The sequence below is a fragment of the Rhea pennata genome, chromosome 20 (assembly GCF_028389875.1).
Source record: "Rhea pennata isolate bPtePen1 chromosome 20, bPtePen1.pri, whole genome shotgun sequence".
In the NCBI taxonomy this organism is placed as follows: domain Eukaryota; kingdom Metazoa; phylum Chordata; class Aves; order Rheiformes; family Rheidae; genus Rhea; species Rhea pennata.
In genome coordinates, this window is record NC_084682.1 from 9,392,246 (window position 1) to 9,513,884 (window position 121,639).

At 41.8% G+C, this 121,639-nt stretch overlaps 3 protein-coding genes across 9 annotated transcripts; all 3 read left to right on the plus strand.

The window, feature by feature from the left end:
- The first annotated feature begins 2,788 nt into the window (after positions 1-2,788).
- Positions 2,789-80,183, plus strand: GTF2I (general transcription factor IIi). 6 transcript variants are annotated; one of them, XM_062592856.1, is made up of 35 exons: positions 2,789-2,891; positions 12,331-12,436; positions 13,876-14,014; positions 27,502-27,636; positions 28,327-28,510; positions 28,701-28,729; positions 29,955-30,003; positions 30,756-30,799; positions 32,236-32,313; positions 38,132-38,191; positions 38,956-39,012; positions 42,282-42,344; positions 44,253-44,354; positions 49,319-49,384; positions 52,295-52,478; positions 54,249-54,307; positions 57,654-57,725; positions 58,489-58,672; positions 58,994-59,052; positions 61,204-61,275; positions 61,810-61,993; positions 62,497-62,555; positions 63,224-63,307; positions 65,031-65,126; positions 66,774-66,839; positions 67,650-67,833; positions 68,440-68,492; positions 69,685-69,795; positions 70,537-70,620; positions 71,421-71,604; positions 72,690-72,718; positions 74,131-74,232; positions 74,441-74,479; positions 77,035-77,113; positions 79,124-80,183. In XM_062592856.1, the coding sequence occupies exons 2-34, from the start codon at positions 12,338-12,340 to the stop codon at positions 77,094-77,096; spliced, it is 3,072 nt and encodes a 1,023-aa protein (XP_062448840.1). In that variant the 5' UTR covers positions 2,789-2,891; positions 12,331-12,337; the 3' UTR covers positions 77,097-77,113; positions 79,124-80,183. The 6 variants fall into 6 exon arrangements, with proteins under 6 accessions (XP_062448840.1, XP_062448842.1, XP_062448841.1 ...); XM_062592858.1 differs by having other exon boundaries at positions 77,038-77,113; XM_062592857.1 differs by having other exon boundaries at positions 38,135-38,191.
- A 4,494-nt stretch (positions 80,184-84,677) lies between these two features.
- Positions 84,678-94,310, plus strand: NCF1 (neutrophil cytosolic factor 1). The gene is made up of 11 exons (XM_062592572.1): positions 84,678-84,772; positions 85,302-85,382; positions 85,544-85,619; positions 86,144-86,309; positions 86,910-86,965; positions 87,386-87,508; positions 88,961-89,068; positions 89,945-90,062; positions 91,037-91,144; positions 92,848-92,990; positions 93,817-94,310. Exons 1-11 carry the CDS (start codon positions 84,701-84,703, stop codon positions 93,933-93,935), a joined length of 1,170 nt encoding a protein of 389 aa, XP_062448556.1. The 5' UTR covers positions 84,678-84,700; the 3' UTR covers positions 93,936-94,310.
- Positions 94,311-94,870: 560 nt separating this feature from the next.
- Positions 94,871-110,960, plus strand: RCC1L (RCC1 like). Of its 2 annotated transcripts, XM_062592702.1 has the most exons (11): positions 94,871-95,176; positions 96,071-96,200; positions 97,839-97,967; positions 98,850-98,916; positions 100,219-100,270; positions 101,572-101,656; positions 102,732-102,913; positions 105,134-105,218; positions 106,336-106,509; positions 107,794-107,879; positions 109,529-110,960. In XM_062592702.1, exons 1-11 carry the CDS (start codon positions 94,892-94,894, stop codon positions 109,604-109,606), a joined length of 1,353 nt encoding a protein of 450 aa, XP_062448686.1. In that variant the 5' UTR covers positions 94,871-94,891; the 3' UTR covers positions 109,607-110,960. The 2 variants fall into 2 exon arrangements, with proteins under 2 accessions (XP_062448686.1, XP_062448687.1); XM_062592703.1 differs by lacking the exons at positions 98,850-98,916; positions 100,219-100,270; positions 101,572-101,656.
- Positions 110,961-121,639: the final 10,679 nt, after the last annotated feature.

Sequence of the window (121,639 nt, forward strand, 5' to 3'; positions counted from 1 at the left end):
ATTGAAGCCCAGCTGGTTAACTAGCAGAGGGAAAAGGGATATGATACAAAATACTTTAACCCAAGGAATTTAGATGAAAGTATTTTTCTCATGAAACTGCTCCGTAACTTTTAAATCTAGAAAGAACATGAGGATTAGCTAATCTGATGTTAAATGTAACAGTCTATTCACGAATCTGCTGCTAAAAATTCACAGAGGCTCTGCAACAAGTCAACTGTTTCTTTTAGAAGGAAGCTGCTTGTATTTCCAAACTTTTAACTGATGGAGAAATTCTCCCAGTCCATGGTAATATGTTGCAGTTGTTAATTAAACATACAAGCTATTTCTAGTCTGAGCATTGATTTACAACATCCAGTGGCTGGAAGTGGATGTCTCTGATGGAGTTAGAAGCCTTAAGGAACTAATTTTTCAGTTAGTCATCTTATAACCACAATGGGTAAACATTATTCCAAATAAAGCATGACAAGTTAACTCTCATTATTTATCTTTTTTTCCTAAGCAGTAACCAGTTCCACAGCTCATGTGGCTGGGTCAGGTGGTGGAGAAGGATATGGAAGAGTGGAATCTACTCCCTCCCTTCTATTCCCAGAAGAGAAGGAATCTTCTCCTCCCCTCAAAATACCAGATTTCTATTCTTCAGAAGAGCCACATGGGAGCAAATGTGCCAGGGCAACTATGGGCTTGCCAGCAGGAAGCAGCTGCAACATGTCATTCTCTTTATAAAACATGACATGATGCTGTGTAACAAAAACGTATCTGCCCTGCAACTAGCAGCAGCTGGTACCTGCAGGATAAGGTTCAGAGCGCAGCGCCAAACTTAATCGTGGCAGTGATGTTGGGATTTGGGGCACTGACATATTTACTTAGAAAACAGTCATGGCAGCTTAGGAAGTCATGGTCCCCACTTATGATAGTCCCTCACCAGAGGTTATGCCTTGTCCTGCAGATCTGGAAGAAGGAACCACTTGCATGCTGCAGGGCAAAAGCTTCTGGGTTAGTTTAAGGTGGTAATAAAAATGGGTTTTATCTGAGGCCACTGCTGAATGCCTACGTTTTCTTTCCCACTACTTAAATCGAGCAGTTATGTCCAGCCAAAAACTGTTAAGAACCACTGAGAGTGCCACAATGTCTGAAACCACTCCAGCTTTGAGGTTTGCGGGTAGGCTTTGTTTTGCACAGTCTATTGCTGTAACAGTGGTGATATGGAAATTAACATTCAAAATTACCAAAGACAGCGAAAACCTGTAACTTCTGCAGAGATACTTTCACAGCAGATAGTTTCTGAGTTTTATTCCCTGGATTGATTTATCGCTAACAAGGAGGAAGCTAAATGCTCTCAATTGAACACTTTTCAACTCCCGTTAAAAATGAAGTTTACCTGAAATCTTAATGTATTGTGGTTACTCTTGATCAACTGTAAATGAATTGTTAACATTCCCAAAATAGTCGGTTGTTTTATATATGGTCCAAATAAAATGAATAAACACAATCAAAACTGAACTAAAACACAAATCTAAACAAAATTTTGACATTTATCAAAATGATAATATTGTGGGGTTTTTTGCTATTTTTAATAGCATTCAGCTTTTTGATTCAGAACAAACTTTGAAATGCAGCATTTCCCTTTGAATGGAAACTTAATTTTCCATCAAGTTACCACATCAAGCCTAAATTCCCAGGCAAGTGATGTCAGCTAAAACATTTGCCTGGTTATGAGCGACCAATAAAAATACAGTAGCAATTCTGCTTACCATCTTCGGGAAAAGTAATAGCGTAACTAGCAGCAAAATTATTTTTGTATTACGAGTTTACACTAACCAAAGCCGGACTTTGCGCATGAAGGGAAAGTGTTGCCACCTGTGTCGATTCCTTAGTGAGCTGTGCTTGGGAACAAATTTTTATGCTAAACGCGGTGGACTTTTGCAGTAGTAAATAAAGGGAACCAACACTACGGGTCAACGGAGCTGGGGCCGCACAAGGTTCCTCCCGCCTGGTGCGGCCAGGCCCAGCAGAGCAGCGGGAAGCAGCATTTCACGCGTAACCACGGGGACGTTTTCAGAGACGGCAGATGCTGCTCGGGAACGAATGCAGCCGCCCCGGCGCACAGCGCCGTCGGCCACGGGAGGCCGCGCTGCGCCCGGGGAGGCGGCTGCTGCGGGGCAGCCGCGAGCCAGCGCCGCGGTGCCGCCGGGCCGCAGCGGGCCGAGCAGACCCCGCCGCCGCCGCCTGCGGCCAGGCCGCAGGGAGGCAAGGAGGGAAATGGCCTCCGCCGCGGCGCCGGGCCCCTCCCTCCCTCCGCGCCCGGGGGACGCGGCGCCCGGGCCCCTCCGCAGGGAACTGCCGGGGGCGGCCCCGCCGCGCGGCCCATGACAGCGCCCGGGCCGCGCAGGCCCCGCCGCGCTCAGCCGTCTTCCGCCGCAGCTCCCGCGCCCGCCCGAGGGGCCAGCGCCGCTCTCGCCGCGCTCCCCTGCGCGGCGCACGGCTCGCGCCGCCCTGCCCGCGCACGGCACCACGGGAGCTGTAGTCCGCCGGCCCGCGGCACCGCCACGCGGCCGCCCCCACCGGACTACGGCTCCCGGCAGGCACCGCGTGTGCGGGGCGCGTGCGCAGTCGGGGCTCCACGAACAAAAAAAACCCTCCCCCCTTCCCTCCCCCGGAGCGGCGCTGGGTTCGGGTTGAGAGGGGCAGAGCGGGGCCGCGTGCGGGCCGGGCCCATCCCAGCGCCTCGCCTCGCCTCGCCAGCGCCCGATGAGCCGCTGAGAGGCCGCGCGGCGCCGGAGGAAAGCGCCTTCCGCGCGCGGCTCCGCTGCGCTCGGCCTCCCTGCCAGCCCGGCGGCGGCGCCGCCTCGGCCCCGGCCGGCAGGACGCGGGCTGTCCGCTCCGGGCAGCGAGTGAGTAGTGGAGCGCGGGCCGGGGCCGCGCGGGGGCTGTCGTCCCGCATCGCCTCTGGGCGCGGCTGACCCGCCCCGGCCGCTAGTCGCTGCCGGGCGAGGGGCGTGTGTGGGGCGGGCTGGAGGCTCGCAGCGACCGGGCGGGAGTTTCCGTCTCGCCGGCCCTTCCCCGCCACTTCGCGCGCGGAGCGGGTGTGGGGGGGGCGGCACCCCCTTCCCTCAGCGCCGCGCGCGGGGGCGGAGCGCCTCGGGCTCCCCCGGGGGCGCGCCCCGCCCCCCCCCGCGCACGCGCGACCCGCGAGCGACCGGGCGCTACCGGCGTGCTGCCGCCTCCCATTGGCTGGAGGAGTGTGTGTGTGGGGGGGGGCGCGCGCACGTGCGGAGTCCTGGCGCGTGGCGGCGGCGATTGGGTGCGGGCGGGAAGGGGCGGGGCGAAGTATGCAAAGGAGCCGCGGGGCGGGGTGGCAGGACTCCCCTTCCCCCCCCCCCCCCCCGGGGTGCCCGGCACAGGGCGGCGGTGCCCCGGAGCACCGGCCTGGGTGGGTGCGGGGGTGCCCGGCCTCACGGAGCAGAGCAGAGACCTCGCCTTGTTGTCTGGACCTGGCTGCTGTGCTCACGTTTCCTGAGGACTGCTCAGTTCCTGGCTTTCCTGGAAAAAAGAAAAAAAAAACAAAAAAACAAAAAAAAAAAAAAAAAACCAAAAAAAAAAAAACCAAACCTCCCCCCAAAACCCCCCACACCGCACTCAAAATGTAAGTCGTTCCTTTGGACAAGTGCTTAAAGCATAAAGTCATCGGACACTTAGTGTTAATGCCAGGTACAGCTGGGGTTGGATCATGGAGTGTGCTGACCTGTTTGTTTTACTAGTGGTTCAAATAACGTTGCTTAGGGGAGGGGAAAATGTTTTTTTTTTTTTTTTTAACATGTGAGCACACAGATGAAAACTGAGTGCCCTCACCTGCGAAAGTACGAATTATTTAGGATATGTTGATAGAAGAAGTACAATCATATAAGCTACGAGGTATATGCTATTACCAATAGTACCTAGAGAGTTTTGTTTCTTTCCCCCCCTTAAAATCTAGAGCTGTTTATCTTCTAACTTTCTCTATGCAAAGCAGCTTAACTGTGAATTCAGTCTAGCACTTAAGTTTCACCTTACAGGTGGAAGTAAATTGTCAAGGGGAGCAGACCCCAGGGGAAAAATATTAGGAGAGCTCTGCTAGGAGACCTGAGAGTTCACTTCTGGGAACTGGAGTGTTTGAGGCAGAAATCCTGCAAAGACTCTCTGTATGCAGTGAAGTAGCCAGCAAGGACTTCCATGGCCAGCAGTGAAGAGCTGGTAGTGAAGTCTCTCAACCTGGTATCTGAGAGAGGTCAGTGTACAAGTCATACACCTATCTGTGTGTGTTATCTACCTCTCTGGGATTTGTTACAGGGTTCTTAAGCATCACCATGTTTTGGGTATGACCTTTTCTGTTCCTGTTCTTTGTTTGCAGACTTCTGCCAAAGGTTTGGCGTGTAAGTTGCACGAAACACCTGCACAGTGGTTGCTTAATGAATGCACCTACCCCTTCATAAGCTAATCTTGCAACAGCTTTGTTGTCAGTATGTGTAAATCTTTGGGTTAATATCTCGTAATAAGGAGGAACTTCAGGCTATGATTTTTAAATGCACTTAATTTTTGTTTCTACTCGTCCGAACTTCACTATGCAATTAAAATAATAAAACTCCGTAAAATATACAGAAAGAGAACTGTGAATCTGTTAAGTAAATTTGACGGCATGAAAGTTTGTCCCCTTACATGTGATGGTTAAATCCATTACTAAAGATAGAATATTTGTTTTGGGAGTTTGAGATTTCTATAGAGCCATGCAATTTAACAGGGATGGGGAAAGATATTTCTAGTATTTGCTGTGTATTAAAATTCTACTTTGAGAATACTGTATACAAATCTTGGAAAAACTTACCTCTTTACAAAACTGCTTGAGCCTTTTGTTGAAGAATAGCAAAATGTTGCAGTTCAAAGGATTTTTGGAGGTTAGCAACAACATTTTATTTACCTATGCAGTTGCAATCACTCCCCTCCACCCCCCAAAAAAAGGCATATGAGAGAACAAACCTCTCCAAAATCAAGATCTTTTAAAGATACAAAATGTAGTGTAGCGCTTCAGACTAGCCAGCATGGCAGTCTTGGTGCTTTTACAGGTTGGAAGATCACAGACATTACATCCTGCATATGGCCTGGTGATAGACTATTGGCCACTATTTATCTTATCGTTTGGACATGAGAATCTTTCTGGAGAAATTTGGTTGCAAATTGTGCCCTTTTGGAAGGGTATGAATTTGTATTTTTCTGACCAAAAAAATATTGACAAATTCTCAAGCTGTTGCTTATGAAGTTGCCTTTGTGAGTGTGTGTCTCAGATGCTATTAGCAAGGTGGAAGAGAGATTCCTAATAGGACTAAGATAAATGCTGTGGTTCAAGGAAGAACATGTGTAATTGGTGCCATGGGAATCGGTGTTCTGGTTCATTTGGTTAAATGCACAATAATTCATTTGGTTAAATGCACAATAATAGGAAAAGGAGAGAGAGAAGCAGAAGGAATTAAATGACCAAATAGAGGGGACTGGTTACTGCTGAAGAGTGATAGGAATAGTGGCTTCACAGATTTTCCCTGAGTGCACTAATATGTGCAGTGGTAGCACAGTGTGGTGTGGGCACATGAGCTGAACTAAAGGGAAGTTTATGTGCCAAGAGGTGCTGTTTTTTATTGGGATGTTAAAACATGACTGGCTGTTTAGTGTTGATTGCTCTTTTTGTGAGAACTCCAGAGGAACTAAAGGGATTTTCAGCTTTCCCTTAAACTGATGGAGCTTTTGTTTCCTGTGAATGTTACGGTATGATGTAGAAATCTGAAGGATTGTGCTGGTGAGGACAATTTTTTCATGCTGCAAAAGATGCCAAGAACAACTTTGTTATAATTAGATAAATAACAGTAGAGTTTAGATGAATTCACTTCACAAATATTGTGTGTTAGCTTTGATGGACACAAAGCACTAAACTAATAATTATTTAACACAATCATCATGTTGACTAAGTAAATACAATTACACTGGTAAAGACCAAAATTATCAGGTGGTCGAGACTGCTGTGATTAATATTTTATTTTGTTTACATGGTTTAACTATAATTCATGAATATGTGGATGCTGCTGTAGGACACTCCACATACTTAAATAAGTGGATTTGTTCTCTGAGTCTGTCTGGCTTTAATACAGAAATGAAGTCCTATCTTAATGATTAAAGTCTTAGTTACTCCAAATTAGCTGATGCATCCATTTTTACATAATTGCCTAGTGAAGTATCAGTTAGATACTGAATTTTAATTTTATCTAAAATTTTGTGATTATGAAGTTTGTTTGTATCAGAACATCTAAAAATAATGAAAAATCAAGTTTAAGTATCTCTTTGCAAGCATGATTATGCAGGCTTATAAATGAGAAGAATTTTAAAGCAACCTGTTACTCTTTTAATGCTACTTAAGAGTAGCAAAGATAGGCATCATCTAAGCTGGCTAAGAAGTTATTGCATGTTACCGAGTATCCTAAGGGTACCTAGCAGAATGGAAACTAATTCTTATTTTTCTCTTCTTGAGTCTTAGAGCTGTGTAACGAACTGTGTCAGCCCCTTCCCCCGACTCTGCAACAAAATGCTGCTGTTCTAGTGTAATTTTGTGCTATTTTTGCGTTATCGAGTGTGTAGAGCACCAGGTGTCTCCCCGTGGATCTTGGGACCTAAGGGGCGCTTGTTCTTTCCTAATTGCCTTTGCTAACTCCTCTGCTTGACTGCCCAAGGAGAGGAAAATGAAAGTTGCAACCTGTGAAAGCTGCAGCAGGGATTTAGGGCAGTGTATTGGCTTACAGAAAGATCGTATTCTTGTGACTGGCACGGTCCTGTGAATTGCTTCATTAATTTCATCAGGACACGGTGCTGTAAGTAGCGCTGCTGGTTTGATTCGTTTGGGTAAGCCACCTTCACGTGGAACGCGCAGTACTGCATCTTGTTGATTCTGCTGCTGCGGGTTAAATCCCTGCAGTGGGAGTTGGGTTGAAATGGCGACAGCGAGTGTCCCAGCTGCTGTGTTTAATGGGTCACTGTTGCTGAGCTTGTAATGGTGTCATGTATGAGCAGTAAGAGCATGCTTATCAGGAAACCTGCTGCTCGGATGAAACTGGTGAATACTGGTGCCGTATGTCTGTGTTTCTGGTATTGCAGTATAGAAGGCAACACAGCCTAAGGTTAGAGAAATGCCAAATTTTTAGGAAAGAGCGAGAAGATTGACTTTAATTGTGATCTGTAGACTTTTCCTGAATCAGCCACGCTCTGCTGTTCCTGTTAGCTTTCTTTTTTCCAGCCTCTGTTAACATAGATGCTGCAGGGAGCAGGTGTGGAGAGGAGCAGTGCAGAGCCTCCCCAGCATGCTAGCCTTTCTTCAGGGCTACTCTGCTCTCCGTGGGAGTGGGGTTTTGCAGGAAGGGTTAGTAGCCTGGATGCAGTACTAGCTAGGAGCTGGCCCCGTGCATTTATGTGACAATGCTCTTCAGCTGATGTGCCCAGGTTCTTGAGGCATGTGCTGCAGAGACTTTCAGGTACTGCCAAACGAGCCAGCTTACATCTGGAATGGTTGACACTAAACCAGAGGAGAGAAATCCCTGGTGGATCTGAGCTGACTACATGCTGCCTGGTATCTCCCTATTGCTTCTGTTTACTGTACCTGATTCTCCCTCATTTTTGGTGTAGGTTGTAGGTAGACTAGACCTTGCCAGACATGTTTCTGCTTCTTTGCTTTGTCTATGAGCAGCCTCTGGAACTTCTGTAGCTGCTTTTGTTTGGTGTGGTCCAGTGGGTTTTATATTTCAGCACAAGCTGGCTCTACGGAGGCAACTTGGATGTAGCTCATCCAAGCTGATTCATAATCCGGATGAGCTGAATGCAGGTAGTGATGAGCTGGCAGTGTTTTTGTGAAGGAAATCCCAGATCTTTGCTTTATTTTTTTTGGGTTGTGGCTAGTGAGAGTATTCTTTCAAATATACACAACTTTTTTTTTTTTTTTTTTTTAATGTGGTGTCATCACTCAATCTAAGCACCATTGCTGTCAGATTTGCTGCATTTGTGCATGAGCTCACCAAAAATTGTGTATGAGATTTGTGTAATTTTAAAATGATACATGAAATGTCATGACAAGCAAACTGAAATAACTTCCTTTAGACTGCGGAGGTCAGCTACGAACAAACTGGGGAGGTGGGGGTGTGAAGGTGAGAACCTATTAACGTGTTTTCCCTGCAGCTGGAGCAAAAGTGTTAGGTTCACACCCCAACAAAGCTTCTGTGCTATATTAACTAAGAAATGTCAGATTAACTCTTACTGAAAGATAGTATCACTGATATAAATTGCAAAAAAAAAAAAAAAAAGTACAGATTGGAGCCAAGGTCTATTAACAAGATTCATTTGCACACAACAGTTAGCTTTTGAGCATGCATCTGTGCAGCTGTGGGAAAGAACCACCTTCAGTCCTTTATCAGAGAGGTGGTGTTTGGGCGGAGTAAATACACATAGTATATTTAGACCCAGAAAACAAAGATGATGATGGATGGAATCTGTGCTAGTCAAGAAACATTTTGGTTTCAAGACATTTTTAATGATATCTTGTTGCTTTGATTCTTGTTGCAGTTTTGTAATGGAGTGCATACTTTCCTCCCAGTAGCAAAATTGGTCCATGGTGGTCTAGCAGAGCCCGTATTTCTGTCTCCCAAGGAGCAGCAAATCTTATCAGTGGTGTGTAAGGATGAGCTCAGACTCACGTCCAGATGTACATTGGAGTTTTCAAGAATTGCATCCTTTCTATGAGTGTGGCAGGATTTGTTTCAGTGTTTGTAGTGTTAGGTGATGTGTTAGCAGAGGGAAATGGGCTTTGTGATACTCGGCTTGTTTTCTAGAGAGTAGCAGACAGCGGAGAGACTGTTTATTGTTTTGGGAGTACTCGTTTGCATTATATCTGGTGAAAGGTAAAAAGTTTTTCTATTGCATATTAAAACTTTTTTCTAAAAGGAGCATATTCCTTCTTTTCTTCCACCCATCCCTTTAATTTTTCCATCTGTATTTTCTGTATGCTTAAATAACTTCTTGAAGCTGATACTTCTCTTTTGTTTCCCTGTGTCTGCTGAGCAACTGTTAGAGGATATCTGTTACTGGTGGATTTATCAAGATTGGCATGTGTGTTCTTGTGTGAGCATAAGGAAGATGGAAAGTAACTGTGTCTTGTGGCTTAGTTTTTGCTTGCTTCAAATATTTTTATTTCTTGGCTCTTGAAAGCAGAAGCAAGCAAGCAGCATGCGGAATGAGATACATCTTGGTTTGATTCAATGTCCTGAAAGCTACTGTTTTTTGTCATTATTTTGCCCCTTGTAAAAGGAAAAAGTTTTATTAACTTCGTAGCATGATGACCACCTTATCGGGCAGGAATGGCTGAGTACTACATTATTGTAATCTACCAGTGTTTTTTGTAATAGTTTGTTACAAGCCTTTACTTAGACAAAAGCTGATCTTGGCATGCTGAAGGGTTTATGGATATTTATTATAAATAGTAACTGATCTGGAAGTTCTTTTTTGGCAATACATGATTAAGGCTAATAGCCACATCACAAGTGGCAGCCGGCTTATAATTGTTCAAAAAATGGATTTATATTGCTCTTTTTGTGTAGAACTTTGATAATGGGTAAGGTATTATGCTTTTCCGTAGCTTTGCACCAGGAGCTTGTATTAGGCAGTCGTGTTGTCACATACATTTTAAGGGCCTAGTTTTGGAAACACAGCTAGGTTCATTGGATCTGCTGAGCTGTATCCTATTCTTTCTGAAAAATAAACTGTATATCAATGGTATAGACAGGATAATAGAACTTTTTTGTTTGAAAGGGAGAAACTGGTGAAACTTAATCTTTCACGTATGACTTGCTGTTAGGTGAGTAGGAATAAATATTCTTGTGCTGCCACAGTACAACAGGATGTCTCCAGATTCAATATTCATCTGTTGCTGCACAATCTGATTGAACAGAAATGAGTATCCTGTTTGTACATTGCACTAGACTATATAATTTGGAAAGCACCTTCTCACTTATATTAGAAAACTAATACTGTACCCAACCTCTGATCCAAATGAAAGCCCCAGATGCTGAGGTGGTGGTCTCACAGTCAACAGCAAGACTGCTTAGGATGTGCATCCTCCATTGTGCTGGGACAGCTGTGTGTGCTTGGCTGCATGGTGAATGGGATTGGAGCCTGGTCCTGCAGAGCTCTTCTCTCCTCTTCCCTGGATAAGCTCCCTGGCTTGATTAACTGTGTATGCAGAGCAGAAAACACCTTTCAGGAATGGGAACAAGGTCTCTTTGAAACGGGGCGGTTGCATATTTTCCAGCCACAATTAGCTTAGAAGGTGTTAAAGTGATCAGAAGGACGCATCAGATGGCGATGATGGTAGAATGGGAAGGAATATGTAGTTAAACTCAATATTTCACTGTTCATATAAGATTATTAAGGTGCTATCTTAAAGTCAAAAAGGTGTAATGTCAAAAGCTGGTGTCAAAATCCTAACCCTCGAAGGAGCCTGGTAAAATGCTTTCCAAAGATAAGCTTGGAAATGCTAGTAGACAAGGAAAAAAAATATAGCCCACATCAGAGTCATGTCTTTTCATATGTCATGTCATGATCTGTTTCACCTCTGGTATTCTGCAGGCAATAAACTACCTCCCCTCTCACTGAGGAGGATAATCCCGCTATCCTCTGCCCCCCATCCCGATCGGACTTGGCCACAGCTGCCAGCTAAACTTGTCGCAGGGTCATTGAAATGATCAACTTTGTTCAACATCTGTTCTTCACTTAATACTAAGTCTTGGAGGTTAGATTCCTTTTTCAGACCTGAAGAAGGACTTGTGCATCTACTCTACTACTTAATGCAGTAGGCAATATTACTGAAACCTTTTATTGCCTACATCTTCATATGGCTGCTAGTTATGTCACTGCCAGTTTATCCACAAAGTACTTTTAAAGCTGTTTAAACCTTGATGACCTGTCCAGTGAGTTGGAAGGCTTCTGGATATCTGTTGTCAGCTTGCAGGGTCAGCAGTGAAGAAAAATGGAAAAATGCGGCAGGACTTAATCCATTTGAAATGAGGCTCCTTCACAAGTGCTAGTGTGTGTCTTTTTATTTTTTTCCTAATATAATCTGAAATGCTCTAAATCCCTTCAAACATTTTTCTCCAAAGTACACATGTATTATCACATGCAGTGATTACTTTTTCTGCCCTGACTTGTCTGCACGTTTCACAGGATACACCTTTAAAATCTTGAGCCATACTGTGTGCCCAAACATTACAGGAGCAGCAAGATGTTTGAGACCTGTTGTGAAATCTTATTTATCTGAGCTATCTTGAATTTTGAGGAGATTTTCTCAAGACTTGCACATGGAGTTGTAACAGCTAAATCTCTATCAATTCTTTCATCCTGCAGGCATGTTAGGATATTGCATTAAATACCTGTAAACGTGTTGCAACATTCCGAAAAAAACGTGCTCTTAGCAGCTGTTCACATTTCATTCTCATTATATTCATTCTTTTCTATAGATAATTCTTCCAGCAAAAGCATAAACAAGTCATGATTATTACTTATGTCTTAAATAAGTTGAAAGTCTCCTGAAAGACATTAAAAAAAAAAAAAAGATTTAAACCCCCCCCCTTTTTTTTTTTTGGTATCACTTCTGAAACTCAGTTTCTCAGTTTTTAATTTTAGCACTTTAATTGGGACTACTTAGCTTTGAAACTAATCCCACAACTGAATAATATGCAGATAAAAATGTCACGTTCTGGTTACTGATACTGTAGTCTCTGATGCCATATTTTTTTGCTGCTGTAAATTACAGGGAAGATTGTTCTAATACCTATGGCACAACTGCTTTTTTTTTTTTTTTTTTTTTTTTTTTTTTTCCTCTTGTAATGCTATACCATTAGTATCGTATATCCTGTCCCATCCTGCTTCCCGCAGTGTTTATTTGGACTGTTGGAGTTGAAAGCATGCTTAGGTAAATTTACATTGATTTTTCTTTCTAATTGATTACTATGCATCTTTCAACGCATGAAGGGTTTGTGGTCTCATCACAGTATAACCTTGTAACTTTTGAACATCTTTATGACTTTGGATGAAACGGCAGGAAGAATAAAAGAATAGAAAAGTGAAAACTTTTCTGTTACATTTTCTGTGTATGTTTGCTCATGTGGGAATATTCTGGATTTTTAAAAGGGCTTTTTTTCCTCCCTTGTTTATTTGAGAGGATTTAGTTTTCTTTTACTATTGTGTGTATCTGTTCAGATTTTGTATTTCATTCTACAGGGTGAAAATGGCCCAGGCTACTGTACCAGCAATGTCCATCCAGGATGAGGACTCCTCTGAAAGCAGAATGGTGGTTTCATTCCTCATGTCGGCACTTGAATCAATGGTTAGTAGAGATAGTTAAGCAACTGTCTCACGCCCCTGTCTTCTCCTGTGTGAGATTACACTCTTCCCCCTCCCCAGCTAGAAGCAAGACACTGGTGTAATGTTATACCTGTACCTTAGGGTGTGCTACTTAATTGCCTGTTACTGACTCTCTGCTTGTGGAAATCCGTGTTAAGGGTAATCTTAACAGCCTTGTTGTTTCTCGTTGTGCTGTGATTGCTCTAACAATTGTTTTGTCAAATAAACAAACTGGAAATACTTATTGATCAGAGGATAGTTAAAAGGCAAGAATGTATTCAGGTATGATCTTGTACTTGTCATCTGTAAAAACAGAATGGATAATCAGTCTTGAGGCTTGTGCCTTGTCCTCAGGTACTATAACGTTTCCACGAAGCTTGTTCAGAAGATGCTTGTATTTAAGTTGGCATTTCTCCTATTTTATGGAAATTTAGTCCCGCTGTGTGGTGGGACTTCAGGTTGGTCAGAACTTTGAGGGGGAAATGCCTGCACTGTTTTGCTTGAAGTTGAGCCACTGTCAAAGACTTCGTTCTCTGAAATTGTTGTATTAAGTGATAAATAAGAACAAGCTTTTTTTTTTTTTTTTTTTTTTTTCCTCTTAGCAGTGAAACTTTGAATGATATAGTTATAAGAAAACTGGCTTCAAACTTTTTTTTTCCCCAATGAGTATGTTCTGTTCCTACAGCCTTTGTGTGTCAGGCTTTTCTTTTGGTGCAACAACTGTTGGTGTCTTTGTAGGTTGCAGCAAACTCTTGATTATCGGAGTTCTTAAGAGAAGTGGACTTTATGTGGTCACTTCTTGATGATCTCGCTGTCTTTCACACGATCTTCCTGTCTGACTCTTGCAGTGCAGGCTTTCTGCCTTACTTGCCTGCTGACCGTTTCTCCCAGCAGAACACACCATGGTGTTCTAGGGAAGGTTCAGTATTTCCCTTCCTCTAGAGACTTCACTTGAGCCAGAGCGCAGCAGACAGGGTAAGGCAGACTGCAGGCAGTCTTCCTGCTTGCAACCGCACCTTCCATTTGGAGCACAACTTGTCTTAACACAGTGTGCTGAGAATGAACAAAACTTGTGTGTGCTCTTTGAAAGCTGAAATTAATATAAAGTATTCAATATGACTGTGCAAAGGAGAAGTGATGATTTTAATTAAATCATTTTAATTAAAACAGTGCAATTGCTGGATCTAGATAACGCCTTAATTTCACTAATGTTTCTGAAATGCTGTAAGATTTTTATTGAAAAGCAATCGAGCTGCAAATCATCCTTCACCTAATGGGTCATGTTGTGTTACTTGCAGGACCTTCTGAGGGGTGGAAGGTGGCTGTAGAAGCAATAAACAGTTTTACTTGGTTCTACATGCATTTCCATTAACTCTGCTCGTAACTATGGTAATAAAAGCTTTTTTGTTTTTCTCTTTATAGTGTAAAGAACTTGCCAAGTCCAAGGCAGAAGTTGCCTGTGTTGCTGTATATGAAACAGATGTGTTTGTAGTTGGAACTGAGAGAGGAAGAGCCTTTGTGAATTCTAGGAAAGATTTTCAGAAGGATTTTGTTAAATACTGTAAGTTTCAACATTGCATTTTTGTATTTCACAAGCTAACTCATGTATATTGCATAATACTAATATCTTTTGGGAGCACAGTTCAATGTATTGTGGCTACATGCTACGAGTATGTTAGCTGTGGCAAAACCACTTGTTCAAGAACATAAAAAAATTAACAGTGGTCTTGTTTAGAGCATTATTTCAACTTTGATTGACAATGTTTTTGTTCTTTTCTCTTAATTTTTTTAAAGAACATGACAAACTAGTATAACAGTAAGTATTAGACTGTCCACCCTAAGAATATTTTCTGTGTTTTCTAGTACATGTTAATTCACCTTTGCATCTTCCCCTGCAGTCTCCCCAACCTTTTTTCCTCTCACTAAGGTTAGGCAGGGCATTGAGTAGGTAGTGGATGACTTCTGTCAACTCAGATAGTCCTTGTTCTTCAGACCACTTCATTTTTCCTTAAAGCAGATGCATATTTTGGACCTATTATTAGCATTACTATTATGATTTACGATTTACATTGAGTTTTTTCTTTTTCTGTCATTGTAAATTAGTAGACATAAAAGCCATTATGGTATGGATATGTAAAGTTACATCTGTATTATGTTTGTACTGTTCTAACAATTTTTTTAATGAATTGCTACAGTAAAATGGTGAAGTTTTATGCATATGAAACATGGTGCACTGAGCACAAGACAATCTTTTAAGAGTTAGTTTTCACAGATACAGTGACTCTTTGGGGCAGAAAGTATTGCTGAGGGACAGTGCTTATTCATTAAAGAAATGTATGCTTACCTGCCTAAGGGAAGGGAGAAGATATAGGTCAACAGCATGAAGGAGGGACCGGTCTGTGAGGGGATTTAAAAAAATAGCTGTAAAATATGCCTAGACTAAACACTGCCTGAAAGGCAACTGTTTCATCTGTAACAGAAATCTACTCCTAAAAATGTTTTTGCTACTAGCTAAAATTCTCTTGAAGAATTTTCTGAGGGGCTCACATGTTCGTGGTGTGGCTCTGGATTTTGCCAGTGTCATACACATACTTGGATAGTGACTTTCTGAATTATGAGGATTTCATTTTTTTACCTGACCTTGTTTCCTAAAGGGCTCTCCTGAAAGCCTAGAGTTTTATTAACAGTTCAGTGGCACTTCCTGAGATACCAAAGGCTTTGTATACTTGCGTGGTGAAACTGGGGACATTCTCTATAGATGAGGAACCTGGAAGATCTGGTAACCCATTTTTGATCTCCCTGACTAGATCTATAATTAAAGGAGAGTGAGTGAGCAGTCTTTAGTTCTGTTTCTGTACGATGGGATGCCCTGGCATGCTATCCATGCTTGTATTTGACTGTATCAGCTGTGATTTCTGTAGATACATGCATATGTTTAAATCTTATGTTAGTTCTGATAAGCCAGGTTCTCTGTGTTATTCCAGTTAAAAGATACTCACATGTGGAAAGTATATATATATTTTTAATACTGTTGGACCAGATTAAACAATATCCACTCTGGAAACAGTATTTTCATTATACTTCCCCCAGAACACCTTTAACACGATAGATTTTTGTAAATAAAAGCTAACCAACCTCAGATTCAATGCATTCATGTTCCACTAAATGCATATCCCTCATAGTTCCTGGGAAATCGTGATGCTGGAGTTCTGGTTTTCCCTTGCTGCTAAGAAAGATGTTGCTCATTGTGATCCTAATATTCCAGAAAAGTTGATTTTTAGAACATCAATTTTAGAAATAATAGCATCATATTTGTGGGAATGTTGATTCCCTCAGCATTTTTGGCAATTCTGAGCTGGTAGTAAAGTTTATAGTTTAACAACTGAAGTTTAAAACTTTGGAGGCAACAGGTCCTTTCTTGTTGCATCTTGTTTCTTCCCTCAGATGTGAAAGGGAGCAATAGATGATGTCAGCTGCCTTTCTATTAGGTTTTTCAGAAAAACCTGGAGGGTCACAGCTCTGTTCGTTCTTATAAGTTGGAATTGTGCCTTTTTTGTTCTTTTATGATTAATAAAGGCCTCCAGGGGGTTATTACCATTGCTGTTAAACTTTTAAAAGTTCAGCTATGATGTCAGTCTTTGAAGCATGTGTGTTGTGTTGCTGACAAAATTGAGAATTATCTGTGCATAGAGCACTAGTGATCTCTTTTTCTTTATTAAGTGTGTAAACTGGAGTGTAGTTACTAAGCCTTCCTCTGGCAGTGTCTGACTTTCTCCCTTTTGTTAAAAGCCTTTTCAGTCTTTATTTCTGCTTTTCTCATCGCCCCTTATTTCTTGCAAATATGAAGTGTTTTCAGAATTTGGAGGGCTAAGGTTTCAGAAACCCTGTTTATTTTTAGTGATGACTATAATTCAGTAGGCTAAATTGCTGGAATATGTATTATGAAGTAGGTTTATGAAGGAAGTACCATGTGCATTTTCTAGCAGTATAGGTCTTTTTAAAAATAACAGTAGTTCAATGAGCAGTGGAGCTGAAGTCTGGTTTCCTGTGGCTTTCATTTGTTGTGACTTTCCCACGTGGATTCTTTAATGCCTAGCTACATGGGGAGGAGAGAGATTTGAACACATCTTGTGTATCTTTTTACCTTATATGTAACAAAAATAAATGACACATGCAGACATAATTTTTAGCATTAGTGTGTGCTGAATATTGAAGAATCAGACAATAGATGTTATGATTTAAAAATGAGGTCGGACAATATATTTTGAATTGTGCTCGATTAAGATATCTGTGAACACTGTGCTGCAGTGAAATGGTATGTTTCAGTTACACCTCATGGTATAAAACTGTATGTGTTTGTATGCATGATATCTAACTTGCAGTGTCAGTTAGACTAAGCCTTTATAAGCTTCTGTTGTACGTAAAAAGAATAAATTGAGTGCCTTGTTCTTGTACAGAATGTGAACAAGCATGGATCCTTGAGCACTGTAAGCTGTCAAGGTCGTGCACCTCTTGTCCTGCCAGTACCTCTTATAGTTGCTGTTCCATGCTGAAGTGTGGTGTTCAGTCCTCAGTTCCTCTTGGGCAGTCTGAAGCAAGATGAAATGCCTTGTGGCTATCTTTGGATTGCTGTGGAGTTGTGGGTTATGAGCTATCTTGAACAGGAGGCCTGTGCCTGGGATGCCTCAAGAGCACTGTTCCCTTCATGTCTTCATTTTTGTCATCCTGGCAGTTTCCCTTGAGGTTTGGTCAAGGTTGATACTGGCTCTGTGGAACTGGCTGTCATTCAAATGGAACTGGAGAGAGTAAAAAAGCAAAGGAGGCATCGGCTTATCCTCGGGTCATATTTGCCTGTCAGAAATGGACTTTCAGAAGGGCTTTCTGACATGGAAACACTTCTTTGGTCATCTGCTCTGGACTTTGGAAAAGATTGCCCAACACTGTGCGTTCCATCGCATCTACTAAGGACCTGATTATTCTCCAAGAGTCATGGTTGCTTCTGCTAGCACTTCCACTGGCACCAGCTGTTGCACCATTGGTATGTAGGCTGCACTGAAACATAGTCCTGCTAGTTCTGCAGCTTTATCTCATGTCTTTCAGTCATGCTGTTTCTTTCTTCTTTGGTGTCAGGGCTCTGGGCTCACTTGCCTGAGGTGCAGCCATCTTGTATCTGTAGTCTGTTTCTCCTGGATGATAAGTCCTTTATTTAAGAAGCCTTTTTTTTCTCTTTTTTTTTTTTTTTCTTCTGATGGCCACAAGGCTCCATGCTAATTTTTAGTGATGTATCTGCTATGGGCCAGAGTTCTGCTTCAAGTCCAGCTAGAGACTTTGGCCCAGGGTCTTCCATTTTTCTCATCTATACCTCCATGTCCATCCAGCCACAGGTTGTGAGAATTCCTTGTAGCTTCAAGAATGATCAGAATTCAAATGTTTTTAATGGGTACAACTGTTTCTCCTGCTCATGATGAATGAATGACAAGATGCTCCAAAGACCTTATGGAAAAGATTACTCAACTTTGGCTCCCCAGTATCTTTGGTCACTGGATTACTGTTCACTTTTGGATATCCTCTACTGTCTTCTGCAGGCAAGTAAAATGACTCTTCACATAAATCAGGCTATTGTGGACCTGCTTGAAGATCTGTGGCTAGACTTCTGTCTGTCCTTGACTCCCTCCTGGTGTCTGAGCAAATATAAAATATCAGGATCTTTGGGAATTGGAGAGGATTTTTTTGCCTTTTTTTGCCTCCTCCCTTATTCTGACATTGTGTTCCTTTTCTGATTTTGTAGCTCATGAAAAGCCTCAGCAATTTAGAGCACAAAACTCAAACAAAACAGAACCCTGAAAGACCGGATCTTATATAAAATGCAAACAAATAAACAAAACATGGGATGTCTTCATTTGAATTGCTGACTGTTGGACTTCAGAGAGCCTATTGTAATTTGTGAAGTTGGCATTCCTGATCTATATAGTAGCTTCCACTAGGTTTGCAAGAGAATTAAACATCTCTCTGGCAGAAGGTCACGTAATGTCCAGGGTCTTGCTCTGGTGGATGATGGCTTCCTGCTCCATTCCAGTAAGTATGACTATGCAGTGACAATCCAGGCTTCGGGTTTTTTGGTTTCCACAGGAGCTGCTGTTCACTGTGCAGGATTTCTTCTCAGGAGAAAATGAGCTTTTTAGCTTTAATTAGGTTTCTAATGCGTGAAAGGACTGTAGAGTAATCCTTTAATCTTAAAAGATGTGTGTACTAGCTTTTGAGTAGTCACTGTGTAGCTCTCACTACACTGGAGAGTGTGTCGACTTCCTCCCTAGTTCATCCCCATAGCTTGGAGGGTGCCTGTATAGGACTAGATGCAAATCTGTTACTAGCTTGATTTCCTTTTCTGCTCTTGTCTTCCAGGCAGCATCTTCCCAGCTATGCCAGAAGGGTATAACTCACCTCTTTTGTCTCTGATTTCTGTGTTCGCTTCAGTACTAGGGTTTTGCTAGACTGGGTGCCGGCTGTACGGGACACTGGAAACATGTATCATTCCTTTATCTCGGTTTTTACCCTTTTGCTTGCTTTCCCTGTTTCTAGGAGTTTTCATGAAATCTTGCTTTTGGTGTACTTTGAGTGACAGAACTGGCTCACTCTTACATTAAAAATTAATGTTTAAAATACGACTGCACAGGACTAAGCTGTTCAGATGTTCTAAGAGGTGGTCTTCTGTCTCTAGCAATGGTATCCACAGGCACAGGGAAACTGTTACCAGTGAGCAGAGTGCACTGGACCAGGGCTTGGGCCAGCTTGTTGGTGTCACATATCCAATGTCTAGATTTTGGACAGCTGCAAGGCATTCTTTTAACACTTCAAATGTGCTTTCATCAGCAGTGATGGCATTGCTTCCTTCAAGAGATCGCAGCAACAGTGAGTACAAGCTCCGGTTGCTGTCTACGCGGTGGCTTTCTTCTGGAGGAATTTGTGGCACTAGCTGGAGTCACCCCCAATGGAAAAGTATATGTGGGGAGTACACCCCAAAACTCCAGTTGTTTGTATGCAGCTTTTTTCTGTTGTTTGCTTGTCACAATCTCTCATATGCCATCTATTTGTGACAAAAGATACATGTACTCCAGATAGCCTGAATAATAAGTGTTGGTCTTGTTTTTTGTTACTGCTGTTTTTTCCTCGTTTAAACTGTTTGTATTATGCAAAATCCAATTGATATTTCTCTTGCAGTAGAGATTTAAAAGGGGTTAATATTCTCCGCTGCATGATCACAGCTGTAAATATTTCCAGTATTGGCAATAAAAGAAGGCAATGCTAGCCGACAGGGCCAGATTGACAAAGCTGTTTAGATGCCTAAAAATATAGAGGAATGCTTTCGAAAGTCTCCGTGACATTTATCTGTAGGCATCTAAATAGCTCATAAGTTTTGTATTTTGTCTTGAACAAAAACCTGTGTTCCCCTCCCAACCTGCCCTAGCAGCTAGTGGTGTGCAAAAAGCATGGTATAGGTGCAGATCACTTTTTTTTTTTAACTACAGCTCAGTAAACTTTATATCCTCATACCATATTGTTAATAAATATACAATTTTAAGATGCTGAAGCTGATTAGCATGGTTTCATCCACCAGAAAAGAAAAAGGCAGCAATTTATTTACATACGTGATCTGAGCTGTGTATTGTCTATGTACTTTGGCCATATGCGAAGCTGAACAGACTGATACTGCAGGCCTGAGAGTATCATGTGCATAACTTATGTTTTTGGAAGACGATAGGTGAGAGTCGAGCTACAGTAGTGTGAGTATTTTTATTAACTTGGTAGCACCAGGTTAATTTTAGACTTGCGCTTAAATGTCTTTGATCAAGTCTGCTAAAATAGCAAGCTGCAGTGTTAGGGACTATGTATTGCGTGTATTATACTGCTAGTCTGTACAGAGTCCTTCTGTGGTGCTTTATTTGCATACTGCAGCGATGGTAAATAAAGCATTAGAACAGCTGAATTGCTTCTTCCTAACAATTGTGAATAGCTCTGTTCTGTATTGCTTGCTTGTCTTGCCTGTGTTAATTCAGAAACAATAATAAATAAATAAATATTTTCAGCCTTTCAGCTATAAAGTGGGATGTGTCTGACTTGATTTCAAGTGCAGAATGGATCCACTGACCTGCAAGAAAACCTCTTTTCAATATTTTAATAGTAAAAGTTGTTAGTGAGTCTAATTGCTATTGATTTATATTTTTGTCCTTGTTATAATACCTAAAGGACAATCTTTGTCTGTCTTCTCTTGTCTTTGATTATATGCCAGAGCAAATAGTGAAAATACCATTCTGTAATTAGTCAACTTTTTTCCCTCTTTTTTTTTTTTTTTTTTTTTTTTAATATCACTTGGAGACTAATCCCTTGGTACTAATATAGCTAGTTAAAACTACTGGTTCTCTTTGTGTCAGTGGGGAAACGGGTTTCCCACAGTCACTAGGTTGGCCCCTGAATTGTTTTGTGGTCAGCTGAGGCTTCTGTGGCTTTGCTGCTCCTGAAGCTGCAGAATATTTTGGATGAGAAAGCATTCATCAGATCACTAGACATACATCATCTGTGAAAGAAAAACAGTAAGAGTCAGGCTGAAAATTAATCCTGACAAAACACTAATGGTGTTTGCATGCCTGCCATCACTAATGTTATCTATTTTAAATGAAGGTTGGGAGGTGAATCTACTATGCCTCTTGTTTCAGTCTTGGCTTTCCAGTGCAGTTTAAAGTGGGGACCCTTTAACAATACATTTCAAAAAGAAAAGATATTGGAATAGTGGCTTTTAAAAAGTGAAACTATCCAGATAATTTTGCCAAACCAGAGTGGTTTTGTACCTCTAACTCTCAGGCTCTTTTCATGCCAGCTTTTCTTTCTGCTATCTGGGAGTGGCCTCTTTAAAACAACCTCTGCTGAATGCTTATTTTGTTTTGAGTATCTGCAGGAACAAGCCCTTTGCAGTCAGTTTTAATGGGAAGTTATTCAGCTCTGGCTCTCAGTTATATTCCTTAGTTTCACTTCCCTTTTTGCAGCAGATGGCTTGGAATAATTTGCGCTTACGCAAATTGCAAGAAGAAAAGAAGTAGACAGCTGCTTCTGGCCAGCTGACTGCAGCTCATCACCCTTTCCCAGACTTACAGTGCTGATTAACGTAACGCATTTGCTCCTACCATGCTTGTCACTTAGGAGCTGAGACTTTGCATCCCCTTTCAGTGGAAGAGATCACGTAAGTGTTCCTCTGTCCATTTTATGTTGTCAGTTGGGTTGCATCGTGCCAGTTTAGTGATGCATTCTCCTAACCTGGTCGACTCTGCCTAGAGTTGATTACGGGGCACTTTCATAATCCTTTTTACTTTGGAAAGTTGTGGGCATGATAACTGCAGACTCTTGTGTGCATCTCCTTTCCTGCTCTTCTGCAGCTCCATGTAAGGTGTTTTTTAGCATTAGTACCTAGGGCTGTATATGATTTAAAATCCTAGAACTGTGATTTAGTTGTGGGAGTTCTTACATTCCTAGGACATTACCGTGTGTATAGTGTGTCCTCATTGCTCAAGTTTACAAGATATCTTCTTTTTTTTTTTATTTAATAAAAACTATGCAGTTTCCCGTGTTACTACTGGAAAGGCTAGACATTTTCTGCAAGCATCACGACCACCTCTTGCACTCTGGACTACAGCTGTCCCGGCCTCAAAGCATTTGCCTCATTTTGTTTAGCAGAAGCATTAGTTCACATCTGGTCCCAGCTTCCACGCCTTCCCCTAGTTTGCAGCAGGGTTATTAGTTTGTTTTTTTTCACTTGCAGTCCTAACTGCTGGATAAACTGAGCTGTATTTAGTCTTTAAATCCACAAGACTTCTATTATTTAAGACTTTTGTTTGAACCACTTTGTTTCCTGTTTGTGGAGTGTAGCTATTAGTACATCATCTACTCTTTAATAACTGGGTCAGTATTTTCAAAACAGATCACAACTTCTGTTTATTTAAAGATGTAGTCTAGATGAGAAATAAGATAACTGCTAGGAATGTTACAGTTAGTACAATAAAATCCAGAGAAAATATCCTTGTATTTGTTGTTGAGCTAGATCTGCTTCTCCCTCCCCCTTGTTTCCATCACTTAAGTGGTTCAGCTTGAAAAATAATGTATTTTTTGAGCTATTCTCCTCCCTTTCCCCTTCACTTTCTAGATCAGTAAAAGGGCTTTACCTTTACCTGAAGTTGGTGATCAGTCCTAGCTAGCCATCTCTTTTTCTGGCAGTCTCCTTTGCAGCCTTCTTTACATAGTGTTAGGGTTGAAGTAATCTGTTTCTCTTAAGTTTTGCTTCACTGGTAGTTTGCCTTGTCTTGCAAGTAAGTTTACCTCTCTTCCTGAGTGCTCAAAAGAGAGAGTTTTTTTAATATTTCTGTTGAATAAGGTAGACGAAAGTTATATTTAAAGAATTTCAGGAGATCATTTTCTGCCTGCCTTTCTCAAGAGTGCTTGCTTACTTGTAACAAGGGTGCTGGTTTCACTGCCTTTGAATGCCAGCCTGTCTTTTTGATGTGCGAGCCTAATTAAGTATTGACAATTTGGATGTTTTCTATATCTCTAGATATGTGGCTAAGTCAGGAAGAGTGATTCCTCTTGTTCATGTGCCAGATCAGTCTCCTTTTCTTTCCAGTGCCTTTGGCTTTAGCCATGCCTTGGCTTGCTCAAGGCTCTCCACTCTGTTTTTAGGTTTGTTTCACGTCTGGGTACCTGACTTCTTACAAGAGAAGGCTTTAAGACCTTATTGGAGATGGGTCGCTTGGGCTGATTAGCAGAAACCTTTCATGTTTCTGTCTCTGGGTAGCCAGTGAAGGATTATGAAACTAAGAGTTTAAGAAAGCTGCTAAGGGAGTTCACTAATATTTCAGTGGAGACCACCCGTCCTGTAATTCTCCAAGTTGCAAACAAGATTATTGAAGATAGCTGATCTCTAGCTCCTATATCTGCCTCAGGAGTTTTGAACGTTTGATCATCATAATGTGATTTTTCTTTAATTAGGGTTAATGTCCAGTTTCCGTAGTAGCAGAGTTGGATGACCTATAGTTTGCAGATGATCTGGGTTGATGTGTTATAAAACAAAGCAAAACACTATTACATTACACTTTCTCTCTTTGATTGTTGATAGTTATTTTCAGGGAGTAGTTTTCTGTAAGTGCAAAGGATAAAATATATATATGCATGAGTGCTGTTCTTCTAAAGATTTTTCTTCCTTGAATTTCTCTCCAAGGGCATCTCCATGTAGATGACATTCATATTCCTATAATTGCTTTCAGGTTTTCTGGACTTGCACCTGGGAGATGAAAAACCTTCTGATGCTATTAAAAGATGCCTTGCATACCATGGGACTAACTCTTTTGTTAGAGGAGTGTGGAGCTTTGTAAACTTCAGCTACTCAATCCTGCCAACTTTTCTCTGTAGTTTATGAGGCACTTCATCTTCGGGTCACATTCTTGAGGAGCTTTTCAGTTAATTAAACTCTTCATCTGCTAACACTTGGGATTTTTGTCTCAGATTCTTTGGTGAGATGTGGACAGTGTTCCTTTTACATTATCTGTCTATGGTACATCCTGTTGGGCATGCTTTGCTTCATAGGAGAAATGCAGCATTGCTCCTCCAAACAGCAGCTTCTCCCTTGTGTTTTGAAGACACGTGTACTTTAGGGTCTAACTTATCTGCTGTACTCAGAGAATGTCTCTTGCTTTAGTGGGCCTTCAAAATAGATTTCTTATATTTCTGAGCTGTAAATCTCTCCATTGAGTGATAAGCATAATAGGTGCTATTTAAGACAGGAAGTTAATCTGACTGTGTGAGGTCAATGTGTAGCTATCTAATTGCTGCCATAATACAGGAAAGAATGGTCACGTTGAAATTTTTATCACTTCAAGTATTCCCTTTTTTGTGCTATCAGAAATGATACTTAGAATTTTTGTAAGAGGACTTCCCCCCCCCCTTTTTTTAAAACAGCCTATTCAGGCTTTAAAGAAAACATTTCTTTTTCATGAGACTAGCAAAAGCTGCATGCTACTTGACTGATTCTTTTCCTAGCCCAATGGTAGACTGGACTATCAAAACCAGTCTATTGTTACTCAAGACAAGTAAGAGGGTAGGATGTTCTAAATAACCAAAACACCTTGATGATACAAGAAGATTAGAGACGCTGTCATCTAGGGCCTCAGACTGCAAACTGAGGATGGTTACTAGTTGGTCACTGTAATCCTGTTGGTTCTGGATTAGCTTTTGCAGAGCAGTTGGACTAGCACCACAGTATATTCCCAGCTGTTCTTTCACCATAAAACCTTCCCCACTTACTAAACCATATACCCTGTAAGTACAGCCCCCAATTAGCATAGCCCTCCCCTACTTCTCCTCTAGCTCTTGTTGCAGAAATATTTATGTCCTTTACTCTTTCCATCCGTCTCTTTGCTATAACTCTCTTGGGTTGCAGGGGAAGAGAAAGGGGGCAACTGCCCTGGGCTTGATGGTGTCTCAATCCTCTTTCCTGCCCTAATATCACCATCAAAGCGCTGTGGCTTAGCTCTTTAGGCAGCTGCTGTGAAGCACAGATGCTCTGACCTTAGTTAACTTACTGATGTGTTTGGTCAACCACATGCCCCAGGGGTACCCTCTATTGAGTCTAGCCTGAATCCTGCTTCAGGAATCTCCTCTTGGTGCCCTACTAATTGTGGCCAGAGCTTCTATAGAGCCTGTAAATTGTGCATCCTCCAGTAAGGGATAGGGGAAGTCATGGCAGAAGAGCAGTTGCTGATCCCTGTCAGTGCTGCCAACTTCCTGTACTCTTTGAATTGTAAGACCCCTGTGTGCATTTGCTTAAACTGATGTTCCTGAGGCTGTATAAAATAACCTTCTAGATCAGATTTGGGCTGTGAGGCTTCAGCAGGATGTCCCTGTCTACAACAAAAGCATCTGAACTTAGGCACCTTAAAATTTTACTGCCATTATTAAATCTGTGCATTCAATAATACATCAATAATCCTCTTTTACAACTCTGGAAGAGGTTGCCTACCAAATTGAACAATATTTCAAAGCAGCTAGATAAGAGTCAGCATGATCTTTGGAGCACCAAAGATCTCCTAAGGTTTTTGTATGATGGTCAGCTAGCCTGTGTGAACATGCTCGGTTGGCCAAGTGTTAGCTGCGTTGCTGTTGGCCGGCCGGCCAGCCACTGTCCCCTGGCCGGCAAGCGGGCCAAGTTAACTGAACTGAATTTTACTGCAGGAGAGAGGAGGAAGAAACAAAGGGCTCCTGGGTCTGAGTTGTTGTGCAGAGCTCTTGTACAAATTTATTATCTCTGGGACTTGATCTCATTTGTCAAATTTGACTACAATTGACTGACAAATTCAATAGAGATTAGGGGGGCAAACAGATGCGATGTGTGAGTTAAGAAATTAGATAAACATCATGTAGTAAAAATCAACAATAATGTCTTTCTCTGGATAAGAAGGGAAGTTCCCATGTCTCATCTTTGGTTTTTTTTTCATTCTTAGTAGCACATGAGCAGTGTCATCTTCTTGATTTTTTTTTTCTTAAGAAAATGTTGGTATATTTTTGAAAAGATAATAAAGAGTTTTTCAGTGAATCACTTTTACGTGGAAAAAATATAAAGCAATATTGAATGTAATAGGATGTGAAAATTTTGATACTGTATCCTTGAGTCTACAGGCACATCTTATGAACTGTCATTAAATTAGCTCCTGTGCCATGGGTAAATAATATTTTCCCTTTTGCATTATTTTTGGCATCATGGTAGGCCCTGCCATAGCCCATGTATTTTATCGCCAGAGAAGGCAATAGTTTCAGTCTCAAAGAGCTGAAGATTTAAAAGTGATTTGAGGGTGTGTTTCCAGGGTACAAAGCAGGCATGTGATCTGTAGAGGAAGGAATAGATGCTTTTATTGAAGATCAGAGTTTTAAAAATGATAAATGTGTTTTTAGTAAATGTATTGCTGCTTCAACTCCTTTCATGATGTATTTATCAGTTGTTCAAATTAATATTTGTTTCCTTGTATTAGCCTAAAATTGCTATGTTAGCAGTGTTTGTAATGCAGATTGCAGTGTTTCAAACTTATCACTATTGCTCACTACAAAATCATGACACAACTTAAACATTGAGCGTTTTGTTGCATATATGGACATGGATCTTCCTTTTTCTTTTATGTGCAGAATATATCCATGTTATTTTTGCCCGTATTTGCCCAGATTCTCAGTAACTCTTCACAAGAGCTGAGTGATGAAAAGGCTACTAACTGTAATGATCACGTCTGATCGCTATTTGAGATTGAAAGAGACTTTATTTGTTCACTCCTTCTGCAATGACTTTTACTGAAAGAAAATAAATATAGGGGCCTGAGATCTCCTCATTATCTGTGCTGTGTGCCAGCAGCGTGATTATAATTTCTCCAATTTGGCCGTAAGAGATACGTACTTAAAAATATTTTGAAAGATGAAAGAGGTGTTGTACCAAAAGTCAGATCCCTTGCATAAAAAGATCAGTTACGCCCAAAAGCATAAACAGAACAGGATATAACATAACTGCTGAATAAGACATCAGGAATAGTGCTAGAGAGCTACGAGACGCTCTATACAGGCATTTTGACTTTTCCCCTGTGGCTATCTCAGTCCTTGTTTCTTGTCAGCTTTGCATTTTTTGCTGCTGTATTATGCCCTTCTGGGATTAATACGGTCTTTTCTACCTCTTCATACAAAAACAATCTACTTGATCGTGTCCCTTAATTCATCATCATTTTTACACTTCAGAGGGTGATATTTATGAAGGTCATAAACAGCATATAATAATTATGGTGTAAATGTAAATTACCCTTTGCCTATATATTGCCTACATATTGCCAGCGTAGATCAGTACATTTGTCTGTAAGGCAAAGAAGTTCTTACAGATCTTCAGCAGGAAACCCTGTAAACTGTCTGCTCCAAGTTCGGGCAAGTTGGTACTGGGGTTTTTAATGTATTGTATTGTATTGTATTTCTGTAAATAACTTCTAGGTGTTACAGAAGAGGAGAGGGCTGCAGAGCTGCAGAAAACAAAGACTATATCACCTGTAAACAGACTGACAGTGGATATTGTGGAACTGGAAGCTCTCAGAAAGTCTGTAGAGGACTTCTTCTGCTTTTGCTATGGTGAGTGCTTTTAAGTCTTTGGAATAGCTGTTCTAGATTTCTAAATTTTTGCTTGAGTTGGAGGGAAAGTAGTATATGATCTTGGCCTCCCAACTCTACTGCTATCAGTGTGATAAGCTTAATGTTTAATGCCGATTCTAAAACATACCTATATCTTGGATAGTTTTTGTTTTTATGAGATTTGTAGGATCTGAACTTTGAGAATATTGCACAGAACAGTGTATTTAGCTTTTAAGAAAGCCTTTGTATTTCAGTTTGTTCCACTGCATATTAACACCTGCAATGCTTGATTTCTTGTATAGATTTGCACCTTTTATTTTTCTACCTTTAGCACAGGTGTCAGGGTTTTGGTTTGCTGAAGAGGAAGCTTATTGTCCCTCCAAAGTAAGGCTTTTTCTGAACGATTCATCTTCTAGCAAAGTAGTCATGGCATTACGGGTGTATGTTAGGTTGGATTTTCTTTTGTTTTGTTTTGCTTTTCCATGAATCCTACCTTTGGTCAATGGCTCTGAAGGCAAAGCTTCATGTCTTTCCCACTGAAGCAGAAAACAAGTTTTCCTAGAAAAGGAGCACTACTCTTGCAGTGCTCCTAATCTGTAGGGCTTGGAAATAACAATGGGGAGAGACGAAAAACAAACTGTGGGAAACTTGCATACTTCTTACCTCTCACAAATTTCCTTTTGTTTCTAGGTAAAGCTTTAGGAAAGTCAACAGTAGTCCCTGTGCCATATGAAAAGATTCAACGGGACCAGTCTGCTGTGGTAGTGCAGGGTCTCCCTGAAGGACTTGCATTTAAACATCCAGCAAATTACGATGTTTCAACCCTGAAATGGATTTTGGAAAACAAGTCAGGGATCTCATTTATTATCAAAAGGTTATTTACTCACACTTCTCCTGGCCTGTTCACTTACAGTTTTGGAAATAAATTCTACTTCTTTTTTTAAGTAAATGTAGTGCAGCCTGTTTCTCTTGAACAGGAGTGCCACCTCTTTAATTTTATGCTACCAAGTAAGTGATCATATCTTTGCTAAAGCTATAGATTTTTCTTTTTTGTTTCAATACAGGCCTTTCCTAGAGCCAAAAAAGCATCTAGGTAAGTTACCACTTATTTGGACCAAACAGAAACAGATCAGAATTTTGCTTTTAAATATACATTGCATCATGTCCAATACTTAGCAAGGTAGCAACAGTGACACAAAATGTGATCATTTGGATAGGGTGCCAAACGTTACAGAAATTCTTGGACTGTGATTTGCCTTACTTACAGAACTATAACCTTTTACTTTATGCATTCTGCTATGAGTAGCTAATTAGAAAGAAAGTTTATTCTATTGCATTCTTTGTTCCTTTACAGAATTTAAACTTAATATGAATTAAATAATATCCTCGTTTTAGGGGAATGAGAATTGAACTGATGAAAGACTGTGCACTGCATTTTTAGAAGATGCATAGACATTGCTGTGCACAGTGTTCCAATACATAACTGATTTTGGTATTTATGTCTCGTTTTAAAAGTTGATCTAATCTTCTCTTGATCTAATCTAAAGTGGTTGGGTGTTACAGTGCCTATGAAAGCCTATATATTTAAAAAAGTCTGCACTAGAGTGATTTTTATGAAACTGAAGATTCACTTCTAGCTTAGAAGAAATCCCTTTATATTCCTTTTATGACATTGCTTTGCTTGCAACATTCATAAATATGAGAATTTGTTTTATGAAGAGGATGAAGCATGCTGGCTACCAGAATCCCTGTAGGAAGACAGTCAGAAGAGAAAAATTTTACTTTCTGAGATGAAACAGGTAGCCAGCGGTTGTTGCTGAATTCATAAAATTAGAAATGTGTTGTCTGTGTCCGGTAAGAAGAATAGAGAATGGGAAATTACAGGGATTCCAATAATATAATATTTATATTGAAAATACAAGGCAGGGTTTCAGTGTACTAAGTGACTTTATGAAATAATGTATTTGTGTCTTGCTGTGACATAGAAATAAGGAATATTAAACTATCCACTGTCTTTTGTCAGAGTTTAGATGATGGAGTTTTTTAGATTTTTCCCAAAGATTTTCTCTCAGCCTCATGACAGTGGTGAAAAGCACAGTGAATTGTGCACATCTGAAGTAATTTTTAATTGGAGTTGTTTTATAGATTAATAAAGCAATTTAATGAGATGTATCCTCTAGTTAGGTAAATATAGAAAATATACATAGGTATTTGTAAGATGTGAACAAGTTTAGTTCTTTATGAAATCAGTGTTTTTTTAATTTGTATTTAAGTTAAATGGAGTATAAAAACTCACATGTTGTCTTTTAATTTTTTAGGAACTCATATGACAGATCCTTCACATTCAATTATACCTCCAGGGGGAAGGTGAATTTAAAATAATGTAGTTCTTTTACCTGTCTTCAAATATTTCATCTATTGAAAAACAGATGAGTTTGTGTAGTGTGCTGGTATCAGCTGTGTATTTTCATATAGCACCTTTCTTGTAATGTGCTTTTTTTTTGTCCAATTGACTTTGGATAACTTTTGCTTGCCTGGGATCATATAAAAGCATGGAGCTGAATTTCCCTTTTTTTTGACCATTGTTTGTGGGGAAATGATTATGAGTTAAACAGATGGCAAAGTTTCCCCTAAGTTTAATTAGCCCAGTGAACATTCTTAATTCGAATCTGTTAGTGATAAGTTTGTCATCTTTTATGATAGAGCAGTGGTGGGGAGCAGATGTAATGTTCCTTCCTTCCCCCCTCAGTTAAAAAAAAAAAAAAAAAAAAAAAGCAAATGAACAGATTGTATCTGAATAAATATCAGAAATTGACTATTGTGAAAACAGGGAGCAAACGGCAACTGTTTCTTGTGCTTCTGAGTGTGTTTCCCATGAAATGGTAAACACGTGCTGAATACTGTGCATGTCCCGAGAGCGTGGGCAAAGGAGATTCCTGGCAATTTCCTTCAGTTAATTTGGATAAACCAAAATGCAATATCTTCTGTTTTTCTGGTTTTAAAACAATACAGTGAGTTTGATGTTACTAGACAGCACATGTAGCTGAGGAACTTTCCCAAAATGTGACATTTACTCTTCATATTGTAAATGTGTTTGATGTGTTTGTCTATTTTTGTAGTTTACCTCCCATTCAAGTAAAAACGGAACCAAATGAGGATTCTGGTATGTTCAATATTTTGTCCTTTGCAAAACACTGAATAATCAGTTTCTATTCAGAAGGCTATATCTAATCAAGGATAGGAAGCACCACCAAAAAAAAAAAAAAAAAGCTATCCTTTGTGAGGATAGCTCACAAAGCTTTTATAAGCTTTTTATTGCTTATAAAAAATCTTAGTCAAAAGGATCCATGTTCTAGATGGAGAAGATTTCTAAAATTTAGTAGACAAAAGTAACTTGTCTTTCTTTGTAAATAATTCAATCTTAAGTGATAAGAGGAAAATCCTGATTTTTAGTTAGTTTATTTTAATTCAAGATGATTTTATCACTCATGTGGAGAGAAGTTTTATATTTATTTAAAATTACTAAAATACAGAAAATGCCAGAACTCTGAATACCATTTTGTAGCTAAAATGGAAATAAATAATAAAAGTGTGTTGTTTATCATAAGTTCCTGTACAGTTAGGACATGATCCTGCGGTACCAGAGCAGTATTAAAGTGTATGCTTTAAAATAAATGCATGAATAATCCCATTAAAGCCAATGAGACAGCAGGTGTGCTCAAAGAGAAGATTATGACTTTGTATTTTGTTGGGTTGGGCTACACTTCTCAGCACTTTGCCGAACTAAGCTCTTGATGTTTTGCCCTGTTTTGTGCCTTAGTTCTTAGCGCTTCAATACTTTAAACTTGTGGCTTGATAACCCTTAAAGATTATCTTTAGTGGGTTAAGCCTCCACACTTACCACACTTGCATGCTTTTGCTTAACTTATACAAAGAGTTAACTCCAGCTTTTTGTGAAGTCTATCAAAAAAGATTCTGAGGAATCAACTCTTTACTGTCTGTGTTGATGTGCTGCTTTGTAGGCACTTTAACTAATTCTTCTTTTTGACAAAATGTTTTAAAACATTCAGGGAATGCTGTGAAGGAGAGAATAGCTCAGCTTAGTGAATGTTTAAGCAGTTTAAAGATTGAGTAAAATTTAAAGTTTTTGAAAGTTTGAGCAGGTTAAGGCCTGTAGTGTCGCTGCCTTCAGCAGTGCAATTTGATCTATGGATTGTGTTTGAACTTGGATGTATTGAGAAGTGAGCAGGAGTAGTTCAAGTAGTGCTTTTCACAGGAAAGGTAGTAAAATCTTTCTTTCTTTTGGCTGTGAGGGTGGATGAAAAAAAAGAGGGTTTTAGTTCTTCAAGTCTGTGACAGTGTTTGCAAGGATGCCTAGTTTGCAGGCAAGTGTTTAAGTCTGGTCTGATATGGACCAGACCTGAAAACAAAAACACCAGAATGTCACTTTGCTTTTGTTGTTGTAGCCATTCATCTCAGGACTGGCAAATCATTTCTTCTTTTGGAGTAGAGACCAGCTGAAATCTTGGGGGTGGCTTGTTTATTCAAGAATCCAGTTCTCTTAAGTGTCCATATTAGATTCCTGTGTTGCTTCTACAGGAATTTCTTTGGAAATGGCAACAGTAACAGTGAAGGAGGAATCAGAAGATCCTGACTACTATCAATATAATATTCCAGGTAAAGATACTAGTTTGTGTGTGTGGTTATTTCATAAAATCCTTGATTGCCTAAGTGATATTCTCACAGTACCTCTCTTTGCTTTCTCCTGTTCTGTTCAAAATTTAACTGCTTAGCTCTATTTAGATACAAAATTTCCATGCTGGCTACCATTAAGGCTAATCTGTAGAACAGGAAGAGATCTAAGGCACAACTTCACCAGACACATATGCTTGTGTTTGGGTTGAAGGAGAAACTGCAGGTGAATTTACTCTAGGAGACCCATTTTCCCTGGTAAATGTGTGGCAAAAGTCTTTGACACCTATTAGTTTTTTTCTAAGGGTCCGATATGCAGACTGTAATTCCAAGGACCTGTTTAAACAGGAAAGAAGACTTTGGAATGAAGACTTTGGAATGATACTAATTAGAGCTGGTTGGATCTTTTCTTTATTTAGAGTTTCAGTTAATTTCATAGTGTGTCAATCACTTTCCTTGTATGGAATGACCAATATGTATCAAAGTTTTTGAAAGTTGTTTTGAAAGGTGTATATATGCAGACAAAACGTGTTAACTTTCGTGATGTCTGTGGTTCAGGCTCCATGTACTATTTAAAGTATTTTTTGGTTACTTATAACTTGGCCTCAGCTCCATATATCCAGCTAAAACACTGTACTTTAACCACAATTAAGACTGAAAAAACAAAACAAATCGTTATTTCTATAGGATGAAATGAACGGAAATTAAGGAGGACTGACTGCAAATGGTAATATAAAATAATTAAAACCCTAAATATATTATTTCAGCCTGTTTTGCATTTGTCACTGGGTAAATTATCTGAGCAGTACAAAAAGAACACAGGAAAGCTGCCACAAATCTCTGAGGAATAGCTGTATAGTCACCAGAGGAGTGCAAGCCACCACTTTATTTGTTTTTGTAATGATATATATTATTGAAATAACATTTTTTTGCATATTTAGACACAAATATTATCAAGGTAATTTTCCAATGTATGTATTTTAATAGCTGATTGCAGGATTGTAGAATGAATAGTCTGTTACTGACAAATTTTATGTAATATGTGAATATTGTGCAGTGAGATATTAACCATACAATATTGCAGAATGACACTATCCATGTTCATAATTTGAAAAGTAAATTCTCTGGGGTTAGGATTATCTTCATATTTGTACATTGCCTAGCCTCAGGGGCCATGGGTTTATACATATAATATAATGTAATAAAAATAGATAATATTTAAAAACATCCAAATCAGTGTTGCTTTCCAAAGCCAAGTCCCAAATCATGTCAAAAAACTGCCTTTCAGCCCTGCACAGCTTCCATTTCGTGGCTTGTAACAATCCAGAGTGGGGCCAATTACACCAAGTGTAATCTGATCCCATTTGAAAAGAATCCATTCTGAAATTAGTTACTTACAAAATAGTAATCCATTGTAATGGAGTATGTTTGTGAAAAAAAAAATCCATTTATAACATAAATGGAACATATAACATGTATCATAAATAAGTCTAACTTAGATTTTTACTGGGGTTTTTTTGTCTTTCTTTACAGACTTCTAAATTTAAATGTTCTGACTGGTAAAGAGTTAAATGTGTATTTTTTCAGATCAAGTCAATGCTCAATTAACAACTGTCACTTTCCCCACTCCCAGTTGTATGCTTCTACCAGCATGCTGGTAGAAGGGATGGGGTGCCGTGAGCCAGAAAGAAAAGTTGTCATGTTGGGTCACTTTCCCTGGAAGGTAAGGTAGCTTCATCTGCAGATCCTACCACTAAGATTCGGAGCAAAGGCTGTACAACGTGCCTTCAGTTATAAATTCAGGAGGCAGGTAGGGGGTTCACATGGGTATGGTGCTGTGCAGAGAAGTAAACTTCAGAAAAGTTAGACTAAGCTGTGGTTTTGCGGGGTGGCATAAATACATGCAAGCATTGCCTTTGTAGAGACGTGCTGCAAGTAATTTGCTGACTAAGTACCACACATTATCTGAAAGAAGCAGGTTATCCCATCAATTTTATGGATGCCAGTCTTCAAAGTTACCTGTGATGCCTTGAAATTAGAACAGAGAACTGGAAGCAAGAAGAGGAGGACTGTAAACAATGTGTCCTAGGAACTGGCTGGTTGGGCTTATAAACCCTTGTCTAATGAACTTACCAGTTCAGTTTATAAACCAGTTAGAAATGAATAAATGACTGCATAATGTCTTTTCTCTTTAAAACAGTGTGGTTGAATAGTACTATCAGTTTTGGAATCTCAAGAAACACTACAGTGAGCATGTCCCATAAAATATGGGACATTCATCCAAAACCAGATGAGATTGGATGAAAATATCTTCAGTTTGAAAAACAGTTCAAATTTGGAATATAAACTCTGCTTTTATTCTCACTCGGGAGTGCTGAAAGGTGTGAACATCTTTTAGTATGTCTCTGACAACAAAATATTTCCCCACCGGAGATTGTGCAAAATTCTAGAAGTCATGTCCATTTTAAAATAACGAAAACTGCAAATCCAAGTTGGCAACACCTAAGCCACAGTAGTGTAAGACTCAGCCTATAGATACTATCTTAAAAGAAAACAGAAAGCTGGAATATGTAGAGAAGAAACAACAAACCACAATGTTGTAAGAGTCTTACTGAGGAAATTAAATAACTCAAATATCCACACTTTCTGGCAAGATAAAAGTAAATGAATGTAGAGTATTTCTAGCAAGCAAGAACATTTTTTCTTTAAAAAAGCCTAAATTTTTATTCCAAGGTCAATAGCTGCAAAACAATAAGAGTATCACAGCTGTAATTTTCAGTATAGAAATGTGCATAATGTTCAAAAGTATGATCAACCCTAAAAGGAGCAACATCTGAACGAAAAAAATCTTGGGTACCTTCCATCTGAGAACCCCAAAAAATTGACATGAGTGTGCCAGTGAATGTTCTCTCTGCACTACTGCTTTACAGGCATGCTACACAAAAAGAATTTATAAAATCTCTCTTGTGGTTTTCTTTTTCTACCGGTCTTAAAAATAAAATTGACATAGAGAAAAATAAATTGCATGATGAAAAATTAAATATATTATTAAAACTTCTATTTAATATGTATGAGACTATGATTTAAAAATAAATGTAAAATGCTAAAATAGTGGCTGCATTTCAGAGGTTTGCCATTTATGGCAGTAGCTATTCATTAGGAAGATTTAGCTTCAAAATATAATCTCAGTCCAAGTATATGACTTGGGCATACTGATCTGTTGGGTATTTTATCTACTCGTGAAAGGTAACATTTTAATCTAACTGAATGTTACAGAGCTTCTAAGTGGGTCTGTGTTGCCCAGGAAAATCGGGTTTTATATGAAAACTGTTCCTGGTACTTTCTTTGGTATGAAGTATTACCGCTTTGCTCTGCCTTCAGATGTTCTGGCTTAGGCTCTAAAGCTTAGCCATAGTGGAAGATTTTTCTTCTGATGCGAATGTCTCAGTCTTTAGTAACTAGATTTCCCAGCTTTGTGACCATCCTTCCTCCGCTGTATTTACTGCAGCGGAATTAAGTTCTCATCTCTTGAGTTTTAGGTGTATTTTTTTTAAAAAAACTTAAATTTCATTTTTATTGTTTCGTACATAGTTGTATTCCTGAATGGAACTCTTTTTTAGAGCTTATTTGATTATAGCTTTTCTTATTAGTGTTAAAAAAAAGATGCATGTTTATCTGCCTGTCATGCAAATGAATGCTTTAAAGCTGAAATATATTTGATTTTTTTTAACATCTCCTGGTCACAAATTTCAGAGTTTTTTGTAAATATCATCTTTTAGTTTTTACTAAGTTAAGCTGGCAGAGTATCATTTTTCTAAAACAATTCTTTAGTACTGTTTCTCTGCTGAAGCTTCGTAGTATGGAAGAAGAGCTGCTGTTTCAGGTTCCATTAAACAGCCTACGTGAGTCACTTTTTAAAATCTGATGGGTTTACTACATATGCTTCTATTGACATTAAAGCTGAGAGGATTGAGTTTTCTGTGCTTTATCCTAAGGGCTGTAAGCCTGGTAAGTGTTTCTTTTGAATGAAATAAATCTCTTTTCAAGTCAGGAACAAGACGAAGATTCTTATTTTGCCATTTTTATTTGTGTTGAAACATGTATTTGCTAGGAAGATAATGCAAGCAGAGACTATTGAAGAATATGTAGGTAAAACAGACCTGTCAGGAATTCTGAATTAAGGAATATGACACAAATGCTTACAGAGGGACGTTTGCTTATAATGGGATGCATACTTCTGTGTCTCAGTGCATTATGAATTATAAGGACTGCATGTCATAGAAATCTTGTTGGGAGGTGACATGACTTTCTGGCTGATGCACTGAATATTTTTATTTAAATAAAAGCAAATTTAGGCTGTGGAAACATTTTTCAGGTTATCTAACGGGGTTGTGTTGTACTCCTGCTCACCCATAATAGTTGTAAATCACTGTCTAGTTTGATGAGAACTTTTTACCTTGCTGCTTACAACACTGCCACATTAGTCTGGCATCTGCCTTGTTCCTTTTCCCCCCTTTGCTTTTTTACTTCTATGGACTTTCATCTGAGTTGTGCCAGTACAACTCAACTTGTACAGATTCCTTGCTTGAAATCCCATTCATTTAAAATGCCTTTGAAAAGCTGACCAGTCGAAGTAAACAGAGCTATCTTTCTTTAAAAAATGTAATTCCTAAATACTTCATTTTCTTGAATAGCTTATAGTATTTAATGCACTATTTGTCATTCAATTAAACGAAATATTCATTAAACCTGTTCATCACAGCAGTTTTCTGCTCTATTATTTTGTATGGATGTGTATGGTATGTGTATGAAAAAGCGAGTCAAATATTTTGTCCGTCTTATGCGTTAATAGAAGTTTTTTTCATATTGCAAAACTATTACTGTCCATTGTTAAGTAGCTTTTAAACTTGCCTTTACATGACCATGGTTTCTGGGGAGTTGTATGATCCTGTATATTCACAAATGATCACAGAAATGATGCAGTTTACCCAGAGGAATTAATCCGAATCCTTCCGTTCCCGTTGGTTCTAGAATGATATTCCTAAGTGCCACACACAGCACTAGTTTGATACGCTTATGCTATTTCTGTTGTATAAAGTGCTCTTTTGCTCAGCTTGAAGCCATTTGTGCTGTAAGTGGTTCAGTCTTTCAGTTTTACTGCAGTAGCTCCATAGCATTAAGCAATAGAGTTTCAGTGGTGTTAATTTAATCTTTTAAGTGTCATTTGGATGGTTCTGTGCTGATTTCCGTAGAAGCCTTTTTAAAGCAGGTCATATATAGCCAATGAAGGAGCTGTTGTGATTAAAAGCAAATAAATTTGCAGTGTTGTAAATGATTTTAATCTCTCAGAATTTGTCTTTTTTAAAAGAGATACAAATTAGTTGAAAGGGACTCCCTAGGACTGCAGATTTTAACAAATTACAGGAGGAAGATGTAGCTGATTAAACGTTCATTAAAAAGGTATAACTATCAATGTTTCATGTTTGAAAAGAATTTTTAGTTTATTCATGCATAAAAAATAAAAACCTTGCTGTTTTGCATGAGTTTCTCTAACTGTTTAGTAGTCCAAGAAAGGTACATACCTTCTTACATTAGTCCCTCAACGTTTTTATTTTATTGAACTGAATAAAGATTTATAGATTTTTTTTTTTTCACAGAGTCTTCCCCCAGTCCACCTTTACGGAAACTGTGAAATGAGAACATGATATACGAAGTTAAGAGTTATTTGACAAATTCCTTTAAGGACTGGGAAAGTGTGTTTTTTGTGAGACACAATTTAAAAGACGTTCTCTTTGTTCCCAAGCAGGCCCTTCAGAAACATCAGAGATTGATGAAAAAATTGCTCTTGCGAAAACTTACACAGGTAGATCTTTTAGTTGTATTTTTCTCACATCTGTTTTGGAAGTTGAATGTGTGAGTTTTACTTTTCAGAGCGCTGCTTGTTTGAGTCAGGGTAGTGGAACTTAAAATAGAAAACTTAGTTTTCTTTGTTTTCAGATTTCCGATTAAAGAGACATACAAAAGAAAAATTGCTTTATTTTCTAAACTAGAAAAGGTCTGTGGGTCATCAGGTTGATTACTTTAAAGCGCTAGTGATTCTTGAAAGTGCAGTTATATATGTTCCCCATGAAATTCAGTCTGTTTTGTAATTGATTATAAACTTTAATAAACCTCTGCTTATGTGTTTTGACTACAAATCGATCATTTCTTTCATTTAGCTTGTGTGAGATGAACGGGCACATACAGAACACAAGTGTGTGGGAAGTTTGTGTTTAGTGGAAGAAGTTCTTTATGGGATGTGAACAACATCTGAAATTAATTTGCTCAAAAATTTTATGCTTTTTTTCAGCCTTTTCCAATTTATATTGAAAATACTGTTTTGCACATTTGCAAATGCTAGAAAAAACTAATTACGTTTCAAGCTGTGAATTACTTGATAAGGTCAGAGTGGTCCTACTGTCATGAATTGTTAAGATTCAGAGATTGAGCCTTCTTTATATTGTTCGTGAGAACGTTATAGTTCTAGATATTTGGCCTGTGAAAATTCTTGCTTTGAATAGTTGATGTTAAAAGTAGTTCCTTTTGTATTTTTATTACGGTTGTTTTTTACTTTATATTTGTCTAAAGGAAGCCACCAGGGTTCCGATTGCAGTGAAGGAACAGATGTGGAAATACCGGTAGAAGGTTAGAGATATGAAACGTTTTTCTTGAAAATAAATTAACATCATTGGATTTTTCTTAAAGAAATATTACTTGTTTAAAGAAATATTTTTAGAGAAAAGGTGGTGCCTAATTAAGGTTGTACATTTATGTCCTCTTCCAACCATTCTCTTTCTGCATTTTCACGTGGTTGGGTTTTTCTGGCTTTATTTTTGTTTTTTCTTTAATCTCCTAAATCATGACACCCTGTGGCTTGCTATAGGCAAGTTGTGATGGGAGTGATCATTCTTTTAAACCATAAAGTGCACTAGTAAGGTGCCTATCACCCAGCATTTAATGTTTTTACATGGCGTCAAACGTGCATCATATTCCAGCTAGTTTCATTCTAAGCACCTGATTCTCAAACCTGATTCATGAGTATTTTTGGGTGTTAAGGCAAGTTATGGTAGCAGCAATACTCATTCTTGCTGCTGTTTTCAGTTTGAAGGTAAATAATCACAATAGTTAAGGGTATGAAATTTAGAAGTATTTCTCTTGATAAAGGAGAATAAGATTCTCTGCTCTTCCTGACTGCATTATTAACACTCCTTAGTTGAAAAGAGAATCTTGCTTTCCTAAGCATAATGCCATAACCTGTTCATGCCCAATTATGAAGAGAGCCTGAAGAAAGTAAAGAATGAAATGAAAGGACCAAGACTCTGACTTTGCTTTATTTTTGGCTATTTAGAATTTTATGGGTACAGATCCTGAATATGGCCCTTTGTGTCAGAATATGATTTTTATGTATACTTTTCATAAATCTGTTCTTTTATGATTTTCTGTAAAAGAAATACTGAAAGCTACACCCTGTTTTTGCTAAATAGAAAACAGTCTGTTGTTTTTGAAGGTTAGTATTTGTGAAAAAGTCTAAAAGCAGTTCTAAAACTTGCAGACAACAGTCTTACCTTAAATTTCATTTATTGTTTAAATTGGCATACAGTGTGGACAATCTTGCCTGAATTCTATAAGATGAAATTATTTATTATTTATCTTCACAAAAATGTCTGAGGAAGAAAAAGTATTTGATGATGATTGGATTTTATGTAGTTTTTGACAAATATCCTTTTAATTCTTATTAAAGAAATGCATCTGATAGATACCTAAAGTTCTTAAGGTTGCTCTAAAAGTTTCCTTCTAATATTTTTCTCTGTAGAAAACTTAGAAAAATGTTAGAGGGAGATGATAAAGTATCTTTCGATGTATGTCAGTGGTGGTTTTCACTGTTTTTTCCCTCCAGTAATCTTGACAAGATGGTGAACAAGGAAGTGGCAAAATTCACATGTAGATGGAATTCCCCAGGTTAGCTATAGCTGATGCAGGTTTCTGAGGTCTTAGTGAAGCTGAATGAGAGGGCAGAAAGATGTGGTTGAAATTCAGTCTTCACGAAGTCAAGGTTATGTGCTTCAAAAATAGTTGTTTGAAACTGAATGAAATCACACTGGAGACACAGTAGTATCATTAGAGATACCTTGGTGGATGTGTCCAGCTGGCAGTGGTTGTCCTCTTTCTTCTCATCCCCTAAAAGAATGAACAGATGAATCACAGTTTTTGCATGCATAAAGCCTGGGAATGGAAATATGGTGCTAATATGGATATTAATATGTCTTCACTTGGAAGATTATGGTCAGTGGTGGCCTGTCTGCAGCAGAAAATGGAGCAACAAAATGATTAGAAAGCTGAAGAGCTTCTGTATGATCAAAAATTGAAAGCACTGCTGTTCTTTAAGCAGGAGACAAAGCGGTGAAGGATACAGGAGAAGTGAACTCAATGATTACATTTTTTCTTACAATCATACGAGTAAGAGGAGGCAATGCCAGTGAATGACAACATTTAGAACTGTGAAGAGGGCTGCTGCTTAGAATTGGCGTATTTAACTTACTACCATAACTTTTTGTTGGTGACACAAAGTACTAAGAAGTCAAAAAACTAGTGCTGATACTGCTGTGTTAGAAAAGATTTACTTCAGTGTTAAAACCAGGCAATTGGATATGGTTTAAGAAGAAATGTCCTTTCTGGGAACTTTATTCCTGAACTTTGTTACCATCTGCTTTGACTTTTTTTGCATGTTTCTCTGAATTATGACCATTCATCAGGGATTCGGTACTGGCTGCTAGATGAACTATTTGTCAATCTTTGTGACTGTTCTTAAATTTCCACAAAATTTACCAAAATCATATTTCTTTTATATATACCAATATAAAAAATATGAAACTTTTCTGATGCTCTCAAAAAAGGCTCTGAATGATCAGTTGATGGAATAGTTATTTATGTGAGCATACTTTGTGTTCATATATGCTAAAAGACCATTGCTTCGTAATTCTTTCCTTTTGTTCTGCATTGCATTTGTTGAGTTACCTACCCTGCACTTGATCTGAATGAGTTCAAAACACCACGCTATGTTTTCCAAGAACTAGACGATATATTTGACATGGTTCAAAAGAACTCCAATTAAAATAATCTCAGTAGATACTGTTGATTCTCTACCATACATGGTGTCATGTGAAGAGCGGTGAAAAAGGGAAATTTCTTCAAACTTGCTACTAAAGTGACACTGAACTACCAGCTTAGAGATCTGATTCCTACAAGTACACAAAACAGAGCATTACTGTGCCAGAAAAAATAGCATGTGTTCTTTTATACACTCGTATTCAGTTTTGCAGTAGTTCCAATGTGATCAGCCTCACTGTTTTAACCTTACCGAAGTTAAATTCGGATCACTTCTTCTCCCACTGAGTATTCAATAGGCCTAATCCTGCTTATTATATTGGTGCACACTGCCCCAGTAAAAGCACTGTGACTATGAATTTCCCTGCCATTTTTCAGTCTTGGCCTTGCAGTATGCTATGAAAGTCATTGTTACCACTCTGAGTTGTTAGGAGTGATAAAGAAATACATCATCTGGCGATGGCACACAGCCTTTGTTTATATTTTTGACAATTCTTGATAACAAAGAGAAAAATATTTATGATTCTATTAATGCTATTAAGCCAGGACATTAACGCCAACTCTGCACTGCTGCACACGCAATTTAGCATGTATAATCCCTACCTCCTTAGCCTTGTCTAGAATTGCTTAAAGGCTTATGGTAAAGTATCTTTTGCTCCTGTTTTTGTTGCATGCTGTGAATGCAAAATATTTCATCGAGCCTGTGGGCTTCTTTGACAAGTGTAAATTTAAAAATCAAAATCACTGAATAGTTGGTTGTAAACCTTTCCCGTGTCCAGCACTCAGCAGTACTGTTTTTCTCCCTTCAGACTCCTCCCAGCATGCGCCTTCAGAAACAAGTGAGGATCCTGAAGTTGAAGTCACCATTGAAGGTTAGTTGTGTGGTCTCTTGATTTCAGTCTGTTGGGCATTTTTATGCCAAAGAAGTGTTTCACAATCACCCACCCATGTCTGTATTTCTTCTCACTGAATGAATAGGATTATATGCCGATATTGAGTACAGTCTGAAGTGTATACTACTTCAAAAACATATCTTGTCCAGAAGTTTTAGAAAACCACAGAATACTGAAAACATACTGGACTCATTGGGCAAGTTTTGAAATGGTGACTGACAGATGTTCATCTCTCACATATTTTTCAAGCATTGGTATTTAAGAATACTCGTTATTTAAAATAATTCATTTATATTTTAAAAAGCTTTTACAACATACATTCTGAAGGACATGTTGTTTTATAAACACACTGTAGTATGTAAAATTTCTAGTTAACACTAGCTTATGGGAAAAATCATACCATAACAGAAGTGATGTGTTGTAGAGGGTATAAGTGAAGCTTCAGTTTTTGTCTAATACTGATAATGGGTGGTTGCAGTGGACAGGCCTAGTTACAGGGAATGCCAAGTTGAGTTACCAGCCAACTGTGTGCTCTGATTTTTTGTAAGGCAAACTACCTAACTGTACTACATTAGAAAAAGCATGGCCAGATTGAGAGAAGTTATCATGCCTCTCTACTTGGCACTGGTGAAGTCACATCTGGAATACTGTGTCCAATTTTGGGCTCCACACTTCAACATGGATGCTGAGAACCATGAAAGTAAGCAGAAGGCTGTGAAGGTGGTGTGGAGCCTAGAGCATAGGACATGTGAGTAGAGGTTATTGAGAAGCTGGACTTGCTTAGTGGAGTGAGGAGAATACAGGTGGTAGTCTAGTAAGAGCCAATGGCTACTTGAAAGGGAGGTAGGTGAAAGAACAAACTCTTCTTGGTAGTGGCATATGATATGACAAGGGGCAGTGGTACCTTGTGTATTAGGAGGTACAGACTAGACATTAGGAGAAGGTTCTTCAGTAGGAGGGCAGTGAGGCACAAACAAGTCATCCAGAGAAGTGGTGGAATCTGTCCATGGCAAGTGTCAAAATTGAACTTGACAAAGCCAAGGCTGACCTAAAATAGCATTGATGATAATGCTACTTTAAGTGAAAGACTGGATTAGATGTCCTCTAGAGACCTCTTCCAACCGACAGCTTGTTTTTCGTTATTGCTAGAAGATCTGATGTCTGTCTTCAGCTACTTGAGCCGACCACATTTTTTGTTTGATGGGTGAATTTGGCCTCGGGATCAAAACCAGTCTCCCAGAAGGGAGTTCTGGAACACACAAAGGAGAAAATCAGAATCCTGCATTTCTACTTCGTTGCAGTGATACTGTGAATCCTCAGGAATTAAGAACTATAGAGAAGTTCTCTCTTCCCTCTCTTTTATGCATTTGGGGTAGCGCTGACCTTTTTGTTAAATTAATTTCATTTATGTCCATCAGAGTTATATTGATTTGAAACTGCTTTTATAGGTCTTGAGCGCTTCAAGATCAAACTAGGTAGGTAGTATGTTTCAAGACTCAGTGGAATGATATTTCCCATTAGATAAAAAATAAAATTTACATCTACACAATTTCTTTCCAGGTTCTTTTGCTATTGTATGGTCACTTTGTCATCATGAAATGACCACTTGTGTTTCAGAACACAATGCTATCTTCCTTAGAAGATAGAGATAAACCTTTGCTTTTGCCAACTTGTGCATTGTGCTGATTCCCTGACTTACACAAATTGTTCGTACACAGGCCAGTAGCTTTCAAAAGCTACTCAGATAAATAATTTATTGCAAAATTGGGCCCTCTAATGAAGCATAGGTCAATGCTTGCATTAGAGCATTGAAGTTAGAAACAGTTCCAGTGTGGCACATCAGTTATCTGGATGTTAAAACAGTGATGTCTTTTATGTCTCTTTAAGATGATGAAGACTACTTGCCACCTAACAAGAGACCGAAGAACACTGAGTCAGCAAGTGAAGCAGCCAATACTGGGAGAAGAAAAGTGAGAGAGTTCAATTTTGGTAAGGTTAAAATTACAGTTTATTTTGTTTCTGCCTTGTTTTCTAAGATGATGTTAGACAGCTTCACATTGCAGCAATGAGGCACATCAATGGGAGTATTCATTTAAAAGCCCATGGCTCTTTGTAGATGTATTGCAGCAGTAGAATGATCTTTAGGCTACCTATTTTGTTTCTCATTAGTCAAAGTGAGTGACCATCTAATATAGACACTGCAAACGAGTCTACGTTGTAGTGTGCGAGCGATTTAGAAGTTGCTATAAATGAAGAAAAAACAATTTAATAGTTAGAAGCAGGATAATAAAATAAAAATAAGTTTAGAGTTTTTTCAACTGATTTCTTGGATGGGAATATCAGACTGAAATCACTAACATACTGAATTACAGCAAACCCTAGGTCAGCAGCCTATCATAGCTGTTTTTTCTTGATACATGAACAATAAAGGTGTACTGAGAGGAACCACGTTTCGGAAAGTGATCAGAGAACTCCATTAGATGCAGTAGCCTAGTTGATCCTTGTGGCACAAAAAAGTTGGAGTATTTTAGCAGTGTTCTTTCATAATACCTGATGCAGCGTTTTCACTGCAGAAATACATCCACATGCTATAGGTATTCTGATTTAAGACACTTCCCATATGAATGGTTGCAAATCTGTATCTCTCCTCTTGACCATTTTTTGGACTGTTTTCTAGGCGGATAACCTACTTCTGTAAAGTCCTTTGCAATCAGGAATGTGTCCTTTGCCACGGTGTTTGTGAGATGCTTATTAGGAATTCTCGAATTTGGAGTCAAATAATCCTCCTGGAACCTTTCTGACATGTTTTGCATGTACTCTGTAATTCCATGCAAATTTCAGCAAACATGAATAAAACATTGCTGAGAACTGTATTCTTGAGAGATCATTAATTTGAATAGGCAGTTCCATGTGTAACATTAGTAAGTTTTGGTTGGGTCAGGAAAACATTATGGCAACATTAGTAAAGGACAATATGGAGTAGTTAATACTTCAGGAGCTTTTCCTAGAATATATTCACTTAGTAGAACACAGCATCTAAGCTTGACAGGCCAGCAGTGTTTGAAGGGAATAGATCATGATGTTAACTAAACATGGACAGCAACAGTAATAAAACATTAGAATGGTAGAAGCTTGGCTGAGCTTGCAGTGTTATAACACCAGTTAAAGAACGGCATGGCTATTTACTGTCTCCCAGCTTACCTACTCACTGGTGCTTCCAAGTTGACTTTGGTAAGATACCTCTCTGGGTTGTTCTTAGGAAAATCTTGCTTATAACCATGTGCTATGCAATCAGATTATAACGTTTTGCAGCTCACAGAAGTTCATTTGCAGATCTTTATAACCAGACCTCCTAAATTGCATTGAGGTTATTGCACTTCCTATTAATGTCTGTACTTCTATAGAAAGTGTTATTTCTCTATGGTGCAACAAGTCTGCTTAAACCACAGAATCGACTTGAGATGGTTTGGAGAAATAGACTTAATTTGCTATAATAAAAAAAGAAAGGAACTTTTGGTGGTTGCAGTGCTGCTGTTCAGACATTTTAGAAGATGTTGCACGCCTGTCTAACGAAGTCTTTTCTTAGGCAATTAGACAGGAGTAAGGAGATAATTATATCATGAGTATGTATTAGCATCATGAGAATGACAATAGCGCATGCACATAAAAGACTGAAAAGGATATGTAGATGCCTGAGAGAAAAATTGTCTCATCTGATAAGTGCTTTTAGTATTTTAAATAACATTAATGTGACCCAGATGTTTGATAGCTGTGAGTTGCAGTGATTTTCTATGTATCTTGATGGAGTCAGAGATCAGGTACCCCAAGTGGTGAGCGAAACAGGCCAATGGTGAGCTGTGCTCCTCATTTCATGCAAACAGGGAGTCAGTGGAAAACAAAATTATTGCACTTGGGGAAAGGAAGGAAAAATATCTGGTAAAATGCATGCTGGAAGTTGATAATCTTTGGAAAGGAAGGTTGAATTTCAAATATATTTCTGAACCAGCTATTTATGGTGAAAATACAGTGAAAAATATCTTTTTGAAAGGTGCTTATATTGTCAGTGAAAGTCTCTTCCTACAACTTTCTTTTTGCTTTACTTAAAGACTTTATCAAATGCTCAGAAGCTTCAAGGACCAAAACCTCTGATCACTCGTGTCGTGGCATTTTAGAGGAAAGAAGTCCCCTTAGCTGTAGTCTCAAGGTGATCTCTCTGAGAGCAATGTGGTAAGAGTGATGGAAAGTCTGCTTAGTTTTTCCCCATTTTGAAATTCATTTGAACACTGTTTTTTTTTTCCAGTCTGGCAGTATATTTAGATTTGGCATGTGTTTTCTGTTTTATTTCCCTGCAGCAGTACTTGGTGGCATGTCGACAGAAATAGGAAGGTGCCTAGTAACTGTGCATAATTTTGTATGCACTGTGCAGGTTGCCCTTACTTTAGTGCGTGTTATCTGGAGCATGCCCCCAAGTGGCAGAGAATAGTCTAAATCAAAAAGACCATGGACGGGCTGGGGAAGAATTCAGGAGTGGTACTAAACTAGGATGGTGTTTCCACTATCAGAAAGCATAGGAATGGAAGAAAAACACCACTTACTTTGGTGTCTACAGGAAAGCTGAACTACTTTGCAGAATGCTTGCCAAAATGGAATACCAGCTTAGCTTTTTGTTAGATCTTCAATTCTATTACACAAGCAAAAAGTGTGTGACAAAAGTGTGGTTTTTTTTCCAATAACTGGTCTGAATACAAGGGGTTAATAATGCTGACGGTTTGATTAAGAATAACCCTAGTTACCTATAGCGCCTTTCAATTTTGTAATGTCTCTCTACCCTAGTTTTGCCCGTTTACTCGTAAAATACAAAAGTAGCTAGAAGATCAGCGTGTTGGTCAAAATATGAACAAAATTGTGTTTTTTTTCAGTTGCCTATTCTCTCCATATCCACTGTTACAAATAAACATTGCTTGCCTTGTAATGTGTTTGACTATTAACCCGTGTAATGTTCCCATCAGGGGAGCAGGTGTTGAATATTTGGTCTATGGTTGTAAAATACGAAAACTGAGAAAAATAAACCCTTGACAACCTAATGGCTCACGTAAGAGTGCTTTCCTGAGCAAGCCAACATGACCAGAGGGGAGAAGCTGGGTATGAGCAACTTCTCCCAAAATTGTAGCAACAACCACTATTGAGAACAATATTATTTTAAATATGTTTATACAATTGTCATGTATGGCATGACATTCTTCCTGGCTGTTCTTCCTCTGAAGAAAACAGCTTGACTGGAGGAAATCTTCTGCTGAGCCTGCCTCAGAGATTGATGAAAAGAAGAGCTGTCAGCTCTGTGACTATTTCCCTGGGTTGCAGTCTGACATTGCTTGGGTGTCTTTCCAAACCCCGTCCCAGGACTGCCGGTGTGTGTTCACCAGTTCTATTTGTTGAAGCAGGGTTTTCCCTTGAATTCCTGTTTTCCCAACTCTCACTGGTAGAGCTGCCTTTAGTGCATTGTTCTATAGGTCAACACAAAATGAGGTCTGTAGTTCTGCTGGAATCAGAAACGTTCATTTGGCTATGCGTCTGCTGTTAAAGGCTGCAATATTGTATTGTCAAAGTGACACTGGAGGAGGAAAATATTCAGCTGACAACATGTTTATCAGCTAAGAAACTATCCAGTGTAGGCTAGCAGTAGGAAGGATATCAGAAGCAAGTAAACAGATTTATCCACAAGGGTGTTATTTTATAAAAATATAAAATTGTTTCTGGAATATAATAATTTCACTTTCCAAACAGCTTAATTGATGTAAGAAGTATGCCAGGTAACTAGAATAAGAGATTTATGTGTGGATGCAAGGCAGCATGCCAAAACCCCCTATTCCGTGTGGATAAAGCCTTATTCTTTCCCACATCTGAAGCATGCTGTCCTTTTGATATCCATGAAATTGCATTAAAAAATTTTAAGCTTAAAAATGGTGATCAAAGTTGTAGGGATTGGTCTGAAATGAATATTTAAAACCCTTTTGATATGGACTCAAAATTCAATATTCTGTCTTGTCTGATACAACAGTTTTTTGACAAGAGGAAATGTAATAGCTTGAATGGCCTCACTTTTTGAACTTTACAGTTAGTCAACTAAAATCTTAGTGTAAGAAATAAGCTGTAAGTATTGCTTATTGACTTGTTCTTAAAGGCCAGCTGGCATCTGGTACAGTCTACAAAAGAGTTGTGGCATTTTTCTAAAGCAATTCAGATGGTACAAAAAGCTGTAAGAAGAAGGTGTCATAGGCAGAAAATAAGATGTTAAAATACTGACTTAAATCCAGTTTTCCATGGAAGACACAGTTGGATTTGGGTAACTTCTGTCTTGCAACCTACATCTTCTTCTAGAAATAGTAATTATGTGGATGGTCTTGCAACATCAGGACTTGGGGAAATACTGGATTAAGGAAGAGGATGGCATGATGCCTCCTGACCCATATAGTTGTACAGATTTGCGCGAAAACAACTTAATGTGCTCACTGTAGGCTTTATCAAGCTTTCCTAATTAAGATTTTCAGTCCTTGAATTTAGATAACTATCAACAGTGCTTGGAAAATTGAGATTGCCCCTGGTGGTGGTGAGAACTACTGACTGATCTGTTGAAGAGAAACTATTCTTGGACTTATTTTAGCCTGGGTTTTGTCCCCCCCCCCCCCCTTTTTTTTTTTTTTAAAAAAAAAAAAAAACTTGATTTAGCGCCTGCACAAGTTTTGGAGGTAATCTTTAAACATTTTATTCTATCCTTCTTCTTTCTCAATATATACATATATTTTGAGGGATAGCCTAGATCATACCCTGCAGGCATCTGTATGTATGGGAGCAGTAAAAGCACAATGCATATTTCAGTTAATAGTACCATATATTTTGCAAGAGATTTGCAGTTTTATCTGTAATCTGACATGTCCTCTTTTTTTTCCTTGCAGAGAAATGGAATGCGCGAATTACAGACTTGAGAAAGCAAGTTGAAGAACTATTTGAAAAAAAATACGGTATGTATTACATTCCTTTCCAAACAGTCTAGTCCTTTGATATTGGAAATCACAGCATTTTGGCATGGATCTTGTTGTTGGCTCTGGAGCAGACCAGAACTGACAGCACCAAAGGGCTGAATATCCAGAACTAGGGAGAGGAGCTGATTTGATAAGCAGAGAGTATTTTCAAAACCAAGTGCCTACCTTTGGCACCTGAGTTCGAAAGTTGAGTTTCTTTTTCAGTTGTGCTCCGTTTCCAAGAGCTCTAATGTGTTCAGGTCTTGGGCACCCACTTTTAAGAGAGTAGTTCGCCTTTTTTCTCTCATTACACTGAGTCCTTAAGTGAAATAGTTTTCTCAGATGTTTTTGGGGAGAGGTTACCACTGATTGATTCCATTTCTGATCATGATTGATTGGCAGTGGAGAAACATTTGTATGTTAATAATTCTTGGAGAGAAAAAGAAGCACACGGACTTTGGAATTTGTCTCCAGATACTGCATCTAGATATATCTTTGTCCACATAACACAGAATCAAACAGCATTAGTTAAAATTTCATAATAAATAATTTATGACAGCTTTTTTGTCATAAAAAATGGAGATGTCTTTATAACTGAACTTCTGATCTATTAGAGCTGTTACATATTTTGGCCTTGACTATCAGCTGGCATTTAAGCATCCCATTGAAAGCAACCTACGCCAAATAAAAACAGTGCAGAGTATGATTCTTAGTACATTTTTGCTTTAGAGAAGAGCGTCAGTCTTGAAGAAATGCCTTAATTCTGAATTTTGAATACAGAGCTATTCCTGGCTTTCCATCGCAGGCTGTCTGTTATATCACTCCCCTTTTTCCTGTGGGTGACAACATTTCGTTGATTCATAAACTGATTCCATTTCAGATTTCAGTTCATTTCTGTGTGGGCGTACATTTCCCGTTTATTGAAATGAGTTATACATGTTCAGGATTCCCAGAAATGCTCCTCAGACTTGTGAGCTTGTGGAGCAGCAAGGTGCTTTATCAGTGTCAGTGATTATCACCCCTTATTACTGATGTGTCTGAAAATATTTTCATTTTATGTTTAGATGTCAAGTAAAAGAAACTATGTTTTATAGTGTAAATACAAGATACTGGCTCACTAGTATAGACTAATTTATAAAAACAAAACCTATATGCATTAGGATTTCTATACAAAAATCTCTTAATTTTCCAAATCTGAGAAGCTTCACTGCAGACTGTGGTGCTGGTTGTCTTTAGTCTGCCTGAAGAGTGTTTGCTAAAACATTTGCTGATTTAAGAAAAATAGGCTTTCACTTTTAAAAGCTTACCCGTTGTTAGTTAGTTATTTAAACAAATGGGATTTTTGTTACTCTACGGCTGTTTTTACTTGATGCTCTGTAATGATTTAAATTTTAGTGAGGTGCTTGATTTTTTTTTTTTTCCTCCCTGTGGTTAACTGTTGTTCACAAACACTTAATTCCATCTGAAGCTTGTCTGCTGGGTTTGTTATGCTTTTCATTGCTTGCCCCAATAGCCTCCTGGGCATTGTGGTAGTCTTTTTTTTTTTGAGGAGGGGAATTTTTTTGGAAAAGATAGATGACTGTAAAAAAAAATCTACTTTAGTGAAGAATTATCATATACAACAATACATTGTTCTGCAACTTTCTCTGACAGTCATGTTTAATGGCTTTTTTAGTCTGTTTGGTAAGAGACATCTTCAGGTTCATGTTCTTTGTGTGTGTGTCTCTCTCTCTACATATATGTATGTATATCTATGTGTGTGTGTATATATATTCAGTAGTTTTGACCATCTCATGCTTAGCAATTGGGAACAATTTTCTAACAGTTTTCTAACATCACAATTTTTTGATTTTATCATAGTTTATGCTTATCAGAATATAAGACCAAAAAAAAAAAAAAAAAAAAAAAAAGGAAAAGCTTTCTCTTTTGTTTGATAAACATACCTAGAACCATTTTGCTTCCAAGTGGTTGAAACATTGTTAGCCAAATGCCTTTAAAACCTAAATTGTTTTATTGCTCTTGATAATCTGAGTTACTGTGAACTTTTTTTATATATCAATGTCAATGTCTGAACCACTGATTATTTCCACATTGAATCATATTGCTTGAAAAGTTGTCCTGGGTAGTTTTGCTTTGTACTGTAATCTGACTCTTTAGTTGGATTGCTTCATTTTGTTGTTAACTCTGATCAGATATTAGACTTCACCTGGACTTTCTTTAAATTCCTGGCAAAATGTCCAGTATGACAAAATTGCTTTGTGTGTAGTTTTGCTGCAGTGAAGCAATATAGGACTGAAGAGAAGAGTCTAGTCTGTTCATGTTGTCTTGCCATTGCCAAATTCTCTGCTTTAAGAATTTGGCCTTCCTGAAAAGTCATAGGAGCCCTGAAGTGCTGAGTTAGCCACTTGGAATAAATCACTACAAACCTAGTTATGAGTGTAGTGCCCTTGTTAATTCAAAAATCCTTGAAGGTTGTTGTGTTTTTTTTTTTTCAAGTTGGCTTAGTATCTTGAAGGGATGGTTACTTCCATAGCCATGTTACTGTGCACTTTAAAGGTCAAATGCTGCCCCTCGGATGCATAATTGAATTCAACAAGTTGTATTTAGTTATCAAAGGGCATATATATATATGCACACACACACACACACACACAGATATATATATATATATATATGGGTTCATATGTATGTAGATCTGTACCTTGTTTATTGTGAATTAGAGTGATTTTACTAAAAAAAAAAAAAGAAAAGAGAAAAAGAAAAAAGAAAACCCAAATACCAGTGTTTAAGAGTGATCAAATGGTTGTTGTTCATCTGCTAGTTTTAATGCTTTTCAGAGTGGTATTAAATAGATAGTTTGAGTAAGGTTACTAACTAGTCTAATATTCTTATTTATCTTTCCCCTTAAAGCTCAAGCTATAAAAGCAAAAGGTCCAGTGTCTATCCCATACCCGCTCTTCCAGTCACATGTAGAAGACTTATATGTGGAAGGACTGCCAGAAGGAATTCCCTTCAGAAGGCCATCCACCTATGGGATTCCCCGTCTTGAGAGGATACTTCTAGCAAAGGAGCGGATCCGCTTTGTGATTAAGAAGTAAGGAATTCTGCATTTTTGTCCCTATTTTACACATGAAGTTCTTCTGATTCTATTCTGCTTCATTTGGTCTTCAAGAATTCCAGTTGGTTTCATTATTTGGCAGTACTGATGAGTAATTTTTAGTTCAGGTGCACTCTGTTGATAAATTCAGCTTATCAGATCACTAAAGCACCACAGTGGTAGCTGAGATCTGGGCAGATCTCTTGAATATTAGGGACTTTACATCATGGGCAGATCTCTTTATAATATTTTGTCTTTGCTGCTGTAATATGTGCTGAAAGCCACTGATTTCAGGACTGTCCCACTTTATGCACCCTGGCCTAATTTTTCACTTGTACTTTTATTTTTCTCTTGCTATATGTTGTTTCAAGCTGTCTGTATTCATATCTATATAGAGTATTGCCAGGGCAGGCTTGAGGCCAAAGTAGCTACTGGTTCCTATGATTTAGTTGCATATGCATCCTTGGGATCATTGTGAGCTACGTTAGATAGTATATGTGAAGGTAAACCTTGTGTACGTGTAGGGACTGCTTGAAGGCTTATTTGCCTGCCATGTCTGGCCAGGCAGTGTATCATCTGCCTTTGAAGTGAGAATCTCCAACTTAATGTGATATCTGGGCTTCTCTCTTTATCCTTTTCTCCTTTCTCGCCCTGGTGTCTCTCCTAAAAGATCTCTGACTTTGCTTGCTACAAAGGCAAATGGAATTTGAAGGGAGCTTGAAACCATCTTGAATTCAGGATACACAGGGAGAAACTATATGGATGCTGAGTGCTGGATCTCAGTGGTAGCCTGGGCTGCAGAGCACTTAAAGGTCCAGCATAGCGGGTACAACTTTGGCATAGACTCTGGTATGCAAATTTGGTAGTGTGCAGATATTTACCTTTTATAGTTTGGTGCTTCGCTTCAGGCATATGTGGTGTTGCGTACCACAGGTATGCATTTACAGTATAATGAAACTAATGTGAGTAACAGCTGACACTTCACTGTTGTTCAGTGATGTAGGGCCTAATCCCAAAGTTTAAGTAGATAGGAACCTGCTGATTGCAGTGGTCAAGCCCCTAGTCACCGTTAGCACTAATGTTAATTTTTGAAATTTCAGAGTTTATATGTTTGGGTTTTGCTTGAATTCTAAAGCTTGCAGATAACCAGAAGAGAGGAAGAGATGTTAATCTGCCGCTTTTTGTCTCACTTAAAATCGGACAATTTGTACAGATTTAGGTATTTATGTGATGCTGGTGCCTGTTCCTGACAAATTTGTCTTAGTTATTAATGGTAATTCATTTATACTGTTCATCAGTCCAGTGATCGGTAGTAACCAGAGCAGGTCAGAAACCAGTTCATCTCAGTGAGAGATGCGAGTTTCTAAACTTTCCTTAGTTCTAGGGTGGATAAAACTATATGTATTTGCAAAACAGAAATATCTGTTATCAACTTTTTATTTTTAAAGGTTAAATTTTCAATTTGGATCTTAGTTTCTCAGGGTAGTTTTGACTGGAGAGTGCATCTTGAACCTCAGAGATAACTCTCTAATGAAATCTGTATGTTATCAGGAAATATTATGGCTCAGTCAGATACGGGTATCCCAGGAATAAAAAATGTTTTTGTCAGAAGGATTCCAACCAGCCCTCCCCCCCGCCCCCCTTTTTTTTTAATCCTGCAATCGTAAGTTGTATTTGCTAGTTGTTTTTGCTGAAGAACTATAGGCTATGACTGCTGGTTTATAAAAGTGTATGTCACTGTTGAAGCATGTATCTTAAATCTTGTAGACATGAGCTTTTGAATTCAACACGTGAAGATGTACCATTGGACAAGCCAGTTGCAGGAGGTAGGTCTTTGAATGTGTGAGCTGTATGAATACAGTATGATTTTCTACTTGTCTGTGGCGACTACCATCGGATCTCACCAATAGCACATTGCAAATAATTCCTTTTGTTTTGAATTTTCTTTAGGTATAACACAGTAGCAGTTTTCCAGTAAAATTCCCAAATGCTGGAAAAATTTTGAAAGTCTAGCAGTTATTCTCAATGTTTGTTCTGTATTCAAGAGTACATGTTTCCAAGTTAGTATAATTGTGGTGGTTTAGAAATGCTTAAAGGAAAGTGAGGAAGGTCAAATAGGATGTGAAAAGTTATACTGACTGTCCTGTCTTTTTGTCTTTAAAAGTACTGTACTAATTAATACTAATGCTCCAGCAGCTGACTTGATTCAGCTGGCCAGAAAGAACACCAATGAGCTGTTAGGCTGTTGAGGTACTGAGAAAAGACAATAGTTTCCGTAGCTGATAAAATTTACTGGGTCAGGAACTCTTTGTACTATGGAGATATGTCTGTACCATTTGCTTACGTATGGTATTTGCTAAAACTAAGTTAGCTGAAGTGCAGTAATGAACATTTTGATTATGGTGACATTTATTGTTGTAGAATGTGACTTGCTTGGATGATGGGACTTTATTTTTCATGCACTATTGCAAAGGCAGTGCTTTCTGACCACTTGACTCCTACAAACTGCTGAAAGTAGTGCTTTTCAGCAGATGCATGCTCTTAACATTCTTTTGCCTCCACTTAGTGTGCATCCAAAGGTAACAAAAATCACCAAGTAAAAACAAGATTACAAGAGCTGATTTTTGTTATAGTTGCATCCATAAATTCATTTTGCCTCAAGCTAGAATAAAAAATGTTTAGTATGGAGGAAAAAAAAATCAAGTTTTAATTGTGACTTTGCATGGACCATAGCAGATAAATTACTTCCCTAGACTTGTTTTCCTTTTCAGTTTTATTCTACCGTCAGTTTTATTCTCAGCCTTTCAGGGCTGCATTTTGTTGATTGTCCAAGTAAGCTAAGCGTTGTATGTCTGAAGCTGTGGTAAAAAAACCTAATTGCTCCCAGCCCCAAAATATTAATTGGCAAGCTTGACCTGGTGGAATTGTGAATTTTCAGTCATATCTGAGAAATTCCTAGTTCAGGCAGGGATACAAAAGCATATAAATAGTAATAACTGTGTTACTGCAGCCCCCGTTATGCTGTATTATATACTCATGATCTTCTGTTATAAAAAGTATATCAAAGACTGTGCTTAAAGTGAACATTAGGATCTAAATAAAGCAAAGAAATTATGTCTGTCTTTAACGTGTGCAGGAATTAAGGTTTTCCTGCTGTATAAGTTAACCTACTGTTTTAAATCTTAATAACCTACTGTTCGTTAGAGCACCAAATTTGACTATAAAAATAGAAGCTAGGTTAATGACTGAGTCCTATACTTAACTCTCTTCTTATGTGGGTTTTTAAATTAGTCCTCTTCTGTTGTTTTTGCCATATTTAATATGGTTATACTGATTATGAAGACAAAACAGGTACATTACATATCGCATAAAACCCCTGCGGCTAAGAAAACTAGTGATAACCTATTTTGATTGCACTGTGTAATGAACAGTCACTTTATGTTGCCTGTTTTTACAGATCTGAAACAACTATATTTTCATGTGTAACCTGCTAAGTTTTTCTGAAGGAAAATAAAACATGTGAAAGCTGTTGATAAGTTCAGGAACCATCTCAGGACCCAGCAGCTGGCTCTGAGCTTCTTTTTCCTCAGTTTTCTCCCTCTTTGGATTCCCTCTTTCCCTGTAGTTCATTATTTCCTCTGCTGCTCCTCATCCCAGCCAGGGACAGCAGGTCCCAGGGCCATCTCAGCAGAGGGAGAGCTGTGGAGCAGGAGCCCCTGCTCTCAGCTGGTTGTCCAAGGTCCTGTTTTCTTAATATCCTCGGCTAGCTCACACTTCCTAATGGGAGAGGAATGCTGTGGGGATGAAAGTTGTATTTGTGACTGGCAGGAGAAAGATGATCAAGATGATTCTGTTAAATAGCCTCAGCCCAGAAGCCCTGAGAAGAGCGATACCAGCTCCAAGACAAACCAGTCAAGCAGAGATGATTTGGCTGAAGGCTCCGGAAATGGCTGAGGAAGTGCAAGGGGGTGACTATGAATACGGCCTAGGCTGGTGCAATGCGTTTCTGGAGCAGAAGCTTTTGCATGTGCATGCTAATTAAAACTTATAGCATGGCAGCTCTCTGGTAGCTTATTAGAAAGACTGATGAGCTCCCACTTGTTAGTCACAAGCACATATTCAGAAGAAAGCAATTGGTGTGATAGGGACCAACTTCCCGGTGCTTTGATCCCAAATGACAGCACACTTGACAGAACAGGAACAAAAGCTGTTACCATCCCTACTGTGAATATGACAAAGCTAAATGTATCTTTGTGCTCTGTTGCTCCGCTGGAAGAGCAAAACGCAAAGCCATGATTATCTTCAGGTGCCAAGCATTGTTTCAGGAACGCTACCAAAGATGCTTATGTATGAGCCAATGAGCAGAAATGGTCAAGGGATTAAATGATGACAAACTGGATTTAAACTTGTTTTATTCACTCAGGATATACTAATCTACAAAGCTGTCACATTTATGTCTTAACTCATGTCTCAGATAGTGTCAAGGAAACATTTCAGAGAGTTAAAACATGCTTTTTGTCATCCAAAGAAGAATCACAAAATTACTACAGTCATTTGATGTAGCTATTAATCACTGTTTTAAAAATACTGTCTGCAAAAAATGAGAGAAACGGATGCAAGAAGTTCGATATGAATATACAGTAAGAAGCAGGGTGAAATGTGCTGCTATTGTAAAAGCTTGCATTTGGGTTGTCGATGCGTAGTGAAAATTACATGAAGGAGAGTTTCCGTTATGTGTGCATGCCAAATTCTACATCAAATATCAATATAAATTTTTAGAAAATGAAACTGGCAAAAAACTAATTCCAGCTCCAGATGAGACCAGCAGATCGAAGATGATGGTGAGAGCATTGCAGTGCTGGATGCCAATGTGCAGGGTGTGTTTTGCAACAAGAGTGATGTCTCTAGTTTGGATTTGATTGAAATTTTTCTATAGTTTTAAAACTCAGTCATCTTTGATAGAATTATGATCTTTTTTTGAGTTCCTAGTTAAATCTGTACTTTAGCATGGTATTACTTGGTTTACCTGAAAATGTATTTTATTGAGAGTATTTGTGTCTAAAAGGTATTTTAAAGAAGACTGAATAGGCTTGGTATAAGCTGCAGGACTGAAAATGATAACTGGAATAATAAGGGAGCGTTGTCTTTGTTCTGTGTCATTCTCAAATGCAGTGAAAGAGGAGTGGTATGCCAGAATCACCAAACTCAGAAAGATGGTAGATCAACTATTCTGTAAAAAGTTTGGTGAGTACAAGACTAGTCTTTTTTTAATGGTTTTGTATTTCTTGAAGGTTGCTATCATTATTTCCCTTGAACATCAATATGAATGAGACCTTTGATCCAAATATTTCCAATTATCCAATTTGATCCAGTGATCAAATATGCAGTTGCTCCAATGATTTCCAAATATTTAAAATTCTGGCAGTTGAATGGAAAGAAAGAAGTATTACTGTGCAGTTTGTACAACAAGCTAAATTCATAGTAAAAGAAAGATTTCTAAATCTCATATGTAAAGTTCTTCTAATTGCTTTCAATTCTTTCTGATTTGGATTTTTTTTTCTTTGATGAATAAAAGGACCATTTCCTTCTCTATATCCATTGCAATAGCATTAAAATTAGAATTGAAACATTTCTGGGTTTGTTGAATTTTTATGCCTTCCCTAGCATAAAAAATGATCAGCTTCATAAGAGCTAGAATAAAATGTTGTTTCATGATGCTGTAGAATAGATTTAAAACCTTGGATAAAACCACTGCATTATGCCCCACTGAAGAACCTATAAATCTTCAGTCTGGCATTGTGACTACCCAATATAACAAAATACAATGTGATAACTCTTTATGTTTTTAATGTACTGGAGTTTAGAGTCTGTTGGATATCGATGTTCTGTATTGTTTCAGGTTCTAATATTATGATTGTAATAGCCTGGAGGTTTTATACTTTAGCTGGCTTTTAACAAAGATAGATGGCCAAACTGTCCAGTTACTGGATTTATCTTGTTCTAACAGCCGAGGCCTTGGGGAGCACTGAGCCTAAAGCTGTTCCGTACCAGAAATTTGAGGCACATCCTACTGACCTCTATGTTGAGGGTCTGCCAGAGAACATTCCATTCAGGAGCCCATCCTGGTATGGGATACCTCGCCTTGAAAAAATAATTCAAGTGGGCAACCGAATCAAATTTGTAATCAAAAGGTAAGTGTTTGGTTTAATGCCTAAACTTTTTTTTTTAAAGGGGGGGGGGGGGGGGCAAACAAACTTGCCTTTTGTTTAATCAAGCATTTGCTTTCATTAAATCATAAAGCATTCAGTCTTTGGTTGGTGGGCAGATTAAATATTTTGTGTTATAAAGGATGTGGCTATTTGCAGATTCTCCCAAACTACCCTTATAGCATTTTTATAATAGGGTGAAATAGGAAAAGTAGAAAAATCCAAAATTTTCAATTACTAACATAAAAAGTATGTGTTATTTAATCTGTGTTAAGAGTGGATAGATTATGTGCTTTCTGATTACAGACCAGAACTGCTAACTGTCAGTCCAACTGAAGTAACTCAACCAAGGTCAAACACACCAGGTAAGACAGATATTGTCTCCAAAAGGGAATGCAAGGGATTGGTTGGAAAACAAATTTGGATCAATAAGCCATTTTTTAAAGAAGTAATCCTTCTGTGATGAGTGCACGCCATGCTTTTCATGAGATTTTAAAAGCCTAAATTGATCATTATGCAGATGAATGGCTTTCTGATTTATTGTACAGTCCAACCATCTTTGAATAACTAGAACGAATCACATTTGCAACCTAAGAGAACTAGAGTTACTACTGTGCCCTGATCTAAAGCTCTGAAGTCCTGTAGCATTTTACCGCTGATTGTGTTGGGCATTTTGAGGTCTCTGTTGGTAAGAAATTATAATGACTTCTGAGACCATGTAGTGCTTTTAGGAAATAGAAAAAGAATCCATATTAATCCTTTATTTTATTTCCTAACACAAGAGAGTGCTATGACTTAGTGTATTGATATTCTCTTACTGTAGAAATGTACAAGCCAGATCTTGTTGTTTTTAAGAGAATGAACCCGCTTGTGGTAATAACACAAACTGAGATCCAGGGCTTCCTAGCTTTTTCCTGCCACTGGATAAACAAAGTGCAATTTCACAAGATAACTGTTGAATTTCCTGCAGAAGAAAAAGGAAAGAATGTGATATAGTCATGTAATCAGTAGTCTCCATATATCATCACGACATATTGTGGATTTTGTTTGGACTTTAGGAAGAGGTTCATATTCAGCAAGAGGGTAGCTCAGTAGAAAAGACTGTTAAATGTAGTGCAGAAGGGAAGAGCAAGGCTTGCTTTTTCAGCTCTCTGAACCCACAAATATTGTCAATTATGACAATGTAACTGACAGTCTGTCATTATAGAAATAGCAGTAAGTGGACATGATAGCAGGAAAAAAAAAATCCAAATCTTTCTGAAAGAACTGACATGCAATGGTCATGATTCTTAAAATCCGAAATACTTCAATGTTTAGAATAACTCTCATATTTCATACTGGTCATCGTATTTTTCATTAACTTTTAGGTAAGTCTGGTATTGCCAGTGCCAACAAACCTTATCAGGGTCTGGGGTTTGATGTCAGAAAGATAAACACAGCAAATGTTCCCTTAGGCTTAGAACCCAAAGCAAGTCTTTTCCTCAGGCAAAGATGATGTATCCTATTATTTGATGATACAAACCTTATCTGGCTGAAGAATATTATTATTTTTAAAGCAAAATATTGTTCTGTTACAAAGTAATCTGGTGCCCCCAACAGACAGCTTACAAACAACTTTTTTTTTTTTTTAACTTAGTCTGATTCCATTACCAGTTAGACTCCAACCAGTGAGTAAGTATAAAAACACATGCAGATGTTAAACATTTGCAGGACAGGGGCTCATGTGAAATCTGTGAAATAAGCAGAGAAGTTTGCAAAAAGTATTAATGCTACTCACCTGTGATAATATAAAAGCTAGAAATAAACAAGATCATGTAATTTGTTAGTTGAAAATATTATTTGGAACCTAAAAAAAATTCTAAATACCCTTCATTTCTATTTTTACAGCTCTGAGTGGTATTAGCTCAGTAGCAGTTAATTGTTACTAGTGGATGATGACAACAAATAATGAGTTTAATGCTGTTTGACAGGAAAGAAGTGTCTTTTATTTTCTCTAGTGTGTTATTTCCTTCATTCTCTACCTGAGCTACAAATTGTCTGCCCTGGCTGGCACTCCCATAATCGTCTTTTATTTATAGTAGAACACAGGATTGAAAATGATTTTTTTTTTTTTTGTTAATCAAAATGGTTAGCAAAGCACTCCTTAAATCTTCACATTCTGTTCTAAAGATTTTTTTTTTTTTCCCCCACTGGAATTCATTAATAATTCCAACTATATCAGAGCTACTAGCATAATTCTTCCTTGCATTGAAAGGCTCTGAAGAGCAAGTTCACCCACTTGGGATGATGATTTAAATTTTGTAACTACATTTAGACAGATCTTTTATGTTTAGAGAATTATGTACATCATTTACGCTTCTATTAATAATCATTACTCAGTGCATGTCCTTGTCTACTCGGATGTGATTGTATTGAAAGTTTTCAAGTTCTGGAATTGAAAGAAATGTGTTCAAATGTACTACTTTATCTAGAAATGGGATAGTGCTCCATAACATGTATCCGTTTCTTGTTTTCAGTGAAAGAAGATTGGAATGTCAGAATCACAAAACTAAGAAAGCAAGTAGAAGAGATATTTAATACGAAATTTGGTAAGTTAAATATTAACTATATCATAATGCTGCTTTGATTAAAATGCTTTTGTAAAAGTTTCAAATTTTACTGTACATAATTAAAGCTTAAAAGTGTGCTAGAATGAAAGAAAGGAAATCTTGACACCTCTTACCTACTTTTTACTGACTCTTCCCTATAACTGACTTCAGTGACTTTATAACAACATCCTAGGCCATAGTTTTTCAATTGTAAGACAGTGATAGTGATATGTGTACAAAAGGATTTTGGATTGAAGAAGTTCTCAATGAGGAAAAACACTGGATACTGCAGATTTAAGACAACTGCAAGGAGACTCTGTAACAAGTTGTACAAAGTCCCCATTTGCAGTGGCTCTACAGAAAATGGTGGAAAATCTGTTTAAATATTTCTCTTGGGGTTTTTTTTTTTTGTTGTTGTTTTTTTTTTGTTATCTCTGAGTAGAAGAGCTTCTGTAAGCCAGGCTTCTTAAAATCACTTAATATAAAATACCACCCATTTGAGTGTGTAAACTATCGTTAAATCTTTATTTTCAGCCCAAGCTCTGGGGCTTTCAGAGGCAGTGAAAGTTCCCTATCCTGTATTTGAATCAAACCCTGAGTACTTGTACGTCGAAGGCTTGCCAGAAGGAATCCCCTTCCGGAGTCCCACATGGTTTGGAATTCCACGCCTTGAAAGAATTGTCCGTGGGAGTGGCAAAATCAAATTTGTTGTTAAGAAGTATGTTTGTAATTCAATTATTTTTACTCCTGATTTTGAAATTATTTGATTTTCTTGTCAGCAATTTTAAGTTTTAAATGCTACTGAAATTCTGTTTCCATGAAACTGAAAGCACATTTTGCATATGTTTTATTTCATGAAAGGATATACTTTCCTTATAAATTTAAATAAATGCATAATTCATGTGCATGAACCATGGACCTAGGAGAAAAAAAATGGCCCTGAACCTGGAAGCTTTTTTTCCTTCTTTTTCTTTTTTTTTCCTTTTTTTTCCCTGAAAAAAGCTCAGAAAATATTATAGAGTAGAATACAAAGCTTAATATTTTCTAACTTCTTCTGGTTATAGTATATGGAGAGTCACCATTCTGCTTCTAGTAGGAATTTATAGACAGTTGGTGTTGTATAAAAATTTGAACGCATCTGAATTCCAGTAAATATGTAGTATTATGCTGTATTTTTCTTGCATATGTAATAGATTGGATTGTATTCTGTTCAACTTCCAGGCCTGAGCTTGTCACTTCCTATTTGCCTCCAGGGTTGGCTTGTAAAATAAACACTAAAGGTAAATACTTAACTGTTATTTGCTCCTGTCACTTCATAAATACACATTTTCTGCTTTCTTAGCAGACTGAGGGATCTTTGTGGTTAGAAAATATGGGGATTACAGACAAAAGGCCTTATTTGAGATGCATGTGTAGAGTAGCCTCCTAACCATTACCAAAAAAATATACTCAAAACAATTTTTTGAGTTTTTAACTTGAGACTTTCAGATGCAGAAAATGGAATTCATACAATGTCTACAACTTCTGTTTTCCTTATTAAAATCATTATTTAACTTATCTGTGAACTGAATTTTCTTAAAGAAATAATAAAGTCTTTTGAATTAAGTTCTCTGTAATAATAACAAAATTATTAACTTCTGAATATTTCAGATAGTAAAATGTACTATAGCTGTCCTGTACACTTGAAAAACAACTTTCCCAATGTCTTCTGTTCTAAATTAATGGAGTGAAAATCTAAGGTATAATACCAACCTGTTTGACAAACACTAAAGGCTCTTCTTAAGGCTGTATGCTTCACAGTATTGTTCAGGTTTTACAGTGCAGACTGTACTAAGTACAGGCACAAGTTATTCAGTCTGATCGAGTTTTCAGAACACAAATATTTTCTGTTGGTTACATTGGGTATACTTTTTAGAATCATTACAGCTTCTATTATGTTGATTTTTAGCAATGAGTCCAAAGAGTTCAAAAAGGTCTCGAAGTCCTGCAAGCAATTCAAAGGTCCCAGAGATTGAAGTTACGGTTGAAGAAGGTATGGAATAAATATTAATAAATGCTATTTTAGTGGAAGAACCTTTCATACCCCATAATTAACTTATGCAGGTTATAATCTTTGTATCATGTAGCAGACTGTTTCATTTCAGGACTCCAGGTACACTCCAACTTAGATGCAGTTTTATTTCTCATTTCTGAATAATATTGGATTCTGAGAAAATGATGGTTGTGTAAAATGTTCCAGTTTGACAGCTTTCTTGGGCCTCTTATTCCAAGTAGTGGTGTGGGAAATGAAGTCCTGAGCAGAGAATGACAGATGTGAGGAACAGTATGATATGCTTAATTCCAACCCAAAAGAGCTTTTGAAGAAAGTGGTTTTTTTTTCTTTCTTTTTTTTTTTCTACTCTTAATGCAGAACTTGTTCTTTCTAGTCATGTGATATATGGATTCACCAAGGGGAAATCCTGCTTAACCAATCTGATAGCCTTCTATGATGGACTGACTGGCTGGGTAGATGAGGGGAGAGCAGTGGATGTTGTGTACCTTGACTTCAGCAAGGCTTTTGACACTGTCTCCCATAACATCCTCCTAGAGAAGCTCAGGAAGTGTGGGTTAGACGAGTGGACAGTGAGGTGGATTGAGAACTGGCGGAAAGGCAGAGCTCAGAGGGTCGTCATCGGTGGCATGGAGTCTAGTTGGAGGCCCGTGGCTAGTGGCGTCCCCCAGGGCTCAGTACTGGGTCCCATCCTGTTCAACTTTTTCGTCAATGACCTGGATGAGGGGACAGAGTGCCTCCTCAGCAAGTTTGCTGATGATCCCAAGCTGGGAGGAGTGGCTGACACACCTGAGGGCTGTGCTGCCATTCAGAGAGACCTGGGCAGGCTGGAGAGCTGGGCAGAGAGGAACCTCCTGAGGTTCAGCAAGGGCAAGTGCAGAGTCCTGCACCTAGGGAGAAATAACCCTAGGCACCAGTGCAAGCTGGGGGCTGACCTACTGGAGAGCAGCTTTTCAGAGAAGGACCTGGGAGTGCTGGTGGATGACAAGTTGACCATGAGCCAGCAATGTGCCCTTGTGGCCAAGAAGGCCAATGGTCTCCCGGGGTGCATTTGGAAGCATGTTGCCAGCAGATCGAGGGAGGTGATCCTGCCTCTCTCAGCCCTAGTGAGGCCTCATCTCGAGTACTGCATCCAGTTCTGGGCTCCCCCGAGTCCAAAGAGAGACGTGGAGCTACTGGAGAGAATCCAGCACAGGGCTACGAAGACGATCAGAGGGCTGCAGCATCTGCCCTGTGAGGAATGGCTGTGAGAGCTGGGCCTGTTTAGCCTGAGGAAGAGCAGACTGAGGGGGGATCTGATCAATGTGTACAAGTATCTGAAGGGAGGGTGTCAAGGAGACAGGGACAAACTGTTTTCAGTTGTCCAATGTGACAGGACAAGAGGCAATGGGCAGAAATTGAAGCACAGGAAGTTCCACCTGAACGTGAGGGGAAATTTCTTCCCTGTGAGAGTGACAGAGCACTGGAACAGGTTGCCCAGAGAGGTTGTGGAGTCTCCTTCTCTGGAGATCTTCAAGGTCTGCCTGGATGCAACCCTGTCTGCCATGCTCTAGGTGATCCTGCTTGAGCAGGAGGTTGGACTAGATGATCTCCGGAGGTCCCTTCCAACCTTACCAATTCTATGATTCTATTCTATGATATTATACTTTTCATATGATGACTTGCTTCTGTTGTCTGCATGAATGTATATAATGTGTTTCTACAGGTCCTAATAAACCACAAACAGCAGATGGTCGAACTAATTCTCAAACCAATGGCTCCAATATGGGTTTCAAGCCACGAGGAAGAGAGTTTTCTTTTGGTAAATACTTAAAGAATTTAGCATGCATACATTCTATTAATGTCAGTATTGACGATTTTGGCAATTTTGTAGTACCAGAGATTATTTGCATTTATGCTTTATTTGATAGTTAGTGAATGACTGAAGTTCCTGTTTTCATGAGTATTCAGTTCTCCATCATCTAGAATAATGTGCATCTGAGAAGTGCTGGGTGATGTACAGAGAATGATGTACAAATGCAGCACAGGTCCATGAAGTCTTATCTACTGTTCATAATCACTCCTTCCAGGCTTTCACTGTCTCCTGGCAAATATATGAGTGGCTGCTATGTTACTTCACAATGCTTCAGATTCCTCAAAGTGGTGCACAGTACCACCAGAGTGCAGACAGCTGGCTCAGATCTGATATTGTGCATAAGCTTAAGCCCTCCCCAAACCTGAATGTTAAGGATCTTTGGGTAGAGATAACCGAGTAGCTATGTGGGAAGTAGGATGATCTGAACTAGCATTAATAAGCCATGATATATTAGAGATGATCTGGGGAGATCACCATTACACCTCTCTCCACTGTTGCTAATTCTGGAAGATCAGTAAAGGAGCAGCCAGATAGCACTGGAAGCCACGTAGTTGTGTTCATGAGCGTTGGGTCTGAGGTTTCTCACCGGGCAGGACCAGGTCTGTTTGTGCACTGCTCTGGCACAGAGGTCTTCGCAGCTGCAACAAGGTTAATTTGCTGTACCTGTAACTTTCCCATGGTTAAACGAAATCACTGCATTCAGAATAATTATAAACAGTTCACAAGTGTCATCAGATCTTTTTTCCAGCATGCTTACATCCTGAGTTCATCACCTGAATCGTATATAGGAATTTGTTGTCATTCTTTGTTTTGTCCCCCCACACTATCTTTATGGCTCTGTGATCATAAGAGTTCCTCACTCATATACAGCCAGAGTTCAGAATGCAAATAAGATACTGATTTAGAGTGATTATTTCTGTTGGCATGGACTGTTCAGTGTTCATTGTTGTTTCCAATTTTCTTATCATTGTCACACTTAGGATTTTTAAAGTGTTATTCTATAACCATTTTGAACTTTCAACTGAATTTGAAAGTTTAAACTTTTAGTTTTGTAGAGCAGCTGTGGACCACTTACTACAGCCACAAGAAAAAGCAGTTTAGGAATTGCTGCTGACCGGTGTCAGCAACAAAATCTCTGGCTAGATGGATGTTTAAACTTAGCAGCTGTGGCTGAAATTATTCTAGAGCTTAGTTTTCAAGGGACAAGCATGTGTCGCAGGGCTATGTCACTGAATAAATGAAGTGCTTTCAGTAATTTGGGTGCTCATTTGGGTACGTGATTTGTATGTCTCCTGGTGCTAAAAATTTGAATTGCTCTTGGATTAATTTCAGTAAATGCCCTTCCTTTATCTGTTAGTATTTTTCAAAGCTTTATGGAAATGAAGCTTTGTGTGGATCTTTAGGTCCAGGTTTAGACTGGGGTAGAATATTTCTATGCTTTTTGAAGAATGATAGCCATTTTGTTCATTTTAATTTCATGATAATCTGTTATCAAGCATAATAAGTATTTTTTTAAACATCTATAAAAACATTATTTGAGGACAGATTCACTCTGTGAATGATGATTTACTTCTTCCCCTTTTCTCCTGCCAGAGGCTTGGAATGCCAAAATTACTGACCTAAAGCAGAAAGTTGAAAATCTTTTTAATGAAAAATGTGGTAAGTTTAGCAATTGCTTTACCAAGATACCGTATGAGCGCACAGACATGTCATGGATATGTTCATAACTTATTTCAAAAGTCCTACAATCCTTGCATAGTCCAGGCTGTGTTTTTCTCATTCTTACATAACTTGCATGCAGTTCTGCAACAGATTTATATTTATTTGGGCTTGGAGATGGAGAACTTGTGGTTTGGTTGCTACTTTTTTAAAAACCCAGAGACCTAGTCATTGCACATCCTGGCACAGCTCTCTAAGCATTCTGCATTCTACTTACAAATAAGAATTTGCATGATTTCAGCTGCTGTGTGACTTTGTTCGTCATGGATGGTATCTGGAGAAACATGTAACCCATCATGTTCAGTTGCTTTCTACTGCAGACTGTTTGGAAACTAAGGTCTCTACTCTTCTGAGTGCAGTTTTTGGAACAGTAGCAATAATGCCACCTGGTTTTGGTGCAATCCTCTATCACAGAGACAGGATACCTTACCTGTAACAAAGCAGAGTACAAATGGGAGGGTCCTGAATGTAGACCAAACCAGTGGCATAAGCTGTCTATAAATATTAATATTTTGAAATGCAAATTGTGGTCTTAATTTATCACAGAGAATGAGTTATGTTCAAGGTACTACCCATGTGTTTTCTTCCTGCCTATCTGTAGCTATCACCCAAAAAAACCCTAAATCCCGTTGATTCCACCTAATGTAGTATATGTGTGCCAACTATTGTGTACAGTTTATACCCGAAACATTTTGTCTGTAAGCATATCAGTGGTCTAGCTGGTAGCTTATTTGCTCTGTTGCGTTTCAGGGGAAGCACTGGGGCTGACTGAACCAGTGAAAGTCCCATTTGCATTATTTGAATCTTACCCAGAAGATTTCTATGTAGAAGGCCTACCAGAGGGAGTGCCATTCCGTCGACCTTCTACCTTTGGAATTCCGAGACTAGAGAAGATCCTGAGAAACAAATCTAAGATAAAATTCATTATTAAAAAGTAAGATTCCCATGTGTCTCTAATAATCTGTTCAGTTAGAATTGAACTGTAGCCTGAGAAAATTCATTTGCTGAATTGCTAAATTCCTCTCTCAACAATCTGAAATACACACTGGCATAATCCAGGAAATGCTCAGAAAGCATGAATATATGTGGAGCAAGATATATTCATCTGTCTTGTTTCGAAAGTTAGTTGCATCTTGTTTAATGGGGAAGGGCCAGTCCAGATTTCTGAGTTCATTTCAGTTACCACATCACTATTTTATTTCCTATTACATAGTGTGCCTATAGGTTACTCTTAGCTAAAACTTGGCAGCAGGGTGGAGAAGTATAGATTCATGTATTTAGAATTGTAAGAACTGATTCTTCTGATCTAGAATAGACTTAAACATTTGTGTCGCAGTGTAGAGACATACAGTGAGTAGACAGCAGTGGCAAGAGAAGCCTTTGCATCCTTGGTTGTCTGTTTGGCCTTGAAGAATGCTGTGTGTACAGTATCAGTTCCTGTCTTTAAAACTAATTAAAGAAAATGAAATATTCTAATATTTATGTTGATGAAATGAATGTAATTTTATTGTTATACATGAAATCTTCAATCTGTTTGCAGGCCTGAGATGTTTGAAGCAGCAGTTAAGGAGAGTTCTGCTAGAAGCCCCCAAAGTGAGTTTTACGACTGCTTAACATTCTAGATAGTACTCTTTTTCAAGGATTAAATACAAACGAGAAGTGCTGCTTGGTGTTAGTGAATTCCTGAAAATTTCGTTCTATACTATAGTTGATTTGATTTTTTTTTTTTTTCAGATGAAAGAAAAGTGTTAAGTTGAATTGGAGGCACAGTCTTAAGTACTATGCCACTGGCCCATATCTATAGTAGATCCTTCTCTACTCTTAGGACTGTAAGACTGCTATATGTTCTTGTCTTCTGCATAGTTCCCTAACTTTTTTATAACAGTTTAGATGGACTGCTTACGTGTTATATAGACAGTACTTTCACTCTAGCAGAAGAAAGTGGTGTAGCAAAAATCGTAGCTTCTGAATTACGGTGATGAGATGGGGAAGGCAATAACCTTTGCCAGTTTGAATATAGCTTTGGCAAGGCAGTAGTAAAATTCTTGAGTTATTCACAATAAAATAATCTTATCTCTAATCTGTATTTTACTACCTTTTATCAAAATGTGACAAATGGCATATGAGTTGTAGAAGTAATTCAGGTCTATAGATGAGTTAATTACTCCTGATGCCTAGGTGATTTTAAATGAGAAGTGCTCCATAGAATTGAGTAAAGATAGCTAGTAGAAAATTATGTCAGCAAAAGGCATGTCATAGATTAAATGAATTGAGTCATATTGTTATCTGTTAAGGGTTAGCAAAACTCCACTGTGTTAGTTGAACTGTGCTAGTTTATGCCCCTGGACAGTGTGGCTCACAAATACAACTCTAAAAGATTTCTTTAGTGAATGCATGCAGTGAATAAACACATCAGTGGATGTTACTAAATTAACCACAAGTGCTATGATTTTTTCCTTTTTAATAAAAAGAACACAATATGTTTCACATAGTCTTTTTTCCTGTTTTTAAAGTCTTTTTCAAAAACCTGCTAGATAATGATTAACGTAATCTTTACTTCAGTCCTTCCTCCTCTTGAGTTTGTAGTGGAACCCACAGTAGTATTGTGCACCCACAGTAGCTATAGTATGTCTCATTGAAAGCTGGTCCCATTTTGAAAATGGGAGTGGGTCTGTTTTGAAAATGTTGCCTCACATCTGTTACTTTGCAGTATTTTCTTCATACATGGCATTGAAGATTTTAGGTTCTCCACAACTGTCTTTTAAATTCATTCTTTTACATCTAGGAAAAAATAACTCATCCAATATGGCCATTACAACAAGTACCACAACCAATACAGCAGTGAACACAGCCGCAGGTGTTGAAGATCTTAACATCATTCAAGTAACTATACCAGGTATGTATACTGTCCAGATACACATCTTACATTTTGTGCTCTTATTCTTTATATTTTGTCTGATGAAGTTTTTTTTCCTACAGTCTGATTTGCTGAAATACAAGTACAGTATACAAAGACCATAATGCAGTGGTCTGCTTTTCCTGATAAGATAAATGTTTTCTTTCTTTTTTGAGTATCAATTCTGTGACATCTCTAAAATATTCTTGGTCCAGTCCCAAGTTAAGAAGTATCTATATTCTTCCATTTTTTTCTTCATGTAATAAATTAAATATTGATTTGCAACTTGTGTGGCAACTTCAGGAGACCAGGACTCAGAGTGAATTTAATGACCATGCCGGCTAAACTACTTGGTCTTAAACAATACTGATTACTACTTACCTGGGCGTATGTTATGTTCATTAAAAGCTAGGGAACCTTGCACACTACGTCTATCTATTGACTGTTAGTTTACTCTTACCTTTCCCCACCATTCAGTGTACTTTGTGTTTTTACATAAGTTTAGAAAGTCATCTGCAGATAATATATCTAATGTTCCTCATGTAAATAATTTAAAGCCTTTTATAGATTTCTTAATAGTCATCAAGTTTTCCTTATTTATGCAATTCTGTGTTAACGATAAAACTAGGAACAAAGTCCCCATTTCAAAGAATACCTGCTTCAAGAACACATTCATGCATTGCTAAGCCTTCAGGAAAAGAATGTTCTTAATTCTGATGCTATTCTAACAATTTCTTTCAGATGATGAAAGCGAGCGGTTGTCAAAAGTAGAAAAGGCCAGACAGTTGAGAGAACAAGTAAATGATCTGTTTAGCCGGAAATTTGGTAATTGATTTCCCCCTCCCTGTTTTTACACAGATGTGAATGTCACTTGTGGTGGACAATATATGCAATCATTAAAATGAACAAGTGTGAAAATTGCATATGAATGTTGGGCTTTAACTTCAAAAGGAATCTTTTATAAGGGATATAGGTTGTTTGGTGTTTTAAACAAAGAAAGTCCCATGCATAAAGACAGCTGTGTGTTCCTTCCCTTCATATTCTTCCTTCTTTCTGTGTAAACATGGATGAAATGTTTATTTTACTTCCAAAATACAATTCTGACTTATTAATACTCGAGATGGGAGTAATTTTTTTAAATCTAACTTATCTTTTTCCTATGAATAGCTTTTTTTTAATTTTTTTAATTTGTGTATTTGCATTGGACACCAATAATAACTTAGTGAGATTCTTTGTCTGAAATTCCTTCACCAATGCTATGTGTGCATTTTTGTGTGCCTTACAGGAAGTTCTTTGTTTTCCTTTCTTGTAGTTATTTCCTTAGATATCCTGTCCTATACCTTTTTTAGTAAAAATAGATTCATGGTTCTTAAAATGGCGAACATGTTAGAATTGGAGTTGAAACTAGGGATCTGTTAGTGATATTCATGAGTGTAATCGAAACATCTATTTGTTTGAAAAATAATGCTGTAATTATTTAATTGTCAAGTAGATTTTTGTAGTTACAGATCTGATGAAATGACTTGGTTTTGCATTTAGTTTCTTAATTGTTTGAGATTTTTTTCCTCAGTGTAATCATGAATATGTAGACTTGAAAATAAACATGACCTTATTTTCTTACTTAGGTGAAGCAATTGGTATGAATTTCCCTGTGAAAGTCCCATATAGAAAAATCACCATCAACCCTGGCTGTGTGGTGGTGGATGGCATGCCTCCTGGTGTGGCATTCAAAGCTCCCAGCTATCTTGAAATCAGCTCAATGAGGAAGATTTTGGAATCGGCAGAGTTTATCAAGTTTACTGTCATTCGGTATGTGGCTATCATTGATTAGACTGTACACATATTGTGAGAACAGCCCTGTAACTTGAATAAATGGAGATTCAGAAGAACGGAGCTTTCAGTGCATCTTTAGATAGTGGAAGAAGTTGATTCTTTTGGATAACTAAAGCAGATCAAATGAAGCGCAGATATCCATAGCATGAATGAAGATGGTAACTCTTTGGAGGACATACTGAATTAGGTATGACAAAAGTCGCAGTATTAATACTGCATATTACAACAAGCTATCATTTGAGTTGCAATTTGTTCATCTTATATAACACAGTCAAAACATGTTGTAGGCTTTTTGTCCGACAATGCTGATCAAACTTTGACTTTGCTTCATAAAAGATAGCTCAGTGTTCCAGAACTTGTTGTTTTTTGGCAGTAAATAGTATGTTTGTGGTGATATTGCTAGTAATATTTTTAAAGTATTTCAGTTGTGTAAAGACTTGAATTAACATAATCTTTTTGATAATATTTTTCCTCTAAAATCAGTTTATTTATAGTATTTGAACAATCTAATATTGTCCAATTACAGCATAAGTGAATTTTATCAAGAGATACTTGTACTCATGAAGCAGAATAGAAAAACTTTTGAACCACACTAAAAAGTTCAAGAATTGAAAGCAAAAATTCCTCAAATTTTTTAACTCTTCAAATTATAGACCACCTCACAAGAGTTTAGAAGCTTTACTTTCATTAGAGAGAGAGAGAGAAATTTTTTAAATGTCATTTTACTAGAAAATCCGAGTTCTTGACTGTTAACCTTGAATTCCAAATGAAAGGACTCTTGCTCGCTAACAGTTTTGGATTAATTGGGCTATGAAGAAGAGGTGACTCCCCTGTTAATTAGTTGTGGCTGAGAGAAGGATTTAGATCTTTCTGTGCATGTCACTTTTCAAAATGCAAGTGAATAAACTACACTGCCCAAGAGATACTCTGACGGTTCCTTCTGCTTTCTGTTCCTTCTTTTGGTATGACCTCTTAGGAACTGTTAGGTGAGGCGGCCTTGGGAGGAGGCCTTATGCAACAGATCTTAGAATAAGTAAATGTTGTGTTCTGTTTTTTTACAGACCATTTCCAGGACTTGTGATTAACAACCGTAAGTATTTATGAGGCATCAATGTCAAACGCATTTTTGTCACTTAACAAGATTAGTTTCCACATTTTGGCTTAGTAGCAGTGGCTCCACAGCAGTAAGTTCTAAGTATAACTCTCTTCTCTGTTTCTGTCTCATGAAAATTTCCTGACTAAACATGCCTGCCCGGTTAACATGATAGCAGGGTGATAAATTTGTAGAATGGTATAAGGTTAGTGTTAACTTTGATATGAAAATGCAAGATAGTGATTTTGTATTTTTCAGCTGCAGAGTCCCAAAGAGATTTAGGACCCTGATTGAGCAACTGCCTTGCATGGGAGTGTCTACATTTTAGGTTTAGATCCATGGCAGTAGCAGTTAATAAGCAAGAACTTTCTGGTAGCTGTACAACTGTGTTCCAGTGAAAAAGTCTGCATTCTGCTGAAATAGTAAGAGTTTAGAGAGGCAGAGTGTAATTAGCTGAAGTGGAATTTGGCCATGTTACTCAAATCTTGTTGGAAAAATGATGTCTTTGTATTTTCAGTGGCCTGAAATAGTTGTGACCTTGTTTTTTTAGATCTTATTTGAAGAAAAAAAAGAAAACTGAAAAATACAGTCATTACGGTGTCCTTTTTGTCATGTTGTTTCTGAGCCAATGTGAGATTAAAGAGACAGAGGCCAAATAATCTAGTGTCACTGGTTTGGCCTTATCATGATTAAGCCGGAGTGATCTAGCATTCATTGGTTTGCATCTAGCTGCCAGTATATTCCAGCTGATGTGCCGAGATCTATGAACTGAAAGCGTGACGCTTTTCAGGAAGATATTTGAGTTAATCACCTGCATTTACCTGCTCATCAATCCCATGCATACCTTCATAGATGAGGAAGATGCCACTTTGTAGAGGGAACCTTCCTGGCAGATAAATAGTTCATAGTATTTCTACAGAATTGAATTAGGAATGAAAGGATCTATGAAAAATCAGCTGTCGGCGTGTAACTGGCAGTGAGACTGAGACTAGCTGGACACACAGATATCTGATTGTCTGCCATCACTGGAGTGGGAGAATTGGTCATTGGAGCAAGTAGTTTCTGTGCAGTATTTGTGTCCATTCATTATGGTCAAGATAAACTAATGTTGATAGATAGTGAGGTGAATTATTGAAAGCCTCCGAGCCTACTGCTTATAACACATTATTCTTGTTCTAAAGAACGTATGAGAAATTATGAGGAAATTTTTGATGCTTGAAGGCAAGACATGAAATATTTTTTCTGTTAAAAAAAAAAAAGTGAATGACAGCTGTTACGTTACAGTGCATGTAACCTGTTCACGCAACAGTTTCAGGATTTGAATATAGAGTGAAGTAAAATTGTCATTGTATTGAATGTGTGGGATGATTTTCGTTGTAAAGCTAAACAGTGATCATATCTAATCTTAGAGCTGATGGAGAAGGCTGAAGCAGAAGCACCACCAGTGGCACCAGTGCCAGCACCAGTACCGCCAGGTGATGCGGAGTGTAGCACACGTCCTTTCAGAATGGGTAAGGTATAGAATTCAAAATCTTAATGACAAATGGTATTAGCAGTCATGCGTTGGGAATGCGCTGCTCTGAACTGATTATCGGAGAAGAACAATGAGTTTTTTTTCAAGGAAAACTTAAGTGTCTTAGCAAAACTTAGAGAAATTATCTGATTCATAGTGGTGAAACTATATGCACATTCATTTGACTGTGTACTTTTTCATTTAAGAGCCAACTGAACCAAGCCAAATAGACGTATCTGTAGGAGGTAAGTCTTTGTCTTCAATTACTATAAACAAGTATAAGAGTTTTATGAATTGTTATTCTTGGTTGGTGAATCATGACTATATATAGGATTCGAGTGATTGTTCATATCCTGAGCGAAGCATGTAGCTATTATTAAGAGCAGTGGTTTCCACAGTTTGTGCAACTGAATGATTGACATCCTCAGGAAATTCAAATGACATACTGGCCTGAATTTACTGTGAGGATTTGTTGGGAGAGGGGGTATTGTTGTTCTTACAGAACTTAAGCTCTGAAAAATATCCAACCTTCCTATTGTCCAAGAATATGCTTGAATTGTTTTTTTTTTAAATGTTGATATATGTGAGACCAAATAGAGTGTAGTAGTTCTGCTTTTTCTTTATGCCTTTGCAAATAGTCTTGAAATATTAAAATACTGAGTTGATCTTAGAATTTGGATTCTGGTGTCTGCTGTATGCTCTGGTCTTGTAAATACCGCCTTAGCTAACCTCAGCTTTTCTTTATGGCTTAGATGGCTATGTCCATCTCTGCAGTGGTGGAATTTGGTCATCAGAAAGTGCTGTGTCACTTTGAATGTATCACTTTGAAGGGCTGCTGAGATCTGACAGCTCTCGGGTGTTTTTGTAACAGCTTTACAGCATCATAGCCCACAGCAGCACTTGTTTTCTTAAAACCCTCAACTTGAGTTCACTCTCTAATCTTGCTTAGATTCCCCCCAGAAAAGTGAATAACAAGCCTTAGCACTCCCATTCTTTGTCCTTTTCCAGGGAAATGCCCTTTCGCATTTCCATTGCTTCAGTTTCCCTGAAAATGTCACTGAACTCTGAGACAATCCAACATGCTCAACCAAAATTAGTTATAAGCTCAGCTACAGATTAATTCTGAGTGTTTTCAGTAGCTTTTTTTTCCTGAATATAGATTAATCTTGCTACACTAGTCAAGAAGAAAAGAACCTGTTGAAAGGGAAGCAAGCATTAATAACAAAACAGTTAAAATGCAGGTTTTAAGCTCACAGTTACTAAAAGCTGAAACATCAGACAGTCTTTATGCTGCCAAAATATTTGAGGTCACTGAAAACGTTAGCTGATAGAGGAGTGAGACAGTTGTTCCTGAGTGCCCTCGTGCAGAGGAAATCTGGGTACGGATCTTTGAAGTAATAGTTTTGAAGAAACAAACACGTCTTTGAATTTGTCATCCAAAGCTGGATTCAGATCTGGTTACCAGGGAAATGATCTTGCAAAAAGGTTTGCAATTACTGAAGAACTCAAAATCACTTCAGAACTAGTCTGGGAGGTATAAAACAATCATGTGGTGAAGTGGCTTGGCTTAGTAGTGATGAATTAGCCTAGCCCATACCTCCCAAACAGCTTCAGTGAAAAACAATTTCCTTCCAGCATCAAATTCTCTGTTTATAAAGAGAACAAAATTAAGTTCTGGGTCATATAGGCATTACTGTACAGACACAAGATTTCTTTGATTTACATACAAGTGTCACTGTGAACAAGAAAAGGCAAAGATTTTGTAATGAAGTCTCCTGGAAATGAGAAAAAATGTATCAAAAGATGATGAATGCTGTAGCCAATAAGACTAGATTTTCTATTTCTCTCTTTTTTTTTTTCCTTTAAAGCATATGATAGTGTCTGTCTGTTTGATACTGTGTGTTGAAGAAGAGAAATTAGCTAGAGTCAGAATTTGTTTCGGACAAATCGAAATAAGATAATGAAGTCTGTATCTAATTGAGAAGAGAAGCAGTGCTGCAAATGGAAAGAAAACTCTGAAGACTGGTCAGTGCTGGGAAGAGAAGAGTTTGTGCAATGAATGTTAATTTGATCACTATTGCAGAAGGCATAACTAGAGCACAGCTAGGTTGAGATGCTGTTTACCAGCTTTGGAAGACAGCATCCTAAAAAATGTGAAGCTGTGGTCATACCCTAAGCAGCTAGTAAAGGAAGCCCTACATGAAATTATATTTGTGGTCATGGGCTATAGATTTACCTGTGAGTATTTGTAAAAGCTTCTCCAAACATTGCATATCAAATGAGGTGAATAGAAGAAAGAACGACCCTGGGGGATGACAAAGAAGAAGAGGGAGGACTGAAGAACAGTGAGGATGCAGACAAAAACTAATATATCTTTGCAGACCAAAACTATGATATAGCTGATGTTTAACTGATTATGTTTTGTTTCATTTTTGGATTAAGTTCTTTTCTTACCCTGTGAGCTTCTCAGCTACATAGAAAGCATTTTTAAGTTTCATACACTTCTAATACCAGTTTTTATTTCTCTCCTTTAAAAAATGGAGATTTCTTGAATTCCAGGCTGCTTTACGTTGAAGTCAATATGATAGTTTCCATAGAATCAGATTATTTTGAATAGATACTAATTTATCATTAATAGTATTTACTATTTTTATATAAATACATTTATATAAATACATTTACTATTCTGTAAATGAATGCTTTTCATATTTGTTCTGTAATTTTTTCTTATTAAGTACAACAATAACTACAGAACTGGTAAAGAGGTTTCTTTTTTCTTCATTCATAACTGCTTTTTCAGCAGATGTTACAGAAACAGAAGAAAATTCTCAAATAAAACAAGAACCAGACCCAACGTGGTAGACCTCATCAATACTAGGGTAAAATAATTTATTGCTTGTTGGAAGTCAGCACTTGTTAAGGAATAGTATTTTTATATTTTGGGGTGGGGAGGAGAGGAATGGTTGAAATATAGGACTGAATGTCAGAAGATGCCAGTGCTTTACTTGACTTATGAATTATTTTATTTGTCTCATTTTTCATATCTGTAAAATGTAGGGCATTTTAACTACCTCATCCAACTGCAATGTAAAGCGTACTGTGTTAAAATTTGTGAGACAGTCAGTCTTCGGAAAATGAGAGCTGTAATACAGCCTATAAATAAAAATGGATGATGGTAATTACATATCTTAGAGGCAGAGTGAATGAAAGCTTTGAGGATTAGTGTTTATGAAGAGCTGTGACATGCTTGTGTGAGAGAGTATTATTATTGTTTTTGGTAGAGCCTATATATTTCCAACTTGTAATTGTGCAGGAAAGCTCTTCACTAGGATATCAAAGTTGTCTAACCTTAGGACGCTCTGTAAAATGACTAGCTGTGATGAAAAATCAACTTGCTTGAAAGTTGTTTCTTTTCTATTAATTTTACAAAAAGCTTCATTTAACTTAAAGTGCAGAAATGTGTCTGAACCTTTTTTTTCTCTTCAACTGTTTTTTCCTTCACTCATTGCTAAAATGAAATTTTGGTGAAGGTGGAGACAGTGCAAAGGACTTCGGCATGTAACCAAATATAAGGAGGTTTACCCATGCAGTTGCTAGTTTGGAACTATACTTCATTGAGAAAAATGGCAATTTTAAGCAGTAGCAGATCTGTATTTTTCTAATTTCAGATTTTTGATAATACTCTGAACTGAATATTTTCCTCCTTGTTTATTTTTTGATACTTTAGTAGTTTGGTTTGATTGAGATAAGACTGAATACATTCATTTGGTATGGTCAAGCTGTAATCTGTCTAGCTGTTGTAAGACACAAAGACTGTATTCATTGCAGAGAAGAAAAATTCTAAGTAGTATTCCAGATCTGAGGGCACAGACAGGCACTCAGCAAAACCAAACTTCAGCAGTTCACTATTAATTTTGGCATTAATATTGCAATTTGCCAGCTCACCTGAGGCAGTGGTTGGGGGAGCATGTGGATTTTGGCTCCTGGCACCTTCTGGCTTTTCTGGAGACAAGGACAGCCCACGCCATGTCCTCTGTCAGGTGCGGCATAACCACAGCCTCCTCCAGGAAACAGGGCTCCCTGACAGATACCTCGTGTCTGCTTTTGGTGCTGCTAGCACCCAGCTGAAGGCAGTGTGCGTGGGTACCTCACAGTTGATGGGTTTCAGCTAGAGGAAAGCAAGTCTTCCACTTCCCATGAGATTTGGAACAATGTGTCTGGGCTCCTGGAGAGCAACTCTCAAATGCTCCCCGTGTATCTCAGTGGCCTGGATGTCAAATCAACAGGGTCAGCTAAATGATCTGACTGAACGTAAGACATCAGCAATCAGGGTGCTAGAGCACATGACCTGCTGGGCAAAGTTGAGTTTGGTCATTTTAGTCTGGCAAAGAGGTAACTGACTGTGCCCTGAGAATTTTAAATACATCCATCAGTATCTTTTTAAATAAATTGGTGAAGTCTGCTGTGGAAATATTTTTATAAATATGAACGTGGCATTAGAAAATATATTAAAGAAAAACTTTCTCTGTGTAATTGGAAGTACTTCGTTGGGTAGAGGTCTATAAAGATATCTAACTGGATCATTTTATCAAAATTTTGTCCTGAGCAATGGTTGCACAATTTGATGCTGCAGTGGTTTGGATTTCCGGATACTCCGAACTACCTGCTACCTAGCAAAGTTATACCAAAGCAAATTCTTGGCTTAAATTCTTACAGAGAGCACTCAAACATGCATGTAATCTCGTGTTTACTGAGGACAATATTCACTTTCTAGGTGCTTTTTGAATCTGGGCTTAAAGAACTCAGAAAGGTGTCGCAACTACTAGTATTTACAATAAGAAACAGAGCTGCAACAAAACTAACTCATTTCTGTAATTTTTCTTGTCTAGTCAGAAGCATCCAGTTCTGCGAAGAGCTTGCTGGGACTGTCTTGAGCTGTGTAATATAACTGTATAAGAGAAGTACCTTCTATACAAACCCTTTTTGTACTTTTAGATAGAAATGTCTACTTTTTCAGCAGTTCTGTGAATTGACTTAAAGCAAAGAAAGACTGTAGATTTGGAATGGCTGATTTTACTTTGGAATGTATTGTAAGGACTAAATTTGATGCAGCATTGCTGGAGAGATGACAGGAATTAAAATCAACACGGATTTGAGAGAGACTGTCTACATTTCCCGGTAAAGCTGAATTTTACTGTGTCTGAATGCATCTCAGCTTTTATAATGAAGAAATTCCTGCGGTAGTTCAGTTTGTTAGTTTTACTTTGAAAAAAATAATTAATTTTTGGGTCTTACTCCTTGGCTGATTGGATAATAGTATCTGTATATTTGAACTAATTTTTCCTATGATATCTATCACAATTAATATGTTTTTCATAAATAAAAGATAAACTGGTTCACCTGACCGTTAGTATGCATTAATGAAATGGACTGTGAAATGGTCAGTATTTCAATGTGTGGATTAGGAACCAATTTAAATGAAACCCTGTTATAGTTTGCTCCATTAATTCAAAGTAGTAAGTGCATGTTTTGTCAAAATATCACATGGTTTATGTATGATGGGTCTGGTCTTGCAGCCCTAATGTAGGTAAAACTCACATGGACCTATGAGAGCTTTTCTGCTGAAGACGGTGGGGAAATGCCCTTCTGTTCATCTAGACCTAGTTATGGAAACTTTTGCAATTAAGCTGCTGTAAGTCCTACTATGTCAAAGTAAGTCCCCTATAGTCCTAATTGCGCCCTACATCATGTAAGAGACAAATGTAAGCATTTCTTGAAGCTTCACAAACCATTAGAGATGTAAAGTTCTGGCTATATGATAATCTCTATAGAGAACAGATTATTGTAAAGGTTTTTCTTTTATTGGCATGAGTTTGGGGTGACTGCGTTATGCACAAATGGAAAACCTTATTCCCTGAAAAAGAAATAAAGGCATTTCTGATGTTTTCATGACTGTCCACGCAGTATACATTTATATACTTTATAACAAGTGACGTTCTGGCAGTAATTCTGTAGGCAGGTAGAATGTGCTTTTAGCATAGTTACTAATTCAAGTGCAAGTAGTGTAGTAAGTTCCAGTCATGCCTTTCAGACAAAAATCGAGCTCTGAGTGGGAGAGCTTGTTGCATCTTTAAGGAAAATTTTTGAAGCCCTGAACGCAGCGGGATATACTCTATGTTCCCTGGGAACATCCGGCAGAAGTGCCATGAAATTCTGCGAATGATTTCAGGATGAGGTGTGCTGTCTAGTTCTAGAGGCATGAGATTGCTGCAAAACGTCTGCTCGCTTTTCTCAAAATTGCTCAGCGCAGGTCTAGATGCTGCCACTTAAATACATTGAAGTTGTGCTACCGCTGTCATTAGGAGCGGTGTTAGCTCCATGCTGAGTCATTTTGAAAACGCTTTTCTGAGTCCTACCTTTCAGCGCTGCAGAGGAAGCTCTCCGGGTGGGAATCGGTGGCAATCGAAGGGAGCGCTGCCTTCCTGAATCGGCAGACAGCCTCTCCGTCTGCCCCGTACGAATTCGAATTTACTAACTGTTAACTCTGAACCATATGGGTACTGTCCCAAATCAGAACCATTGAGGTATTCCACTGCTCGTTACTTTCATAGACATGCTCCGTTAACGTACCACGATAAAGGTGGTCTTCAGAGCAAAGGCCAGTTTCACAATTGCTGCTAGAAGTTTCTAGAATGGAGAAATATGTTAATACAGCTCTCCCTGAGTTTTGAGCTGGTGCTCGACTTCCCCTTTTGAAATAAGAGGATGCATGGTCCATCCCTCCTCCATCCTTGGGGACGTCTGCCATGCAAGGCTATGTATTGCTAGTAGAGCGATTAGTGCTGGCTCAGAATGTGGTACTGCCATCATATCAAAAGAACTAAAAATTAGTAACTCGGACTAAGGCCTCTGTCAAGTATATAATGGCAGAGCGTGGAGATCCTGCAGGTTTGTCGTGTAGCTCGCATACAAGAGCAAAAAAAAAAAAGAAAAAAGAAAAGAAAACCAATGCAAGGGCTTTACTGGAAGTAGTAGAGTAGTTGCATAATACTGGGAGTTAGGATACTGGTGTACTGTGTCCATCCCTCTGATGGATTTGATGTACCCATCAGCGTTCAACACTGAAATCTCTTTTTAGTCTCAGACATTTTGAGTTATGCCCAGTAGAGGGAAATCAGACTGACAAAATAATTGCACTGATACTTATACCTTCTAGATATCAATTCTATATAAACGAATCTATCTCTCTGTCTATCTCCACGTATAGTCATAATGGGTAGCAAACTTTAAGATGTTGACCATGTATGAAAATCACACTCATTTCCAAACCAGTAATTTCACTCTTTGGTACTGAGTGATCGTGCCCTAAGAAGCCTTGGCTGTACTGATAAACACGTAAATAAATAAAGTTGCGACAACCTACCAGAACTCCGAATATTTTTTGTTCCAGTAGAGAAACTTTGTGGTGATGGAGTGGCTATCACAGAGGTATTCCCAGCGTAGTACTGAACTCTAAGAGTCAGTCGTGCTTCTTAGGCTAGCTCCTGTCTCTCAAATGTGAGCTTTCATTCCACATAGTGTGAGATTGAAGGTTTTTCTAGCAGAGCTTGACCTTTCTCGTGTGTGGCACCCTGCGGGCTTTGTCGCAGTAGTAACCACTAGGGGTCAGATGAGGTCCAGCACTTTCACCGTGCGGCTGGTGGCCCAGGTTTTCCCTTGAGATACAAAGATTTCTATATACAAAACTTGAACTAGGACTCACCTTGGTAATTTTGCAACAGCTATTAGAGTATTTAATACTTTCTATACACAGAGCAGTTTGCCATCAGTGACACAAACAAGACTTTGCACTGAATTGAGCTTAAACTGCTAAAAATGAAAAACTGTTTGTTGAACCAAATTAGGGTAGCGTTTCATTTGTCAGCTTTTAATTTCCATGAGTTTGGGGTACTAGTTAGGGATGTGACACTGCGAAGAAACCAAGTCGTCCATTCTCCTAAGAAATTTTAGACCTCCAGCACTTTGTCTTCAATGACCTTGTTAATTGTACAGCAACTTGGCAGCCTGAGCCCTGTATTCACTGTTTTCACTCTAAAACAGTTGTGCATCGCTACAAAACCCTTCTTCTAATTCTGCGCTTCCAGAATGAGGAAGAAAATAGTATTTTACACCAAGTCTGACATGCCATCTAGATAAGTAGCCTGTTTCTTCATAGTGCAGCAATGTAAAGCTCTTGAGACCAGTGGAAGTTCTCAGTAGCTCTCAAAAGCTGTATTCAGATGCCAACATTCCATTTCCCAGATTTCAAAACATGAATCGTTTGGGTTTACTAGAAACAGCTGCTTTTTCAGATGGTCCTCTAACAGTTTTCTTCTTACTTATCATACTTCCTATCTAGTAACTGCTGGATGTAGTGGGGAAACTGTCCTATGCATCATGCTGAGTTGCATGTTGCATCTCGCATAATCTAACCCATCACAGCGAAGCCTACAAGCTGTTTCATTTCCTGCATCACAAGATGAAGAATGAGGAAACAGGAAAAAACATGTCAATTAAGTGGTTTCCAGTGATGGGCTAACTGTATGTAATTCAGCTTTAAGTTTAGTAAAAACAGGGGTAATTATGAAATAAATTAGCTTTCATGAAAAAGTTACTGATGGTTCTGCATACGAAGCAGCAATTAACACCTGGAGTTTTTTTTTTTTTTTTTTTTTTTTTTTTTAATGTTACGTTGTTGCATAATTTTCCTCCAGTACAGGGAAGTCTGTTGTATATTAAAATATTAAGAAACCAATTTTAAATTGTGCCTCAGTGTCTTAACAGCTGCAAAGCACCATACCCGAGATGCAGAGGAAAGCCGTAGTTAGTGTTTAATCTTCTCACTGCAGCCAGAGGAAGCTTCTGTCTCGGCACTAATGAGGGCATCAGCCCCTCCAGCAGTGCCGGTGGAGCCCCTGGGGGCCTGGCCGGCTGGAGGAGGACGGGGAGGCTCGCACCTTCGCTGGGGACCCTCGCGCTTGCTCCCGCTCCCGCAGTGCGAGCGGGGGGTTGTCCCCAGCCCCAGCGTGGCCCCCGCTATCCCTGCGCAGCCCGGTGCCTTGGCCCTGCTCCCGGCCGTCCCGGGCCGGGGCATCGCGGCAGGAGGAGCCGCGGCGGCGCACCCGGCTCAGCCCCGGGAGGGACAGTGCAGCTCGCCAGGCTGCTGCTTTTTCACTTTCCCGTTGCTGCACCCGCCTGGCCACGACGCCGGCTCGCCTGCGAGACGGGGGCATCGTGTGCCGTCTCGGGGCCGCGGTGGGGAGGGATGTCACTCCGCTGGTGACATTCCCGTGGCTTTTCTGGCTGTTGCAACACCAGGGGAAGTTGCTGCGTGGCTGGTCGTGCTGTTATCCCGTCTCCCGTGCTTTCGGCGGGAGTCAAGGCAGGCGCTGCTGGTGACGTTCCCCTGCACTGGGGAGCGAGGGGGTGAATCCCAGCGGACTCGCCTAGGGAGAACACCCTGCCCCACGCCAGAGGCGGCAGCGCGGGTGGTGCCTGTCCCAAACCGTCATCCCGAGGTGGGAAAACAACCCTGCTTGGGGCTACCCGGCTGAGAGACGGCCAGCGGCGGAGCCTGGGCCGGGTGGGGAGCAGCACCCCTCGGCCAGGGCGTCCCCGGGGCCAGGAGCCTTCCTGCTGCGCCCCGGGGCAAGGACGCCCGGCTGGCCCCACGAAACGCCACCGAGGGCCGAGAACTGTACGGTTGCGGGCGTTGCTGATAACGTTGGGGTGCTGCTCCCGGGGTGGAGAAAGAAGCCTCACACCGTGCTGTCAGGAGCGATGTAGAAAGGGGAGAGCTTGAGCGATGCCTCAGCGCACGCAGCGGGGTTTAAGGCCCTGCCGGTGCTCCTGCGGGAAAGCCGGCCGCGGGAGCTGGGAGCCGGCAGCTACGGCCACGGCGCGGAGCCCGGCCAGGGTGCAAACGCTCGGGCCCGGCAGCGCGTCCGCAGCCCGGCAGGCAGTCGGCCTGACGCCCCACCGCCATCCCCCGATTTCACGGCCCCGCTGCGGGCCATCGCCACCCAGGCGCGCCGCCGACCCCCTGCAGCCGAGCGTCCCGTCGGGCGAGAAGCCGGCGTCTGCCCCGAAGCAGCCTGGCCGGCAGCGCCCTGCTGGCAGCCGCGGCCTCGGGCTGCAGGCGGGGAGCATCTCCGCGCGCCCGCCGCTGCCCAGAAAACCCCTTCTCGGCCGGTGCGGCGGGCGCCCCCGCCGTGGCCGAGTCACAGCCCTCCGCCGAAGGGGCCGGGCCCAGAGACTCCTAGCAGGAAACACCGGGTTAATACAAACCACAGTGGGTAAAAAAATTGCAGGCGCGATTGCAACGAAACTTCCCCTTTTCAGGGGGCTTTAAAAGAAAAGCAGAGCGATGCGAAGGCGGCGAGGAGAGGCGGGCGCGGAGGGGAGCGGCGCCGCGGCCAGCAGCGGCCATGGGGGAGGTGTTCGTCAGGCACATAGAGCTGCTGGGCTACGAGAAGAGGTTTTTCCCCAGCCAACATTATGTAAGTACCTGGTGGCCATCGCACGAGCCCCACGGAGGGGGCAGATGGGGCAGATGTGCTGCAGCCAGCGCGTTTCTTCGTACGTACGTGGCGGAGGGGCTAACAGCATCCCTTTCTGGGGGGGGGGGTCGCGGCTGACGGCTTGAGCTGGAGGCAGCTGCAGGCTGAAACATACGTTCCAGCCCGAACACGCAAAATTTGGAGGCGAGACTTTGGGCTCCTCCTTTGCAAGCTCTTGGTTACTTTGCCACCTTGGAAAGGGCTTTCCGCGGCTCTTCCCTCTTTGATTCCCACCAGGATGAGCCTTCCTGCCCCGCTCGGAGCCGCCTTAGCCCCCGGCTCACCCTTGGCAGCAGAGCTGCTCCGGCTGCGGGGCGCGGGGGAGGCCCTGGAGAAACACGAAATCGGGTTTGGGCCCCGCCGCCGGCGCGGAGGGGGATGCGAGGCGCTAGGTCTCGGGGGCCGGAGGGCGCGTGCAGCGCGCAGGGGGGGACCCGTGGCGCCGGCAGAGCTCCGCTTTGCCCCCCAGGTCTACATGTTCCTGGTGAAGTGGAACGACCTCTCCGAAAAGCTCGTCTACCGCCGCTTCGCCGAGATCTACGAGTTCCACGTGAGTGATGGCACGGGGAGGCCGCGGCGCCCGCGCGGGGCACGGGCACGAAGGCGAAGCCGCCCCGCGCCGAACGCAGCCCTGGGGCGGCCGGGCGCGAAGCCGGCCGTGCCGCGGCGCCGGGGCCGGTCCTCACCGCGGCGCCCGGCTCTGCCCCGCAGAAAGCCCTGAAGGAGATGTTCCCCATCGAGTCCGGCGACATCAACCCCGAGAACCGGATCATCCCTCACCTGCCCGGTAAGCGGCCAGGCCGGCGCGGGGCGGCGAGGACCAGCGGATTCGCCGCACGTGCGGCCGGCAGCTGCCGGCGCCCCGCAGCGGCCTCCACCCGCCCCAGAGGCGCAGCAAAGCCCCCCGGGTCCCACGCCGCGGCGAGGGTCGGGTTAGGGCCCCGGTGTCCCCCTCCCTCCCCAGGGCTGAGGCGCGCGGGGGCCGTGCGAGCCCGGTGGCGCTGCGCCGCCAGCCGCCCCTGCCGCCAGCCGCCCCCGCCGCCTTCCTCCGCTCCGCCCCGGCAAGAGGAGGAAGCCTCCGCGGTGGCCACGGCTCTCCTGCAAAATGGCTGTGGCCACGACAGGAGCGTGTTCGGCGCCCACCGTTTCCCCACGCACGCCGGGCGCCGTGGCGGCCGGGGGAGGCTCCGCTCTGCTCCCGCGCACCCTCGCCTCGTCGGGTGCCACGTGGCCAGACCCGCTCTTGCTCGGGACAACGTAAAAACGAGGCTCCCTGCCTGCTTCCCTCGACTCCGTCCCTCTCTCCTCCAGCCCCCAAGTGGTTTGACGGCCAGCGGACGACGCAGAACCGGCAGGGCACGCTGGCCGAGTACTGCTACACCCTGGTGAACCTGCCGCACAAGATCTCCCGGTGCCTGCACGTGGTGAACTTCTTCAAGGTCAGGCCTGATGACATGAGCCCCATCACAGACAGCCAGTGAGTACAGGCGGCTCCCCAGCACTGCTTTGAGCGTCTGCAGCCTCAACCTCGGTCTCCAGTCCTGTCCGAAACCCTGCCCACCACACGTCTGGGCTGGAGGAGCAGCCCCGCGTCCCGGGGAGCATCTCCGGCCAAGGCCCTGGAAGCTGGCAGCACTGCTCTGGTGTGGCGTGGTGGGGCTCATGGGGTGCTGGGACGTGGTGCTGTGCAGCCCGCTGTGCCCCCTGGACCACCCCTGCTGCTGAGGGGCCTGCCGGTGGTTCTGGTAGTGCAGAGGACGCTTGCAAGCTGAGGACCTTTCCTATTGCCTGCACCACCTCCCTGCCGCGGAGTGTATAAGCACTGAACAAGGGCCCTTGAGAGACGTGGGTACACGAGGAGCGTGAGCATGATGCCATGGCCCAGGGCTTTGCAGCCACACAGCCCATGGTTGCCAGCACTGCTGGCATCCAGCACCCTGCTCCCCTCCGCAACGTGCTCTCGGCACCTCCACCCCTTACCAGCCTCCCAGGGAGCCCTCAGCAAGCGGGGCGGGGAACCTGCTGCCGGTGGGGAAGGGTGTGTTGTGCTGCGCTGACTTTGCTCTGACTCCGTTAGGATCAAGAAGCCCGAGGTGTTCCTCCTGCCAAAGGACTCCAAGAAAAACCCTGCTGGTAAGAGGCCTCCAAGGAGTTTGAGCAACTGCCCAGCCTGTAGCACAGTGAGCATGTGGCAGCAGCAAAGCCCAGCAGGCAGAGGGGCATCTCCAAGGAGGATGGGGCAGTGCTGAGTGGGAGGAGAGCTGCTCCCAGGCAGGTCCCCTGACTGAGCAGTGTGAGGGGCAAAAAAAAAAACCCAGCCTTGCCTATGCCCATGCTACAGCTGGGAGGAAACCACATCCTGGGGGCAACTGAGTCCACAACCTGGGATCCAACTTGCTTGGGCCCAGAAGAAGCTGGGAAAGTGTTTTAAACTGCTGTGGAAATTGCTTTTAGCCTGGCTGAAAAAGAGTATTTCTGGTCTACGGGCTGGATAAAGGCTGTCAAGATGGTGGCGGGGAACATCTGTGGCTGTCCCTCACTTCTCCCCTACAGACATCACAGGTCCCATCGTCCTGCAAACGTACCGCGTGATTGCTGACTACGAGAAAGGCTCTAAGTCCGAGATGGCTCTAAAAGCTGGGGAGATGGTGGATGTCGTGGAGAAGAGCGAGAGTGGTATGTGTCTGTCATTCTGGAGAGTCACCCTCAAACTGCAGTGCTGAGGGTCAGCCTCCGCTTGCACTGCATTTCAGCTGGGACAAGGATTACCTTGCACCAGGCATTAGCTCAGCTAGAAGAGTGTTAGACTAAAGATCTAGAGGTCCCTGGTTCAAGCCTGGGCTTCAGCAAGGGGTGTCCTTGTTCCTGCAACCCTGTCTAACATGCTCTAGCAACCCTGCTTGAGCGGGGGGGGGGGGGGGGGGGGGTTGGACTAGATGATCTCCAGAGGTCCCTTCCAACCTTACCAATTCTATGATTCTATGATTTGAATGCCCGGCACAGTGCTGCTCTGTTCCCAACATGGGGCTATGGCACCTCCAGGGAGTTACACTGGTGCCCTGGTTAAGGGGTATTAGGTAGCAGGCTGCGTTGTGTGGGGTCTCCTGGTGGAGTGGAGAAGCTCAGAGCAAATATAAACAACAGCAACAAAATTCTGACAGCTTCTGATCCAGCTGGAGCACTAGTCACATTCACATGGATTCACATGACGACCTTCTGGCCAGGAAGGCTATGATGCAATCCTAGAAAACACTGGAACCTCCTCGCATGCCTCAGCATGCCAGGTTTCCTGCCTAAGAGGAAACAGTATCAACCAACCAGTCCCCCAGTTACAGTATGTAAGCAGAGATCTGCTCCCTGTGCCTTCTCCTCTGACTGGTGGACATACATATGCCTGCTCCTTTGCTGCCTTGTTGGGGACAGACCCAGGGAAATACCAGATGTTTCTCAACTGAATGGAAGTGCCTGAACTCATAGCCAAACTGGGTGGCTTTGTAGCCTGTTTCTGTGCTTTTCTATACCATTATACTGTTTTCCTCTGCACACCATTCCCTCTCTGCTCCTTCTGACACAACCTACAAGCAATAGAAAGACCCTGTTGGGTGGGGAGAAGATTGCAGCCAGTGATTTTAGTTTTGCTTCATGCTGGTTATGTCTGACTTCCTGTCCCTGCTGGTGGGTGAAGTAAGCCATATCTCGGTCAAGATGGTGGCGGGGAGCATTTGCAACTGTCTAGCCTGCAGGAGGGATTACCTGGCCTCACTGGGGACAGTCACGGTGCATGCAGACATCTCCCTGAGAGACATTGTCTAAACTCTGTCTGTAGTTTGTGGAGGGAGATGTGTGTTCCCCTGCAATTTGCACCGGTTTCCTCCTGCCCTCCAGGGTCTGAGATGACTCACTCAGAGGTGAATTGGTGTTTAAAGATAGCTGAGATTAATCGCACCCTAGAGAGGGTAAGAGGCTGGCTTGCTGCTCACTGTGGGGTCCATGCATCTCCCTCTGCACTTCTTTCTTTCCCCCATCTGACATCTGGACACAGGCTCCTTGCTGGTTCAATGTGGGGGCTGCAGGTCCATCAGCAGGAAGTACTGACTGGGTTGTTGCCCACGGCTGCTTTCATTACAGGCTGGTGGTTTTGCCAGTTAAAGAATAAGCGGGGCTGGGTGCCAGCTGCCTATCTGGAGCCAATGGATGGTCCTGATGAATCTGAAGAGCAGGAGCCCAACTATGCAGGTAATATGTTCAGATAACCAGAATATCCATGAGAGCTCCGGCTAGAAACAGCCTGGAGTCACTCCTGCCACACAGCTCCTGCCTAAACCTTTAAAGGTGATTCATGTCATGTCTTCACTCAGACAGTCTGGGGCAGGACTATTGGGCATGGAGATACTGCTGTAGAAGCTGCAGAAGGGATAAATCTAATAGTTTGGTGCCTCACTCTCAACCTCAGGAGCTTCCTGTGACTTACAGCTCAGCATTAGATGCTTGTTTTGTTTCATTGTAGATGCACATCTTCATTTTAGCTCCTGCCAGTGGGTGTATTGAGCTAGCTGGATGCATGTTGTGTTGCTGCATCAGCAAATGAGGAAAGTGCAGCATCTGAGCTGAGGCACAGTTTTTTTTCTAGCACTCAGCTTCTGTACTCTTCTTATCTATCCTCTGCATCATTCCACCATGATAGTGGGTCCCTGTTGCACAGAACAGATAAAGGTTCCTTAAAAACTCATGCTTATTTTTTTTATGGCTTCATCTCTGTGGTTTTCAAAACACTGTAACAAACTCTATTAGCACAACACTTCCTTGTTCCTCATTTGATGACCTGAATTATAAACACACTCTTCAGCACAGATATACTGTACTTCCACTACTTGCACTCTACTCTCTACTGGGTGCTGAAGGGGCCTGAACTGAGCCACAGGCGGAAACAAGGCTGGGGGAAGTCTGAATCCAAACTCGGAGACTTGAAGCACTCTGGTCTTGCATAAAATTTGGAGTGGATGCTCTGGTGCCTTCTCTCCTCAGTGGCTGGAAAGGCCATCAGTGGGGGCAGCACCACATGGAGGTAACACCCAACCCACCCATAAACCTGTCCCAATTTTGTGTACATAGGTGAGCTCTACATTGTCCAGAAAAGCTACACTGCCATTGAGGAGGATGAGCTGACTCTCAAAGAGGGTGATACTATAGAAGTCATCCACAAGCTACTTGATGGCTGGTGGGTCATCAGGTGAGAGATGCCAAAAATAAATCAGACAAGTGGGATTTGGGGAGAGGGAAGGGAAAAACCTGTCATTCTCCATGGCTGGTCTGTGAAATACATGGGCTATTTGTTGCCACTGCCCTCACTTTTGCAGAACTGCTTCTAGCAGTCTTCCGGCTTTGCTAAATGTTAGACATTGTGGCTGGTGCTTCCTTTACCAGTGGTTCAGATACATCCAAGAATGAGGCAGATGAAAAAATGTATCTATTATTTTGTGTACCTCTAAGTATTCTGGCATGTTTTGCTTTGCAAAACATCATCTTCCACCCCAGCCTTGGCCTGCAGACTTGGACTTTCCCTAGGAGATTCCAGCTGCATTTGTGCTCTGGAGAGTCACATTTGCAGCAGGGACAAGTAACAGCTATAAACCCAGGGGATTCCTCCCACCCCCGCCTGTGCCCTCACAAGTGGCACCAGAAGGATTTCACAGTATTTGCAGATGTACCGGGGTTAGGCAGCAACTGAAAGCAGGAGCCAAATGTATAATCTGCTGTGGGGCTGAGCAGGGAATTGGGGAAGCTGCTGACTTGAATACAGAAGGGTGGGACTGCGGAAAGGCTGGAGGACGCAGCTGGGACAGAGGCTGGGGAGCGTTTCTTGGGCAAACAGCAGCTGTCTGGCAGGAGTGCCCTGAGCTATGCTTGAGGAGCCTGGTAAAAACCCCCTGGGAGGTAACAGAAGCCAATGAGGCCCTGATGATGTGAGCTGTTGCTCTGTTTGATCCTGCAAGCTGCTTGCTTTTGGGACTCAAAACACACTTTCAGGGAGAGCCACAAGGAGACAGGCTGGGGGAACAGCGCAAGCTCCCATCCCTGCAAGCAACATCACGGTCATGAGAACTAATCCCCCCCAGCATCACTGAGCCTGCCTGGGACAGGCACAGAGCTGTGGTGATCAAAGAGCTGTGACTGCAAGCAACTTTTCTTTGTGTTATGCTGCAGGAAGGATGAAGCCACAGGTTATTTCCCTTCCATGTACCTGCAGAAATCTGGGGAGCAGAACAGCCCCGTGAGGAGTGAGCTGAGGAACCGAAGCGCCCCTCCTCGGAGGTAGGAAAGCCTCAGGAGCAAAGGAGGGAGGAAAGGAGGAAGATGAAAGCTCTTTTAAGGAGGGGATGAAATGAAACCAGACAGTGGTTTGAGAGATCCCTTGCTCGTTGGGGTAATAGGGAACTGCCTAAGAGAGACGTGAGCACAAGAAGGAATGACCAAGAAGCAGATTCTGTAGGATTCCAGCAAAAATAGCTCTGTTCCTTGCCTTCCCTGGGAGCAGAGGCAGCCCAACACTTCTGGTGCAGGGCTATGTGGGTCTTGCTCCAACAGGGTCTCCAGTCAGAGGTACTTCTCTTTGTCCTTCTACAAAGTTTCTTTTCTGGGCTAATCTTGTTAAATTTTCAAACTGGGTTTTTCTTCCTAAGTGCATTCCCTGAACCTTTGAGGAGCGAGGAGAGATTTGACTAATCAGAGCTGCCAAATGGCCTAATCTGATGGGAGGATTTGAGCTAATGGAAGAGATTTTATTTTGATTAAAAAGATAAAAAGCAATAATAACTCATTAATGCTGATGCAATGACAACTGCTAGAAAGGGCAGAGCTTGCCTGTATCTTTTCTTACCTACAAAAAAAAACCAGGGCAGCTTTGCTACAAAATCTCTCAAAATCCAGCCCTGCTGGAGCACGGATTGATTGTGAACCACTGTAAAATGAGATAAATCCACCTATTTGAGTGCAATGATGCTTACTGATACCCTTGGGGGAGGTGATGTGGCCTGTTTCAAGGACAAGAGGATTTACCTCCTCCATGGGGAGCAGTTAATGTTGTCTCTATAGCACTGGTCATGGCAGCATGTAGGAGAAATGGAGGAAGACTCAGACGGTACGAACCAAGGAGAGGCTGAAGTGTGAGTCCAGGCTCAGAGCACCCCAAGGCTTGAGTCTGGTTGTCAGGGTTGAGACCTGCCTCTGTGGGAAAGAGCTATTGACTCTTGACACATTGCTATGACACTGGGCATGTGTTTGTGTCAAAACTGAGGTGAGGCTGAAGGCAGATGGGCTCAGCAAAAGGCTGCAGGTGCCCCTGAGCCAAGCACAATGACAAAGACGTGGGATGGACAACAGAAACCACCTCTCTCAGGCTCTAATAATGAGAATCAGGTGGTGGCCTCACTTCAGCTGCCTGGGGAGAGTCCCACAACCTGGGGGGAGCATCTTGCGCTTTCACTTCTTGCTGCAGTTTCTCTTCTGTGCTCAACATTGTGCAAAGAGCTGCCTGTTGAAGCCTCTCTCCAAACTCTGTTCCCCCTAGCCCAGGGACTGATCCTTGGAGTCGGAGGAGGTCACTGCTAGGCCAGAGATGCACGTGCTGCAGCCAGTACAGATGCTGGAAAAACCCCAGACCTATCTTGTCCTTTCAGCGTTATGCCTGATCTTCCTTGGCAACACCATCATCGCATTCCGTGCTTGTGCTCAGGTTTCACCTGTCAGTATTTGTTTCCAAAGCACTGCTCCAGCTGCTTGCTAACACTTTGCACATAATGTCTCACCAATGGTTGTCCACAGGGGCTGGCATTAACCTGCTGACTGCAAAAATGAAAAGCAGATGTTAGGGTATGGGGAGTCAAAAGAGGAAGCGCTGCCTCCATCTGCACTAGGTCTCGGCGAGTGGTAGGGACAGGGAAGTCCTGAATGAGAAAGTGTGTGGAGTGAGAGCTGCAATAATGGAAACTGAAAGTTTCATTTCTGACTCACTGCAGATCCACCATCCGAAATGCTAAAAGCATCCACAAGCAGGGCCGGAAGCAGATCAGCCAGGAGACCTACAGGCAGAACAGCAGGAAGTATATCAAGAGCAGGAGAAATATGAAGGACAATTTCAAGGAGAAGGCCAACATTATTAGTGAGTCTTCTTTTCTTCAAAACCCTCTGCATTTTATGCCCGAAGGCTTAGCCTGTCCCTATAGCCACAGAGTCTCCACAGGGGATGCTCTGGCCCTCCTTTCATCACAGGATGAGAGATGATGCCGTAGGACTACACATACAGGTCACACCTTGCTGGTGCAGCCTTCTTCTCCTGTGGGGAAAGCACATGCAGGGAGTGAGTTTTGGGATGAGGTTGTTTACCTCTGTGTATAAATCTGACAAAGAAGGACGAGAGAATAGTGACCCTCCTGTCCTCAGTAGTTCCCATCAGGTCAGCCCACATTTAGGACCTGCACTTTCCTCCACGCATCCCTAACCTCACCGCATTATCATGTATATTATCTCTGTTATCAGAGATAACATCCACACCCACAGGGAGGTGGCTGCAGGAACGACATTGCTGGTGAGGTTAATGATTTGAGCAGAAGCCCCCCTAAGCGGGCTGGTGATCACAGCGTGGGATCTGAGACCTTCCCCGGGAGGGCGGCTCCTAGCACAGACTTAGTGCTGAGCCCCACCCGAACAGGGCTCCGGGGCGGGGGGCGAGGTGGGCCCACACTGACCCCCGGGACAAGGCCGGCTGAGCCCCGATGCTGACTGACTGCCACCGAGCAGCTCAGCAGAGCGCGGGTCGGCGGGGAACGAAAGCTTGTCTGTCGCCATCAGAGAGCATCCCAAGCCAGGGACTGAAGGGAAGAGGCAGGAAGATTTATGTTCTTTAAATAGGAAGTCCTTGAATTTTTATGTGAAGGCATGGGGTGGTACAGAGCTCTGACCCACCTCTATGTCTGCTTTACCTGTAGTTGAGAAAGATGAGCAGGAAGAAAACAGGTCGAAGGCTCAACCCGCTGTTCCTCCCCGGCCCAGCAAAGACCTCATCATGAATCGCTGTACGGAGAGCACCAGGAGAAAGATCATGTGAGGCCCTCGGCCCCCCAACACCAAGCAAGCAGAGGCTTTCCCTCTGCCGGCTCCTGTGCAAAAAGAGACTCGGAGACTAGGCAACTCTGCCGGGGAGTCTGCACGGCTCTGAAAACAGCCACAAGCCGTGGGGAACCGCAAGCTCGGGAGCCCCACAGTAACTCAGCAGCGTTAACACGTCTGAGGTGCCCTCGATGCAGCACGAGGAACCGCACGAGCACCGCTCCGCGGGCTCTTCTGGGGGCTGAGGATCCCCAGAGCCTGCCGGAGATATTCTTAATCAATAGGCTCCTTTTCTTGTTGTTTTTATCCCTCATTTGTATTTTGAACGATTTTGCGGTGTTCGCCAATTACCAGCTTTCTGCAGAAAGCGTTTCGGGGCTTCACTTATCGTGAGAAAACACTTGTGAGCTAACATGTAAATAAACTGTACAAACATGGCAAGAAAAGGCGCGTTTCGACCGCGTTTCCGTGCTTTTTACAGCTCAGTGCTTTTACTAACCCGGCCAAACGGCCGCTCAACGGCCGCGCCAGCGGGAGCAGCCGCGCTTCACCGCGGCAGCTGCGCGCCGCCGAGCGCCCCGCCGCGGACGCCAAATGGCGGCGGCGCTGCCAGGCGCGGGGGGCCTCGGGCCTCCTCCCTTGCCTCCAGCGGGAGCGGCGGGCTGCGGCGCAGAGGTCGCGGCCGCGGGGCAGCGAGTCCGTGGCTGCGCCGGGCGGCTCGCGGGTGGGCAGTTAGGCTTGGGTGCGGCGGGTCCCACCACCTCCGCCGGCTGGTGTCGCCCTTTTAAGAAACGAGCTCCGCGGGGCGGGGGAGGGCCTCACGCCGCCACGCAAGCGGGCGGGGAGGTGCTTTGCGCCGCGCGCGTCCCACGTGACCCGCGAGGTCGCAGTGGAAAGGTCGGCAAGATGGCGGCGGCGCGGGGGTGCGGGGCCTAGCGGCGCGGGGAGGCGGCGATGTGGGGGGCGCTGCGCGGAGTGCGGCGGCCGCCGCCGCCCCTCTGCAGGGCTCTGGCCAAGGCGGCGGGTCCGCGCAGCGTCCGTCAGCTGCGGGAGGCCGATGAGGCCGCGCCCGTGTTCCAGTACGTGGGCAAGGCGGCCGGGCGGAAGGACCGCGTCTTCGTGTGGGGCTTCTGCCACTCGGGCGCCCTGGGCGTCCCCAGCTTCGTGAAGCCGGACGCGGGCTGGAAGAAGCCGCGGCGGATCCAGCCGACGCCCTACCGGCTGGAGACGGAGGAGAAGGTGGGTCAGGCCCACGGAGGACCCCGGGCTCCGTCCTGCGGCTGCCTCGTGTGTGCGGGGCCTCCACCACCACAGGCGGCTACTGGGATCTTTTTTTAAAGTGCTAGGGCGGCTTGGCTGTCCAAAAGAAAAGAGAGATTTCTCCCCTTTCTGTGTCTGAAAGGTGTTAAGTTATCAAGTTTAATAATATTGCCGTGACTTCTTTTCCTTGATACACTTGTGTCCGTCAGGAGGACTTCTGATATAACTGTATCGTGGGAGCAGACAGCTTGGCCCGTATATGCAGTCTCTTGTCAGACTGTAGCAGAGCAAGGGGGGAGGGGAAGTTAATTATTGGAGAAGCAGATCCCCATGTAGTCAGTTGCTCTCCTAGTCACTCGCACCTGAAAAAATTAGAAGGTCATGTTGAAAACAATGTTAGTTTCTCTCTTTTCTGTGTTTCAAACATGCTGTGCTTCAAGCATCAGCTCAAGGAAGGTTTGAGCTTTTGTCCGGGACTTTATTAAGCAGAGTGATAGTAAAACAGGGAAATGGTTTTCCCTTAATGTGTCTTTTTTTTCTTAATCTCTTGCTGCTGAGGATCTGTAAGTAGCTCTTGTTGTTGTGTTTGAATGGGTCTAAAATAATTAAAAGTAGATTGAAGATGTACACCTGTAAGAACAACAACCTAAGGCAGTAATGTCAAGCCTGTATTTAGGCTGTTGTGCTTAACGCTAAAGAGTGTTTATGATTGTTTTTGTAAAGATTCAGTTGGTCGTGAATTTGGGCTGTATTTGGACATGATCTAAATAAAGATGAATGTCAATGAACAAATAATCTGTAAGAGTCAAATTTCTAAGCAGTAGTTTATAACTGAACACTTTTTTTAAAAAAAATTATTGTTTGTCTTCAAAGATATCCTCTGCTGCCTGTGGTTATGGATTCACACTGCTTTCCTCTAATACCACTGACATTACCAAAGTATGGGGCATGGGCCTCAACAAGGATTCCCAGCTTGGATTTCAGAGAAGCATGAGAGATCGAAGTAAGGATTGACATTTTGTAAGGACTTGCAGGGTGGCACTGCAGAATACATATGGTGTGGGAAACTTTGGATTAGGAGATATGAAAGATATACAGCAACCTTTGGGGCAGGTTTCTGTTGGGACTGTTTTTTTTCTTTTTTTTTTTTTTCTTTTTTTCAGAGCTTAGTTTTATTTATGGTAGGTAAATACGTGGTCCATACATACTTCTCTGTACTGCGCTTCTCTCCAGATGTAACTGAGATCTAAACAACAAATGTGTCTTGTTGGGTATGGTGTTGCTTTGAGTGTGTGCAGTTTGTTACTGGACAGTATGCTAGACTAGTTAATAAAGTGGTTTTGGTGTGATGATTTGCTCTTTTCTTTTGCTTTCATATCTGCAAACTAATTTCTTCTCTCATATCTGCAAACTAATTTCCTTTCTTGTAGAGATCTTTTTATTCAGTCATTTCAGAATGTCATATGCATTTCAGAGCATGTTTTCTGTGCTGGAAACCTTCCTCCTAAGGCAGATACAAAATTCATTCCCTTATAGAAGTCTTGTCTATGTAAAAAGCTTGTTAGGTTTTGAAAAATTGCCTCTCGCTTAGGGAAAATTATGTTAAAAACAGCTTTTTCCCTCTTCTCCTATAGAGAAGGATTCCTGTATCTGGTACCAGCCAAAGAGTAAGCTTTGAGGAGAACAAAAAGAAAATTGCTGCTACTATGCAGAATGCTACGGTTTACAGTGATGTTATTGTTGTGCATTGCTGCTAGAATACTGTATAGATTTCCAAGGGTTCATGCAGGTTTTCTGTTTGGTTTCAGCTGAACTAAAGTACTTGTGAGCAGAACACTGCCTTGGATCCTTTGGGATTTGCTTTCACTTGCTGTAGTGGCTTGCTTTGGTATACATATAAAAGCTCTTAATCTCTCCTTAAACTTTTGCCTAGCGCTTGCTGGGTTTTGCCTTTTCTCCCAACCCCACCCTCATTGACTATAACTGATTGCGTATTCTTCTTGTGTTACTAAATCTATATTTTCTAGTACAACTTGTCGTTTTCTTTCGCAAATCTTAGATCTCTGATCTGTTGTGAAGCCGTGCTAGCTTCTCTTTTTTGTATTCCCCTTTCTGAGAGGGCCTTTAATCCACTGTTCTTTAAAGATGAAGCTCTAAGACTTTCTGTTCACCTTTCATGCTGTCTTTTTGTGATTGTTTGCTATTGCACCTCATTTGCAAAATTCCCAGTTCCACAGAATAGTGAAGTTTGGGCTTAGCATTAAGCTCCCTAGTAATCCAGCCCTGTTCACCAAAGTAGCTGAACATACGCTGTAAGTCTAGATTTCTCACTTCTGGCCACCTGAAGCCTTAATACCAGGCAGCCCCTGGGTATAGTGGATTTTTGACTTCGCAGTAATTGCTGGTTTCAGGCATCAGGGATGTTTTTAGTCTCTTCCTCCCCATGACAAATCTTAGCCACCCTTTTATTTGGGCCAGTGTTCCTGCTTTCTGAAATACATCTGCTTCTGTAACAAAATAGGAATCGATGTCTGCAACATAACCTGCAACATGATTAGTCTGCGTTTTGGAAGATGCTGACTTTTTAATTACTTTTCTTCTTTTAACTTCTCTCTCTCTCTCTCTTTTTTTTTCTTTTAAGCTAAAGGCTACGAATATGTCTTGGAACCATCTCCAATTGCATTACCACTGGAGAAGCCGCAGCAGACCCGAGTCTTGCAAGTATCCTGTGGAAGAGCTCATTCCCTGATTCTGACAGATAGCGAAGGAGGTATAGCATCCTTTTTGCTGGTGACAAGGGACACCTGAATCTATGCTTTCATAAAAACCCTGAAAAAGATTGTCTTCTGTCCTTTAAAACTGGACACCACGTTGGCTGGCTGTACTGTAAATGTGATGTGTTTGTTAGTCCCTGTGGGATTGCTCTCAGGAGGGAGAGCCCTGAGCTGATAACTCTGCATTGAGCTCTATGTTCTGTTCGGCTCAAGCTGCAAATGCATTGGAAGCTTTTTCACTGCTAGTATTGAAAAATATGTCTAGTTTATCTAGCCCCAGGCCTTTTTTAAGTGTAGGCTATTTGTCTTGCTCAGTCAGATGTGTTTTTTGGATTCTGTTTTGGATGGCTGTGCCGATACTTCTGTGTTATTTTCCCCATGAAGCCCTAGAGTTCAGCATGTATAAAAGCAGTGAATTGATAGACCTTTATACAGAAGATCCTCTTTGTGAATTGGCTTGTGACTTTGCTGGGAATTCTCTGGTGCAGTGGTTTCAGTGCTGTCCTGAGCGATCCAGTGCTGCTTATCACTGGGTGAGCTGGTTGGTTGGTTGATTTAATGCTCCTTTGGGAATGCTGATCTATTTCTGAGTCTCCTTGGCAACCGCAGGATGAACTAGGCAATTACCAAGAAACAGCCAATGGGCTCCAGGTACTGCTACAGTGCCTGCAACAGTGTTGCCTCGTTATTGTTGCCTAAAATGGATTCTGTCACTTAAATTCAAGTGTGCTTGATTGAAGAAAGCTTAGGTCTCTTTTACAGGACTATGTTCAATCTTTCGTACCAAGGACCTCGTGAAAATATTTTGTGTACCTGCACAGGGACTCTTACGAGGTTAGACATTAATCAGACTGGAACATCTTATCGTTGTTTTTCAGTCTTCAGCATGGGGAACAACTCTTATGGACAGTGTGGCAGGAAAGTTGTTGAAGATGAAATTTACAGGTGAGACTCCAAAGAATCCAAACATTTTTAAGAACAACATTGTTGCTAAAACAATCCTTCAGAAAAGCCTGGAAGAGGGAAAAATAAGAAGGTAAAAGGATACTGTTTAAGGAGCCTGAAAACAAACTTTTATGCTGCAGATATCCTGTAAGGGGTGGAGCTGGCTTTAAACCTAAACAAGGTGCAAGCACTCTTCTGGCCATGGTCACAAAATACAAATAGACATCAGGCCACAACAGTTTCCATGGAGTGCAGTAAACAAGTGCAGTGTTCATAAATAGCCTGAGACAGTTCACATTAATAGTCATTCTTTTTCCCTTTAACCTTTCAGAAGAGATGTGCAAGTAATATTTATGAGGGTGGATTAGAAATGCTATTTAATCTTGGAAGAGATGTCCTTGTGCTTAATCTGTTTTATTTCCTTTGAACCTGTAAGTGAGAGAGAACATTTGTAATAATGCTTTTCCTTTATAGGGTTTCATGGGCCACAGCAAAGCAACTTTTCAACTTTTTAAAATGCTCTGTAAGACATTAGTGACATAAATGGAGAATGGGAATAATATGTTAAAAGTTAACTGATTCCCTGGTAGGGCTTAAACAAAACTTGTTTGCTGTGTGAACATACTATGTGTGATCCACAAGTCATGGAGCCTGAAAAATGTAAGAAAATACCTGTAATTCAGCTAGTTCTTTTTCATCTTTGTGCTGAAATTGGTTAGTGATTGGATTGTTCAGAATTTATATTTTTATGAACAAATGAAACGGATACCAACATTATTCTGTTTGTTATTTGGAATTTAATTTGCAACATCAGCTGATTTCTCAGTCTTTTCAGGACTGTTCAGTTTTCTATTGTCCATTATTGCTTTCTCCAGTGGATACTCATGGTGCTGCTGTACTCTACCTTGCCACAGTTTTTTTCCTTTGTGAAATGACACGCAGAAAGATTTCTAGTTAAGGCTAGTGTTTTAGATTGGTAATGCAGTATTATCTAATGTCTGTGCTCATTCCAGTCTAGGGAGTGTATTTGAGGACCCCTATTCCATATCCCCATGAAATACTACATTTAAAAAGTGACAGTTTTCAACTTCTTAAATGAGATAATGAAAAATTACTTTCCTCCTTTCTGTGGCATTTGTACAGTGAAACTATGTTCTCAGAATGTATGAGAGAATTCCCTCTCCTTATAATGGCAAAGTTGCTTTCAGTAAAGGCAGATCTGCCTTCACGTTTTTCCATTGCAATCCTCTGAAATCTTCTGTGTTGCCTTTTCTCTTTCTGGTCATTATTGATGTTGTCCAGTGAAAGCCATATAATTCATCAGCTGAAGGAGTTTGACAGCAGAGTTGTGCAGGTAAGAAATCTTCTGAATCTAATTAAACAGAAAATCAGGATGTCTGTCACTTAGTTGAAGCCTTTTGAAATGAGGAGTGAGCTACTCTATGGTTGCTTATGTAAAGCACAAGATGTCATTTTGTTCCCTGGCTTTGCTGAGTAGTTGCAAATGGCAACATAGGATCTAAACTTACTGAAGAATTGGGCGGAAATACCAGTGCAGCAGTGCTTGCTTGCTTGACTTCCTAGCTAACACCTGCATGGCAAGGAGGTCATTCTGACACGTTGTTTTTCCCTCTCCTGCTCTATTGCTGTTGTTCCTTTTGGGCACTTTTATATCACTTGGGAACTGTTTTATTTTGAATTTTGTGTCTCATTTCAAGAGCAAGCTATTGAGAGCATCAACTTAGACTACCTAGCACTTCCATAAGCTAAGTGTCTGGGAGAGCAAAGGACTACAGAGCAGCATAAATGCCAGTGGTTCTGCACACAGCTGCAGTGTATCTGTGTACAGGAGCAGTCTGCTAATGTCTATGCCACTGTAGTGTGTGCAAACATTGCTTCTGTTCCATGTGGTATCCTAGAAAGCAAGAGTCTCTGAGCTAGGCAAATGAGATGAGTGAGCTGTGACACATCCTAACTATATTTGAAAGTAGGCTCCTAAACTTCTGTTTATAATTTTCATGGCAGTTTTTTTTTTTTTTTCCTCCAGAGGAGTTGAATAACTGAGACCTATTTTTACCTTGATGAAAGCACTTTAGTGCTTAATATTATTAGATCATCAATCTCTTAACTTGTGTGTTAAATCCCTTTAATGTCTGGCTGATTTTTAGGCTCTGCTTTTGAAAGGTTGGCTTTAATTTCTGCTAAGCCTGTGGCAGACATGTTTGGAAGTTCAGCATAAACGTCAATTTGAGAACAGATGTGTTCCTAGAGCGCTTGCCTGGCAAGGAATCAGTAGCAGTTTGTAGCTGGTATTGAGAGTGATGTGGTAGCACTCTGGGAAGGGAGATCTTATTTACTTTCTGCTGTTTTGTTATGTTGGGCTGCCCAGCTTTTTTGTATTCTGGATCTCAGAACAAATCAAGTGCAGCATTGCTTTCTAGGAAGAAAACTCCACTGTTTCTTGTGTTGTATCATGCTGCTGTTAGCCTTCCCCATGGTGTGTAGAGCCATTTCGTCTGGAGGGAAGGGTCAAAGCCTGAGCTGATAAGGGTAGCAGAGGTTTATTGTTCAATTTATCTGCCAGTAATATTTCGTTAAATCGGTTCTGAACATGTCATGTTTCTTGACCAGCTGTGGCTTTTCATTTGTGTGCAGGTTGTGTGTGGGCAGGACCACAGTCTGTTTAGAACAAAGAAAGGTGCAGTGTATGCATGTGGATGGGGAGCTGATGGACAAACAGGTAGGAGCTCAGCTAAACTTCCCTTTCAGTGAATTGGTAACTATAGCAAGCTGTGTTGACTTGGAACCGGTGATGAAACTTGTCTTGCACACGTGGACAGAAAGGGGCTAGTATGTTTCCAGCTATGTGCAGATGTTCTCAGTGCCCTTGTGTAGCCAAACTGAGACAAATCAGTTCCTTGTTAAGAGGAGATTTAGGATGCCATGTTGGCAATCCAAGCGTGCAGTCTGAGGAGAATGTGACACTGTTTACTGTGTGAGGCTTGTGAGGGCATGTGGGGATGGCATGTGAAAATTCCTCTGTTCTGTACAGATTTTGCTTTCTGATTCTCTTGTTTCAGGGTTCCTTTTACTTCCTTCTCCTTTTGAACTGACAGAGACCTTTGATTGCTAATGCTGTATTAGCACTGGATCTTTGGCCAGGCCCCTGTTCTGCTGTCAGAGGACTTCCTCTAAGCCTGCTGTTTATTCCGTCTGGTGCCCCTGAAGCTTGGTTCTTCCTCTGGTTCTCTTGTGTGGATATACTGTAGACTAGTGGTTCTCTCTCTCTCTCTCTCTCTTTTTTTTTTTTTTTTTTTTGTCATCGTCATTCTGGCCTCTTGTTCAGGCAGCTGTTTGTCATGTAATGTGTTTGCTTCCCAGCATCTCTTGCCACTTCACCTGCTGTTGTCTAAATAGCTTGTGAAGTGTGCTGTGACTTACGGCCCTCCTTGAAGAAGATGGGATACAGCCAGTTTGTGAATCTTCACCTCTCTCAGGGTGTCTGCCTGGCTTGGGTTATTCCTCTAGCACTTTCATGCATGCAGTAAAGAGAGACGTAGGCCTAGCCTATTTCCCAAGTGTGATTGTGTAAGGTTGGTATTGATACTGCAGAGGGGTATGTTGCCTACTTTGGCTAGCAGAACTGATGTCTGTAGCTGTTTGTCCACTGAAGGTGGTCATTCAGATAGGAACAGAAAGATATTTCTGTTGGAGTGAAAGTGAGTGGTTTATTACACAAAAAATGGTCCTGTGTAGGCCTTAGTTCATGGCATCGCTGGAAAAAATACATCACATCTCTCCTTTTTTCCTTTCAGGTCTTGGACACTACAATATCACCAGTGTTCCTACTAAGCTACGTGGTGACATTGCTGGAGTTAACATTATCCAGGTCACTTCCTATGGGGACTGTTGTCTGGCTGTTTCAGATGAAGGAGAACTTTTTGGTTGGGGAAACTCGGAATACCTGCAGTTGGCATCTGTCACAGAGACCACACAGGTCAGCTGGCCCGAGAATAAGTTTTTAACATGTTTCAGTTCAGCTGCAGTGCACTGACTTAAAAATTATTCACTTCTTCCTGCTTTGAGTTCTTTTAACAGCAATATGGATCAATATAACCCCCTGGCAGACTGCTTTTTCCCTTATACTACAAAACCAACCTGTCTGAAATAGTTGTATAGCTGTAGGATAATGTATTCCCAGCTGTTGATAGGCCCAGGGATGGGTCACTTCTCCCCAGTTTGTCTGTTATAAAGGAAGTGCGCTCCCTCTGTTCTCTTTCCCACAACCCAGAGATTTTACAAAAAGTAGAATCCAGCTTGAGTGCCTGTGCTGGTTTTGTGACCAGAGTTGGTCTCTTCATCTGGCTAATAGAGCAGTTCAGGTGGTCCTGCTTTGAGCAGGATATCGGTCCAGGTGATCTTCGGCAGTCCCTTCCAAACAGCAGTTGTGAGATTCTGTGGTTCTGTTTAGAGTCTGACAGGGTAAGAGCACCTTACCCTGTCCCCCATCTCAGAAGGCAGCTGATGATGAAAAGATGCCAAAATAATCGAGTGAGAATTTCTGAATCTCTATTTGATACTGCCATTCACTTCCAGTATCTCATTATTTCAAGGCAGAAGATAATTGTACTGATCAAGTTCTGACTGATTACAAAGCTGTCTTTCAAAATAGCTAACTCCAAAATCTTCATAGCTTGTTTCTTTTTTGTTTGTTTGTTTTTTGGTTTTTAAGGTTCATTGTGAAAATCCTCCAGGAAGTGGGTTGGTTAACACTTTGTGCAATACTTAGTGGGAAATTCTGCTTTGACTATTTATAAACTGATTCTGTGGTGTGACCAAAGCTCTCGGGGGCTTGTCTGCTCTTCCCCTATTGGAGCAGTCTCAGAAGAGTTTGTTGTATGCTTTTTAAAAACTCTATATAAGTAGAGATTGCTCAAACTGCGGACAGGTGCACTGGTAAAAGGTAATACTGTTTCTTGTAGTACTGTAATGTATTGTATCCCTTTTCTAAGTCTTAGGCTTCAGTGTGAGGGAAAACTGAATGAAAGTAGTATAGGGGAAAGTCCAAACGTTCCAGGAATCTTTGAGAAAGAATCCCGCTTCTGGCTCTTCTGAAGTTAATGCACGTTTGCTAGAAATAGCAGCTGTTTGTATAGCTTCTTGAACACTTAATGATTTCTATTCAAGGCATGTTAGGGGAATCACCTTGTGACTTTTTTTTTCCTCAGGCCATGTAACCTACAGGATGGAGTATTGGACTGTTGTATGCTAGTAGACCTGGGGACTACAATTTTGCCACTTTAAAATAAAAACAGAAGGTCTCTTGTAAGGCACCCCTAAGATTCCCAGAAAGGAAAAGAGACACTAAGCATTGTAGTACTGAGATAATAGTACTTAGTGTGGAAATGGAGTCAGAGAGTTAATTAATACTCAGCTGTTCTTGGCAGAAAGCTAAGAACAGACAATTGCCTTAGTATAGTTTTAGTAAAATAGGTAACTTTGTTTTCCATGCTACTTTTGATGTACCCTTAATGTAGGGCTGATTACTGATTAGACTAGCAAGATCTGAAGACAGCAATTAGGTTCAGTACTGTAGTTGCTTCTTGGCTGGGTATTTTTGAGGCTGGAGGGATCTGAAACAAGTTACTGGCATGTTTGCCAAAGCTGGAGTTTCAGGTACCGTATAGATAATGCCCAAACTGTGGAATGGCAGAGCTGGATATTAGCTGTGAAATCTGAGGTTCACACTGACATGTGTCAGGCTCTGCAGGTTTATGTTGTATTGAGCCATACTAATTAAGGAGAGATTTTTCGTCTGTTTTCCCTTGGTATGTTCAAGTAATGCCAACACAGAGCAAGTTTTAGTGATCTTGTCTGTTGCAAATACTTGCAAGTGTGTTGACTTACTTGAGCAGTCCCGCTTACAGTGCCTGGGATATAAGCAGGTCTTAAGCACTTCCAGTTTTGTTGCCCTATGTGTGTGCTTTCTACCTGGTAACTTTTTTAAACTTTGGCACTTTTAGCCTTAATTATTTCTTGTAGGTTCCCCTTCTTCCCCCAGTCTTGTGAATTGTGTTCCATTATTCATGCAGTGCGGGATATCCGTGTTAGAAGTGTAGTGTATGTAAACTGTAAACAGAACTTGAGTTAGAAAAAACGTATGTCTGCTTCCAGTTTATTACTTTGTCTCTAAAGAGTCACTTTCAACCTTGTGCAGGTGAATGTTCCCAGACACTTGCCATTCAAGATTGGGAAGATAAAGGAGGCTGCATGTGGAGGGACTGGCAATATTGTTTTAACTGGTGAGTTCATTTCTGCTATTTTCTTTGGTGTGAGACTATGCAGTAGGTGGGTCATAATGTATTGGATCAAGCATCTTGTTTACTGGACACAAAGGAGTACTATCTGTATGGCAAAATCAGGAGACTGAAAAAGCTGTGATTTAAAAATCTTAAAAAAAAAAAAAAAAAAAACTGGGAGAGATATTTTCCCTGGCATGTGTTTTTGGGAGGCTATGTATGTTCCATTGTGATCACTTGTGCTCATGAGAGTCTAATGTGATCAAGAACAGGGTTGCTGCTTGCTGTTCTGTTCCCGTGTTCTCTGGTCACACATTGCATGTGTGGCCTATAATGAAGATGGATGTATGGAAAAAGTAAAGGAAACACTTGAGAAAAGTCCTTCAGACTTGATGTAAATCTGCGATGTAAATAAATCTTGATTAAATGGACTGGAAAGTAGAGAGTTCTGAGAACAGTGAAACTCTGCGACAGGCTTCTTGTTGAATCCTTTGTTTGATTGCCAGTGGTCAGAGCAGCGCAGCTTGAAAGTCACTGAAGAAAGGAGTGAGGGGTAGAATTGTAACTCCTGTGAGGAAGGATCCTCTCAAAGAAGAGTTGAATATATATGATGGAGTTTCTGTGATGACAAGACACTTGAGCTTTTTGCACAAAAGGAGCTAGCAATCATAGCAATTTATTGTTTTATGCTGTCCAACTGCTGCCTCTCCCAGGCGCCCAACTTCAGGTGGAATGCCAGGCAGAGCAAATAGCCTATCACTGGTTTGGCCATACATCAGAGGGAAAAGTAATGATGATTAAAACATTCAACCTCTGTCCATCAGACAATAAGTTGAAGTATTTTGTGCAGCCCACAGTGTTGGCTTTTTTTCCCATCCCAGGATAATTTTGCCTGTGAAGCTTGATCTGCTTAAATGGATTAGGGGGGGGAAAAAAACAAGGAATTTGGATGGGAGTGCATTGGTTTGCTACTTATGTTTGCTACTTTTAAATAACCAAAACGTACTAGACTGCTTTAGGAGAAGGGAAAATATCTGTTTAGATCTGGTTAACTCTTGGTCACGGTATGAATTTCACAAGCACAGCCTTTCTTAGGGAATGTGTTCTTATTGTATTGCAGATGAAGGAAATGTTTTTGTCTGGGGATATGGAATTCTTGGGAAAGGACCAAACCTTATAGAAACAGCAGTGCCAGAGATGATCCCACCCAGCCTCTTTGGCTGGTCGAACTTCAATCCGGACATCCGTGTTGCTCACGTTCGCTGTGGGCTCAGCCAGTTTGCAGCACTTACAAGTAAGTTTCTGGTCCTGAGGTCATGGAGAAGTCGTACTGACACATTAATTTGGCAGTCTTAAAAGTCCATCTTGCGTTTCTTAAACTTACATCACACTGGTGGAATGCAACAGGAAGGGATGTCTACAGGTGTCAGCAAGGATTTAGGTGATCTCTAAACCTATGTAATGCTGTGATAAAACCTGTTATGATGTGAATATATGGCTGTGTTGCATAGTTTTCCTTCTAAAAATCATAAGTTTATTTAAGATGATGTGGTACTTCTGTAAAAGGACAGCTATCTCAGGAAATCCAGGAGTGGTTTTTGCACTTATTTGTACAGAATAATTGTTAAATCAGTTGCACTTTAGAATCATTAGCAATTTATGTGATAAATGGACAAACTAAATTTAGTCTAAGTCAGAGGTAGATTGTCAAGGTTTCTTTGCCCTTCTGACCAACTCAGAAGCAATGTAAGGGGAGAAAACTGACACATTTAACATGTGGAGAACGTGATACTCTGGTATGTATGCTGTGTATTTGATTCCAGTCTTTAAAGGAAGTTTTGAATCTGAAGGTCATTAAAAATGGGCAGTAGAGGGCAGCAGCACAGAAAACCCATGTACCTGTTAGCAAAAATAATTTACCAATGTCCTTGGTCCTTGTTGAGAAGGTTGTATACATGACACTTGACATAGAGGGTGCTTGTAGCTGGTCTCCCTTTGTTGTTCAGGAAGCACTGCAGACTGTATTCCAGTTAAATTGTACATATGCTATTAGATTGTTTTGCTTGTCTCTCTGCTGCGGGGCTCATATGAATGCTTCTGAGATCTCCATGTTTTACTGAAGAGCTTAAAAGAAATGGTCTCTCTCCAGCTCTGTAGAACATGTTTTTGTTCCGCTTTCCTCAGTTATCGTTAGAATAAACCTTGCTTACTCTTGTTTTCTGTGCTGATAGCTGATGTGGGTTAACTATAGTTGTCTAACTTCCAACACAAATGGTTCACTTATCTTCTTCCTTCTAATGAAATTCCAAAGCAAAGTTGTAAAAGGGGGAAACAAAGACTTGTGCTCACAGTTTGCTTTTCTTCTCTTTAGCCATCATTTTTCCCATGCAGAAGTTAATTTATTGTACTTGAAACTAAACTTGGTGGCTTTCATGCTGCATATATGAACTTTTATACTCTCCAGAAACCCCTGTAGCCACACTTGCCAGTATAGCAGATAGAAATACTGAAATACTTCCTTTCTAATGACTGATTCTCTATCTTTTTATTTCCCCCCCACACCTTTTCCTCTCTACAGACAGAGGAGAGCTCTTTGTATGGGGCAAGAATCTAAGAGGATGCCTGGGAATTGGAAGAACAGAAGACCAGTATTTCCCATGGAGGGTAAGAACAGTGGCATTAAGGCAAGAATATATTCTTTAGCTAGCCTTTGTTATCAGAAAGGCAAGAAACCTCTTTTACTGCCTAGTTCTGGTGAGTAACTTCAAAAGTGAAAGTAAAATGACTACATAAGTGCGTTCTTCACCAGAGATCCTGGTCTAGCCTATTCAGGGATGGAGGATTCTGTAAATTCTTGCATCTTCTGGTTCTGCTTGTTCAGTACAATTTCAGATCCAAAAACAAAGCTGGTGCCATGCCCTCATTTGTGAACATTCTCATTTGCCTGCTATCCCCAGTCTCCTTCCTGCTGCTCTTTACCGTTTCTTTCCTCCCCCTCTAGCCTCCATTTCACTATTGTATGGGTTGCTAAGATTGAGCTATGCATTTAAATTAGATGAACATTTCAGTTGTGGTGGACCAGCTTCCCTACTGTGGAAGCAGGTCCATATAGCAGCAGGCTGCCTTCTCCTGCTCCTTTTGCAAATCAATGCAAATCAAGCAGCTGTGGCTGTGGGTCACCAAACTGTGTGCGTAGTTGCAGTAGGAGGTACTTAGCCACTTAGCTGTTTTCATAGCTGTTTCGCAATGCTTCCAGTTCCACTCCCTTCTCTCAGATGGCTTTGGGAGCCAGACTCTGTGGGTGTAAAGAGTGTTTGGCTCTAGATTTCAGCACTTAGTCTAACAGATGTTCCTAGTCTCCTCCAAAGCCAAGTAGGAAAGGAGGCAGGCAATCAGTTGGACCACCCTGGAGTCTCCTTCTTTGTGTCTGAACTTTCAGTGGATTTTTTTTGGCATACTCTCCCCTCTTTTCAAAAAGGAACAAAAAAGACCAATTCTGGAGCATTTGCCTAAAGTTGCATTGCTGTGGCTGAGTAGCTTCTCTTTGTGCTCACCATGCATGGCACACCTGGATTTTCCTAAGAGTGGACAGCGAGAGAGATGTTCCCTCAAATGGCCAACTCCTGTGTGGCGTTACTACAGCAGTGTATCAAAACAAGAACAGTTACCAGGCACCTTGTCTTTAACTTTCCACTCTGAGCTGTCTCTACGCTTCCTTATGCCTAAGGAAGAACTTGCATCTTGCTGTTTGTAGCCTCTGCTTCCCTTTAGTTTGAAGACAACTTTAAGCAAAAGAGCTATAATCACACTAGTGAGTGTGCTGGGTCTGCTTATCATCGAAGCAAAAACCGCCTTTGGGCGGAGACAAAAACCTCAACTATGCTCTGCCTGTCCTTGCTGTGAGAGAAGAGGCTGATCCTTGTGATGCTTGGGCAGATTCTCTTCCTGTTGTCTGGATTATGCTCTGTTCAGTCTTGCGGTTTCTACTTCTGAACAGATGGGCTGAAGCTACAGTCTACTCGCTGTCTGCTGATTAGACCTCTCTTCTGTCCTTCAAAAAGCTTTATGTGCTTCTGTGAGGGGAGAAAGGGAATTTTCTTCTAGTATGCACATGGCATTGCACAGCTCAATGCCTAAGCATGCCTGGTGCTGAGTCTTGCTTTCCTTGGGTGTTCAAGATAGTACTTTGTTAGGTGCAAGTCTCTGCAAAAGGAACTATCATCTACGTTAAGTAGAGGGAGGATGAGAAATAACAAGTGTCAGGTGCAAAGTGCCAGCTTGAGAAATAATCCGCTCTTGTGTGTCTCATACAGGTGACTGTACCCGGTGAGGTGGTGGATGTTGCATGTGGAGTTGATCATATGGTAAGCCTAGTTAAATCTTTTATTTAGTAACATTGCTCAGAACTGTGCATAGAAGATGTGGGAATGTGGTGATGAGCTTCTCAGAAAGGAAGACCTTTTCCGTGGAACTGGGCAAGAAGTGACTTCCAGAGGCAACCTGGATGTGTTGTCTCCTCTGCATCATTGAAATGCTCCAGTCTGGCTGGCTGCAGGAGGAAGTGCTTTCTCCAAGGAGAGAAGGACTGCAGGGAGTGCTCTGGCTGATTCATGATGAGCTCCTGGAGAATCTGAGGCCCAGACTCAGAGGTGCGTCTTTCTGTGCAAAAGGATGACAAATATATCTCTCAGGGAAGACTGGAATGAGATGAAATCTGTAGCACAGGACATTCATTTATGGACTGGCTCTCCCTGTCACCAGCTTTCTGCTGTCAGTATTGGACTGAGACAAACTGTTTCTCTGGAGAAAGCTTTTTTAATTACCATTTTCTGTTCTGGATGGGAAGTTGCACTGGCTTCTGGAATCCAGCCGACCCGTCCTTGACGTCTGCCACCAGCTGTGCTCTGCCCAGGCTGTTGTTCTGTGTGGATGTTGGAGGCACAGCTAGTGGCCTGGAGGCAGATAGCATGCTTTCATCATGGGCATTTGCAGGCTCTCCACATGGACTCTGAAGACTGAACACCAAAGAAGAACACATTCCTTAAACTAGAAGAGTAAGGACTTATCTGCTGGGGGAAGCTGCTGTTAAATAAGACAGCATGGGAAGATAAATCATATACTCTCCACACTGCTGTTGCTGTGTGTACAGACTGACAGACACTGACAGTGGTGAATCTAACCTATTTATGGACAGAAGTCAGGAACAAAGCTCCCTCTTAAGCACCAGCCATGGATGTAGTTAGGCAGTTGAAATGAGCATAGCTTTTTTTTCCTTCTCAACTGCCTTTTTTTCTTTGTATGCTGATCACAAACCACTGCCTTCAATTTCTGGGGGAGTCCCGGCACTCTTTCGTGTCTTTGGCAGTATAGTGACTCTCAGTCACAAAGAGCCTTTTTAAATTAGTTAGCCTCTTCTGTAGTGCCTAAGCAGGGAAGGGGACTTAATGGGCAAAAAGCAGAATTGCAGCAAAACCTTGTTTCTTGGTAGCTTTCTAGGAGGGAAGTTGTTGTAAGTGCATTTAGGACATACTATCTAAAGGAGATGGGATCCAGCAGCCATATATACTCTTGATGTAGCAGCCACTTAGCAAATCCCACTGAAGTGTGGGAAACTGTTTCCTGTGATGTACTGCAAACATCAGAGCTGTGTCTCCTCCCTCTCTCTACTTGATACTTACGCTGTGTAAATTACTTAGACAAAATCCAAGCTAATATGCTTTAAATAAAGTGATTATAAAATCTTTATATCAGTAGTAATGGAAATGTTCTTTAGCTTGACTTCACACACAAGCTGCTCTGTCTTGCACTCTGCATTTAAATTTAAACATTTCAGTACAAAGTGATGTAATAGGAGACCTTTTCCGTCAACTAAGACGCCTCCACACATGCAGGACTGATACTGTGGTAGACATGGTATATATCCATGGTCCCTGAGGACACCGCATACTCTCACAGAGATTCAGCTGAAGGAGCCAAAAAGTATCAATTCTGTTCTTATGTAATTGACACAACTTAGGGCTAAGCTTTATCTGGTTGAAATATCTCTGAGGGCTTTGCAAAAAATATAAGAAAGGTTAAAGTCTACAGAAACAGTTATATAGAGAGTTACTTTTAATGTTACTCTGTAACTGGTATTTTAGTTGGGGGTTGAGGCATAGGCCAAAGCAGATAGGTGGTGTTGTGACAGACCTTTAGTGCTGTGACTTCCCATTAAACTAGCTTTAATTCATACCTTCTCCTATATGTGACTTGGTTAACCTAAGCTGCCCAAACATATCTTGCTGGCCCCATGCAAGTAGAATGAGGAAGCTTATCAAAGCATTGAAAACAGACAAAAGAAAGTATGGCAAAAATAAGGAAGTACTGTGTTTCTGACAACACCTTTCCTGCATGTTGATGTTTGACAAGGTCTGTACAAAATCGCTAGCCTGTGCTTTTGGATCACTGCCGGCTTTTAGCTACTGTCTTTCACCACAGTGATTCCTGATGCCATTTGGAGTAGGGCCTTCTGGAGAGCTGGGATGAAGACAATTAATGCCATGTCATAACTGATTGTGGTGCAGTCTTGCTGTGCAATAAATTGCAAAATCTGTGTGTTAATTAGATGCCAGCAAGGCCTTTAGCCCTAATCAGAAGTGTTATATGGCTTAACGAACTTGAAGTGCTCGCACTTTCATTACAGCAGCTGGGCGGTCTTTAACATACTCTTTGATTGGGAACAGGGGTAGTGGCAAAGAGCCTGCTGTCTGCCAAACATCTGTACTAGCCCTTGCTCTGGTTAGTGGGCATCACGTCCGGTCTGCAAGACCGGACTGGAGATCGTCCGGAACAAAGCCTCTGAGCCATTCTTGTGGACGTGACACCAGCCGTTTTGTTGTTCGTGGAGTGTTGCACTGCTTGCTAAGTTAGATATGGCCAGAGAGACCCAGACCTTGACACCAAGCTCCTGTTGTAGTTGTCAGTGAAATACTGTGTTTGCCCAGCAGTTAGCTACGAGGACCAGTGAGTGAAATGGAAGGTGATAGCTACCAGCTTGGTGACAAGTGTGAGATGCTGCTGTGAGTGGCTTTGGCTGTGTGGGAATGTGCCAGATGCTGGGGGAAGGGGAACAGAGAGTTCTCCCTTTGCAGCAAGTGTGCAGGCAGCACAGACTGTCCTGTTTGTGGTGTGGCTGTGCAGGTAGGATGGGGCTAGCAAAAACCTGAACAGGTACCAGACACTAAAGTTAGATGTTATATTATCTTAGTATTTTTATAAGCCTCACCATAGACATGACAAGTTAAATACCTCCTTTCTGGAACTGATGTTTTTGGGCCCTCCATCCATGCAAGGGGCACAGTGAAGGCCAGAATGTACAGAAACCCATATAACAGACCTTAGCTAATGAAAAACGCCTTCTGTAACACTGCCAGCAGTTACTGCCTGTAACTTCAAAGCTCAGCTTTAATGCTCTCCATCTATCAGCAGGTTGTACTCTCTTCTGGGAAGAAATAAGCTATGCTTTCTTTTCGTATTCAGCTCAAACCACCTCATCTTACTAGACTATAGGCATGACAGCAAACAAGGACTACGTATACCTAGTTAATGCAATAAAAATATCCATAGAGCAGTAGCCTGTGGATGAAGTAACACTCTGAACTGTGTATTTGTTACTCTCCTGACCTGCTTTCATCTACTATGGCAAGTCTCATGTCAAAACCAGAATTGTTAGGAGAAAGTGATGACCTCGTGATTACCTGGACTGGGAGCTGCAGTTCCAGGTTGCTTGCTCATCGTGCTGTTGTCTTGTAGTCACGGGAGCTTGGAATGGCAGTGACAGCTGTGCTGAGCTAAAGCTGAGCCCTTTTCCTCTGGTTGCTGGGGAAATAAATCTAAGTGACAGAAGGTTACTCTGAGTGATAATGGAAATAAGAGTGGGGTTCTGTTCTGCAACACCGTGCTTTCTGATTAGCAGCATCATACTGAGAATATTGAAATGAAAGTGGAGAAAGGTTGGCCTTCATAGACCCAGCTGCCCTCCCTTCAGAGCAAATTGCAGGGTTAGAGAGAGTGCCAACATCTACACTGAGAGCTTGGGTGGAGGTCTCAGGAGCTTGAGACCTTTGTCTCTTGCAATGCTGTGATGCAAAGGTGTGTCCAGAAAGCCTCTGTTCCCTGCCAGCCTTCAGTGTGAAGCAGTTGGTAAACATACAGACCAGAAGGCCCTTGCAAACAGCAGAGGGGAAGGTTTGGCCAACATCTTTGCATTCTGCTCAGCTGAGGAGACTCATTGCTTTGCCAGCATGGTATTTGTCTAAAAACAAAGAATGAATGGAAACCATATGTCCCAGTCCATGTTGGACAACTGACAGATGTTTCAGATGAAAGCGCCCCGCTAAGCCTTCTGCCAGTGTGCCTGCAGGGAGATGTTCCTCCAGGTACGCAGGCTGGAGGAGCTGTTACCAGCATTTAAAGTTCAGGAAGTCAGAATGGTGATTGCATGGTTTGTGCACCTTAACTCTCCACCATTGCAGCATACAGGACTTGCTGTGGGATGCTCCAGGGTTTCTGCTCTCTCAATCTTTTGGCCTGTAGGCCACGGAGATGCAACAGTGCAGAGGCAGAAGATACATGAGTGTGCTAGTGTCTTAGCCAGGGCATTTCAGGGCTTCTGACAGCGCTCTGGCACTCTCCGTGGCACTGGCTTGCCTCAGCCTCGTGCAGCCAATTGGAGATGCAGTTTAGCTGGAGGCCTTTCCTTCAGAAACCACGGGATTGTTAAATGGAAGCGTTGTCTAAAAAAAAGTCTTTGCTAGGGACAGTGTTGCCAGGAAACTGCTTCAGTAGCATCAGCACCTTCGATGTCAGTGAGGGTGAATTGCATTCACCCTTCTGTCCTGATTTTTCTTTTTTAGGGTATATTCTTAAGTTTATAAGCCTCACCTCTAATATATGCAACCTGTTCCATATGGCATGGTTCCCACTCTAACACTTCAACAAATTTAGATTTTTTTAAAAATAAATGCCTTGGCATTGGGATCTCCTCTGCCTGCAGAACAAATAGGGTGGTGTCCAACCCATTCTGCTGACAAGGCCAGGTTTTCGGTGTCCAAGCTCAGCTGTCTACCAGGGATCTGCCACTGAGATGCTCCACAGTCAGGAGCTGCCCTTTGCCAAAGGACTGTTGCCATCACGCAGGCCTGGGCCAGCAAAAAAAAAAAAAAAAAAAAAAAAAAAAAAAAAAATAACTGACAGCAAGAGGGATGGTGACAAACCCTTACCCAGCAGTCGGAGCACAGCAGCTTGTAGATAGCTGACCCTGATGCATCTGACCTGACTGTTGCAAGTTCGAGAACGGGAGTGGGAAGAAGGACAGGAGAGCGCCCAGGACAGCTACTCCGTGTAAACTAGAGAAAAATCCTTTCTTGAGACGGCAGGAAAAGAGGTTCAAGCTGCATGCGCGTAATAAACTGACACATGAGGAGCCTGGAGCTAAGCAGTGCCCCACATCAGCTTCCCCGTGGGGTTGGGCACTGGCACAGTCGGGCATGTGGGGACAGAAAATAATTCCCTGAGCGCAAGGAGCAGGGAGTCCAGGCCGTGCCCAAGAATTGGTACGTCCCGGCATCACAGCATGCATAGCCGCAACCTCGCAAGCAGCCCCATAGCCCAGCTCGTATTGCAGAGGGAAATGGAGGCTCAGCAGGCCGGGCTCCATGCGACAGCTCCAGGCTGCCAGCTCCAAGGAGCCACCACCAAACAGGACCTTTCCAGAAGGAGACGCTTCCCTTTGGGGGCAGCAGGAATGTGCTAGGTTAAAGGGAGCCTTTTCCACGGGCTGCCTGCATGCTGTTGCCCTTAGGGGCACTGAAGTCAGTCCCTGTCTCGCTGAAATAGAGCAAGAGGGACGACTTCCAACTCCCCTTTCCCCCCCAACCCCAAATCTTTCTTTTGAGCCTCACTGCCAAATTGCCCTCTTCTCTGGTCTCGCCCTCCAGGCAGACTGTGAGATCTCAGCCAGAAAGCTTGCAGCCCAAGCCTCGACCCTCGTGGCCCAGCGCCTGCTCGGGGCCGGAAAGCAGAAGCGCCTCTTTTGGAGCTGCTCCAAAAGCACAAGAGCACCAGCTGCTCGGGGAAGTGCGTGCGCGCGCGCGCGAGCCTCGCCAGTGCCTTTCTCACATGCTAGGCACAGCACGGCGCTCCGTCTTTCCGAGGGGTTGTGATCGCAGGTGTCCTTCATGCAGAAGAGGCCGGGATGCAGACGGGAGCCAATTAGTCTTCCCAGTTCACTTCAAGTTTCAAAGCAGGCAGTGGGAATGGGCTATCGGCAGGGCTGCGCTATGGCCCTCGGGCCAGCTGCCTCTGCTAATCAATCATCTCCTTCCCACTCGGGTTAAGCTCTTCCTAGAGAAACTGTTTGAGACAGACTTGTGAAGAGCATGAGCGTTACTGCCAGAAACCTGATATTCCATAGGATTCAACAGCTATTCCCATGGCACTATCAAGCTGCCTTTACTACCAGCTTTCTAAACAGGACTTTCGCATCATTATTAAAATGCTTTCATTTCTTACTAAAGGATGAGAACTTTTTATGACTAAATTTAGTCACTTGAAAGAGAATAGCTTTTTATTTTATTTGTATGGATGCTAAGGGCATGCTGCAGGCCCTGCGCGCCAGGCGCTCGCAGAAAGCACCCGCTGGTGTGTGCAGTGCTCAAGTCCTCTAGACCTGAGTCTTCTCTGGATGCTTGTAGCTTCCCCCTACTAAAAACATGTAAGGAGACAGACCACTTCAACCAGCTTAAAAAAAGAACCCTATGTATGCTAAGAGGAAAAGCCTTTTTTTCCCCCAAGTGCTTGGAACTGAAGGCCTTGATTAAGCTGGTGCGGGAAGAGCCAAATGGCCAATGCTCAGCGGTGGAACTGGGCTCTGGGGCAGGGGGGCCCAGCGCCGCTATCGTGCCTCTATCTTGTGCCTGCCTGCAAGGATTTTGTGCTCTGTGGTTTTGGGCCACAGACTATTCTGCTAAGGCCAACAAAAGCAGTCCTGAGTGCAAGGCACCTAAGCTTGTATGCATTCCTCTTGGCTCTACACTCTGAATAGGAAAAAAAAAAGATCAAGGGTGGTCTTGAGATCTACTGCAGGAGCAAAATAGTTTCATAAAAAAAATTTCCTGGAGAGACCCTTGGCATTATATATATAAATATATATATATATACATAAAAAAATACCCCCCCCCCCAAAAAAAAAAAAAAAAAAAATCCAAGAGCAATGGCAGCTGTATGCTTCGCTTTGTGCTGTAAGGGTTTATAAAGCCAGAACAAGCAGATCTCAACCCCACAAAACATAATCCCCAGGGAGGCCACCAGGCTTTTCTTTGCCTGCTCAGTCCAGCCAGGAGCACAGCATTTTTCTGCAGGTGCAGTCAGATCCTGTGCAACTAAAAACAACAACTCCTCTCCCACAGTGTGGGCCCTCAACACAGCCCATTGCTGCCTTCATGCCCAGGTGCTTAGGGTGGCTCCTCCTTGGCCAGGGTTTGTTGAGCTTGCCAAGGGGCCTCAGGACACTTGCTGCCAGTCCCTGTCAGAGCTGTTGCATTAGGAGGAAGCAGGTGTGTGATGCCCTGTTGGTACCTGGTAAAGACCAGGCACTGAAATGGGAAGAGCAGGCAGTTCACATCAGCTGATGCCAAATGGGACTGTCAAAGTCCAGCCAACCTTTTGAGCAGCTTAGCTGTCTGTAAAAATCAGCTCATTCCTCTCAAAGAGCAGCTGAAGGAGAGCTACCCATCTAGGTAGGGAAAGGCAGTGGTGGACATGGCTAGCAAGGAGTTTATAGCTTTGCACAGCAGGTAGGCACCCATTGCCTGCTCCTGCACTGGCTGAGCTCAGGACTGGCTTGGCTGCACCAAGCTCTCCTGGCATACTGCCCAAGGAAATGGCCAGTCCTCATCTTCAGTGGCGCTGTTTTTTTGGTTTTTTTTGTTTTTTTGTTTTTTTTGATTCCTGTAATGCACCTGTAAGGAAAGGGGCAAACAGGCTGTCAGGATGACCTTACTGGCAAAATGCAGGCTGTGGTGGGCAGAGTGGGGTCAAGGACGGCTCATGCCTGCCCTGTGAGTTTTCTGATGCTGTCATGTGCCCTGCCACGGGCTTGGTGATGGCCACCCCTGCCTGGGGCAGCCCTGACTCCCCTCGCCCTGGGTCTTCTGCTGCAAGAGGGGAGGTGCAGCATGGACCAGGGCTGCCTATCCATGTTGTGAAGCACCTGAGAGACAGATATTGCCTCTAATTTCAGCTCTTGGCAGTGGGGCCATAAATTAAGGACTTCTATATGTAATGCAGCTAGTAAGGCATCGCTGGCACTGCTGCTATTGCACTACATTGCTTCCCAGCACCGTTAGCTGCCCCACATCTCAGCAGTGTCAGCGCACACCAAGCTCTGTGCCATCACAGCCCACAGGCTCAACGGCAAATGCTTTAATGCAGGGATCAAAGGAAGACACAGCAATGCACTGAGGCACTTGCTATAAAATCTGGGCAGTGGAACTTCAAAAAGAAATGCTAAAATGCCGTTGGAAGCAAGTTTCTTTCTTTTATGAAGGGTATGGGAAGGGAGGAAGTGTTTTTTTTTTGTTTTTTTTTTTTGTTTTTTTTTTTCCTTTCTTTTTCTTGGCCTCTAAGTGCCATGCAAGCGGGAATGAATCCCGTGACTGCTCGGACAGGAGGGGAGCAGCACAGCGAGGGGACCTGGCCTGAAAAGTCCTGATGGCTGGGAGTAGAGCAGAGAGAAAAAAAAAAAACTTTCAGCCTTTTCTCCCTCCTCCCCATCACTAGCCCAGGTTCCTGGCTTGGTTTTAGGGGTCCTGCTGATAAAGCTGGGGCAAGCAGCAAGGAGGCAAAGCATTTAGGAAAGGGCCGACTACCAGTGAAAAGCTGAGCAGCGCAAGAAGGCAAGGTCCCTGCTCGTAGCAGGGAGCGGCGGGATGAGCACAAGTCTCCAAGGAAGCAGCCCCAGGCTGAGCTGCTTTGCTGCGAGCCCGAGGCCGTGGCGTTAACAGCAGGGCAGCATGGGGCAATCTGGGGCTGGCAGTGTCCGGAGGGGAAATGTGTGTGTGTGGCTGCGGCGGCCCCTCCGAGCAGCAATTCCGCTCATGTAAAATGGCAGAGCCCTTCCCCATGCTGGTTTTCTAGCTAGGAAATCTCTAAGACAAAAAAAATTTTTTTCCCCAAGACCTGTCCAAACACCTGTGCAATTCCACATCGTAAAAGCCTTAAGACAAAGAAAAAAGGGGTGTGGAAAATAGAAAAATAGACACACTTCCCCCCCCCCCCCAACCTAAGCAACCCACCTGCTAACAGGTTTATATTTCCCTGGTTGATGACTCATGGATTAGGGCTGTTTAGGGGCACTGCCGGTAGCATCATTATCAAGGCAGCCTAGGCGCAATGCAGTGGAAAGCACCTTTGCACCCTGTTGGCCTTCAAAGTAGCAAATTAGCCATTACTATACCTGCAGTTTGGGGGTGGAAGGGGGGACGGGAAGGCCAGGAAAGCAGATTAAAGTAGAGCTGAAATAACCTACTTGATTTTTTTGCATTGATTAGCAAGAGTAATTTGCCCTCCAACCACTACTGCACTTTCAGTTTTGGCTTAAATTAGCCTGCAAGCTCATCAGGCCTGGAAGCAGCCGTGCAGCTCCAAGCCCGCCGCGGCGGAGCAGGGCTGCTGCAGAGAGCTGGCCAACGCGAAGCTTCGGCGCGGGCAATGCCCGGCATGGCCGCAGCAACGTGAGGCGCTTCTTGCATGGCAATAACCCGCGCTCCTGGGAATAAGAGACACTAAAGGCTCTAAAACAACAACGATGCACCTGCTACATCAAGGCTAACTCTTTTCCCCGAGGAAGCCTTCAAAAACAAATGACTCAGAGAATTAATAATTAGCCTGAAGCATTCAAAGTATTCCTGAAATAGTATTACTTTGTCGTGACTCATCAGAATCTATTTTCATAGCTTTGCAAAGGGATTCAACCGGTATCCTGAGCCCCAGCATTTGCGGGGGGGAGGGAACAGACAGACTCTCAGCTTAAATATGGTTTCCCAACCTTTGGGGAACCTTTTATTGCAGAAGGGGGAGGAAAAAAGTGTGTGTTGGGGGGGGGGGTCTGCTTGATTGAAGCTGCAGTTGGGGGTTAGATCCCCAAAATAGGTTTCTGCTGGGTCAATATGCACCCAGCTGGCCTCATGCATGAGCCTGTTCGTGCAAATGTAGGAAAAAAAAAAGACTCACGATAAAAATGTCAATGTATCAACCGGCTTCGGTGCCTAAGCTCCAATATAACAACTGAAATCATGCATATTTACCCTAAAAGTGCAGTGTGAAGGCAGCACGGAAGCGCACGTGTGGACATTTTTCTTTTTTTTTTTTTTTCTTTTTTTTCCAATGGATTAAACTATCAAGCCAAAGCTCTGCATTAAGGATGTATTTTACAAATGTTTAGCTCTCACTTCCAGCTGGAAGTTTTCCACATTAACCATCCCACATTAGCTTATGGGAATGCTCTTATCCTGGAACAGAAGAAGAGGCTAAAACGGGTTACGCTAACGTAACGGAAGGACACTTGTCCTGAGCATGCATGCGTTAATACAGAGGGGCTGCTTTATTTTCATCAGTTCAATCAGTACAAAAGCAGACAGTGTATGTTTCACTTATTTTTTTTCGTTTTAATTAACACTTTACAAAGTACAAAATATACTGTCATTTGTTTTGGAACATTAGGATTTTTGTTGTTGTTGTTGTTGTTGGATTTTTTTTGTCCCCCCCCCCCTTGTACAGTACATAAATCTCTGGTTTCAGCACGAGACCGGCAAAGGGGAGCAGCGTGTGTGCCTGCCGGGAAAGCAGAGCATCGCCGGCCGCCGCTGCCCCCTCCTCCGTGCCTCCCCCCGTCCTCGCGTCCGTTAGCACGGTAATTAAAGGAGGGAGAGGGAAAAGAAAAAGGGGAAAAAAAGCACTTTTTGCTCCAGTGTCCCTCTCCCCTCGCGCCTTTGAGTGAGGCAGCAAGGGCCGTCGGGCGCTCCGGCTTGCTGCCCACGCCTGCCCGCCCGGGGCCGCGAGATGTCTTGCCCTCGCAGAGAAAACGGTGGGTAAATGTGGGGTTTTGGGGGAAAATGCTGGCGATTAGGACCGGTTCCCCTGTCGCGGGGCCACACACAGCCAGGGCCGAGCGGCGGGGCGGCAGCCTGGCGGCAGCCCCTGCACTGCCTGCCACTTGTGAGCGATTCAGGTTGCCACCAGCACCTCCCAGGACGTCTGGGGCAAATTCGGGGCTTTTCAGCCCAAGGGAAGGGGAGGAGAGGGGAAGGCACCGGGGCGGCTCTGCCAGCACCGCCACTGCGGGCCATGGGCGGGAAATGGCCGCCGCCGCTGTGTGCGGGAAATGGCCGCTGCCACTGCAGGCTGCGGGCTGTGGGCGGGAAATGGCCGCCGCTGCTGCAGGCCGCGGGCCGCGGGTGGAAAACGGCTGCCGCCACTGCGGGCCGTGGGCGGGAAACGGCTGCTGCCGCTGTGGGCCATGGGCGGGAAATGGCCGCTGCCGCTGTGGGCCACGGGCGGACGCTGCTGGCCGGTGGCCCGTGCCTGACCCGCTCTCTGCCCTCAACAAACCCCTCCAGGGACAAGGTACAATCGGGGTGGAGGAGCCTGCCGGGAGCCAGGAGCTGGGCGGGAGGCCGGGGCGGCCATGGCGGCGCCCGGCACCTCCGACCCTGCGGCTGGTGGCGCTCCCGGGCCGCGGCGCCTTCCCGCTGTGCGCAGCCGTTGTATCACCGTGATCCTTTCCAGTAGCGGCACGGGTTTCGGATCTGCAGCCCCCGGCCTCTCCGAAGGCGCCCTCAAAGCACCATGTTCCCTCCTCGCTCTGGGGCAAGTGTGCAAACGCAGACTGACCCCCCCCCCCCGAGAGGACCAAAAAAAACCTCCGAGAAGACCCCAAAAGGACCAAAAAACCCCCAAAGGACCGAAAAAGAAGCTCGGGCGGCCAGGCGCAGTCCTGCTGGAGGCCGAGCGGGACGCGGCGGCGGCGGTGGGGAGGCCTTCCTGTGCGCCGAAGGGAAACCGCTGAGGTTTGCTCCCGGCCAAGGAGACGGTCAAAACTCAGTTATTTCTTCGGTAACGTGACCGGTTAAGCGGGCTAGCTGTGCCTACTGCTGCAGGTTAACTGAGTGGCTGGAGGGAAAGGCCCCGGGATGCCTCCGCGCCCCCGAAACGCCGTGCGGCGGTTTCCGTGGTCTCTCTCGTGCTGCGCGGCGGGAGGCAAAGCTGTCCGCGGAGAGGTTTGCATTTCCCGAAGCGCACCAGGAGAGCCGACTCTTCAGGCAACGGTCTCGATTTTGCCCATCTCAATAATTCAAAAATAATTACAAGAAACAAGGACAAAAAAA

Bases quoted from the DNA above. Each gene is read 5' to 3' on its own strand.
- GTF2I (XM_062592856.1), top strand. From the start codon at position 12,338: ATGGCCCAGGCTACTGTACCAGCAATGTCCATCCAGGATGAGGACTCC. The intron at 32,314-38,131 runs GTAAAGATACTA...TTTGTTCCCAAG, and splicing joins CTATCAATATAATATTCCAG to CAGGCCCTTCAGAAACATCA. The intron at 67,834-68,439 runs GTAAGATTCCCA...ATCTGTTTGCAG, and splicing joins ATAAAATTCATTATTAAAAA to GCCTGAGATGTTTGAAGCAG.
- NCF1 (XM_062592572.1), top strand. From the start codon at position 84,701: ATGGGGGAGGTGTTCGTCAGGCACATAGAGCTGCTGGGCTACGAGAAG. The intron at 84,773-85,301 runs GTAAGTACCTGG...TTTGCCCCCCAG, and splicing joins TTTTCCCCAGCCAACATTAT to GTCTACATGTTCCTGGTGAA. The intron at 86,966-87,385 runs GTAAGAGGCCTC...TCTCCCCTACAG, and splicing joins CTCCAAGAAAAACCCTGCTG to ACATCACAGGTCCCATCGTC.
- RCC1L (XM_062592702.1), top strand. From the start codon at position 94,892: ATGTGGGGGGCGCTGCGCGGAGTGCGGCGGCCGCCGCCGCCCCTCTGC. The intron at 100,271-101,571 runs GTAAGAAATCTT...ATTTGTGTGCAG, and splicing joins TTGACAGCAGAGTTGTGCAG to GTTGTGTGTGGGCAGGACCA. The intron at 105,219-106,335 runs GTGAGTTCATTT...ATTGTATTGCAG, and splicing joins TGGCAATATTGTTTTAACTG to ATGAAGGAAATGTTTTTGTC.